The sequence below is a fragment of the Acomys minous genome (assembly GCF_964271855.1).
Source record: "Acomys minous genome assembly, chromosome: 2".
Lineage (NCBI taxonomy): Eukaryota > Metazoa > Chordata > Mammalia > Rodentia > Muridae > Acomys > Acomys minous.
This window is the reverse complement of record NC_140484.1, coordinates 37,884,631-38,028,809: the sequence shown is the minus strand read 5'-3', so window position 1 is coordinate 38,028,809 and position 144,179 is coordinate 37,884,631. Positions and strand designations below refer to the sequence as shown.

At 43.5% G+C, this 144,179-nt stretch overlaps 1 protein-coding gene and 1 long non-coding RNA gene across 6 annotated transcripts in view; one reads left to right on the top strand and one right to left on the bottom strand.

Annotated features, from left to right (window-relative positions):
- LOC311590091 overlaps nt 1–3,368 on the bottom strand; it is a 7,717-nt gene extending 4,349 nt beyond the window's left edge. Inside the window, exons 1-2 of the long non-coding RNA XR_014776762.1 lie at nt 3,240–3,368; nt 2,770–2,883 (exon numbers count right to left, since the gene is read on the bottom strand). This is a non-coding gene — a long non-coding RNA (uncharacterized lncRNA). The remainder of the gene's footprint in view (nt 1–2,769; nt 2,884–3,239) is intronic.
- A 45,856-nt stretch (nt 3,369–49,224) lies between these two features.
- On the top strand, nt 49,225–135,539 carry CEMIP2 (cell migration inducing hyaluronidase 2). 5 transcript variants are annotated; one of them, XM_084764375.1, is made up of 26 exons: nt 49,225–49,684; nt 51,232–51,318; nt 52,221–52,301; nt 64,170–64,521; nt 69,231–69,371; nt 69,771–70,332; nt 74,078–74,247; nt 79,594–79,782; nt 81,549–81,718; nt 83,403–83,612; nt 83,850–84,055; nt 84,194–84,263; nt 87,584–87,712; nt 90,534–90,622; nt 96,907–97,038; nt 98,337–98,372; nt 99,428–99,583; nt 103,674–103,851; nt 105,738–105,953; nt 110,470–110,678; nt 115,739–115,921; nt 118,420–118,639; nt 124,039–124,137; nt 129,274–129,428; nt 132,816–132,919; nt 133,325–135,539. In XM_084764375.1, exons 4-26 carry the CDS (start codon nt 64,182–64,184, stop codon nt 133,519–133,521), a joined length of 4,161 nt encoding a protein of 1,386 aa, XP_084620501.1. In that variant the 5' UTR covers nt 49,225–49,684; nt 51,232–51,318; nt 52,221–52,301; nt 64,170–64,181; the 3' UTR covers nt 133,522–135,539. The 5 variants fall into 5 exon arrangements, with proteins under 5 accessions (XP_084620501.1, XP_084620504.1, XP_084620500.1 ...); XM_084764378.1 differs by lacking the exon at nt 52,221–52,301 and having other exon boundaries at nt 51,232–51,312; XM_084764374.1 differs by lacking the exons at nt 51,232–51,318; nt 52,221–52,301.
- Nucleotides 135,540–144,179: the final 8,640 nt, after the last annotated feature.

Sequence of the window (144,179 nt, the reverse complement as noted above, 5' to 3'; positions counted from 1 at the left end):
ACGGCAGTGCAAGGAACATTGCAGAACTCAGAGTTCCCAGATCAGCATGCTGAGAGGTACTGGATTAGACAGCGTTCTTCCAAGTGATCATGCTGCAATTAGGGCCAGCGAGGCACTGGACTCTGGTCTTCATTTTGACATTGACATTCTTGCTGACCTTGGGCGAGCTGTTTCCCACCTTTCACATGCATTATAAGAAAATTATTTCTGTCTCTTTGTGCTGCGGAAAGACTTGTTTCCAATGTTTCCAGGGCAGTAAAAAGGTTTTAAGCTGTAGGCTTCCACAGCAGCTGCTCGGTGGAAATCACTCTGGGCAGCTCTCAGGATTCCACATTTACAGGCAGATGTGCACTGCAGTGCTCAGACATTTGTCTAGGAAGTGCAAGACCCTGGGTTCAGTGCCCATCACAGGAAAGGGAATGCCCTTCTCTATTCTTTTTGTCAAGTTCTGCATTTAACCATCCATCAGGAATTTGGGACTCCTTAGTCCATGCCACAAGGGGGCGCTTGGAAGATGCAGATTTTTTTCATTCCAATGTTATTGAAGCCATTTAAAAATTTTAAATAGAAATTAAAATGATTTGCCATTCCTGTACCGAACTGTGATTCATCTAATTTAAAAGTAATTTGTAACAAAAAATTGTCTCCTATTCTTCACATTTTAGATTAGTCTTGTTAATGTGGACAATATTAATATAACAATAACCTAAAGTATTTACAGACAAAAATTCACATGAGAGATGTGGACAGGTTTCAGCCAAGGTTGGAGATCTAAACAGTAGTATGTGATCTCCTGGTGTAAATGAAAGTGAAATATTCAAATTTCTTTTTAAAATGTTATTTATTTAGTGTGTATGAGTTTTGCTTACATGCATGACTGCATGTTCATGTGAGCCTGGTGCCTAGGGATCCCCTAGTCACAGATGGTGATGAGCTACCATGTAGGCTCTGGGAACCAAAAACCAGATCCTCTGCAAGAGTGGCCAGTGTTCTTAACCACTGAGACTTGTTTCCGGACCAAATATAGCAAAATTTTAAAGATATTTCTATCTTTTGTCTTGTCCCTTCCAAAAAAGAGTAGACTACACTTAGTTTTAGGAGCAGATTCCATCATCTTTGCCCTTAAAAATCTGTAAAGTGTTGAGATGTAATCTGAATAAGTTAATAAAAAAAGAAAAAAATCTATAAAATGAAGTTAATAACTTTGAGGGATTGTTATGTGAATTAAATAATTTAATTTTATCTGAAGGATTTGAAATCATGCTTATCATATACACAGATTTATACATGTATATAGGCAATATTTATACATCTATATATTCCTGTTATATTGTTTTATCACCAATTTTTGTTTTGTCATAGCCTCTACCACTGAACAAAGAGAGAAAGAATGACAATGCAAAGTGTTAATATTTGGAATGGTTCTCTATGAAATCTGTATCTATTTATTTTAGTTTGCTATTTGAGGTAAGATCTTACTATGAAGCCGAAGGTGGCTTTGAATTTGTAATCCTCCTGCCTCACCCTCCCAAATGCACCTGCCATGTAATCTCTTCCATTGCTGCAACTTTTCTCTAAGTTATAAATTATTTTCAAGATGAAGTTGAACAAAACAGCCTGATCATAGTGATCTCAAGGCCATTCTGAGTATTCAGTAAGATCCAGAAACACACACACACACACACACACACACACACACACAGAGAGAGAGAGAGAGAGAGAGAGAGAGAGAGAGAGACAGAGAGAGAGAGAGAGAGAGGCAGAGACAGACAGAGACAGAGACAGAGACAGAGACAGAGACCAAAATTCTTTGCTGGCTTTTTCTGAGGTGTCTAGAGACCTTACTTTTCCAGACACATACCTTGCAGCTTCCACCTCTATATTTAAGCTCCCCACCCACGGCACTTTAATTTGTTACCTTTGCACATTCTGCTCTTGCAGTTGACACTCTGTGTTCTGTGTTTGCACCCTGAAAAATGTCTTTCTATTTTTGGCTTTGAGATGGGAGGCTAACCTCAAACTCCTGATTCTCCTGCCTCAGCCTCCTGGATACCAAGCCAAGATGAAAACTCCTGCTTCAATCCTCAGAGCATAAATTCTCTGGTAAGAGGTCTGTGCTATGTGCCTAAGCCAATACGCGGCTTCCCCTGGGGCTCACAGCCTTCTCTCAGATTCCTCCTTTTTCTCATATTCTAAAATTATTCTGCTGTCTTATCCTAAATCCTCAACTTCTGCAAAACAGGGAACCTCTGGCCACCTTCACTATTAATCCCGATTTAACCCTGATTTGGGACTCCTTGCTTTCAGGTTTCCATTTGCTGATTCTGAGGAGCCTGACTTCTGTGGCAGGAGGCTGCCGCTTGACAAGTTTGCTGAGGCTTCTTGTTTTATACCTATTAATTCTCCCTATTTAACTTCTCCTACCTTTTTCTCCTTGTGGAAGAAGTGAGCATCTATTGGTGCGATACTGAAATTCAGGCACCATAATTGTTACGGTCCCTCATCCTCCCAGGCCTTTCTGCTGACCAGATTCTGCCTTGAAGGCTGTTTCTTTCCCTATAAAAATAGCATGTCAGTCCAGCGGTCCTTCTAAGAGAAAAATTATCATTTGTTTTGTTTATACCTCCTGCTTAAGGAATTTACTTGGCTTAATATTTTTTTTCTTAACTTGTAAAAGTTCTTCGAATGCTATGAACAGAAACTAACAAGGTACCTCTATAGGCTTATGTGTCAGAGACCCGTGATCCGTGTGCCCCTCTGAAGACTTACCGTCATTCTGCCAACACCTTAGGAGCGCCGTAAATGACTCTTCTCAAGTCTCCAGGTTTTTATTGCTTTCCTATCATTCAGGGTTGTACATTTTGTAGCTTTAAAAAAAAAATCCTTGGAGAGGAAAAAGCTATGAATATCAGCAGAAAGACAGTCACTTTGAAACGTCACCTACAAGCTCAAATCTTCCCGAGGCTGAAGGTGCCTACACTTGGCCCTTGGGGAGTGAAGGGAAGACTGACTGGGCCCCATGCTTCCTTAGCGCAAGGCCTGGGTCTTTCTAGTTCAGCTTTGTTCCCCGGCCTCTGACTGCGCTTGATTCATGACTGGAAATAATATATTTAGTGAGTAAATAAGTGAATGAGGTCACTATAGTTGTTTGAAGGAATGCCAGAGCCTCAAGTAGAAAAGGAGACCCTGGGTAGATGCTTGAGGCCTCAGATTTGTCTAAAGGTCAGCAATTGATGTACCTGTTTCATATGAAACAAAGACGCTCGGCTCTACCAACTGGGGGACTGTAAGCACCACAAGCTGTTCCCAGAACTGAGGACTCTGAAGATCCCATCCGGTCCCATTATGTCCCTGATGCAGCAGTAGCTTTACTGGAATAAAGGACCACATTAGCCACGGCTGTCCCCTCGGTTGCTTTTTATCAACACAGGACAGTTTCCTGTAGTTGTCAGTGATGCGGAAATGACACAGCCTGACATTAGCACACATGAGTGACCCATAGTTATGCTGCGCGGCTCCTTCCCCCTTGCACTGACCCGCAGTTACTTTCTCCTTTTTTCTTTTTTAGGATTTAATTTTAATTTCAGGTTTGTGTATGTGTGTGCCCAAGGGTGGAATTGCCTGAGGTCAGCAGCAGGTGCAGGGTTCTCTGGAGTTGGAGTTCCAGGTGGGTTGTGAGCTACCTGATGTGGGTACTGGGATCAGAACTTGGGTCCTCTGCAAGAGCAGTCCGCATTCTTAATCGCTGAGCGAGCCGTCTTCTCCAGCCTGAAGCAGTTACTTTTCAGAAGGCCCACTTTATTTTCTGCCTTAGCTCATGGTCCTTTGCATGGGAGCCAAGCCCAGATAATCTTGATCTAGTGTGTGTCTCAGGTTTTCCGAAGACTTTGTTCCTTCTGCTCTTAGAGTCCCGGGAACTGACAAATGATGATGATGGGGCCAGAGGTGGGAGAAAGAAGCCTTAAATCACCGAAATGCGGTGTACCCTGTACATGCTCAGCAGGAACTGAGGTGGGGGGCGGCGGGAGGAGAGGCGGAAAGTGCTGCAAATAAGGATTGGCTCCTCTGGCCTGAGGCTGGCTTGGCAGCAGTACTGGCTCAGCCGTGGGTTGAAGTCCTTTTCTACTTCGGCAGGGCTCAGCCTGCGGGGAATGGCGGAGTCAGAAGTGAGCTGCAGGGTTTTGGGAGCAGGCCAGCATCTACATCTGTTCTCAACTGTAAGCGGACTGGAAAAACACTTTGAGCAAAAGCCAGTGAAGAGAGCACAGAACCGCTGCGCCCAGGAAGGCCAGGAAAGAGGAATTGATCCATTGCAAAGAGGCTGAAGTTAGGAGGCGAGCCTTGACGGAAAGAAAATGCGGGCAGGTCTGGCTTGGTCTGTGAAAGAGTGGCTCTCATTTCTTACAATAGAAGGGTCCAATTCATGGTACACGAAAGCCATATTAACAGCAGGGGTCCACTGTGCCTCACTAATGCCTGTCCTTGGAGGAATAGGAGGAGGAAGGAAAGCTGAGGCCAGCCTGGTCTCGGTAGTGAGAGCTTTTCTAAAACACAGAAAACAAGGAAGCCAGGTCAGACTACAGCCCCATCTGTGCTTCCCACAACCTCAGAGGAGACCGAACTCAACTTGAAGGTTTTAAATGCTTACTAGACGCTGGACGCATTTTAGCGAATTTCATACAGGATCTCATGTCCCAAACACATGGTTGCACCATACGCAACTCGTAGAACATTATATAACTGTTTCCCACTTTTGATATGGAGAAGTTCTCTATCAGCTGAATTGTCATGAATAGCATGTGCTGGGTCAAGAGTTACTTATAGGAAGCAGTTTGGAAACACCCTGGCCTGGGTTCAAATACCAAATCCACCATTTCCGGGCTGTGCGACTTCAGGCAAGCTGCCCTCCGACCGTCAGTGTTTTCACCTGAAATGGGGATCATAACACACGACTACCCAGGCTACTGAGAGAACTGAATGTAACCCTCGCCACCTAAAAGCAACCAGAAAAACATTAGTTCCTTCCCTTCCCCCCCCCCCGCCCTCATTTGTTCCATTTCTCTTTATCATCATCATTATTATTTACTTATTTTTAAAGTTTTATGTATTATTTTTTTCAGAAATGAGAATTTAACTCAGAGTTTGTGGATACTAAGCAAACACTCTACCACTTTACTATACCTCTAGCCCTGTTTTTACGTTTTTATTTTGCAAAAGAGTTTCTCCAAATTGTCCAGCTACTCTTGAACTCAGCCTGTAGTCCAGGCTGGCCTTGATCTTCCTGCCTCGGTGTCCATAAAAGCTAGTCTTATAAGCCTCCACCACCACACCTTGCTTACTTTCTTTGGACACAAATAATGATATTTATTCAGTGTAACATGATACATGTATCCATACTGAAATTATAAAATCAGGGTAATTAGCATATCTGTTGCTTTAAATAATTTTCTTTCTTCATACTAACAACTGTGAAAATCTTTTTTTGTTTGTTTGTTTGGTTTTTTTTTTTTCAAGACGGGTTTCTCTGTGTAGCCTTGGCTGTCCTGGATTCACTTGGTAGACCAGGCTGGCCTCGAACTCACAGCGATCCACCTGCCTCTGCCTCCCAAGTGCTGGGATTAAAGGCGTACTCCACCATGTCCGGCTCAACTGTGAAAATCTTTTAGTTTTGTTTTTTTTAAAAATTAAATTAAATTTCTTTTTTGAGGACAGGGTTTTTCTTTTCTTTTCTTTTTTGTTTTGTTTTTGTTTGTTTGTTTTGTGTTTTGTGTTATTTGAGACAGGGTTTCTCTGGGTATCCCTGGCAGTCCTGGAATAGACCAGGCTGGCCTCAAAGTCAAAGAACTGCCTGCCTCTGCCTCTTAAGTGCTGGCATTAAAGTTGTGAGCCAGCACCACCCAGTGAGACAGGGTCTTTCCAAGCAGCTCTGACTAGCCTGGACCTCACTGTATAAACCGGGCTGGCCTCAAACTCATGGCTATCCACCTGCCTCTGCTTCCGGAGTGCTAGGATTAAAGGTGTGGCAACCCCCCCACAACCCCCCCCCCCGCACCCCTGGATCTTGCTGCTCCTTTGACATGTGTGTATATGTCAATCATAATCATCCCACTATGCACCAAACACCAGACTTTTTTTCTACACTGTGCGTGATTGATGCCATGTTTCTCCATCCCCCTTGCCCCTCCCTGCCAGTCTTCAGTACCCACTGTTGATGCCCCTGGCAGCCTCTGTGAGATCAGCAGCCTTAGATTCCTCGTGTGTGAGACCACACAGAACCCGCCTTCCTGTGTTCCTTCTGCTCTCTTGCTACCTGCCAGACACTGTTGCACATCCAGTTTTAATTTCTAGAAAAGATGTTTTGTGTCATTGGAATGAGTAAAACACATATGGCTTGTCTAAACTTATAATTGTTTTTTCAGGCTAGCTAAAAGTGACAAGAGAAACAGGCTGGGCTGCCTACGTTCAAAGGAGCAGAGGCTGGGTCTCCTGGCTCAGCCAGCCGGGGATGGGTTGGGTGAGCTGTGTCAAGGATCACTCGGGCTGTTTAGCCAAATGCCAAGTTCACCTGGGAAAGACTGCTGAGATAGCAGTTAGGATTCTATGAACAGCAAATAAAGTATTCAAATTAATATAAATGGTAGAAATAATTTCCAAATCACTTGCAAAATATGCTTGTATTTTTTGTTTTTAGGTAGGTGTATTTTCTATTACTCAACACTATACATACGAAGAGAACTGATATAAATAACACAGAGGGAGAGGAGGAGGAGGATAGGATGGGTGTGTGCATGTGGGCTTAGATTTAAAAAAACAAACATTTTATTTAGGGTTTTTAAACACTTCTACCTCCCTTCCAGCCCTCCGACCAGAGATAGGAGAGAATGAAGGTTAATAGGGGTGGGGACGTGGACCTTTCTAGATGTTCCTTAAGGCGATTCCACTCTGCATTGTCAGCATACCAGCAGTCCAGTCAAATGGTAAACACTAAACATCAACATGAATCCATCACACAGGCAAGATCCAGCAGAAACAGCAAAATTCTGCCGAATTGGCTACTTGGGCCCATAGCAAAAAACACATTTACATGACACAACTGAGTCTTCAAAGAAATCAGACACTTCTACTTCAGGGGTGCTGTTATGGGTCCTTGAGTGCTACTCAACCTCTGTAAGTTATGTTTTTTTTTTAATGAAAAATAAGATGATTTAAATGAAGGTTATATCTAAGATGCCTTTCAAATCTAACATTTTAGCATCCTGTGCTTTAAGGTGGCATTTTAATTTAGTCATGTGAATGTGTTTGTTTGTTTGTTTGTTTGTTTTTTGTTATGGTCCCAAGTATGGGATGTGGAGTATTTTTCCACTGCTGAAGACAGCCTTGTGACTTTTGTCAGTAGAAAACAGACCTGTGAGAGGGCATGTGATGTTTCGCTGGAAGCTGTCTTGTGAATGGGTCTGTAATATTGGCTCCTTTATTCAAGTAAATACCAATAGCATTATTGAAAAGTAACCTAGAGTAGTACTTCAGGTATTTTTTTTCTCTACAATAAATAGCACCAGAAAATCAGATGCTCTTATTATTCCAATTTAAAGACAGAGAATGTGCAGGTGAGAGGACTTGTCATCTTTGAAGATCAGTCAGTTGGAAATAGAGTGCAGACTTACTGGATTCATGCTTTAAGCCAAATCTATATGTCTCCCAGGGTAAAAACTCTTGCTGCTCACTGACAGTGGGTTGGGAAGCTTCTCTGGCAACAGAGAAAATCAAACCTTGGTAGAAAGCACCTTCTTACCTAAGTGGCATACTGGATCATTGTACCTACTAGAGCAACAGTTCTCAACCTTCCTGATGCTGCAACCCTTTAATGCAGTTCCTCATGTTGTGGTGACCCCCACCAACCATAACTGTAATGTTGCTACTGTTATAAATAATAATGTGCCTATCTGTGTTTCCTAATGGTCTTTGGTAACCTCTATGAAAGGGTCATTCGACTCCTAAAGGGGTCTTGACCAACAGGTTAAGAAGTACGGTATTAGAAACTTCACAGTGTGAAGAGGCACAGTGATTTATCTTACTGGCTTCCCCTTGCCACTTGTGATGGGCATTGAATACATCTCTTATTGTCTGAAGTGTTTATTGTGTATCTTTATTATAAATTCTGTGTGCATTGTAAAGGCTGGAAGCGGCTTCACAGCTCATTCATGCACTCCGTGCTCCACTGTTGATTCTATTGTAGAAATAGCTAGACTTAGCGTGGCACCGGGCTTCCAGGTACATTGCTTCATATGGCGCCCTTTGCTTCCTTAATTGTGGACAGTTCCCAACAGTGTCTTCAAGATGCTCACAGGCCAGCTCTTATCCTCATCAAGACTCTCAGGCCTTCAGTTTCCATTCTTTCCTTTTTCATCCATTATCTTCCCTGAAACAGGCTTGGCCTTTGCTGGCAATGCCATCTGGCCTGGCCCAGCAGCCCATGAGAGAAAACTCACGTCACTTGGCCCTGAGGGACCTGATTGCCTTTCTCAGTTGCGTCTGCACCAATATGGCTGGATGTATAGGAGCCAAGAGGAAGTTCTGCCATCTGCCTGTTCTGTGAGGAGTTGGCCTTTCTGTGGCTTTCACGGAGTGTTGGAGGACATAGTGGCTCTGGGCCAGTCCTCCCAGGTGCTTCTGCTTGGATTGCAGTGGGCTAGGAGAAGGAAGACTGTGCTCAGTACCAGAGTTAAGGCTGACAAAGGCTTCATATGCAACTGCAGCAGTGTTGGGAACACTCCTTTGCACTGTGGTATAATTTCTCCAAAACGTCTCCTCATCACATTTGGAGAGTCAATTTAGAAAGGCTTGACTTAAAATATATACTTATTGGCTTTTTGGCTAATATCAAGTATTTAAAGATACACATATATATTTCTATTTGTATGTGTGTGTGAGTTTATTGGCTACATTCATTGTGTGAAGTTACAAGTTTCATAAAGCTATTTTCATGTAAGTATGTGTTCCTTGACCAATATACTGCATGTCTATTGTAAAAATTCTACAAAGCACAGAAGAACACAGAATAGAAATAACTACCTTTTTGTCATGATACCAGGGAGAGTCACTGTGAAGCTTTTCTTATTTTTGTAATTTTTAAAGTGTACACACACACACACACACACACACACACACACACTTTGTCAGAAAAGAAAATCATTGCAGCAATGCTAAAGATTATTTCCAACACTAGTTGGTTTCTGTGGTTTCTTGAGTGTCTGCTGCCAAGAAAGATAAAGCAAGTGCTTTCTCAGAACAATATTTTGACAAGATGGAAATGTGCTCTAGTGCTGTTACGTTATCTAGAGGAATTTGGAGTAGACTCTTCTTTATCTGCTGGCGAAGAAAACTTGAATCACTTTTGAAAGGTTCACTTAAAAGATACTGGAGAGGATGGTTGTAATAAGAGGTGTCTGAGCTAAGTTCCTATTGCTGTAGAGACACTAAGATCAAGACAACTTGTAGAAGAAAGTGTTCACTGAAGCTCACAGCTCCAAAAGGTGAATGCATCGTGGTGGGGAGCATGGCACTGGAGAAGGAAGTAGCTGGGAGCTGACATCTTATCTGCAAGCATGAGGCAGAGAGTGGGGGGGAGAGGGGAGGGAAGAATGAGGGAGGGGGAGAGGAGAAGGAGGAGGAGGAGGAGGAAGAGGAGGAGGAGAGAGAACTGGGAATACAGTAGGCTCTTTAAAACACAAAATCTAACCCTGAGTTACACGCCTCCTTCAATAAGGCCACAGCTTCCCAAACAGTTCCATCACCTGGGTACCAAACAGTCATATATGGGAGTCATTTTCTTTCAAACCACTGCAGCACATGGGTGTGGCTGTTCCACCAGAGTGAGGCGCTCATGACTTTCTTGTCTTTGCATTACCTATGATGGCAAGGGATAAGATGACCTACCCAGCACACACCAAACTTAAAAAGTTTGTAGTGAACATGTTTAATGTTTTCTAAATTTGGTTTTCTTGGTGTAATTGTCAAGTGACCTTTTCATTTTTCACTAATATATACTAATAAAATGAAATGATGGGTTTCATTATGACATTTTTCCTGAGTATATACAACATTCTTTAATCATATTCATTGTCCTTATTACCTGTGAAAGTGCCTTTTACAAAAATACATGAGCCATATTTTTAGTATATCATTTAGAGGAAAAGTATTTACAATTCAATCATATCATTTGATATTGATTGTTTATTATCTACACTGAAAAAATCCTACCTAAAAATAAAATTGGAAAAGAAAAGTCTAAAATTTGTCCTCAAACTAACTATGTAACAAGCCAGGTTGGCCTTAAATTAACAATCCTCTGCTTTAGCTTCTTCAGGCTCCTTGCAGGGTCATGATGTTGGTCATAAGGTCATAGGTCACCAGCCTAGCGCTTCATACCTGCTAAGCCCTTGCTCTGCCACTGGCCTTAGATAACTTTATTTTATTTTATTTTTTGAGATTGTGGCTTTTCTTGAGTTAAGGAAGACTTCATTCTGCTGCCAGTGGAATTAGCTCAAGGCCACATGCGGTGACAGACAAGGCGGACTGAGGTCTGTGGATCTGGGTTCTGATCTCAGCTTTGCAACCCATTGGAGCATCCAAACACTGTGCCCTCTCAGGGGCGTGGTCCTCTAGAAAAATGCTGAGCCATTGATGTCCTCCAAGCTCAAGGGTTCCTGAGTTGATTTCTGGTCTGTGCTAATGTAGTCAAGGCAGAGAATGTCAAGTCTGGTTAATAATTTTCTGTTGTCAGGGCTAACAATAGGCAAACATTATTTAGAAAGGCACCTCTTCACAGCAGTAGTTTTGTCATGTTTTTGACAGTGTGAGATATTCCTACTTTTTTTAAAAAAGATTTTTTTATACTTTTAATTATGTAATGTGTTTGTGTGTGTGTGTGGGTGGGTGCACACGTGTACATGTTCCCTAGAGAACGTTAGGTCCTGTGGAGCTGGAGTTGCAGAGGGCTGTGAGCTGTTTACAGGTATGCCAGAACCCCAATTTGGTTCCAGCCGATGTTCTTAACCACTGTGCCCTCTGTCCAGCCCATTATCATTTCTTTTATTGGTATCTAGAGTATTCTTTCTCTATTTTTCTCTTTCCAAGGCCTACCTTTTGTGGAGAAAGGAAATGGAAAAAATATAAGAATAATTCTTTTTTATAAGAATTTTCTTTTTTAATTTTATTAATTATATGTATATGAATGCTTTATCTGCATGTACACCTATGTGCCAGAAGAGGACATCAAATCTCATTATAGATAGGTGTGAGCCACCATGTGGTTGCTGGGAATTGAACTCAGGACCTCTGGAAGAACAGCCAGTGCTCTTAACCACGAATAATTCTTGTATTGAACATGTGTAATAAAATGCAAGGCTAGGGTAGTACACTGCTTGTTAATCCCAGCACTCAGGAGCTAGAGGAAGAAAGTCTGTGAACTGGAAGCCAGGCTGCTTTACACGGAGAGGCTGTGCCCCCGAGAAAAGACAAAACCCAAAGCTGGGCTTCCAAGCTGAACTTAGTCCTCTCAGTTTTCCATACAAAGTGATGGGTAGGATTGGTCTAACACACTAGAGACAGAATGGTCTCATTTTTGCTAACATGTCCTCACTCAGCTCTGGACACTTTGATAGGAATGTCTCCAACTGGCCATTCAGTTGTAATTCCAGTCTGGGTTCCCATTCGAACTAAGGCTGAACTCAAGCCCTCCTAGATGCTGATGCTGCGAGGTGTCTTACAATATCTCGACGTTCCACAGAATTCTGTAGGGTCAGGCTAACTAACTTTCATCTCCACACCCCTGACTGTATGGCTCCCTCAGATACAGCCAAGCCAAGTGCTAAAATGCAAATTAACTTCAGCTCTTTGGCCCTGTGTGCACAGGGCACCCTCTGCTGGTAGTGTGGAGCGATTCCCAGAAAAAACAAAAGCTGCTAGCTGAGGGGTGCCTGTGGCAGATCCCTATAACAATATTTTCCTGATAGTATTTGTTTGTTGGTTCTTATAAGATTTACATGAATTATAGGTTAAAAGAACATCATCTACAGTTTAATTATGCGAGTTTCCATCGCAATATGAAATACAATAATTCCATTTTGGGCATTTTAATATATGATGAATAAAGTTCAATCATTTATAAAGTTTAACAATAAAATACGCTTCAAAATAATTGTCCTAGTGTTTTGATGATGTAAAGCTCATGATATCCAAGATCTTTTATTGGGAATCAACCCAAGTCATTAAATAAACCTACCACCTTGTGTTCAGCTAAATAGGATTAAACCAACTCTCAAATGCTAACCAGTTTAGCACGTCTCTCAACCTTCATCAGAGAAGCTACTTTTTGTAGTAGACCGTGATTAACGTTGAGACCCAGAGCCGGCGAGAGTGTGGACAGTAAGGGAACTTCAGAGTGCTCAGGCTTAAGGAGACAGCTGTATCTGACACATCCCTCCCAACACAAAGGGTTCATGAAAAGACCGCCGAAGCCGGAGGCAGTGAATGACAAAACGGTGATTTTTGGACACACCAAGGCAGTCATAGATGCGAACTCACATTGGCCGTGGTTGTACACACAAGACCCAGCTAGATGAGATCCAAGCACTGACGGGGGAGGTGGGTAGGAAGTCCCACGCCTAGCCAAGGAGCTATTGGCAACTGATGATGCCAATAGAGGAAGAGATAGGCAATTTCTGCAGCAACGCAGCTCCAGCAGATGGCCCCATAGCCAGGCACATACAGGAGCACTGAGTGAATTGTGAAGGAATAGCAGGAGGAAGAGATAGGGAAGACATTGGAGGGCAAGGAATGAGGGGAAAGGCGGAATTGATTGAAACATATGCACGTATGAAATTCACAATGAAGCCCAGCACAGGGCCAGGGCAGGGGCGGGGGGGGGGGGCGCACGCCTGTCATCCTAGCACTCTATAGGCCAGCCTGGTCTACACGAAGTGAGTCCAGGACAGTCAGGGCTATTACACAGAGAAACCCTGTCTCGAAAAAAAAGAAAAAAAAATCACAACGAAAGAGAAAAGTGCCATAGATGGTACACAAATATGGTCTTTACATATACATAACCTTCCCCGAGTCCAGAACTTGCTTTCTTTTGCCTTGTTCTGTTTCCTTGAAGCTGTGTCTACTCTGTAGCTTTGGCATGCTGGCCTGGGACTCAGTACACAGCCCAGGCTGAGCTTCAGTTTATAACTTGCCTGACTCAAGTCTACTGAGGGCTGGAGTTATATCACAGCTGGTTTTTGACTAAAGGTCTTGAATGATATTTGATGTGCAGCATCTTTTTCTTTAAAATATTATTTACAATTTTAAATAGCAACTAACACCCATTATTTGACTATGTAGCTCAAGTTCTCTCTCCCCCACCTATTTTGGGGTGGGGGGGGGCGGGAGAGGATAGGGTTTCTCTGTGTATCCCTGTCTGTCCTGGAACTCACTATATAGACCAGGCTGGCCTCGAACTCAGGAAACTTCCTGCCTCTGCCTTCTGAGCGTTGAAATTAAAGGCATACACCGCCACACCTGGCTCGAGGGTTCATTTTACATGTTTTGTCTGTCTGTCGATCTATCTACCACCCACCTATATATTTAGCAATGTTTATCTATCTTTTTAAGTTGCTTATTCATTTATATTTCACATGCATCAGTGTTTCATCTGCCTTCATGTCTATGTGAGGGTGTCAGATCCCCTGGAACTGGAGTTACAGACAGTTGTGAGCAGCCATATGGGTGGTGGGAATTGAACCTAGGTCCACTGGAAGAGCAGCCAGTGCTCCTAACCACTGAGCCATCTCCCCAGCCCTTTGCCTGTCATTATGGTGCTAAGGATTAAACACAGGCCCTTGCACATGCCAGATGGGTTCTTGTCTACGGAGCCACGCCCCCCAGCCATTTTCATGGTTATTTTTAACCATATACAATATTTATTTTAAAAACCACTTCCAGTCAAACTTACATTAAACAGCTTCAAATCAACCATAAAAACCTGCAATCAAGCCAGACATAACCAACAATACAGAACAAGAGCTGTTTCAAGAGAGTAAAGGTAAATACTCCTTTTTATTGCCCCCCCCCCCTTCTCAGAGTTAGAGTTTATAAAGATGAAAATTTATTCAGATTTAAGCCCAGGTGTAGAGCCAACATCATGACAGGAAGTGGTAGGACTCTCACCTATGTGTGAGCTTCTCAGAGACTCTGTATTACTAGTTTTTACATATAATTGAATTTTTTATTCGTATATATTTGTATTTATTGTATTTGTATTTGTCCCTTGGCCTCATAAGAAGGAATATACAAGAGTAGAATTAGTTCTTAGTTGACACATTAAACTTTTGTGTTTGAAGATTTGTTTGTTTGTTTGTTTAAAGAGAGGGAAGGACTCATGCAGTCCAGGCTGGCCTCTAACACACTATGTAGCGGAGGGTGACCTTGAACTTCTAAGCCTCCTGCTTCTACCGCATCAGTGCTGGGATTGTAGGTGTTCACCAAGATGCCTTATTTTGTGCATGGCTGGGGATTTAAACAAGGTCTTCTTGCATGGCAGGCAAGGAGTCTCTCAACTGACTTCCCCAGCTTCTGAAACAAATTTTTAAACTTACAAGAAAAAAAAGTAATTATAGCCTTGAAAAATATCTATGATTGTTTCCTCTGTTTTAGTGTACCATCAAAAACTATTTGAATTTAGGAAATGACTTTTATTCAGTTGTAATAAAACTTAAAAATAGATCAATCTGCCAACAGCTGTTTATTTGAGAAAGGGCACATACTTCAAAAACAAAACTAAATGGTGTATTTTATCAAGAATACAAGAGCATGAAGAATCCTGGCAAACCCCAGAAATTACTGAGAAACGCAGATGTCAATCAATAAGCAGACTGCTGTTCGTAATTGGCTCCATCAGTTAACCTACCTGACCCACCACATCTTCATTACTGTGCCTTATACTAACATCACTTTAAAGAACTTTAATACTACATCAGGAGATAGGTAAAATATACATTTATATTAAATGATAGTTCCTTTCTTTTTAAAACTTTTCTTTTGCGGAGACAAGGCCTTACGTAGCCCAGGTCAAACTCACAATCACTGTGTGGCTGAGGATGGCTTTGAACTCCTAACCCTCCTCCCTCTACTTCCAAATTATTGACATTACAGGTGTGCCCTACCACACCTAGCTTCCTTCTTAAGATGGTTTAATGCACACAACATCTTTCTTCCAACTTTAGTGCATTATGTCCATAAGTGTACTTTCTATTTCTATACTTACATATCATGAGGTCTTCACATTTCTACTCATGCTATTTAAAATCAGCAATATTGAAACAAGATACTTCCTGATTGATATTGCCCTACTTCAAGTGTCACCAGAGCTTAGAGAAGGTTGTGTGTGTGATCCTTTTTTTTTTTTTTAAATTATTCACTTTACATCCTGGTCATAGCCCCTTCCCTCTTCTCCTCATGGCCCCACCCTCCCTCCCTGTTTCCCCTATCCTCCCATCCCTACTCCTTAGAGAAGAGTTCCCCCCACCCCCACCCCAGCACATCAAGTCGCATCAGGATTGAGCAAGTCCTCTTCCACTGTGACCAGGGGAAAGCGATTTAAAAGCAGGCAACAGAGTCCACGTCAGAGTCAGTCCCCACTCCCTCACTATGGGAACCATAGGAGGACCGGGCTGCCCATCGGTTACATCTGTGTAGGAGGCCTATGTCCAGTCCATGCATGGTCCTTGGTGGGAGCTTCAGTCTCTGCAAGCCCTGCTGTGTTGGCTCAGTTTATTAACAATTAAACTTTATTATACAACCCAACTAGCATATACAAGAAGGAAAAAAAAAGGTTAAAGGGACAGAAGATTAAAACCTCCTGGAATCCGTTCGGCAGGACGGGTCCTTAGGTGTCTCAGTCCCACGAGCTGGTCCGGTCCTTTCCTCTCTCTCCGCGCCTTCTCCTTCTCCCCTTCTACCTCTTCAGTCATATGCAAAGGGCGGTCCCTTCTCCCTTCGAGGGTCAATTAGGAAAACAATAGCCACGGTGGAGTTCCTAGGTAGGCTTCCTGAATTCCAGGCCCAGGAAGGCTCCAAACAGTCTCTCACAAGGTATTCATGGTGTGCCCCAAGGGTAAAGCCCGCCAAGACTGCTTCCACCTGAGACAAAGCTTAATCTTTCCTACACTGCTGGGCCCTGGTTGGTCTTCTTGTGGAGCTGCTGTCACCTCTGAGTCTTTCTATCCTTCGCCCTACTCTTCCACAAGACTCTGTGCTGAACCCAATGTTTGGCTGTGGGTCTCTGCATCTGTTTCCATCAGCTGCTGGGTGCGGCCTCTCCAAGGACTGCTACACTAGGCTTCTGTCTGCAAGCATAACAGAGTATCGTTAATAGGGTCAGGGGTTAGGCCGTGTCCTCTTAATGACTCAGACAAGATTTTCCTTTCTTGTCTTTCAGGAAGCTCACTTAAGGGCAGGTGTCCAACGTTCTAAAATGATGCAAAGCAACGATGTGCCAGTCTGTGTTTCTCCCGAGGGCCACTATCTCTGCTTCCAATAGGCACTTTTGTAACTTTTCAAGTGGCCCAAGCCTCTTTGAACAGCTGTCTTCATTGTAATGATATTGTGCAAGCTTCATTCTCCAGCAAGTTCTAGACCCTCAGTGGGATCCAGCCCCAAGTCGAAATACAGTCAGTGGCATCAGTTGCTTGAATGTGTTTGTCTGGACATTCCATGGAGAGGTTCTTTTAGTCCTTCTGTCACCTGTCCTTGTCATGATAGTGCACTGTGGCCCCACAGTGCAAGCCCCTTGGATGTCAACTCTGTCAGGTCCACTTTATTAAACCCTGTATTCAGCTTCTCCGGAAATATCTGGAGTCACATGACAATAGGGGTTTCATTTATGTAAGTGTGTGCATGAGTGTGTATGTGTGTGTGTGTGTGTGTGTGTGTGTGTGTGCGCGCGCGCGCAGGCAGGGTAGTGAGCTTGCACATATGTATGGAGGCCAGAGGACAATCTCAAATATTTCTCAGCAGCAGGTCTACCTTGTCTCCTGAGACAAAGTCTCTTGCTGGCCTGGAGCTCATCAATTAGGCTAGACTGGGCTAACCAGAAAAAGCTACAGCATTCCTGCTGCTTCTGCTACCTTAGCTCTTGGGTTACAAGGGCATGCTGGTCCTGAGGATCAAGCCTGGTCTTCAAGCATGCGTGGCAAGTACATGCACGACCGAGCAAGCTTCCCAGCCTCCTTGGAGCCTTCTTAAACCACACAACCTCTAGGTAGTTATTCTAGATAGCATCATTTGATTAGGGAAAGGTGGGTGGGTGGCTTGCAATTTTGTTTTTGTTTTTCTATTTTGACACAGGGTTTCTCTGTGTAACAGCCCTGGTTGTCCTGGAACTCTTTTTGTAGACCAGGCTGGCTTCAAATGCATAGCAATCCCCCTGCCTCTGCCTCCTGAGTACTGGGGTTAAAAAAGCATACCACTATGCTCAGAAGGGGCTTGCAATTTTTAAGTAGTCAGATATTTTATTTTTAATGTTGTTTTTGATTAGTTATACATAATAAAGTTTATTTGTAAATAATACATTTATTTACAATAGCTGATTGGTATGAGAGCCAACTACTTATCCTTAAGTCTCAATGTAAAATAGACACATGCTAAATGCTTACTGTTCAGCAGATAAAAGGCTGTCTCTGAAATTCTTTGTGGATTTTCTAATTTAAAAAATTTGTATGTCCCCTGTTCAGATCTAGCCAATAGACAGCTCATTCTCCACAGTTGTGTGGAGAGCAGGGACTACCTCTGATATGAACTTTGGTATCCCCTATTTGACCACTTCCCCTTGGTAGGGAGGCCTGGCGGCACTCAGAGGAAGGGGAAAGCAAGCTACCAGGATGAAACCTGATAGGCTGTGGTCATATGGTGGGGGAGGAGGTCCCCTTCTGTCACAGGTCTAGGGGAGGAGAATAGGGTGAAAGAGGGATGGAGGGGAGAATGGGAAGACACAAGTGAGGGAATAACAATCAGGATGTAATCTGAATAAATTATTTAAAAAACATTGTATGCATATAAGTATTTTGTCGGCACTGACTTTTATGTACTCTTCTTGCATGTCTCACGATGGGGAGGCCAGAAGAATGCATCCCATCTGGAACTGGTGTGAGTCACCATGTGAGTGCTGGGAATCAGACCTACGTGCTCTGGAAGAGCAAGCTGTTCTCTTAACTGACGTGGCACCTCTCCAGGCCCGGAATTCCCCATGTTTTAAACGACATGTAGCTGTGACTTCACCTGCTACTTATAAAATGTATCCTGTTCCGGCTGGAGAGAGAGCTTAGAGGTTAAGCGCACTCCTTGCTCAAGGTCCTGAGTTCAATTCCCAGAACTACATGGTAGCTCACAACCATCTATAATGAGATATGGTGCCCTTTTCTGGCTACAGGCACAAATGCAGACAGAATACTCTGTATAAATAAATAAATAAATAAATAAATAAATAAATAAATAATGTATCCTGTTCCTTCAAGCAGACTTTTATGCCAACCTTCTTCAATACCCTCCTATCACAAGCTAAACTGGACCCGTAAATTCACTGTGCACATACTTTAAACGTTTAAAGAATCTCACAGTTGTAACCTCGTTTCTAAAGTAGCATCTTCATATCTTCAAAAATAATAAGTAATTCAGGGGTACTTCTGGGAAGCAGAAGTCATGGACCTCTCCTCTGTGGCTCTGTGCAGGGCAAGCGCTGTGGGTGAGTCCATTGCAAGGATCAGAACTTCCAACAGGAAGAGTGTCTCTTCCTGTTTTCTATCGTTCTTTTTGAGTTGATCTTTAAAACTTACTGCATTCTCATGGATATATAAGCATGATTCGGATTCAGCTCAATATAATTAAAATATTTTCTACTGGGGCTAGAGAAAGGGTTCAGTTGGCAGAATGCTCACAAAGTCCTGAAGTTGATCCCTATTACTTCATAAAACTGACTGTGGTAGCACATGCCTGGAGGCAAGGAGATCAGGAGTTCACGGTACCAAGGAAAAAAAAACTTATTTCCTGTTGAAAAACAGCAGCTCTAAGGGTGATATCTGTGTGGCCATGCTACTCAGCCATGCCAAATGTCTTCACATAGTTAAAAGCCGAATCTTAAAATTGTCTTTTAGATGTACTATTGTGATGATGATTGATGATAGCGCTAATTGGTAGCTTGAAAGAATCTACGATCACCTGGTAGATTGCCTCCGGGCGTGGCTTTGGGGGATTATCTGGAGAGCATTAGCTGAGATGGGAAAACCCACCCACTGTAGGTAACAGCATTGCTTGGCTAGGATGCTGGACCATGTCTTGGGCTCTGAGCAGCAACATGCATTCATGGTTCTCTCTTGTGATTGTGGATGTGATGTGACCACCAGCTGCTTCAAGCTCCTGCCGCGGTGACTACCTCACCATCAATAGACCATCACACCCCACCCTAGAACTGTAAGCCAGAACAAAACCTTTCTCGCTTAAGTTGCTTCTGCCAAAGTATTTCATCACAGCAATGGAAGAGAAACTAAGACACATCCTACAGGTGTGTTCTCTATGAGGCAACCTATGCGTCTGATGGTGGAACTACGCAAACCCCACTCCTTTTCAGAAAGAAGAGTTGCCTGGTATGTGCTGGAATTTGAATATTTAACTCTCCGTTCTTGTGTTTTGGAAATGGATCTGGGAATGGCTATCTCCAGGGCATTAGCTTTTGAACTTGTTAGTCATTTGCAGAGTAATCTGGGGGATGCCACGAGCTGAGCGCGCAGGCAAGGATTTGTAGTTGGTCTTGTGTAAAGAAGCAGGTGCTTTTTCTGTTAAAAATCACACTCTCTGTTCTTCCTTTCCAGTATGATTTCCTAGATTTCTTTTTTTTTAGTGGTGTGAACTTAACTGGGTACAACCGCCAAAGTTGACATTTAACAGCCGTTTATTTGACAATTAACTGGTTTTGGAGAGGCGATCTGTGGTCAGTTACAAATAAAGAATATAATAATTTTTAAAACAGGGTGCCTATACCTTATATTTTTCTTTCATGTTATCACTGTCAATAGAAGGATGAAATAATCCTGTCAGCAGTGCTGAGGGCCACCATGTGTGGGGACATGAAGAAATGGATTCGTGCTTCTAATATCACAGCCTACTGTGAATTGCTTGTCTTCCTTGGGGCATCTGTCTTACTTTCACTTATAAAACATATTATGATACATTTTAAAATGCTCTCTCTCTCTCTCTCTCTCTCTCTCTCTCTCTCTCTCTCTCTCTCTCTGTGTGTGTGTGTGTGTGTGTGTGTATAAAATATTCTAGACCAAAAGTATAAATCTCACACACAGTGAAAGGCCTAGAATTCAGGTTGAGTTTCAAACATTTGAAATTGGGCCACAGGGGCCTTTTTCACACCCCACTTTGTGCCCCTGCCAACTTCTTTAAAACACGTATTGAATTTCCTTGGAGCAAGGGAAAACAAAAGACTTTTATGTCACCCTCTACTTTTAAACCAATAGTTTCTTTTGCTTGGTTCTATTTATTGCATAATTAAGAAGAAAGACTACTCATGTTGAGAGGAAATTTTCTTTTAAAATGTTAAAAACCTTGTAGAGTACAAAAATCATAGCTATTTTAACCTTTCCATAGGGAAGAATAATTTTAAAATGATTGAAGTTGGTATAGGCAATCATAATTTTAGAGCAAATGTTCTATGCAGAAATCTGAGTTTTAGGTTTACATGGAATGAAAAATATTCATACTTTAAAATTTATTCATGCTCTTTACAGAAGAATTGACATTGTTGATCACAGAACAGACAGAACACAGGAACATATGTTCAAAAAAAGATGTTCCATACAATTATGATGATCTGATATACTGACAGCTTGCTCTGCTGTTACCAAGGATTTGAGCCAATTATGTGCTATGCATATCAAAATAAATATTCCAAGACAGAAAATCTAAAAGTATTAACTAGACCAGCAGTATACAAGTTCAAGGTTCAATTGAGACAACCTACCTCAATGAGCTGGATAGAGAGAAATCAAATCAAAGAAGACTCCTGTTAGCAACTTCAGTTCTCTATTTGCATATACATACACATGCCTATATGCCCACATACATGTGGACATGCATACAAACACATGCACACCACACTCAAATACACATACACCACAAAGATGGAGCATGAAGAAATAGTTCATTTAAGAAACACAATTACATCATATGAAAAAACAAATAAAAATAAAAATCAAGGGGCTGGAAGATGACACAGTGGTTAAGAGCTTCCTGCTCTGGCAGGGGACCTGGGTTTACTTCTAAGCACTACTTGGTGGCTCACAACCATCTGTAACTATAATTCCAAGAGATGTGGTTCCCTCTTCTGGCCTCTGCTGGGACCAGTCATGCTTATGTGTGCCATATATGCTAACAAAACACTCATACACATAACATAAAAATAAATAAATATTTAAATAAGAAACAAACAAAAACTCTATGTACTGAAAATAAACTGAGGCCTAATCTGTCTCTAATTTTAGTGATTCAAGGCACTGGAAAATATTTGGTCATTTTTCCATACATCCTGACAATATCCTTCAGAGCTAAGTCTCTGCATCTTACATCATGGATTTACTCCCATAGATCATTTTGTTGAATGGTCAGCAGCATTTATTAAAGCTTGGTTTAGAAGATCTGAGGGGCCCTGTACTTTTTGTGGTGCTAGGAACCAAGTCCAGCATGCAGTGCTTACTAGACCAGTGTGAATTATTGTTCCCCCAGTTCCAATCTCTTTTTTTAAAACAAGTAAATAAGTAAATGAACAGTCTAAGAGTCATTTAAAACTTCCAGTGAAATTCAGGCAGTGGTGGCACATACCTTTAGTCTCATCACTAGGGAGGCAGAGGCAGGTGGGTCTCTGATTTTGAGATCAGCTTGGTCTACAGAGTGAGTTCCGGGACAGCCAGGGCTATACAAAGAAACCATGTCTCAAGAAAAATCAACCAACCAACCAACTAACCAACCTCACAAACAAACAAAATAAAACCCTAAAACAACAACAACCCATCAAGTGACTTCTTTGTTTGTTTGGAGACAGTGCTTCTCTGTGTAGCCTTGGCTGTCCTGGACACACTTTATAGACCAGGCTGGCCTCGAACTCACAGAGATCCACCTGCTTCTGCCTCGCGAGTGCTGGGATTACAGGCATTTACCACAGTATCCAGTTCAAGTGAACTTCTAATTCAAAAGTTTTAATGTCATAAGCACAACACTTTTCACTGAGAAACATATGAGGAAAAGTGTCTTAGGTTCTTTCGTACTCCTGTAACAAGATAGCACAAGAAAAGCAAACCCAGCGAGAAAGGGTTATTTTGGCTCGCAGTTCTAGATCAGTCTGAAAGGGCAGGAAAGCCAAGGCTTCAGGAGTCTGAAGCCACTGGTCACATTGCATTTGCAGATGAAAGGAGAGAGCAGTGAAGGTGTCCTTGCTCGTGCTCACCTTATTTCTGTCATTTACACACTTCCAGTACTGCCCACAACTAAGAGTCTCCCACATCAATTACTGCAATCAAGGCAGTCCTCCTGGGACATTCTCAGAGGCTCTTCTCCCAGCCGATTCTAGATTGTAGTAAGCTGACCCTTGAGACGAACCATCCCAGCATTTGATTCTCTTAAAACTCCACACTGGAGAACAAATGCTACTGTCTCGTTTCATGAAACTTTAGAGAGAACTTGACATATCTCAGAACACAGAACGCATCAGTGGTGGAGCAAGATTTGAAGTCCAGATTTTTGTAACTCTGAATTTCAAATCCCTTTTACAAACCCTTATTGCTATCATAACTCCCCGACCCTCACCAAACTTTTGCACTTGGTCATTAGTAATAATGGAAGACAGAGGCTCCTGCAATTTCCTTACATCAGGAAATACAGAAAAGACAGGAAACAGTCTAAACTACTTCCTAGATCAGTGACTCTCAACCTTCCTAATGCCGCAACCCTGTGATGTAGTTCCTCATGTTGTGATCCCCCAACCATAAAATTATTTTTGCTGCTACTTCATAACTGTAATTTTTCTACTGTTATGAATTATAATGTAAATATCTGATATGTGACCCCTGTGAAAAAGGGTTATTTGAACCCCAAAAGGGTCAAGTCCCACAAGTTGAGAACTGTTGTCCTAGATCATAAAGTAATAAACTCCTTCCTGGGTCATAAGGAAATACAGTAAAGACATAGGCTGATTCGAACTCTTGATACTCGCCAGCTTCTTGAGAGAGACAGGTGTACACCGTCACAGTTCTGCCTCAGAGAAATAAACAACTTTTAGAAAAGTTAAAATGCATTAGGGCCGTCTGTTATTCAGTTCCTTCCACTCATCCCTACAGCTACCCACATGCTAGCTAAGCAAACTTTTACCAGGAAACTTTATCAGAAAATACTGGTAAAATGCAGCCTCTGTTCCTGGCTCCAAGGTCTCAGCTGACGGTCAGCTTTCCTGTTTCCTGGAATCTTGTTCTATTCCAGAGAGACTCTTGTGCCTTAACATTTGTCACCTGGGTTTTTACATGACTTTCCCACTACCCAGCACTCACAGATAAGAACAATGCCAACAATGAATAAATACTTTTTCTCAGAAGGGAAGGAATGGATTTCTGTTTTTTAAGATTTGTTTTATTTTATTTTATGTGTGTGAGTGGTTTTTTTTCTGTACACAGGTAAGTGCACCCCCATGTATGCCTGGTGCCTGTGGGGGTCAGAAGGGGTTGTTGGATTCCCTGGAATTTTAGTTAAGGATAGTTGTGGACCACCTCGTAGGGCTGGGAACTAAACCCAGGTCCTCTGCAAGGCCAGCAACTGCTCTTAACTTACCAGCTCAGGATTTCTGTTTTTAAAAGATAATAGAGTGTTTTCCAAATGAGTTGTCCATTATCACTGAATTTACGATAGTAGTAATGAAAGCATTTATTAGGCGTCTATCTTTTGCGTGTGTACGGAGTGATCCAATCACCATATTATTTAAACTTCCTGGGGTGGGGGGAGGAAATCACAAGTTTTGAAGGGGTACCCCAAGCTTTGGTGGATGACACCATTATTTGTTCACATCACTCATCAAAGTGAAAACAAACTATTACGCAAAGGAACTAGCAAAAGAGTACATCACCAAGATGTCTTACTTTTCCATCATAAGTGCTCTAGAAATGAGCAGTCCTGAGATTGCTTGGCTGGGGGTGTAGTTTAGCAGTACAGTCATTGACCTGGATGCCTTAAGTAAAACCATGGGCCTTCCCACCAACAAGGCTCTATTCCTTTTTTTCTCTCTCTACTAATAGGTGTTTATGGGTAGAAATAACTATGCGCAGAAGTAACTATCAATGAAAAAACCTCATTTATAGAAATATCTGAAAGCGAGCTATGTGCATGGTGGCAGACATCTGTAACCCTAGTACCTGAGAGTACAAGCAGAAGACGGCTTTGAAGTCAAGGCTACATAGCAAGACTCTGTGTCAAACAAACAAACAAACAAACAAACAAAGGGTTGTGGGTGTAGCTTTGCTGGTAGAGTATTTGTCTGTCTGAGTTACTTTTTCCTAGCCGTGATAAAACACCATAACCAAGGCCACTAATAGAAGAGTTTATTGGGGCTTATAGTTTAGCCAGTGAGTCTATGCTCCCCATCATGGAGAGGAGCACAGCAGCAGGCAGGCAGGCATGACACTGGAGCAGTAGTCGGGAGCTTACATGCTTAGCCTCAAGTGTGAGGCAGGAAGAAGTAACTGGCAATAGCACGGGCTTTTGAAACCTCCCCCTGCTCACCAGTAACACATCCCTCCCAACAAGGCTACGCCTAGTAATCCTTCCTTAGAAATCCTGAATTTAAAGGGTTTCTTCCCCATTCTCTGGGATGTATGTCTCTGCCTATAACCTGCAGCATGCTAGCCACTTCTTGCTGTCACAGAGTCAGCAGTGTGATGTTTTCTGAGCTGTTTAGATGATCCGGATCTCTTTGGACTATGTTATGGCAGAGGGCTATGAGTCCAATGTCACTCCGAAGTAAAATTACAACGGTATATCATTAACTATGACATATACAAATTTCAACACTTTTTGGTCCTTGTTTTATAACCAGGGTAGAAAAGAACACATTTGCAAAATCAGTGGTTGCCTACCACATGCCTGAAACCACACTGGTATTTGCTATCAAAGATATCGGATGCAGCATCGCTGTGGTTAGCCTACTGAATGGTTAGGTTTGCCTGTCTGCTTCCTGGCACACGACCTCCCCATTGCTCTCTTTTCTTTATTGTGTTTTTCTTTTGGGCACATATCACACTATGAAATGACGTCATAGTGTTTATTGTTTATTGTGCTACCACTTCAGGGAGAAAGTTGGTTCCACATGGCAGGGAGTTCGTCCCGTTGTTCTTTGTCAGGTTTTCAGCTTCTGGAACAAGGCTTGGCATACATTGGGAAATCAATACAGACTTGTTAATAAATGAATACAGTTTTCATTGTTTGTTTGTAAGGGATCATGAACTCTTGTCCTTAATTCATCACTTGGAACTATGGTGAATTATTTATTCTGAAAGGCATTGTTTTAACTCAAAATATCAGCCAGAAGAATATATTGACTTCTACCTTCTTTCTTCTAATTTTTGTGTTGCTTTTTGAGACAGGGTCTCAATCTGCAGCTAAGGCTGTCCTGGAACTTAAAATTCTCATGCCTTAGCCTCCCAATTGTTGAGACTACAGATGTGGATCAAACTGCTTGATTCTTTTTTCTTTCTTTTCGTGCCTAGTTACTTCAGATAAATTATGTTTGCCAGAACTCTTTCTGCCAATAGAATACAAAGGTATGATCTCCAAAATTTCTATGGCCAGTTCGGCTTTTCAATGTCAACACCATTTTTCTACAATTTAATCTATATATTTTTCTATTTTATTTTTCTCTTATATATTACAACAGCAGCCTCCCCTCCCTCCACTTCTCCCAGTACCTCCCTCCCACCTCCCCTCTCCCCCAGATCCACTCTTCTGTTCCCCTTCAGAAAACAGCAGGCCTCCCAGGGATATCAACCAAACACGACAAAACAGGTTACAGTGAGACTAGGCACAAACCCTCATATCAAGGCTGGATGAGGTATGAGAAAGGGTGTCCTGAGCAGGCAAAACAGTCAGAGACACCCCCTACTTCCACTGTTAGGAGTCCCACAAGAACGCCAAGCTACTCAACCATAACATGTATGCTCAGACCCATGCAGGCTCCATGATTGTCATTTTAGACTCGGTGAGCCCCTGCTTGGTTGATTCTGTGCAATCCAGAATTTCTTAGTCTGGAGTTGGTGAACCTCAGCGGCCTCTATGGGTGGGTTTGTAAAGTTATTTTTGGAATTATGCCAGATTAATGTGCTTTTAAATTTTTGTTTTGTTTTGAAGGGATGCATTGTAGATGTCTGTAGATCTTTAAGGGAGGCCCATCACTTTCAAAAATGAACACAAATTCCTTAAATGGCCAGGAATGGTGGCACATGCTTTTAATCCCAGTACATGGGATGGAGACAGGTGGATCTCTGTGAGTTCCAGTTCACAACTATCAATGTTGCCTTGAATATTAAAACATAAAAACCCATCAGGCCATCTATTTTTCACCTGCCTCCACCTCCAGTACTCTGGACTGTAATCCACCTTACCTGTTCATATATGTTTAAGCACATCTATGCAACCATTTGTCCATCTACCATCCATTTTTCTGTTCATCTGTACACCAGATCTCCTTTGTACAAACTGCAATGCACACAAAGAAAACCTTTCTCGAATGATGGAGGTCCGTTCTGTTGCTTTTCAGATTCCAATCCCTTCTATATAGCACCACTTTTTTGTTTTGTTTCATTGTTATTTAAAACAACTTTTAACTTTAAATATATTTTGATCATTTCCCTCCAAGTCCTTCCAGATCCTCTCCCACTCCCTACACACCCACGTTATTTTTAAAAAGTCTTACCCATTTATTATGTATACAGTGCTCTGCCTGCATATACACCTGCAGGCCAGAAGAGGGCATCAGATCACATTATAGATGGATGTGAGCCACTATGTGGTTGCTGGGAATTGAACTCAGGACCTCTGGAAGAGAGCAGTCAGTGCTCTTAACCTCTGAGCTATCTCTCCAACCTGACACACCCAACTCTAAGTTCTTCATCAAAAAACAATATGACAACAAACCTCTCAAAACCAAGAAAATAAAATAAAACACCACCCCAAAAGAAAAAGAATAAAATGTACAACAAACTGTAATTAAATAAAAGAGTGCATGTGTGTGTGTGTGTGTGTGTGTGTGTGTGCACCTGCGCTAGTGAGCACACACACACACACACACACACACACACACACACACACACACACACACACACACGCACATATACACAAGACACCTATGGAGTTCATTATATGTAATTTGTCAACTACTGAACATGAGGCCTACCCTGGAGTGGTTGGTATATCCAGTATCATTCTATTTGGAAAAACTGGTGTTCCATCTCCAAACATGTATAATTTAGTTGTTACTTTTATTTATTGATTCAATTTTTAAAATATTATACAATAAAATACAACATAAGACAAAAACTATCACAGTGAAGTTGGACGAGACAAAACAAAAGAAGGAAAAGAACTCAGGAGAAGGCACCAGAGTTAGAAAACACTGAACTGGAAGCCATAATAGATTCACAGTGGACTTGGCGCTGACCTGCGCAGGCTCTGTGCATGTTGCTTTGGCTTTGTTCAGTTGATTTAGAGGACCTGGTTTTCTTGGTGTCTTGCATTCCCTTTGTCTTATATAGTCTTTCTGGGGCTTCCTGAGCTTGGAGGGAAGGAATTTGATGGTGACATCCCACTTGGTGCCAAGTGTTCCAAGGTCTGTCACTCTATGTGCAATGTCTGGCTGGGTCTCTATATTTGTCCCTATAAGCTGCTGGAGGAAGCTTCTCTGACGATAGCTGAAACCACTATTAAATTCTCTGTTGAACTCTCTTTCTTTCCTTCTTTTTAATTTATTTACTTTTATTTTAAATGTATTAGTTGAAGGTATCCGACTATTTGGAACTGGAGTTACAGACAGGTGTGAGCTGCCATATGGGTGCTGGGAATTGAACCCAGGTCCTTTGGAAGAGCAGTCAGTGCTCTTAACCACTGAACCATATCTCTAGCCCCTCTTTCTTTCTTTTTTCTTTTTCTGTTTTTCTGTTTCTGTTTTTGTTGTTTTTTTTTTTCTTTTTTGTTTGTTTGTTTGTTTTTGAGATAGGGTTTCTCTGTGTAACCTTGTCTGTCCTGGACTCAATTTGTAGACCAGGCTGGCCTTGAACTCACAAAGATACATCTGCCTCTGCCTCTCCTGGCTGAGCTCACTTTCTTAGCTATTACTTATGAATGCTGGCTTCCAAAGCTAGATGGTGGGGGTGCACGCCGTTGATCCCAGCACTCGAGAGGCAGAGACAGGCCGATGTCTGTGAGTTCAAGGCCAACACAGCCATGGCTAAAACAGAGAAACCTTGTCTTGAAAAACCACACCAAATCAAACCAACAACCAAACAACCAAACAAAACCAACCAACCAAACAAACAAAGGAGCTTCCAGCAACAATTTCAAACATTGTCCCACATACTTTTGATTTGATTAATATTCAGTAGGGAAAGTGAAAAGAAAACTGTTTCTCCTTCCTCTTGAAATTTCCTGATTAATAATAAAATTTCCTGTGAAATTATACTGATGCAAAAATTCTGAGGTTCCACCAGGTGGCACACCTGTAATGCAAGCACTGAAGATATATAGGAGGCTCAAGAGACCAGCCTGGGCTACATAGGAAGTTCCATGCCTGTCCAAACTACATATTGTCTCAAAACAAAACAAAAAAAACTGTAAAACAAACAAACAAATAAACAAACAAAACCCCAACAACTCCAAACCAACAAAACAAAACCCGACAAAATGAAAACAAATCCCTTCAAATTTCTCATTCTCATTGCACTAAGATTAAACATTCAGTCAGCCGTTGCATGTGTAGCTCAGTATGAAGTTCTGGTCTAGCATTTCAAGGGCCCTAGTTTCAGTCCCAGTACCACACGTCAGGGCACATCAATTCTAGTCTTGTCACTAGTGGCATTTGGGTGTATTTATCTTGCAACTTTACACCCACACCCACACACAACCATCTGTACTTGCTTTTCTACAATGAGATTCTATCGTGTGTGCTATTTTAGAATCTGACTTCCCACTTCACATTTCTTGGGTGTCTCACTAACTGTGCATTTACACCATGAGTCAATGATGGCAAAGAATCTGTATTAAGGCTGAGAGGTCTTCCTTACAAACTCTTACAAATGGTGCTGAGGGAGCTACCTGGTACACACATCTACGAGGACTCATCTGATATTGTCCAGATATGGGTCTGGTTTTCTGAAACCAACCAACCAACCAACCAACCAACCAACCAAAAATCCAACAGTTGAATGGGATCATCTCTAAGCCTCCCTCTGTCTAAGAATCTAATTATGGCAGATATCCCTGTTGTAAAATGGTTTTCTTGCTCTTGTATAAATATATCTTGCATAGGTTAGATAAAATACTCATATATGCAAGGTTCAACATGGGTGAAACGAGCAGAAGTGAGAATCAAACTTTCAGAAATCTTCTTCGTTTGATAACATGTTATTATTACTAAGTTATTTTAGCTGCTAGTTATCTTTTGCCTAGCTTATAGCTGATACTGTCAGGAAAATTTATTCAATTAATTTTTCTCATTAGCCAAGTTTATTTGAACCCTCTAGAGACTAATGCTCCTCATGAATAAGAATTCATTTTATCTTTTTGAAAAATGTAAAACAATTAGAGCTGTTCTTACAGAAAAAGTCTTGATAATAAATAGTCACTTTTCTGCCTACACTAAGGGACATTATTTAAAACAATGCCTCTGCTCTATAACTCTCATGTCATAGAAGACAGAGAAGTCCTGACAAGCTAGTCTAGACTAAAAAGAATGAAGGGACATGACAAATGTGACACACACCCCTTGGTTGGATCCTGAGTTCTGGAGTGGGGATGTTGCTGAGCCATTGATGAAGTCTGAATGTGGGTTTGTGTGCTGAATTTGATAATGCATTATGGCCATGTAATAAAGTCCCTGTTCTCAGGAGATGAACACTGAAGTATTTAGGTAGTAAAGAGCATGGCATCTGCCATTTATTTTACCATTATTCAGACAAAACATATCTAAATGTGATAAAAAAAAAAAGAGTGATACATACAAAATGTAGCAAAGCATTGACAATTGATGCATGCGGGTGAAGGATTTCTCACACTACCCTTAGAATTCCTGTAAGCTTGAAATGGTGCCAAAATGAAAAAGAAAGTGTGTGCCTAATGCCACAGGCCTGTAATACCCACTGCTCTCAGGAGACTGAGGTACAAGTCCCAAGCTCATCACCTTTTTGGCAACTTAGTGAGATTGTCTCAAGATTGAAGTGACTATGACTAAATATAGAGGCTGGGGACATAGCTCAGATATAACTCAGTGATCTTAGCTGTAGAGTACTTGTCTTGTGTGTACTCCAATAGTGCAAAAGTGAGACACACACTGGGGGAGAGAGAGAGACAGACAGAGAGAGACAGACAGACAGACAGAGACAGAGAGACGGAGAGAGACAGAGAGAGACACAGAGAGAGACAGAGACACACAGAGAGAGGGACAGACAGAGAGACACACAGAGAGACAGAGAGAGAGACAGAGAAACACAGAGAGAGGGACAGACAGACAGAGAGAGACAGAGAGAGAGAGACAGAGACAGAGAGGGAGAGGGAGAGAGAGGGAGAGGGAGAGAGACAGAGACAGAAAGAGAGAGGGGGAGAGAGAGAGAGAGAGAGAGAGAGAGAGAGAGAGAGAGAGAGAGAGAGAGAGAGAGAGAACGAGAACCAAGTGTTTTGGATTATAAAGTGAAGAGCCTCTGGAGTAGAGGAAGCCTGGCCCCTGGGCTGGGAAGTTTCAGGGTAGAGGGAAAGGTATGCCAGCCACACCCGGAAGCAGACAGGAACTGAGGGATGCTGAGAGAACCTGGAGGTCAGGTCCACCTTGGTTGAAAAGGCATTTCAGCTCCTTGTCTAGGTCTGAAGCCCAACAGTTAGCTATCATCAGGGTCCTCACCTCTTTCATTGTGGGATGAAATTGACAGTTCTTCCTTCCATGAAAGTGTATGGCATGTGGGCATTCTTTTTTGCTAATACACACACACACACACACACACACACACACACACACACACACACACACAAATTGCCACTATTATTCTTTTCTTTGGCAGAAAATGGAATGCTTGAACTTGAAAGATAGTACAACATATTAATCTAAATAATTATGAAAGTAGAGAAAAAGGGTCCTGTGGAGACCACTTCACCTTTTTCTTCCTGTTCTCACCTTTAATTCAAACACCAAATACAAGCTGGCGCTAAAACTTTATAAGCCTGGTGGGGAGGGGGCTGGAGAGATGGTTCAACCATTAAAGGCCATGCTCACAACCAAAATGCAAAGCTATGCAGTGGGCATCACTCTTCTGAGCTGTGTGTGCTCCAATGTGGAACAGGGGCATGGAACAGGCACTCAGTAGGGAACCTGTTGACTCAAAGAACCAAGTCTCCCACCTCCACTCCCCACCCCTGCCAGTCAGCATCCGCAGTGCTTGCACTGAGCATCTGTGTCAATGACAATGTTATTTCCTGTGTAAATGAAAGTGCGTCAGGGCCCTACGTCACCCGATGACCCCAAGGGTCCCCAATCGATGGCTCTGTCTAAGCAGGATTCCACCCTTTGGCATAATGTCCAGTTTACTGTTTTGTACTGTCTGTCACTCTTGAATCCCTCAGCTGTCCACACCTTACTCTGTGCTTCCGGGAAGGGAAATCAAAGTCAAAGACACCAGCATCTGCTCATGGCAGTCAAATGTCCTTCGCACTGGAGATCATGTGCAGATTTTGGGGCTTTGTTTTGTTTTTATCTCTTGTGGTGCAGGAAGTGGTTACCAGGCAAGATTCCCTGGGTTCATGTTGCTGGTACTTACTAACTTTGTACTCTGCCCAGGATAAATCAGCTGTTCTGCTTTAATTCTCTCAGTGACCTCTACTTCCTAAAGACAGTGTGTGAACCAACAGAATCCATATCTACGGTCACACATTTGCACACACGCACGCACTCCCACACCAGTGTAAGGCTCATAGTGGCAGGATATGTGCCTTTATTTGTTTGCAGGCTTTGTTCTTTGTGCTCAGCAGGAGAGTGAGGCTCCAAGGCAACAGAAGCAAGCAATCACTTCCTGAGGTGAAGATTCTCTAGTTCCTAAAGTGGGGCGTTTACCCTTTGTTCAATTTTTGGTAGTGTGTGATTTGGGGGAGGGAGCAGAGTGGTACCAGGACTATCCTGGGCATCTTGGTAGATGTTTTTTTGTTTTTTTCTCATTTGTTTGTTTTGTTTTCATTTTTGCTTTGTATATAGTGTATTGTGGCCGTGGGAATGACTTTTCTCATTCTACTGATTTACACATGGCAAAACTGATGCGTGCAGGACTTGAAGACTGTCTAAACTGGAAGAATGAGTTAATGGATGAGTCAGGATCTGAACGTGAACTTCTTAGGCCTCATTCATTTGTTCAATAGACAACCACGATGGGAACTGTGTCATCGTCAATGCTGTGGAACTTCTGTAGAAAATGTAGCATGTGAAGTGAGACGGGACCAGGTTCTGCATCCCTTGATCTCCATGTTGGTGCAACTTCTGGGATCAGCAGCAGAGATGAAGGTTAATTTCTGGCTCTCACATTGGCACTCATGTACTTGAGGATCCTTTTCCAACTCTCTGTGTGATGAAGACATCTTGCTCGCTGGAGTTGTTTCTTTAGTATTGCGGACAGTCTATAGTTGCTGAGCAAAACTAGTTTTACTTTCTCAGAGTTTCAGTCTATCTGTGAAATGAGGATAGGTACCCCCAACAGGTGACTAAAAATTCGGATATCATGCTATTTGCTGGAGACAGAGAATAATCGTGTATGTGTGTTAGTGTGCACAGTGTGCACGGGTATATTAGCTAACTTTAATGTGTCAGTCTTCGTTTTCTCATTGATTACTGCTGGTCTGCTCTGTGGGCTAAGAACCATTATTCTCATTTTCCAGATGATTAGGTGGAGATGTGGGAGGTTAAGTGGCTCCTGCATAGTCGCACGGCTAGTCCTCAGTAGGGCCAAGGCTGGATTTGAGCCACGGGATGGATGGTGGCTTTTTATATTAAGAGGGGATGAAAAAGGGAGAAGAGTCACATGGGTCAGAAAAGGTAACCGGGAGACTAGACTTGAGTATGACTTTTGGCAAGTCTCACTATTCTTTTAGACAGTTACTTGCATTTTGAAATCCTGCTTCTCAGGTCCTCAGCCTGCCTGGCCTCAGAGGGAGCTCTCTTGTGGCCTCTTTTGGGGGATGCAATCCATCAGCCCCTACTCCCACAAGCTGGCACTTTGTAGCTCACTGCAGTGTTCTTGGCGGCAAAAAATTAGTATTTTCTTCCCCAACACACCCACCCATTGTTGGTTTCTTCCACTGGTTCAAGTTATAGCATGCGAACTTATTTTTTTTTCACTTATATGTACTTTCCTTGGTATAGTTTAGTTTCTAGCTATTTACCACTTTCAGTCAGTTTGCTAAACAGGCAGAACAGTTCCAACTAAAGTAATCAGCAAAGGGACGCGTCTAAAGCTTTAGCAAATTAACAAGAAGGGTTGGCTGTGCTTGCCTGAGTTTAACCCTCAGCACTGCGTAGAGGAAAAATAAATAAAGAAATAAAGAAATAAAGAACAGCCACAGAGAAAGAGAATAAAAGAACATAGAAAGACAGCAGGCACAAGAGAACTGCGCTGACCAGCGCACACTCAACCACACTACTAAAGGTCTATGTGATGAGATTATGATTTTATGATATCAGCTGTTTCTATTTAAGTATAAGAATATATATACTCACTCACATATTTTTGTGTGTCTGGTGAAGGTATAAAATGCAGGATTTTTATTTTTTAGAAATGTTAATTTTATTTATTTATTTATTTATTTATTTTTTAAAAACATTAATTCTAAAATTAATATATGATATAAGATATCATTCTGGCATTTTTATTCATAGGTCCATGTCTTGAGGTGGGCTTTGATGTAAACAAGAGGCAGAGGAAACAAAAAATGTGTGAACTAGCTGCTAGTATGACATAGCACAAAAAGCACACTCTAAAATATAGATTATAGTTTACATAGACCAGTAACATAGTAATTTATTATCTCTTCCTTGTATACTTTCTTATTAAAATGTTTTACATATAGATTTATATTATTGCACATATATAAAATAAACTACCTACAGCAAGAAGAACCATGACACATCAGGTATTATATTAATGTTACACTCTTAGTGTTTTGGTTATTTGTATTTGGCAGCCTTAAAGAAAATATCTTTCCTATCCTGGTGCATCTAAAATTCTGAATGTAAATCATTATCCATCATATCTCATCATTATCAACTTAAAACATCTATCTAGACCTAAAAACATTTTAATCTCTAAACAACTAAGCTTAATTGTAAAATTAACCTATCTGGTCTTCAACCCCATCAGGGATTTGAGAAGGAATAAACTTGATTACCTGAGTATACCGGGAGTGCAGGTTAGTAGCTTTCCAAACGAGAAGATGACAGAGATAGTTTGCTACTTGAATAGTCACCCAAAAGTCTGTATACTGTTGGCGCATCATCTTTAGCCTTCTGGCCCAGGATATCTGACATACATATTTGTGAAGCAGAAACTATTGAGGACTAGCTTACTCTGTCTTGGCAGAGTTTGGCTGTCGACTCTGCTTGCATCCAAGCTTGCCCCTTTTTCGGCAGAATTAGGATTTTTATTTAATGTCCTTAGTAAAATACATTGGGATGACATCTGTGAGAGACTGTGTGACAATGGCTTTTTAAAAAATTATGGGAAATTGCTTTGTTTAGGTCAGAGTTTCTTAACAGAGGTACTATTGAGAGTTTGGGCCAGTCTTTGCCTCATTCTGTGGCTTGGGGGATGTTGAGGATCTTGCCTCGCTGTGGATCTGCATCAGGCAGGGTGGCTTGCTTTGGTTCCACAATTGGCTGGCCACTGCGGGTGCTGCTTGCATCCTGACAAGAACGAGCGGCTCTCGAGATCAAAAGTCCCCAAGGTCCCGTTTAGTGCTCAGGGGCAGATTAGAGCGCTCAAGGATGACTCTCATGGCCCAGGCACTAGGCCAGGTTCCCGACCTTTCAAGGAGAGGTGGAAAACGAGTTTCCACTGTGTCATGGTTTAGCTCTTTTTAGAAAGAGACCGCAGGTCACAGATGGCAGTGGAGACTTGGGAGCCCCCACAAGCCTGTGGCCAGAAAATGTCACAGCCCTTCCTGCTAAGAGCATAGCAGAGGAAGTGGGGAAAGGCCCGAACGCAGGCCTGGTGAGACGCAGGCTCCAAGGGTGCTTCCCTGGCGGCCAACACCAGTCTTGCTTAGAAGAGCAGACAATTCTGCATGCCTGTGAACAGCAGAACGTCGCTAGAGGTCCGCAGCCCTGAGCGATCTGGAAGCTCTCAGCACGTTCGTTACTCAGGAGCCCTTCCTTCTCTGGAAGAAATGACGAACCTGAGACTGTTGTGGTGGAGTGAGAAAGCAAGCAACCTTTACGTTTGAATCAGTGGGCAGTGCGGAGGGGTTTGAGAGCAAATGTGTCTGATTTGATAGAGCTAAGGGTGCCAGGAGATAATCTACATACAGTGGTACGGCACCTCATTCATATACAGTAACACAGGTCTTATCACAAGGAACAAACACAGTACTCAAATATCCTGTGGGTGAGGGGACCACTTCTAGGTACAAACTGAAGTCATTTGCTGGAAGCATCTCCTTAGCATAGAGTGGGATACTTTCAGAAATTCTCCGAGGGCTATGTGATGACCCTTACAAGATCTAGGGTTACCAGATCAGGTGCAGTGAGAACCCCGCTAAGAAAGGGGAGTCCACCTTCACACACTGAGCACGAAACAGCTATCCAGCAGAGTCCCACACTGCCAGTAGCACTTTACCCCCAAACCCTTGAGTGCAGAAATCAAAATTACCTTCTGGGAGACAAGATCACTTCTATTTAAGATGTACTGATTCATTTGGGAATGGAGCCTCATGCCGTGTTATCTCAGCATGTGAGAGGCTGAGGCAGAGGTATGGAGATTTTGGGATCAGCCTAGGTTACAGAGTGAGAGCAATCTAAAGAGAAAGAAAATGAAAACCACGGGTTCGGCTTGTTGTTTGTTTTCTTGGATTCAGCTGCGATGTTCCCGAGAGTCTACTTTAATGGCTGGGTTTATTCAATAGGGTAGGTGGGACTAGGCTCAGCTGGGGGATTGAGATGGCTGGATCTTCTCTCTCTGATATCTGTACTCCTCTTTCCCCTCACATGGCCTTGCCTCTCAGGCCAGTGGCTGAGTGAAGATGCACTGGTCTAGCCCCGGCTCTAGCAGAATGTGTTCTGGGTTGCCAGTGACACAGAAGCCTGCCTGGCATTCATGTAGCTGTTGCTGATTTTCAACTAAGCAGTATTATCACATTTTTACACAGAATAAAACTCTGTCAAAAAAACCAAAAAACAAAAACAAAAACAAAAACAAAAAACAAACAAACAAAACAACAACAACAACAACAAACCAACCCTCAAAACCCCTGTACATTTCTGAGTCCTTTGATATACTGTGGTATCTGGGTAGAAGGCAGCTCAGACAGAAACTAGGCGAACGGGTTTGTAGCTGGCCCTTCCCAGGTGCACAATGTTTCCAGCCTGGTTTCCCAGACTCCCCGACCTCAGTCTGTCCTTTTTCTCCAACACAGCTTATCTTTCTTGTCAAACTTCTCTTCTGCAGGGTAATGAGCTTCCTTTAGAGCTCAGCTTAACTGCCACATTCTGGGAGAAGCACTCTTTGTCTGTGTTATCACGAAGTATCCTACCCTGTCTCTGTATAAATGTGTGTGACCGAACAAGATATATGTCCAGTCCAGAGTTGATGGGAAAGAGCTCACAAAAATGTGAATGCCAGACTTAAGCCATCAGTATTTGGGAAATGTACATAAAATGCATCACCTTTCTTACCAAAGGATTAAAGATGACAAAATTCCATGAAAAAGAAAGACACTGTGAATAAGTTAGTTGACAGAGATTCAGATTCTTCCAAGGTCTGCATTTCTTGTAATCAAAATACGTGCTCGAGTTTCACTTCTCCCTAGAAACTGCGCCGCTATCTGTTAGCCAATAGGGTGAGACTCAGAGTGAGTCACAGCACCCTTTTGATTTAGGACTAAAGCCTAGTGGGGCACCCGCCAAGTGTGCTTGCTTGCTTGCTTGCTTGATTTAGCACAGCTCTGCACCTTGTTGCCTTGCTGAGAAACTCTGGTTCTCTGGGTTGTTCTCTTGAGGCCCTGGTGCTGGGAGCAATCACGTGCTGGATGGACAGAAAACAAGCAGGAGATCTTCCTGGAGCCAGCCCACTGGTTCTTGCATGGCTGAAGAGTGGGTGTGTCTCTGGCTTAGGCAAAGGCTCAAGGAGTTTGCCTCAGGACTGTTTATTGTTGCTGTACTGTCTTTCCATGCCTGTTTCATATACCAAGCATGGCATAGACCCTCACCACTTATAGCACAATAATAGTCCTCCAGAGGTGCTACTCTCCCTGATGGGCAGATTTCCCACAGATGATTTTATAATTCCTGATAACGGTTTCTAACTGATTCAAATAACTTTAAGCCCTCCTGCAATATAGCAAAAACTGTTAGAAACTCTATGAACCTCCACATGAATTATACCAAGAAGGAAAACAAAATTGAAACAAATTAATAATCAAGGAAGTACATTCACTCTACGTTTAGTCCAAGGATAAGGCCCAGGCGTACACCATAATAAGAAAGACCCTATGAATATAGAAACAAAGAAAGAATGGTTATCTATATAAGAGAAGACAAACAACTGTTTCTTAGAAAAACCTTGACATAAAAAACTCTTGCTTTGAACACATAACATTCATTTGAAATAAGAAAAAGATAAAACTTCTGATTTGAACTCATAATGAGCATATAGATAACATGACTGCTTTAAACTTACTACCTACTTAGATATTAGGATCAATAGTCCTACTGTAACTCCCTTTTTATATAACGATTGAATCTATTTTTCTTTTTTTCTTTTCTTTTTTAATCCATTTTTCATTGAGGTAATTTTTTTCTGTACATAGAGAACCTTTGTATTAGATCATATGAAAACCTAAGACAGAATTATATAGTTGGTTTCATCTGTTTCATCCAAAAAATATCTTCCTGTTTATATGTCTAATTGGCTGTATATATCGTCTATTTGTATGTACGTACGTATATATGTATATATGTATTTGTATCTTTGTGTTCACTTATATGTGGATGCATGGTGTCTTTGGGAGCTCCCCTGTTTTGTCTGTCTATTATATGCATGCATATGGGTGTGAGGTTCGTAAAAATCTGCTTGCTTTGTCTACCAAATGTGTGTGTGTTTTTGCATGTTTCTAAGTTTGGTAAGTGATAAGCAGTCTGGAGTGTCTTATCAGCCTTCTTAATTAGGCCCCTGGCTTCCAACAAGGTGCTGTTCACTGCTAAGCCATCAAGTTAAAAGCGACTGAGGTTTTTCATTTTACAACCCCTCACCTGACCATCCAGCCTAGCCTATTAAGACCTGCTGTTAAATAGCAAAGGTTCTCAGCTAGAGAGCTGTAGTGGTTGCAGAGGAACCAGAAGGCCCCTCTTTTCCTAAGAGTTAAAGTGTAAATAGCAAGGCCACCAGCCTGAAAGATATAGAGAGACATTCACCATTGCTGCGACCCACCTCGGTCTCCCTTGTGTGCTGGAGCTGGCCTCTAGGGTCCTGGACATTTTGTGTCATTGTCGTTACTTGAATGAGAAATATCCCCCATGGTCTCAGATATTTGAACACTTGTCTCAGGTTGGTAGCACTGTTTGTGGATGTTTTTAATGGCCCAGTCTTGCTGGAGAAAGTGTGGCACTTTTGTGGGTGGGTTTTGAGATTAAAAGCTTTGTGGCAATTGCAGTTTGCTTTCTGGCTCATGGTTGCTGTAAAGGATGCAAGCCTTCAGCTTCCTGCTCTGGTTGACATTACTTACGGCCTGCCTGCTATAAACTGTTCTTTTTATAAGTTTCCTTGGCTTTAGAGTTTGGAGTTTAATCACAGCAACAGAAAAGTAACTAATAATAGCCCCCCCCCTGCCAAGTGCTAGGGGTGGAGTCCAAGGCTTTGCGCATGCTCTGCAAGAGCAAGCTTGTCCACTGAGCTCTGGACTCAGCCCAGTTTGCTTTTTATCAGAGGGAGGGACCCTGCCATATCTTGCTTCTCTGGTGCTATGATTAAAATGCTACGCAGAAGCAACTTATGTGGGGCGGAAAAAGGGTTTATTACATCTTTCAGGGTATAGGGAAGTCAGGGGAGGAGTTCAAGGTAGAAACCGGGAAGCAGGAACTGAAGCAGAGACCATGGAGGAATGCTGCTCTTTGCCTTGCTCTCCATGGCTATGTACCTCATGACCACCGGCCAGCATTGGTCGGGCCCTCCCACATCAGTCATCAATCAAGAAAATGCCTGTAGACAGACCAACACACCAATCCAATGGAGGCAAGGTTCCCTCTACCCAGGTAATTGTAGTTTGTGTCCACCAGACAAAAACTAACTAGCAGAATCCTATTAAAAAATGTAGGTGCTTTGTGGTTCCATTTATCTTCTGGAATCTATGGTGCTTAGCACAGGGGGGAAAACAGCAAACGAATTGTGGTTCTCCTCTTCTCTGGCAGCAGGGGGGAAGGGGGTGGGGTGGGCAGCATCGATTGCCATCAGTGCAACCGAGGCAAGAGGAGCAGAAGATGAGGCACAGAGCTTGGAAGACCATAAGCACACCGGAGATCAAACACTCTGGGAAACACTCCAGGAACTAGCTGCACTTTACTCAGGGAGAGCAAAGGCTATACAGTCCTTGAGGAGTGGGTGCGGAGCTTCCGGGATAGGCATACATAACTGGTTGAAACCAGGCACTTTAAGGATGCTTGTTTTGTGTTTGGCAGAATGCTTTTATTATATAAGCGGGAATGCTACCTAAGTATCTCCATAGGTTCAGGGAAGGGAGAGCTAGCAGGGAGCAGTGTCAAGGGCCATATATCCAATGTGGTTAGGGGCATCTATGTCTAAAGACACACTCCAGAACAGAGAGTCAGAGGCCCAGGCCCTGCTGGGAAGAGAGAGTCCTACACCTAATGCCAAACTCAGAGCTGCTATCTGAACCAGGAGGACTGAAACCTCAAACGTCAGGGTCCTTCCAACATTGAATGAGTGCCTAAGCTTTCTCTGGGTGTTCTGAGCAGTATTTAGCTCATCTTTAAAAGATTTGGTAACAATGTGACAACACAAAGGTTTAGAAAATGTTCCTCAAGTTTAAAGCAACTTATGCTTTTTAATAGTAGTTTTCTGACAGTACCTTAGATTGGTCATACACCTTTTTTTCTTTCTTTCTTTTTTTTTCTTTTCTTTTGAGACAATTTTTCTCTCTAGTTCCAGCTGTCCTGAAACTGGCTCTGTAGACCAGGCTAGCTTTGAACTCAGATCTGTCTGCCTCTGCCTCCTGAGGGCTAGAATTAAAGGCATGTGTTATCACATCTGTCTTTCTTTCTTTCTTGGAATAGGGAGAATTTGACAGTTTTGTTAGTTTGTTAATTATTATTTAAGTAATTTGTATTTAGATTTATTGGGGCACAACTGATAAATAAATGTAGTGTATATTGAAAGCATACATGTGATGGTCTGATACACATGGATCTCGGGTGAAGGCTAACATCACCAAATCCATCAACACAGCCATCAGCACACACAGCTGGCTGGTGACCTTGACTGTCTTTCAAAAATACTTTCATTCTCTCTCTCTCTCTCTCTCTCTCTCTCTCTCTCTCTCTCTCTCCAGAGAAAAAATGTAGAAGACTAATTTCAAAATTGTCGAATTTAACTGGAATGGTAACTTTAAATTTTTGGTAGCTATGATTTTTCAAGTCAAGGTGAGCTTACACTTCCTGAAGAGCTCTTTTCCCATCCTTGTCATGTTGAGGGATCCAATACAACTTTCACATTTAGATTGGTTTTCAGTAATAACTTTGGGAAACATGCAGAGCTTTTTATAATACATTTTGAGGTAATTTTGATAGTGACACATTACTGGAAATTACACATTTCCCTTTTAATTCTCCTGTTTGACGAGAACACAGGATTTTTAAACCTTTCTAGGCAGAGTATTTATCTGTTTTTGATGGGTGCCTGGAAGGAAGGAAGGAAGGAAGGAATAAAATCCAGACGATAACACATACTTCGGGATATGGGTTTTATTCCAAGTTGAAATGTATGTGCTGGGTAACTCCATTTTTGTTGCTATGACAAAACACCTGAGCAGCTTATAAAAAAAGAAGGTCATGGCTTTGAAAGCTGCTGAGGGGCTTGGTGGAGAAGGCGACATAAGGCAGGAACTCTTGCTGGAGGCCACATGGCAATACACGGAGCTGCAGACTCAGAGGCCCTAGTCTTACTTTCTGAAATACATAATAACTCACTCCCTTGAGGAGCTAACCCCAGAATCTGGATAGGAGAGAGCTCTGTTGATCCCTCAGCCTCATCTAGATCCTCCACTTGGTCTCGGTTCTTATAGGGTCCATCAATCTCCCATCACCACCTTGGACAGCAAACTTTTAGCACATGAGCCTTTGAGGGCCACTAGTACTATTGTGTGTGTGTGTGTGTGTGTGTGTGTGTGTGTGTGTATTCTATCCTTTTTTTTTTTTTCCGAGACAGGGTTTCTCTGTGTAGCCTTGGCTGTCCTAGACTCACTTTGTAGACCAGGCTGGCCTTGAACTCACAGGGATCTGCCTGCTTCTGCCTCCTGTGCGCCACCACGCCTCTATTCTTACACAGGTTCATCATCAGAAATCTCTCAGTACACTGCATATATGAGCATATTACAGAGATGCCACAATACTTATGTCTTTTTTTTTTCTCTTTACAGATATCATGAAATACATAGCAAACGAGAGTCAGGAATCTGTCTGTATTTTAGGCAGATTTGATAGAAAATCTTAATCCAAACTAAGCTACAGAAGCAACTGCATTCAGCTGGGGTGACCTGAACAGCTCATAACCCTTCTCAGTCATCACAGTCCTCAACTGTGAAACGGGAATCAGTGGGAGACGCCCTTCTCAAGTTCTTAGGTCTGGGCGCCAGCCGCAAAGAACACCACATATATACAAGTGACTGTGCAAGTCATGGAAGAAAAAAGAAAGTAGAAAAAAAAATGAGAAAGGAAAACATTTCATTTAAAAAGGCTTTATAAGGGTCGGAGAGATGGTTCATCGTATGGTATGTACTGTGTGTGCTTGCTGCACAGCATGAGGACCTGACTTCAGACTCCCAGCACTCAAGTAAGGGGCCGGGTGTGGTTGTGTGGCTATGACAGCAGTGCTGTAGCTGGAGACGCGAGGAACCCAAGGGCTTGCTGGGGCTTGCTGGGGCTTGCTGGCCAGCTAGTCTAGCCAACCAATGAGCTCCAGGTTCAGTAAAAGATCCTCTGCAAAAATAAATAAATAAATAAATAAATAAATAAATAAATAAAGTGAAGAGTGAAAGAGATGAGAACCCAATATTAACTCCAGACTCCAAGTGTGCATATGTGTGTGAGCCCAGATACATGTGATATATCATGCACATACACACACTTCTGCCACCACAGCAAAATAATTTGTGTGATTTATTTATTTATATTTTAGATGCTGCACGAGGTTACCTTTTCCTCAGAGTGGAAAATCCTGTTTAGTTTTTGTTTGTTTGTTTGTTTTTCTTTTCTTTTTTTGTTTGTTTGGGTTTTTTGTTTTGTTTTGTTTTGTTTTTTGTTTTTTGAGACAAGTGTAGCCTTGACTGTCTTGGACTGTCTTTGTAGACCAGGCTGGCCTCAAACTCACATCGATCCACCTGCCTCTGCCTCCTAAGTGTTGGGATTAAAGGCATGCACCACCATGCCTGGCTTTTTTTTTTTTAACCTTAAAAGATATTTAATTTAATTCCTATTGATCAAATAGAATTTAGATGTTTGAAATAGAATACATACATGTTTTTCCTTTTTGTGAAAAGACTATGTCAGAGTTTTAATTACACTAGGGATTGCTTACATTGTGTTAGGGCAAATGGCCAGCAAGATCAACAGGAAGCAAGCAGCCTTCATTAGGAGCCAATAAAGTGTGAGCATGCAGTTGGCTGGATACAAGGAAATAAATAAAGAAAAGATGGTCTGTAGGCACACAGTTGTGCCATGGCGGGGAAAGGTCACACTAACATTCTGTAATGTTATTGCACCCAGTAAATGGGAGGGGAGGGTGCTTCTAAAACTTTTAATTAAGGTGTGGATGGGAAACGGCCTATCAACACCTTTCTCATGACTCATTTCCACACCCATGCACTGGCACTAACAGGAACAAGTATGACCGAGACAGCACAACTCTAAAATGATCATTCTGATCTTCACAGGGTCAAAGTTGTTTGAAGGAACTAAGTTCTACCAGGCTGGAGGGAAAGTGCAAAAGGAAGAGAGGATGGAAGCCAAGTGATGCTCTGTCTTTAAAGGGTTTAAAACTGGAAACTGCAAAGCGGGTGGTGGCAATGGACATGCTGAACACAGCTGCCCAAATTTGCTCCCTGTCTCAACATGAGATGCCTCTCCTTTCTTTCCAACCACAACTCCATTTCCATCCACCTGGCAGTCAGCATCACTCATCAAGCTCTGCAATCTGAGGCTGTAGAAATGATCAAAGGTCAGTCATGATTCTCGGAGTCTTTAGGTAGCCAGTCCTCGAGCTGTGAGCAGTGGGCGGAATGGGACCAGCTGGGTTGAGACTTAGGAGATGTCAGAGCAGTTGGATAAGGAGAGCAAGCATGTGGGTGGGTCACTGGCACTGAGGAAAAGCCACAGCTGACACTTGGATGGTTCACCAAGAAGGTGGCATGTGCTAGTCATCAGGAGAAGAAATGGCAAATATGGTAACAGTCAGGGCTACCAAGTTATGAAAGACAAGGACTGGCGTTTTGGAGAGATCAGGGAAGGGCTAATCACACACACACACACACACACACACACACACACACACACACACACACACACGGCTTGAAAAAAAATGAAGCATGTTTAGAGGGTGAGTGCCTCCTTTTTAACATTAGAGTATTCTAACTTTGTGTGGGTCGTGTTTTTTATTAATCTGTGATCTTTAGGTATAGCCTGCATTCCGAGAACAGCCAGTCTTCAGTGCCCCACCCTTAAAATATCACTGTGAAAGCAAGCTGATTTAATATTCCAGTTTAGTCTAATTGTGGGGAGCTAAAGAAGAGAAAACCATAGATATCAGTAGCACTAACTGATGGGAATTTATGAGTGGCATGTTAAACTGCTTCCAGCATCACTGTATTTAAGTCTCACAATGACTCTGCCAGCTAGGTATCAAATCTATTCCTCTTTATAAGTGCAAATATGCAGCCCAGAGAGGTTGGGCATCTTGTCCAGAGTTATAGTAGTGAGCTGTGCTGGGTTCTAACCCAGACAATTTGACTAAAGGATCCTAACTCTCAGACAACGGGCTATCCTTCTTTTTTAAAAAAATTTAATTGGCTTATTCAGATTACATCTCAATTGTTATCCCATCCCTTGTATCCTCCCGTTCCTCCCTCCCTCCCACTTTCACCCTATTCTCCTCCCCTATGTCTGTGACTGAGGGGGACCTCCTCACTCTCTATATGATCATAGGCTATCAAGTCTCATCTTGGTAGCCTGTTATCCTTCCTCTGAGTGCCATTGGGCCTCCGCATCCAGGGGACGCGGTCAAATATGGGGCACCAGAGTTCGTGTGAGAGTCATTCCCCACTCTCCACTCAACTGTGGAGAATGTCCTGTCCATTGGCTAGATCTGGGTAGGAGTTCGATGTTTGCTGCACATATTGTCCTTGGTTGGTGCAGTAGATTAAGCAGAACCCCTGGGCCCAGATCTGCCAATTATAATGTTCTTCTTGTAGGTTTCTAGGACCCTCTGGATCCTTCTATTTCCCCATTCTCCCATATGTCTCTCACCTAGAGTCCCAATAGGATGTCCTCTCATCTATCCCAATTTCCTGGTAAGTGAAGTCTTTCATGGGACATGCCCCTTAGGCTAGTGTCCAATAATAAGTGAGTATATACCATTTTGAATCTTTCTGCTTCTGGGTTAGCTCACTCATTATGAACATTTCTAGTTCCATCCATTGAGAAATGCCAATCAAAACGACTCTGAGATTCCATCTTACACCCATCAGAATGGCCAAGATCAAAAACTCAAGTGACAGCACATCCTGGCTCCACATCCAGGGGACGTGGTCAAATATGGGGCACCAGAGTTCGTGTGAGAGTCATTCCCCGCTCTCCACTGTGGATGTGGAGAAAGGGGAACATTCCTTCATTGCTGGTGAGAATGCAAACTTGTACAACCACTTTGGAAATCTATCTGGCATTTTCTCAGAAAACTGGGAATAGGGATTCCTCAAGACCCAGTTATTACACTCCTTGGAATGTACCCAGAAGATGCTCCAGCACACAACAAGGACATATGCTCAACCATGTTCATAACGAATTTATTCATAATAGCCAGAACCTGGAAACAGCCTAAGTGTCCCTCAGTAGAAGAATGGATAAAGAAACTGTGGTACATTTACACTATGAAATACCAAGTGTCAGCTGTGGCTTTCCCTCAGTGCCAGTGACCCACCCACATGCTTGCTCTCCTTATTCAACTGCTCTGACGTCTCCTAAGTCTCAATCCAGCTGGTCCCATTCCACCCACTGCTCACAGCTTGAGGACTGGATACCTAAAGACTCCAAGAAAAACAAGGAAATCCCTAAATTTGTGGGCTATCCTTCTTGAAGGTGGTGAAGGTGTAGTCATGACAGGACATGCTTTGAGCATCTCTCCCTCCCTAATGCTTTGACTGTAGCAATGAGAACATCAAATAACCGTGTAAGTGGGAGATATTCCTAGGATGGGCTGGGTCTAATGGCTGCTCAGAAGACTGTCCAAACACCTAGCCACCTAGACCCAGTCATTTTTCTTGGCCTTGCAAGTCAGAAAGCCCCCAGATGGGTAGGCAGTGGCCATTGGGAACACACTGATGCATAACTTCCCCTTCCCCAGTTGCTTCTGGGCCCCTCCACTTACAGGTGCTGCCTGGTACACAGGCCTATAGAACATTCTGCCACTGTGTCTCACACACAGCCTGCTACCTTGGGAACCACTATTGATTTCATTGATGGGGTGTCTGTATGCTCCCACTTGGTCTCCTTTGTGGCTTCTGTCTCACCAGTTTCTTTTGATTTTTTCATGCTCCAGATGAACATCTAAAACAAAGTTTATGAAATTCTCAAAGGTAGTCTACCAAAAAAGTCCAACTACTCCTTGTTAACAGTCTTTAGTTTTTAAGTGTAGTTCTAGTTCTACCTTAAACCAAGAAGAGGATGGAGACCAGCACTCATTTTCTTTGGTTTGGCAAGGAATGCAGATGGTGGAAGAGCTCTTTACAACCATAACCTCTATTAAAATAATTTATACAAATTTGTGATGGTTAGTTCTAGCTATGCAATAGTTGGTCAACTTAATTTTAATACACTTCTGCACAAGCTATTGAAACAGTCCTGGTTCGGTGTCACATCTCTAAAACTGGCACAATAACTTCTAGGAGGATTTATATATAATATATCTGACCTCCAAGCAAAGTGCCTGGTGCTTAATAAAGATTCAGAAGAGAGGCATTTTGTATAAAGTTGGCACAAGTCAGGATGCAAGGTGCCACAGATTCATAGACCAAAACAACAAATGGATGCCTGCATCCTTAGAGGCCTGACATTTGAATTCAGTTTCACGAATGTAGTCAGCTTCTAGGGAGGTTTCCTCCTGGGCCCTTCCTGCATCTGGTGTCGCCCTGCCTCCTGCTTGCATTACTCCAGTCATTGACTCCCTGATGACATAACGTTCACACCATCATGTTTTACATTTTTTCTTGGCCTTCCTCTCATAAGTGTGATTGCAGTTATGGCAACTCAGAAGACTCTCTTAATCAAGATCTTCATCTTGACAATATCTGCAAAGATGCCATTTCCCTATCTGGTAGGTTCTGGGATTAGAGTCTTGATATATAGGGCCCTGGTATGTGTATGATTTGTTAGCGTGGCCTGCCTCTCTTCTTCTTAAAAAATTTTTAAAAAAATTATTTTATGTGTGTGGGTATTTTGCCTTCATGTATGTCTGTGTACCTACTATTTAGGTCAGAAGAGGGCATTGGGTCACCTGGAACTGGTGTTAGAGACAGTTGTGAGCTGTCCTGTAGTTGCTAGGAATTCAACCTGGATTCTCTGGAAGAGGAGCTGGTATCTCCAGCCCCCTAAAAAGGGGATGGGGATGAAGATGGCAGATAGGTAAAGATTCTGTGACATCTCAGTATTCTGGATGTTTCCAAAGTTTACAGTTTGCAGACACCTCTGACTCCCTCTATAGAGCTTTGTTGGAGGTGTGTGTGTGTGTGTGTGTGTGTGTGTGTGTGTGTGTGTATGTTCCAAGTTTTTCAGGATCTCAGGGGATTCTTATCGGTCCCATCCTGGAAACGTTGATTCAGTTCTTCTATAAAGTCCTGGACCAGACCTTGGAAATAGGGTATTACCCTTCCTGTCTTATGGTGTGTCATGGGTACATGGATGAATTTTTTACTGGAAGGGTGGAGAAAAGAAACCGGAAAAAAAAAGCGAGCCTGAAAAATGAGCAATCCTGTCTGTACAGTATTCATTGAGACAGTTCCCCAGCGGGGACGTTTCCAACTCTGAATTAAATGACGATGACTGTCCGGATTTGGCAATCTTGCAGCTGTCATTAGCTCCGGACCTCGTGGGTCTGGCAGATCAAGCTAGGTCATGCCCTTTGCTGCAGGCAAGGCTTTTCCTCTGCGAAAGCAACTTCCTTGAGGGGACCGAGTGGTGGCAGGCTGCTCAAGCCACCCTGCCAGTGTATTTTGGCGTAGGGTGGGCTGAGGATTGGCTTTCGGGGTTGCTTCCCCGCCCCCTGAAAGCTTCAGCCACTCTAGAATAGTGTGGGCAGAAGGCGTGGCCAGACCTAGGTATATTTATTCTGGCGGGTATGCTGGGGCTGCTCCAAGCTCCCAACCGAACAGTGTGAAGTCAAGAGCACGTTGGCTGCTTCAGCGGGGGAGGGCTACGAACCCAGCTACTTTGCTGGCCAGGTGGGGGCAGTCGAGGAAGGGTGGGGGACTTGTGGGATATTATTGGTGGGGGGGAGGGGAAATAAAGTGGTGTCGAGTGAGCTTCATTCCGGAGCGATGAAGGATAATGTTTAACTCAGCTATTGGGTGATAAGGGAAGGGAGGAGAGCTCAACCTTGGGGTGGGGGTGGGGGTGGGGGTAGGTGGTAATGGGGGTTCAACAGCTTTGTCAGACCGGAGAAGATGCAGGCTCAGTTTTGAGTGATGGAGGCAGCAGGCTCATGCCGGCCTTGTCAAGAGGTGACAGGTATGCAGTATCAGATTCAGCCATGGGTGAAGAGGGCAGAGGAGCCAGCTTAATCCTGGTGGTGATGGGTGTCCTGTAGCGTGCTCAGATTGCTACAGATCATGTGGCTGCAGCCTCAGGTCGGCCGGAGACGACGGGAAACCGAGTCAGGCTCAGCTAGGGTTCCTGAGGAGTGTAGACTCAGGTTCAGCCCAGCCATTTCGCGCGAATTCCCAGGTAGTCGCCAGCAGCCAAAGCCCAGGGTGTCGCTAGGGAGCTCAGGCAGAGCGGGCGGACGCTGTTCCCGCGGCAGGCAGATGGAGGCGCTGGGCTGTCGTCCGCAGCTTTGTGGTAGGAGGAGCTTCCGCGGGTCGCGTCCCTCCGACAACAAGCCCCGCCCACTCACAGGCCCCGCCCTTGCGCCCGCCTTCCTAGCTTGCGGCCGCCTGCCCAATCCCCAGCACTCTCGGCCCAGCGGAGCCGGCGCTTGTGTGGCCGGTGGCTGCCGAGGGGGACCCTAGCGAGCCGCGGCGCCCGCCGTCCGGGGACCTGCGCGGCTCGGGAACGCGCCCTGTCGCTATTGTCTCGGGGCCGCACGGGCTCGCGCCGTCCAGACGGCGATTCCCCTCCTCTTCCTCCGGGAGGGGAAGGCACCCAGAGCGCCAAGCCGGGCTGGCTGGAGGAGGTGGCCGCGGAGGCGGAGGGAGGAGCGTTATTCCCCGGTCGCTACTGCTTCTCCTCCGGCGGAGGCTGCGGCTGCCGCTGCATTCAGAGCGGCAGACGGTCGCGGGTTTCTGGCCATGGAGAGGAGATCTACGCGCGGCCACTCCAGGAGCTCCGCTCCCGCTTCTCGAGCTACCGCGTAGACACCTGAGTGTCTACCGACGCCCGGAGGGGGAGGGGAAGGTAAGGCTCCTCTGGTCGCGGGTCCCCAGCCCCGCCTCCTTGGCGGTCCTTGGAGCGGAGAAGGCGCGGATCCGATTTGCGCACTTTAGTGTCCTGGAGGCCTGGCCGTCCCTGTGCTGGTGTTTTGCACAACATCCTGTGGGTCCCAGAGTCCGTCTTCGTTGGCGCTTTCCCGCCGGGGTTCTCCCAACTCTCCCCGAAACTCAACCTTTTTAAATCAAAAAGGGTCCTTGGGAATAGGGATTTGCTCCTTTTTTTTCTCTCTCTCTCACTTTGCGTCCCCGGGGAGGGTAACAATGGACCTTTTAATGCCGATGTGAACAGCCCTAAACTTTCTGGAAAGACTGCGTGGGGGACGCGGACCGCAGTGAAGGATTGATGGAATGTGCATTGTGAAGCCTTGGCGTCTGCGAGCGCGCGCGCTTGTGTGAAGTTTCGGGGGGCGGGGGATCTTTGTCTCCTACTATTCCCTTGGGTTAGTGTGACCCTGTTCCTTGTGGTGAAACGCGGCGTTAGAATCTGGACATCTTTAAGTCTGGTGACCAGTTTTAGCACAGGACCCAGTTCCCAACTTTTACCCCCGCAGAGTTGGGAGGTCCTGGCAAAGAATGGGGTTTTCATTGCGAGTGCCCTGAGGTGCTGCACTTAATACTACGACTTACTAGGCTCCAGCAATAAAACCAAGGTTCTGACTTGCCTGTGGACCCTCTGCTGAGGGTTGATGTTTGTTGCCAGACTTCTCTCTGGGGGCGGAAACACCTCACTAAAAATCCTTCTCCGAAGGTTAGGAAAACAGACTTTGATATATGTCTGCTTTCATCAGCGGTTGGGGGTTAAAGATAAAGTGTCTAATATTTTAGGAGCTTCCCTTCTGTTCCTGAACTACTCATGTTCTTAGGTTCCTGCCGCAGGGTTGCACATGTTGAAGGTGTGCAGAAGTCTTGAGAGCGCTTGCCAGTAAAAAGAGAATTTAAAGGAGGGCGCGGAGGAGGCGGGGCGGGGGGGGGGGGAACCGGGGAGAAAATTCTCATCCAAGCTGAGAGAGGCCTCACTCCCCGCTGCAACCAGGCACATGTTGGAAATGGCCACTAACCCCAAATACATAAAACTTATTATATACATCCCTAAAGATTTCTTTCTTTCTTTTTTTTTTGACATACCACTCATGATTAAATTTATTTATTGAATGAAAAATGAACATCTTGAAAAAAAAAAAAAAGCCCGAACAGAAGAAATCTACATGATACAATGCCATTGGTAAAATATTTGTATGCATCCCTAAAGATTTCAAAGAAGCTTGAAGCCTTAGCGCTGGTCTGGGCATCCTGCTCTGGTGTGTCCCTCATTATTTTTCAGAGGATTCTTTTGAGTTTGCCTTTCTGGCATGTTGTTCATTTAGTAAACACAGGGCAGGTTGCGATGGCGTTTTGTGTCTTTGAAATAACTCGTCTTATTTATGTGTAGGGTGGTGGGTTGGACTGGACATTTGTCTTATGACTTGAAATTCACTCTGTCCCATACTGTTTATCTAATTTTTGTCCTTACAGGACAGAAAGATTAAGGTTAGAAGTGACTTCTGAGCCACCACCTGCTCTTTGTCAGCCTGTGGATCAGTTAGCTGAGAAGTGGTGAGTGTGTCGATCTGTGCGTGTGAGTGTGTGTGCAGAACATTAGCATCTAAGTTTTTCACTGGGCTCCTGTCACGTCCATCCTGTGTGATTGCAATAGCGCGTCCATGGCTGCTTGTTTGAGGAGGGTCTCCTCTCTTCATCTAGCCTGTAGCCACTGGGTTTCCTGAGGTGTTAGAATGAATCACAGGAAAGCTGAAGTGGCAACACCTCAGTTAAGCTCTAGGGGACACAGTTAAGGCTTCCTCCACAACTCCCTAGAAAATGGGCTTGCGGGCCCTTTGGTAACCCAGAGGATGCCGCTTACTAGCTGTGTGTCCCTGAGCAAGCTTCTGAAATTGAGATAGATGAGACACATTTCAGAAGAGAAAACCGTTACTGAATGTACAGTTGGAGCCCCACGTTTGTAAATGTCTATATGTTATAAAGTGCTCTGACATAGTTACTAGTCATGCACCCATCTATCCAACTGCCACGGCTCCATTAACTGAATACTTATAAATCACTCACCGCGTGCCAGACATTCTGGAAGGACTCTCAGCATTGCTCTGAGGCGCTTTCTGTTAGTGGGAGAGGGAAGTGAAGGAGCGGCTGCAGATGGGGAAGCAGAGGGCGGGAGATCCCAGTGGTTTCCATTGACAAAGATGAGTAAGGCTGCAGCTGAGGAAATGAGTGTTGCTGGGGGACCCAAGCAAACTAACAATGCTGAGATCTTATCAGCGTGTGAATGGGAGACCGACTGTGCCTCTCTGCCTCTTTAGGAGGGCGGCCTTACTGGAGGCTGGGCAGTAGGAACAGTTTCTGACACTATTTGTTAAATCAGGCAAAATAATAGAGACTGAAAATTGGCATAAGAAGTACCACCTTTTTCTTTCTTTCTTTCTTTCTTTCTTATTTTTTTGAGACAGCCTCTATAGCCTAGGCTGGCCTCCCATTGCTACAGCCACCACCACTGTTACTGGCCTGAACTTCACTCAGCAAAACTGAAGGTGAGAAGTCAGGCATAGGTTTGAAAGAAGGCTTTGGCAGCTGATAATGGTTTACTACTGGGCAAATCACTAAATTTTTCACCTGTGGGGTAACTTTTAAAATGCTTGATGAATATGCTGGAGTCAATTAAGTTTGCAATTGATATGCAAATTATTGAGTTAACACTGCCAACCCGAAGGTATTTTATATTGTAGTTTGGAACAAGCTATAAATAGATATAAATTATAGCTCAATGAAACTAGCCTCCACCACAGATTTCCATTTATTGGTCCCTTTCAGAATGGAAGCAGGTGTTCTGGACTGCAGCCTGGCTGATGGATGTTCTGTGATGTGCCTCCCTCGTCAGGGCATCTGCCCACCCCACTCTTGGGAATCTTATCATTGGTTTTGGCTTGGGAACATTGACTGGAGGGACGGGCCGCCTGGTACAAGGCATCACTCAAGATGTCTGAGTTTGTCTCCAAAGCCTTTTACTCTGATGTCCCAACAAGGTCAACATTGGAATAGGTGTAGGTGAGGCAGCCGCATGGCTGAGACTATGAAACAAAAATTCACTTTTATCTTCTCCATTTGTAAAGAGGTAGAATTTTCAACGAGACTGTTAAAGGCTATCATCACAGCAGCTGTTGTCAGGGTGAAACGGGAAACCATAAGCCACACTTGTGTTAGTTCTCCCACTTGAAATGGACACAAGGTCAGCCGACATTTCAGAAATTGCGTTTGATGGAAGTCCAGACTCAGATGCTTAAAGCTATAAAGTTAACTGTGGCTTCTGCGGATGATGTGAATGTGAGTGGTGGTATTGGACACTGCTGGGCAAGCCAGTCCTGGCCTGTGGCTCCAAGGGATTCTAAAAATACTGATAAAGCATGGAAGTAGAGACCCCTGAGAGGCTCACTAATTAGGCAAGGTCATGTAGTAAATTAATGGCTGAGCAGGGACAAGAACCTCTTTGTCCTTATTTCCAGACAGCAATTACCCCGACTTTCCCCATTTATTCTTTTATTCCACTTTGCTTTCGTTGGCAGTTATTTAAGTGTTTAAATAGTTTTCACTTAAGCTTAGACACCTAAGCTGTACCTGTTTTAATGGGAGACCCATGTCTTTTCATCTCCCATATTCATTTGCCCATGCTCTTGTGCACGTAGTAGGGTGGTGATTGTGATAAATGTCTGTCAAATAAGGAACTCCAAGTAAAAAAAATGTTAGCTTCACTTGCATTTTGTGTAAACAGGATGCAAATTTGCAGTACTGTAGAAGTGCACTTCTTTTTCCTTAAGAAGCAAGTTTCTGGAAACATTCAGATTTCTTTTTTGTGAGTTATAGAATCGTTTGTGTGGTCTTTTTTTTTTTTTTTCCTCTCTCTTTCTCGGCTCCTTTTGAGAAACCTTTAATGCTGGTCAAGAACTGTGTTCAGCAAATGTTTTACTGTTTTTATAGTCTAGATAAGGCATAGGCCATCAGATAGATAAATGAGGCATAGAGTCTTCAGTAAAATGTCTCTACAAAAAGTAAAATAGACTCAGAAAACATAATTACTGTCTCTTTACAAATTAGTCCTTTGATCTATGAGACAAATCTGTTTTGAAATTATCAGTAGATCTCTTCTGTAGATAGGTTTGTAACAAGACATTTTCTTCACAAGGAGGAAAATGGTGGACTTTTTACAGGAGGCGTACCAGGATTGACTCTTAGTTCGGCTGCAGGTTAAGTTGTGTTTAATAAGAACTTTTGTTGTTGTTTGCCATGTGTTTCATGTAGCTCAGGCTGGCCTTGAACTTGGGATATTGTTGTTGTTGGGAAGAACTGCAATTTAAGACAATTCACAGTGAGTCACTTGAGAAAGGATCTGCCCTTATAGACTCTGAGTTTGATGAAATATCTAAAAAACATACAACTTACTGCACCACAGAGCAGATATGTCTTCTTGCTCAGGTCTGGACTCTGTGTTTCCTCAGTGAACCAGTTATTGATTTGGAGGCTTTTACCTCGTTAGTGGCTTTCACTTGGGAGACTGTAAGCCTTCTGCACAACAATGCTGTCTGCTGTTGTTTCCAGTACTCTTTCCTGAAGAACGGGTCATCTGGCAAGTTTGAGTAACTAGCAGAAAAACATGCCTGTGTCCCATTTCAAAAGAAATAGGAAAAATTCATTAATTTTTTTTCCTTTTGAAAATGCCACTATTATACAACCAACTTTGTTGACTAGGAAGTCTCCCCACTAAGCTTAAAGGATTGTACTCATGAAGTTAAAGGCGTGGCCTTAATTGCTCAATGGGAATGCATGGATAACCACTCCCCATTGATAATCAAATATAAGTAAGTGGTGAGGAGCTGGCGCCTTGAGAGGAAATAGGATGCATTTGAAGGTTGTCTAGGTCACAAAGCCAAATGAAGGATGTGAAATCTTCCCTGCAAAGTTCACAGCATCCTTTTACTTACGAACAACAACTGCTGATTTCACAAGTGCCTGGTCCTTACTTATTCACCAGGGACAGCCAGTAGCTGTCCGAACCATTTGCTTTTGTGTGCTGTGTATGTGTGTGTGTGTGTGTTAAACACTATGTTTCTATTGTGAGGCAGAACCAGTGTGTCAAGAGATGGTGGCATACCCCTTTAATGCCAGTAGAGAGGCAGGTGGATCTCTGAGATCGAAGCCACCTGATCTGCATAGTGAGTTCCAGGAGGGCCAAGCTGCATAGAGAAACCCTGTCTCAAAAAACAAACAAACTGGGTTTTATTCTTGTGTTCTCTGATTAGAAAGCTTCCTTTTTAGGGAAAGGACAGTAGTATACTTGGGTTCTGGTCCCATGATTGAGTAGCCCGGATCATTTTTGCTTGGGCATCTTTGATAATCCTTGGTTTGAAAAACAGGCCAGGATATAGTCTTTATTCTGGGAGGCACAGCATTTCAACGTTAGCGTAAGGCTAGAGCATTACCTTGTGCATCTGCGCTAGCCAGTCAACCGCTCCTCTGGCTTTAGCCCTTTGCTTACCTTTCAGCGCCACCAACATAACTTCCTGGCGATTTCTTCTTAAGCAGCATTTTAAAGGGTTGTCCTAACAGTCTCCAGAGAATGCGGCCAACCAATGCAGGCCGCTGGCAGCCCTGCCCTTTGCTGTATTAATTAAATCAACCTCCTTCGGGTCAGACCTTGGCTTTGGGTCTCCCTTTGGAAGGTCAGCTGCAGGGGTATGACGTGCAGAAGCCTCCATTGTGGGCCTCTGCACAGCCCATCTGTCACTGTCAGCAGGTTGGAAGCCTCTCTTATGTCTTCCTAGCCAATGGGAACCAAGGGTGAAGTGGGGTGGGGGTGGGGGGTGGGAGGGTGGAGGGGTGGGGGTGATGGGAGGGTCGGGGTGGGGGAGTGGTTCAAGGAGCCTTAGAAGAGCTTGGGGGCGGAGCTTTTTTTAAGAGAATGGATAAGAGGAGAGGGAAGAAATCTGAGGAAGAGTAACAGGATAAAAAGAAACAGGGCCGAGATGCAAATGACTCTTCCCCCTTTGTCTGATTCTTCAGATTGAGGAAGCTTTGAGATCTGTCAGGAGTAGGAACCACACAGAATACAGCTGTGGATCTGCGTGGCTTTTCTCTGGGATCCCTGAATGGGGGCAGCTCTCACTGTGCAGAAAGGCAAGAAGCAGGACAGTGGGCTTTGTAAGGTAGGAACAAGGAAGCCGAACCATTTGCTTTTGTGTGCTGCAGCAGACAGCTCTTCCATCCTATGGGGACTCAGATAGACTGCAGCCCTCTGTATTTAGGGCAAATTTTTGTTTTGAGATCTTTTTCTTTTACTTACAGTTTAGTTCTGTGGCACTGAGCACAAGTGACCACATCCAGTTTGGTTTAGTGTGGTGTCGCGGTTTGGTCTGTTGCAGGAGCTCATTCTGGAAGAAAGCTGGTCACAACAATTGATGGTTCCCTAGACCCACCAGGAGGCCTGTGTGCTCTGTTCCCCTTTGCTTTTGTTTCTGCTTGGGCAAGTGCTATTAGCTCTATTCATTGCTACCTCGGCCCCCTAGTCCATAGGCAGGCAGTGTTTTCCTGATGCTTTAGCTTCCCTCAGCTCTTGAGGGCTTAGGGTTGTCACCTTGTCCTTCTCCTGGACTTGGTTAGCACAGCTGAAAAGGCGGGGCTGTTCAGTATATTATATCATCTGTCAGGCATGTGCCTCATCCTGTGTGAAGGCCCGAGACGTAAGAATTAACTAAAATGCTTAAAGGTCAACAACTTTACAGTTTGGAAGTATTCACTGACTTTTGGTATCAGGCATTTAAAACTATCCCTTTAAATGTTCTTAAAGGATTTGTTTACTTTGTGTTGTGACTGTTTTGTTCACGTAGTTATCTGGCCGCATATGCATGCCTAGTGCCCAGGGAGGTCAGAAGAGGGCGCCATATCCCAGGAACTAGAGTTGTAGATGGCTTTGAGCTACCACATGGGTGCTGGGACTGGAACCTGGGTGCTCTACGTGAACAGCTGCCGCTCCAGCCCTAAGCATCTTCTCCTTGAGGAGTTGAGGGGTGGGTCTGACCGAAGATTACAGGGTAAGTTGCTAAGGACTTACTCAGTGAAACTGCACCTAAGTTGCTAATTTCCCTAGGAACACCTCCTGTTTGAAGCATAAGTATCTGCTGTTTTATTATCTTCAGGGTAGCCTCTCCTTATTTCTAATTTTTGTTTTTCGAGTGTTTACTAGATCATGATTGTATCTTTCTAGGACAGTATAACTTAATTAAAATTGAGTTTTGGAGTAGGCTAAAGTAATTTTAAGTAAAAATACTTATTCCAATGTAAATGATTGGCAGGGATTCATTTTTCTTTCTTTTTCTTTTTTTGCTTTTTAGTGCAGTTAGTCTCCTTAGGTTGTGTATTTGAAAGATTCCTTATAATATCCCTGTATTGTATCTTAATATATTTAGTATATTTTAGAGGAGTTTTTCTTTGTGAGGAAGAGAATGTGTGTTTACATTGATCAAGTGGAGAAAGCAGATAGGGAGATAGACAATAATTCATATCTTAATCCCCTATCCTTTTATTTGATGGGAGAGGTTTGTAGTTAGGGCTTAGTGTACCTCTTGTACCCAGAAAGTTGGCTAGGGTACATGGTGCTTCATGAAAGTGAACCGGGGTCAGTATAAGTAAACTAGTCTTAGCAAAAGTCAGCTAGTATGTTAAAGCCACACAGTTGCCGGGATTGTGCCATTGTGCCCTACCCTGATGCTGAGACTGGAAAGAGAGAGATTAAGAGGCCAGATGTCCTGCTGGAGTGTGTGCTTGGAGCAGAGCACATATGGGCTAGGGCCTTCAGTTCCCTGGGGGCGTGCTTATTCAAATCTGAGATCTCTAAGGAAAGGCCAACTCACTTTCTCAACCTGCTCTTTTCTCCCTTAGTCATTATGTTTGTAGACACAGGATTCCTGCTGAATGCCTCCCAGCAGTTATTTGAGGAAAACATTTTATACTATATACTTTGGGAATGCAGTGTGTAATACATCTCCCTAATCCACGCCCCCCACCCCACCCCACCACACACACCTTCCCAACCTCTTTGTTCCACAGATGTGTACATGTGTTTGCACAATTTTTTTTTGACATTGGTCACATTTAAGTATTTACTTGAAAGTTTGAAAACAAAAAGGGCCTAAAATGTCCCCAGTTGCTAAGTTTATTTCTTCTTGAGCAGCGCTGTGTGTGCAAGCTCATGCTTATAGCTTATAGCAGACACAGTCTCTCTGTCAAGAAAAACTAAATGGGGCACCTGACATTATCTCTTTAAACCAAACCAAACTACGAACCTGGAAGTCACATCGATGTTATACTCTGTTGTGTCTCTCTCTAAAGCAAGAAGTTAAAGATACAGAATCTTGCCTGGAGGTGGTGGTGCACACCTTTAATCCCAGCACTTGGGAGGCAGAGGCAGGCGGACCTCTGTGAGTGAGTTCGAGACCAGCGTGGTCTACAAAGTGAATCCAGGACAGCCAGGCTACACACAGAGAAACCCTGCCTGGAAAAACAAAACAAAATCTTGAAAATTTAAAGGAGCTAGGAGCTAACAGTTTGATTGGGTCAGATGCTTGGATAACTATAGTAAAATGTATTCTTTGTTTTCTTAATTTGTATACACCTCTTTTCTGCAATATTTTGCCTTTTGTTGCATTTCTTTTTAGACACAATTATGATCACATTGTGAAGATTTTCTAAGACCTTAACAAAAGAGAAAGCCTAGCCAAATTTTAACCCTTTGAACAGAATCCTTAGAAGCAAAGATTTCAAAGTATTCAGTTGATTTTTGTTTCAAACTTTACTACTTTGCTCAAAAAAAAAAATCTGCAATTAGATCATGCTGATATCTTGGCTGTTTGTACAAGCCTGAATTTTCCATTTAAAAACAGATTCTCATAAAAGGTATAGGAGGACATTGTAAGAGTGTGAGTGGGACAAAAGGATTGGGCTCTCGTTGGGTGTTCCGTATGATGGGGAGCTGTGCGTGTGAGCCCTACAATGGGTGGTCGGGCTGCGTCATTTAGAAGACTAGCGATACACGATCTGTTGCTCTGTAAGCCATAAGCCCCTATGCTGCAGAGAGCTTTCTCTCTCATCCAGCTCATCCCTTCTCCCTGTCAGCAGTAGGAAGTGGAGGGGAAGGTTTGCCATCTCGGCTTCGTGGCGGCATTTCCTACCTTGCAACTGAAACCGTGACAGCACCGTGTGGAAGGACGAAGTTAGCCGGCTCGCTTGCTGCACTCTCTGTAAGACTTCCCGCTTGCAGAGGTGACTCAACAGATTGCAGTTTACAACTGTATTTTGTAATAGTTAAGCAGGAGCTGACTTTTTAGTTCTAGCTGACTTTTCTGAGAGCCTCTAGAATATTGAAGGGCTAAATGAAAAGTTCCCATGGTGGGGTGTGGAGAAAAGGCAGGGCACAGCGGAGGGAGAAAGAAAGAGGAGAGAGAGGAAGAGAGAAAAATGGAGAAATTTTGTAGTTTAACAGTTTCTTTGGGACTCAATTAACACAAAATTACACAGATTTTCACCTGTCTCTGTTTTCCTTCTATTATGTGTGTGTGCACCTGTATATATATGGGGTGAATATGTGCCACATTATACTTAGATCTCTCTCTCTCTCTCTCTCTCTCTCTCTCTCTCTCTCTCTCTCTCTCTCTTTCTCCCCCCCCCCTCAGCCCCCCCTTTAGCATAGCATTTATGATGAATTCTTTTGCAGGAATTTGTGGTCTAAGTACAGCAGCTGCTTATTGAGAACCTACTGTGTATAAGGTCCTGTGAAAACACCAAGGTGAGGCGGATGGATACATACATAAATTAACTGAAGCGTAAGGCTCAAAGCTAGACTTTAAACAGTACAGCAAGAGCAAGTGGAATAGGAGCTTAGGGACTCTTGAGAAGCCTCCTAGACAAGGCAGTGTAGTGCTTGGGAACTGTCAACTATTTAAAAACTATAAGCAATCTTCTCAAAGTCCCACCCATGATCCCCTTTAATATTATCATAATTAAAAATAATTGCGTTCTGTGTTAACTGGCTATACTTATACCACATAAATTAATTCGCGGCTCTTTATAAGCCGTATGTGTTCCTCTAGTCTTGCTATTTTTTGGAGCATGCATATGCCTGTTTCCCAAGAAAAATATTTTATTTAAAACAATAGTGAGGTTTTAGGGCTATTTTGGTGGTGGGTGGGAGAAGAGATTGAGAATTGGAAAAAAATATTACACATTACATATTTATTTGAATGCTTACTTTTCCTAACATTTGGCAGCATTTGTAAGTCAGGTTTTTATAGTCTTAGACATTTCTTTAGGTACCTTCCTTAAATATTTACTCGTCTTACTGATGTGAAAAATTTGCATTATTTGTTGTTTGATTTATAACTAAGTCTTTTGAGCTAATATGTTTAAGGCCTCAGGTATATATTCAAGGACTTTTGAAAAATTATGTTGTAAAAACTGTGGAATGCTTTTCTGATCTCTGTGTGGCTTCAGGCACTCCTTGGTTCGTACTTGCTACAGGGCGTGGTTGGCATACCCTGCCCTCTAGCCTGGATTCCCTAGCCCAGGGAAGGGGCCTTTCCTCTCCTGGGGGCCCTTCACTGTGTAGTCCAGACAGTTTGGTTCCTTGGTTCCCCCCTCCATGTGCCCCCCCCCACCACCTCTGCATTCTCTCCTCTCTCTTTTTATATCTCTCTTCTAATCCTTCTCTCTCCCCTCTTTCAACAGCGACTGGGAGCTGCTTCCAGTAAACCTGCATTTATATATAACTTCATCTTGCAATTAGCTCATTTTGCCATTTCAGTCATCTGGTGCCGTGCATGAACGACTTGGTTGTTCCCATTAGATGGCGTGTTTATGTCAGGGACTGTGCCATGCCATAGTAGCCTTTAAAAGGTGGAGTAACAAGGATGAACCCGTTCATTGTAATCTGATTTCCATTACAAGAGCGACCTTTAAAAAATGACCAGTAGCCAGGCTTGGTGGCGCACGCCTTTAGTCTCAGCACTTGGGAGGCAGAGGCAGGTAAATCAATGTGAGTTCAAGGCCAGCCTGGTCTATGAGAGTCCGGGACAGCCACAGCTACACAGAGAAACCTTGTCTTGAAAAACAAAACAAAACAAAACAAAACAAAACAAGAAAGACCAGTAATGCTAGCACACACCATTAAAGTGAAACATGAGGCCCCAGTAAACCCCAGATTGTACCTGATGTTTGAGTGGAAGCTAGAATTCCAGTACTCTTCCGCTACAGGATTTTCAGGATTAAACAGCTGTTGTTGAGAGCTTGGGAGGCTGAACACCATTTTGGCAGTATTTTCTGGGTGATTTTTACCTTTTCCAAACAAGGGGTTTAAACAGAATTTGGGAGCTGGATTTCTTGAGGAGGCCTCAAAGCTTTTGTCTGAACCGCACATGGTTTCTACCACAGCGCTCTAATGATGCTGAGCACTGCTGCCTCCTCACTTAGTGACACACCTTTCTCATGAATAATTTAGACCTCTAAGTGGCAATCTATATTTTGAAAGTTATGTGCTCATCCTACCATCTCTAAAGTAAATCCGTCGATGTGAAATAAAACCTGTAGGAGGCATGTTTCTGTTTTTCCCTTTTAATAATTTTTATGAATTGAAAATAAGGTGGGTTTTTTTTGTTGTTTTATTATTTTTTTTTTACAATGTTTACTCTAAAGTATCATGGAAGTACTATTTTAGTTTTGAGGACAACAATGGTGGCTCATTTGTCATTTTCAGCCAGTAGGCTAATGGACTCAGAAGGATTCATTTGTGGCAGATGCCTTCTACATTTTCTTGTTAAGTTGCCATTTTGTGACACTGAGTACATATTATTCTGTTATTTCCAGTGGATTGGTGACTCCCTGGAGCCTCTCACTGCTTTTTATTTTATTTTAATTTTTTTGTGGCTACATCTGGTGTGACACATTATCTCCCCCGCAGGCCCCTCAGCCTGACAAGTAACACCAGCCCTTCTCACCCTGAGACAATGAAGCAAAAAGACTGCAGCTCAAGGGGCATCGATCTCGCCCCTGTCACTGCAGACAGTGACAGTTGTGTCCCCTCCCAGTGAGCCTGGCATTCAGGGACATCCCCTCTGCCCCTTCCTTTGTTAATGGACAGCTGTTCTCTGTTGCACTCTGCTTGGCTGTGTCCATTGTTTGGGTCTGCTGCTTGGTGAATACAGCCGTCTCCTCAACAGCACCTTGGATGGTGCTCTTCTTTCTTTGTCTGCAGTCTAAGCTTTATTTAAATAACGACTTTCAGCTTCATCTGAATAATGGCTTTTAGTCACACACCAAGCCCTACAGACCTAGTCATTTTGATAGACACAGGACTCTGAGAATGGTCTGTGCCTCTTGTAAACTCATGATCAGTTCCTGACCACACCCCCTGTGTGTTCTCCATTCATCTCCGTGCCATTTGGGCCCGGAAATACTTACCTGTGAGCCATTTTATGTTTCATGGGTTTGCTGATTGTTTAGAGAACTTAGGAGGCCTCTGTACAACTAGATGAGTCTTCTTTATTTGGTGGTAGACAGGGGGGAAAGTATTGTGAGGGTACTGGATGAAGTCAGGTGACCTGGGACACTCTGGTTATTAAGGAAGGGTATAATGGGAGCGGTGGGATGTCCTGAAGCTGTTGAGCGCATCATGGTTATCAAAAGTCACCCTAGCAGTAGCACATTATGGTAGAGCTGGCTGCCTCTTCCGCCATTCTCCCTTCCCTTCTTTATTCTTTCCCTCTACCCTCTCCCTTCTAAATTTTATTAAAAATTTGTTCTTTTTAGTGCCCACATTGATGATCATAAAGAGAAGGGCGTGTGTGTGTGTGTGTGTGTGTGTGTGTGTGTGTGTGTTTCTTAGTAAATGGAGAATCCTGTATCATTAGCTGAGTGAATTCATTCGTGGAAGATTCCAGAACTTAACATACTGTTTGAGGCCAGTTAGGTTCCGATTCTGTCCCAGGCTGAAGTGTGGATCTCTTTCTAGGGTTCAACTTTTTCGTGAGCCAAATGGGAATAATGGTGCCTACGTGTAGTTTTGTTGGATTAAATGTATTTTAGCTTAAAACAAAAACAATCAAAAATAACATCCAAAACAACAGAACCATAGTTTGATGTCTACTTTGAACGTTTCAGGATTTAAAGAAAGAAAAACTTTAGATTCTTTTTACGTTTGTGCTTGGCTGGTGGTGGGGATGGAGGGGAGGGCAAGGCGTACTGTAGTTCATGTTGGCCTTGTACTTGCTATGCGGCTGTGGTTAGCAGTGGAGTCCTGATCCTCCTGCCTCCACCTTCCACATGCTGGATTATAGGCACACGTCACCACACGAGGCTAAACATTCAATGCTGAATGCATTCAGCATCTGTAGGTAAGTGAGGCAACATAGAGAAACGGTTAAACTGCTTAACCATGAGATAGCTCCAGTAGGGGAGATGGAACATCCAAATGTGAATGCCTATCTGTTAGAATGTTCTAGGGTCTCTATGGGGTTCTCCTGTGATACATGGACTTGTATCTTCAACTAAAGAGTTTAGGGCTGTGAAGCTCAAACCATGATCGCTTGCTTCGTTGTCACCCAGGCAGCTGTAGGAAGTGATTATGTAGTAATCTGCGGTGGACAGTCGGTGAAGGTGGTGGTGGTGGTGATGGTCTTGCACAGTTCCTGAATCGAGGATGTAACTGGGGTAGTATTTTCAGTCAGTAGACTGGTACCCGGCTGGGGTGAGGATGGGGAAGTGTGTTAATGGTGCTGATTCTCAGGTCATTGAAGAATTACTGAAAAAGGATGGGGCTGACGGCCACACAACTTTATGGATATACTTAATGTCACTGGATAAAAACAAAAAGACAACAGAACTGGGCACGGTGGCGCACACCTGTAATCCCAGCATTCTGGGAGGCAGAGGCAGGCGAATGAATCTCTGTGAGTTTAAGGCCAGCCTGGTCTACAAAGCAAGTCCAGGACAGCCAAGACTACACAGAAACCCTGTCTCGAAACCCCCTCCCCCCAAACAAAAATAAAAACAAAACAGATTTATGTTTGCCTTAGCATATTCCTCATTACATGTTTTATAGCTGGGGTGTGGCTTAATGGTATAGTGCTTGCATCACATGCACAGATGACTGGGTTTTATCCCTAGCGCTGAAAATGTTTTTTTTTATAAGCTAGGTTCATGCTTCTAGGCTCAGTATTTGGGAGGCAGGGCCATTGTCATCAGTTTGAGGCTAGCCCAGGTTACATAGTAAGTTCTTAGCCCAGCCTGGTCTACAGGACCCTGCCTCAAAACAAAGTTTTAAAGCCGTTTCAGCATACATGTTCAAAACCTTTTCCTTTTCCCAGTGACAGGATATCATGTATGCCGCTGGTTCCAGGGGACACTCCCCTGCTTTCCTGCCACCTCAAAACGGTAACGGCCATCGCTCACCTGGTTATGTTCCCGGGAAGGTGGTCCCCTTACGTCCTGCTCCTCCTCCAAAGAATCACACTTCAGCCAAACTGACCTCCAGGAGCCAAGAAGCCCCAGCAGCAACCTTCGCCTTCTCCCCAGAGGAGCAGCAGCGGCCGCCGCCCAGGGAGAGCCGAAAGCAGAAGAGACACAAGAACACCTTCATCTGTTTTGCCATCACCAGCTTCTCCTTTTTCGTGGCGCTTGCAGTCATTTTGGGAATCTCCTCAAAATATGCTCCAGATGGTATGTGCTGCATGTGGATGCAAATGTATGCATGTGGGTATAGTTCAAAAGAAGAGTTATAGGGAGGACAGAGAATATATTAAAGGAAAGAAACCCCTCTTTTGTTGCCTAGGCTGGCTGTAGCTATCCAATGCACAGGTAGGAGGTGGCGTAACTCCTTATGAATGAGAGCAGTTATCTGAGGAATCTGTAGCAAGGCTTAGTTTTCTTTCTCTTTTTTCCCCATTCTTTCTTCCTGTCACTGTGTTTCAGGGCTCAAGTTGTTCTTGGTGAATCTCTTAAGATGCTTTCCACGGGCTCCGCTAATCCTCGTGGGAGCTGTGGGTTTTGGATCGCAAAAAGTTTATTTGGTCCTATGACTAGTGAGCAAGTAAACTTTATTTAAAAACAAACAAGTGACTTAAAAAGCCCTGTTTTGTCCTTGGTGACAGGCTTGATAAACAGTGCAAACATTTTTTTTTAAAAAATGCTTTAGAGTTATGGAGTGTTCTGTAAAGAAACTTCTGTGCAGGTGTGCATGTCGATCCATTTGGCCGGCCCCTCCCATTCTGTTCGTAGCTGAGTATCATGTAGGGAAGCTTTAATTTCTTAAACGATATTTGCTTTTCTGGAAGCCAGGTCAGAAACTTAATGATCGGTGCTGAGGAGATAATTCAGTTGGTGAGCACTGAGTTTAGTCCCCACAACCTGTGCAGGGGATGGGGGTTGGGAATAGTCACCCAGAACTGTCGGGCCTCCAATGCTCTCTTCTGCTTTCCTCAGACACCTGCGTTCACCAGTCATACATTCACAAACAATTACATGCAAGTAAAAGTTAAAAAGAAAATCTAATAAAACAAAACAAAAGCACAGCTAGGTTTGGTCACATGTGCTTGTGATCCTGGTGCTGGGAAGGTAGGACCAGGCAGATTCCTGAGGCTGAACGGAGCTGGCCTAGCCTGACTGAGGAGTGACTCTCGGGTTGCTCTCTTGCCTCCACATGCTTGTATTACTCACTCCCTACTCCACAGACAGACAGACAGACAGACAGACAGACAGACAGACAGACACACACACACACACACACACACACACACACAGGAGAACTTAATGGTAATAGATTTACTTTGATTGGTTTTGGAGAAACCTGTTGCCTGTCAACTTTGATATGTTTTCAGCAAACAGTAGCTTTGTAGGCTTGCCCATTCATTAGTTAGAGGCCCCAGGGTGTAGAGGACCAGACCATTACCACCTGAGTTGAGCACACCTTTGTCTTTTGCCTTTTTTTGAACAAAGCCTACTACAGATTTTTGTCTGAGTAGATGCCTTTATAACTGGATATAACAGTGTAGCAGTTATATCCTTTGGCCTTTTGTAAAACTTACAGATATTGTTTTATTTTGATTTTTGGGGTACTTTAGGGATGTTGTAAATCTTAAGGTCCAGGAGGAAGAAGTTACCAACATTTCTAAGAGAGATAAGCCTGTCCACAGCTTTGTTGATGAGCCAGTTGACCACACCATGAATTTCTTTGATTTCCCTTGTATGTAGTGCTGACTTTCTCTTCCCAGTTCCAAGCTTAATAACCGAGCTCTGATTCACATTTCCCACATGATCTTTAGGGAAGGGAAGCCAGACTAGTGGGAACTCGGAACTGGAATCTGTGGCTTTCCTGCGTGTTTTCTTAGTCCATCCGAAGCACTGGGCTGCAGATACAGTTCCTTCAGTCAGTCTTCTTCAGTTTCATGTGTTGGCAACACAGGTGCGGATGACCGCTGGAAACATCTGGTGCCCTGAAAGGCTTTATGGTCAGCCTCAGTGTGTGGTTTGCTGTTACAATTACAAATGTGCTTTACTCCACAAGTGGGCCAGCCTGGAAGATGGGGCTGGCTGAGTTGATTTTTAATGATTTCTGCACATCAGACATTTTCTTTTTTCTCAGTTAAGTATATTTTACCGGAAGGAACCATTTTTTCTTTTGTTGTTGTTATTGTTGTTTGTTTGTTTGTTTTGTTTTGTTTTATCTTGTGATGGTTCTAATAGAGTGTGTTCTCTAGGAATTGATTACAAGCAATTAAGAGGAATTGCATAACTATTACAGTGGGCTCCAGGTCTCCACAGACTGGAATTCCTTCTCAGTAGCCTGTGACATGGGACACACACATTTACTTCTTATCTAACACTATGGAGAATTCCGGCTGTATGTCTAATGAGAAAATAAGGAGGTTGAGGAAAAGTCAGTTTATTTTATTTTTTTGTGGTGCTGGGTTTCGAACCCTGGGCCTTGTCTATCTTAAGCAAGATCGTACCAGTGAGTCACACCACCAGCCCCAAAGATAATGATCGCTTAGTAATGTGAAGAGTTAAATATTAATTATGAATCTGCTATGAGAAAAATAATCCCCTCAAATAATTTCTGAGGCCTTTGTGAGACTAATTTAAATCTAGTCGCTCTCACGTCAGAGTGACAGCATAGGCTGCTTAATAGGAAGATGACAGCATTGGGTGTGCAGGTTCAAAATGCAAACTCAGAGTGCCTTTCTTCTTCACCAATAGTCTCTGTTTCCACATGTGAGCCTTCGACCTAGACACAATATGTCTTCTTATGGTCCTTAAGCTTGTGTCATGCATTGCTACCTTTGCTTAATTTAGATACAGGTGCTTAATTTAAATATAGGTGCCCCAAGGATGACAGGGGACACACATCTTTCTTCTTTTGAAAATAGGTTTACCTTTATTGTTTTCACTAATGTGCATGTGTGTGTATCCGTGTGGGTGAATGCCCGCATGTGTGGGTTGATCACAGAGGCCACATGCGGACACTGGATCCCTCGGAGACGGCAGTTACAGCTAGATGTGGGGACTGAGAAGCGAATCTGGGTGTTTGACTCCGTCAGCGTCAGCATTTCTTGTACTCTTGTCTCCTCTTGAAGCTCCTCTTGGCTATACCGTCCGTCCTTTGGGGCCTGAGTCTGTGAAGCTGCCTCAGTTACCCTACCTCTTTCTTCCTTTGCACAGTATGTATCACTTAATGATTGTGTCCATGATGGATTTTTCCCAGGATAGTTTATTTATTTATTTTTATTTTTTTAGAAAAAATAATTTTTATTATCACTTCAATAAGAAATTATGTAAATCATCAATGAAAATAAGCAACCACATTATCTATTTTTAATTTAAATTCATTTTTAATTTATTCACGCTATATCCTGATCGTAGCCCCCCTTGTCTTCTATGAGCCCCACCTTGCCTCTCCTTTCCCCTCATCCTCTTCCCCTAGTCTTGAAAAAGGGGGAGTCCTCCTCCCCTTCCAACTGACCCCAGTCTATCAAGTCTCGTCAGTACTGCCTGTATCCTTTTCCTCTATGGCTTGGCATGTCCACCCCACCAGGGAGAAGAGATCAGAGAGCAGGCAACAGAATCCCTGGCAGAGGCAGTCCCTGCCCCCTTTGCTATGGGACCCATATGGAGGTTGAGCTACGTATCAGCCTCATATGAGCTGGGGGCCTAGGTCTTCTCCACGCATGGTCCTTGGTTGGTGCATCAGTCTCTACAGGCCTCCCGTGGGCCCAGATTTGTTGGCTTTATTGGTCCTCTTATGGATCTTCTGTCACTTCTGTGTTCTTCAATCCCCACTATTCCATAAGACTCCTTGTGCTCTAAAGTTTGGCTGTGGTTGTCAGCATCTGATTCGATCCCCTTCTGGGAGGAGTCTTTCAGAGGACTTCTATGTAGGTCCCCTTCCCAGCATGGTTTATTGACTTGAAGGAATATACCATCCCCCACCCATACTTTACAAAATTCATAGTATCTTTCACAGAGTGGCAATACGGTCTTTGACAAGTCTTGATTTTGCTAGTTGATCAGAAGTGAAGCTATGATTTTTCTCTCCACTATAAATGTTTCACACACTAAACAACAGCTGTCATCTATTATCTGGTACTTAAGAGGCAAGCTACAGGAGGATTACACGTAACGGACCTGATTGCTTCAGGCAGAGCTTCCATGTCACCCAGCTTGCTAACTAATCTTTGTGCGGCTTCACTGCTCTGTCATTTTCTCATCTGAAAATGAGAAGTCATGGTTTTGGCCATGTGTGTTCGGTAGTTTTGTTGGGAAAGTGTATGTGTCGGGAGCGGGGGCAGGGTGCTTTTGCTGCCTACTTTCTGATTCTCTGTGTTTAGGAAGGAACTTGTGATTATCTAACTTGCATGCTAGAAAGTTCTGCAATTTCTGCTTATGATAGTCAAGGCGGGGGTGGGGTGAGAGGGGTGTGTGTGTGTGTGTGTGTGTGTGATGGGCATCAAATGCAGGACCTCAGGCATGCTAAGCTAGCACTATACCAGTGAGCTACATTGCCAGCTTATTATTTTCTTTTTAAAACCGTTTTTCTAGTGTGGTTCCAAGGGAAATTCACCCTTCCTGTTGTTCATTTATGAAATGGATAGTCAGGGAAACTTCATTTTTATCTGGTGAAGTTGGACCTGAATTGAGTGTTGATGACTTAATTTTGTGCTACTTTTTTTTAAAAAATATGTTGAAGTAAAGAATTGATACCTCTCAGGTTTGAGACGGGATAGGATTTTCATTCCAGGGGCAGGAAATCGGTGTGTCTGTAGCTTCCGTGCAGATCTGCATTCGGCAACAGTAATTCTTTGGCTTGGCTGGTCTTGTTGTTTTCTTGCACTTTGTTAGGCTGGATTCTCTATCAGGGTTTTGCTGTTTTGTAGAGAATTGTCCAGATCAAAACCCTCGTCTCAGGAACTGGGATCCAGGACAAGATTCTGCGAAGCATGTTATTATCAAGGAGGGGGATATGTTCCGCCTGACCTCAGATGCTACAGTGAATTCTATAGTCATTCAGGATGGAGGTACGTAGTAGTCCCTGTCTGTGGGGGCCACGTGGATGCTCTATAATGTGGGGGGCATTTGCTCTTGCCCGTGTAGAATATCTATTGTAGACTTTGTTCAAAAAAGAAAGAAATAAGACAAAGGGGTGCCCGCTTATTTCTTCATTGCTGGGATTGAGAGAGGAATTTATTTTGACTTAGAGTGCCAGAGGGTGTGGGCCCCACTGGCAGGGGAGGCAGGGACACTGGTGCACCTTCCTCTGAGGAGCTTGTGGCTTGGTCACACCATGGTGGCAGCCAGGAAGCTGCTGGGATTGGAATCAGGGGGTGCTTATCACCCATGCGGGCCACCCCAGGGTCTGACGTCTGCTAGCTAGAAGAACGCAGTTCCAAAGGTTTAAGTAGTGTTGCTCTTTTCAGGACTGCTTGTGTTTGGGGATGATAAGGATGGATCCAGAAATATAACCTTGAGGACTCGATACATCCTGATCCAGGATGGTGGGGCGCTTCATATTGGAGCAGAAAAATGCCGCTATAGATCCAAAGCGACGATTACCTTGTATGGCAAGTCAGACGAAGGTGAAAGTATGCCAATATTTGGCAAAAAGTTTATTGGTGTAAAGGCTGGCGGGACACTGGAGTTACATGGGGCACAGAGGACATCGTGGACGATGCTGGCGAGGACTCTGCACTCCTCAGGCCTGCCCTTTGGCTCCTATGCCTTTGAAAAGGACTTTTCCCGAGGCCTTAATGTGAGAGTCATTGACCAAGACACAGCCAGAATTTTGGAATATGAGAAGTTTGACACCCACGAATACCACAACGAGAGCAGGAGGCTTCAGGACTTTTTGAGAGCTCAGGATGCCGGCCGGATTGTTGCTATTGCTGTTGGAGATTCAGCAGTCAAGAGCCTATTGCAGACAACCATCCAGATGATCCAGGAGCGCCTGGGAAGTAAGCTGATCCAAGGGCTAGGCTACAGGTAGGCGGACTTTCTTGTCTTCTCTTTCCAGCTCTGTATTAGAGTCTGTTTTCCGAGAGCCAAGAACCACAGGCAGCTGCGACTGTATGGCCAGCCTATTAACCGCCCCCCCCACCCCGCCCCCAACCCGTTTTTGTTTTTGTTTTTGTTTTTTCTTATGTTGGTTCATTAGATTGCCTCTTGGGTTTAACTACTAGATGGACACAGAACAGTTTTGGCTTTGATTTATGAAGCCCTTTGTGAATTGTTCCTAAGGCCAGTGGGAAACACAAGAGATGTGCTTCTGAAAAACAATGGGCAGCGTGAAGATAATTTGTCTTTGAAGTGACTTCTGCCTACCATTATCTTCTGAGCCTAATGAAATGAAGAAGCTGAAGTCTAGGCTAATGGAGGCAGCTGAGGAGCTTGAAAGGCTAAGGCCCAGTTCCACGGCGAGCCTGTCACGAAAGCCCTAAGGGGTAGGCATGCTTAGGTTCTTCTCTTTCCCTTTTGGAATCTTTTGCATGCTAATTTGGTGACTGGGATCCTCCCGTGCTGGTTTGATTCCACTTGCTTTTCACTGGCCCAGGTCGGCCGGATTCTGGCATAGGAGAGGCAGCCAAGAGTTGGGGGCTAAGCTCATCATCCTTACAGAAGTTGTTCTTGCTCTTAGTTTCTCTACGAATCAACCATGATTTCCTAATGCTGTCTGAAAAATGGAGGGAAGTAACTGGCTCACCATCTAGTTAAAAAGAAGGAGGAGGAAGAGAGGAGGAGGAGCAAGAGGAGGAGGAGGAGGAGGAGCAAGAGGGGGAGGAAGAAAAGAAAATAGAACCCTGACTTTATAATTCTTGTGGAAGTTCATACAAATGGTAGCAGACTAAATAGTTTGTGGCTGGCTATTTTGCTTACATGATGAGTGTTATCCATATTACTGCACATAGGGACAGGGCCTCACTGTTGCCCTGGCTGTCCTGGAACTCTCTATGTAGACCAGACTGGCCTCAAACTCACAGAGATCCACCTGCCTCTGCCTCTGGAGTGCTGGGATTAAAGATGTACACCACCACTCCTGGCTTCTACCATTGTTTATTTTGTATTGAGTGAATAAACTGCAGTTTGTTGGCTGAGGGAATTAGGATGGCTTACCAACATAAACCTGTTACAAGCTGTGTTTCTGTAACTCTTGCTTTACTCATTCACTGATGTGCATGTGCATGTGCATGTATTCCTGTGATGCAAAGACCGAGGAGTGAGAACCCGTTCTTGGCAAAGTTAGCTGCCTATTCTGTTAGTCCACTTTCAGTAACATGGTGCCTAGGATGCAGAGCGAGAAGAGGCAAGGTCTGGGGTGCCATTAGCTTCGTCAGGGTATGCCCTTGTGACCCAGTGTCTTTCTCCTAAGCTCAAGTTTTTGTTTTTTGTTTTTAAAAAGGTTTTACTTTGTGTCTGCGCACATGTGTGAGTGTGCCCTCAGAGTCCAGAAGAGGGTGTCAGATCCCATGGAGCTATGTTGTGCCTCACTTCACATAGGTGCAGGGTACTGAAGGCTGGTCGGCAGGAAGAGCAGCCAGTGCTATGAACTCCTCTTCCGCTCTTAACTGGCTGCCCCAACCTCTCTCTCCCTGCTACCTTTTAAAGATTCTCGTACTTACTAGTAGCATCATTGGCCTGGAAACAAGCCTTCACTACATGGCCTTTGTGGGGCCATTTAAGATCCACATCGGAGCGCGCTTCCTTTGTTTCCTAGTGCAGCAGGGGCAGCCTCTCTTCTTTGCTGCCATCATCACTCTGATCTTGTGTCACCATTGGCTGCAATTGTTTTGACTGTGCTTCTTCCCTCTGCTGAACTGCTTTCTAGATTCCCTTGAAAACATTGCTACTTATTTAATGGTGCGGTTAGACTGGTGCCCAGCAACCTTCCACGTCCAGGCTTCTTAAACAGTCACCGTTTTGACGACTGCCTTCTAGTGCATTGTAATTTCCCACAAGTGCAAGGGGGGATGTAGGAGTGCTCTTGTGATAACGTTAATAAAACAGAGCGTGATTTCATAGTTGCTGAGGCAGTTCTGGTGAGTAAAGGGGCCTCTGCCTTCTTCCTCTCTTCTCTGCTGGGAGATACTGTCGAGACGCCTTTTGTTTGATCCTTTCTGCTTGCTGTATCAAGGGATAGAAACAGCTTTGATCGGATCTCAGCCCCTAAGCCTCACAGGGGCAGCTGCAGGACTTGGAAGGCTGGAGGTTTGCTTTAATGAACTTTCATGTCTGAGTATCTAGCCATCTGTCTGGCACAGATTATATTTAGTTGTTTTTTTCCCCCCTAAGTAGGAAGTTCACATTTTTTTCTTTTCATGTTTTGAACCAGCAGGCTTAAGGCAAATTTCCTGATACATTTTTTTTCTTTGACTAACTTTGGACACAGGCTTGGGCAAGTCCCTGGGACGTGTTATTGTGGAAGTCAGATGGCATTTTTAAGCTTTCTATTGGTAATTGCTTTCTATAGGTAATCCATGTAAAACTGAAAACCTGTTGGAAAGCAATCCTGTGGCTTTAAGGATGTTTAGAAACTTCTACGGTGATTCTCAGCCTTGATGAAATTTACAAACATTAAAAACTGCTAATGTCTAGGGTGTCTTGGATGAGCTTTTCAAAGGGCAGGAACCCCGTCAAGAGAGTGATAATTGCTACTGTAAACTGTGATCTCTAAGTTAGCCTGCCTTGTCCCTTTCTCTCTTTCTGTGTGTGTGTATGTATCTGTGTGTATGCATGCATGTATTTGTGTCTGTGTATATCTGTGTGTGTGTGTGTGTGTGTGTGTATATCTCTGTGTGTGTGTGTGTGTATTTGTGTCTGTGTGTATCTGGGTATGTGTGTATGTATCTGTGTCTGTGTGTATCTGGGTGTGTGTGTGTATATCTGTGTCTGTGTATTTGTGTGTGTGTATGTATCTGTGTCTGTGTGTATCTCTGTGCATGTGTGTCTGTGTGTATCTGTGTGTGTAGGCCCTTGGACAACCTTTAGTGTGTCTTTCGATTGCTCTCCACCTTATTCGTTGAGATAGGATCTCCCACTGACCCTGGAGCTCCCAGATTTGCCTAGGCTAGCTAGGCAGTAAGCTAGTGATCTGCTCGTGTCCACCTCTGGACACTAGGATGTGTGCCACTGGCCCCTGCCTTTTATGAAGTGCTGGGATTCTCAACTAACGTCTTAATGCTTTTCCAGAAGTTTCTTCACTCTCCCTAGACCTTATGATTCTCAGAGTATGTTTAGTAGCATCATTTGGCATCACTGGAGAGTGCGCTAGCCTTGTGGATTCTTTGATCCTGTGACTCTCAGGCTGTAGTGGGTGGAGTGGGGCCGCCATCTTCCCTCAAGTCATCCTGATGCTGCGCTTTGAGAGCCACTGTTCAGCTCAGTGTTGAGTTGATCTACCTGCACAATCAGGTGCCCTCTGGGCCCCCAGCATTTATAGCTAGAATGACACTTGCTTATGTGTGTGATGTGTCCAGAGTTCTATGATTAACCGGAGCCGTTGTCATCACTGTTTCACCTGTGAGAGAGCTGGAAAAACAAGCTATTGAAAATCAGGTCCACTTGCTTCTGTGCCATCAGCTCGTTTAGCAAAAGCCTAAAGTGCAATCTCATGGGAAAAGTGAGACATGAAATCCAGATGTGCAACATCAGCCTACCAGCATATCCACGTCTTGGGTTTGGGCCATTTCTATGACAAATAACCAGATGTGCTTGTTGGTTTTTTTCTTTATAGGCAAGCCTGGGCTTTAGTTGGTGTCATTGATGGTGGGAGTTCTTCCTGCAATGAATCTGTGAGAAACTATGAAAACCATAGCACTGGAGGGAAGGCCCTGGCTCAAGGAGAATTTTATACCTTGGATGGTCAGAAGTTCTCCGTGACAGCCTATAGTGAGTGGATTGAAGGTACGCAAAGGTAGTTTAAACTCTGTGAGACCAGGGTAAGTACTGGCACAGGTGACTGTGGGGCGTTACTGTGTCCAAAGTCGGTCTGTCATGGTGGATTTGTTGGCTAGTTGAAGTTGAAAGTGATTTCCCAGCTAAACTTATATCTTGTAGACTCAGGAAATCTAGGCTAGGTACTAACTTAATTTAGTTTAGGTAGCCCTACCTGGACTGTGTTCTTGATCCTGAGCCATAGTGTCTGGTTAAGTAGGGTGATCTTGGTTGTTAAGCTTGCTGCGTTCTACAACCCCCTGTCTCCTGGGCATGCGGGTGGGTGAGGGATTCCCTTTATTGAGGTGAGAAGACTTTCCCACTGTGGTGGCACCTTCCCCGTCCAGTATAAAAAGGAGAAAGTAAACTGAGCCCCCTTTTGTTTCTGCCTACGGGCACAGTGTGAACAGCTGCGTCACGATCCCCCTTGCGTTGACTTCCCCATCATGATTGATCATACTCTTGAACTGTGAGGGAAAACAAACCCCTCCTCAACATTGCTTTTGTTAGGGTAGTTTATCATAGCAACAGAAAGGTAATTAAGACAAGTAATAGAAATGGCTTCATTTCTTGGCGTTGAGCAACATCCGACCTCTGCATGGTGTGCTTGTGCTTGGACCCTTTAGACAGATGGCCAGCAAATGCTATGCTTGGCCACATGCAGAGGGGAAAAAAAATCCTCACCTTGTTACTTAGTCATCTTTGTCGTGTGGTCATGTCCCCATAATCTACCTAAATATTTATATTGGGCAAATGGGCAGTGCTATTCAGAGAATTGTTTTTCAGTTCACAATATCGTAGCTAGGGTGTTAGAATTTTATCCGTGGTTCCTCCTTTCTGTTTTTTTAATCTGTTTTCCTAAATCAGTTATTTTTAAAATCAAAGCCATGTGTTTGTTTTTATATTTCTGTGTATGTGTGAATGCCCGTGTATATGCATATGCACTACATGTGTGCCTGGTGCTTGAGGAGGCCAGAGGGGCCATCAGATCCCCTGCAACAGGAGTTACGGGTGGGTGTGAGCTGCCATGTGGGAGTTGGGAACTGGACCCAGGTTTTCTACAAACCAACAAGTGCTTTTAACTGCTGAGCCTCACATGCTCCTAAGACAGTTATCTTAATTCTTTTTTTAATTTTTATTTTACCTTTATTTTATGTGCATTGGTGTTTTGCCTGCATGTATGTCTATGTGAGTGTGTCAGATCTTGGAGTTACAGGCAGTTGTGAGCTGCCATGTGGGTGCTGGGATTTGAACCTGGGACCTTCGGAAGAGTAGTCATTGCCCTTAACCACTGAGCCATCTCTCCAGCCCCTTATCTTAATTCTTTAAATTTTTTATTATTGTGTGCATGTGTGTGCACAGTGCATGCACAGCATATGTGTGGAGTTCAAAAGACAATTGAGAGTTGGTTCTCTTCCACCATGTGGGACCCAGGGGTCAAACTGCAGATATCAGGTTTGATGGTAAGTGCTTCCCCCCGCCCCCCACCCACGCTGAGCCATCTTTCTAGTTCCCCGAAACTTTAAATTTTCTTTAGTATAAGTTTTTATTATAATCCTTAAAAAATTGTTTTTCTTTAAACAAACTCTTACTTTGTAGCCTTGGCTGATATAGTTTGTTTGACTCTGACTAGTATCTGACTCTGGCATGTCCTATTTTACCTATTTGCTGCCAGGGCTTTTTTTTTTTTCTTTTCTAACCAAGTGTGATACCCAAATTAATGTGAGCTGAGCAAAATTACATACTTTACCATATCTGAAATGAGCCAATTGTTTATTATATCTGAAATGAGCATTGTTGTTGACAGAATGCCTGGTATCCCATCCTGGTCCTTTTATTTCCTTTTTGATCATAGACAGTGAATTGATTAATTTCTTAAACCTCAGTCTTCTCGTTTGAGTAATGAGGATAAGAAGAGAAGCACTAAACAGGGTTGCCTTATGTATCACATGGGAAGTGTTCATCATGTAGAATGTATATGCCATACTCATGCATGTAGATACTAAATAAGTGCCAATGCTTCTGTAAGCATGACTTGGGTTCTAATGAAATCTTTTGAATGATTGTGATTAAATACACTGTTCTGCTTTAAAAACCAATAGTTGGGAGGGCTCGAGAGGTGGCTCAGTGATTAAAAGCAGTGGTCTTCCAGAGGACCTGGGTTCAGTTCTCAGTACCCACATGGCAATGTACAACTCTCTGTAAGTTGGGTTTCAGAACATCTGATGCTCTCTTCTTGCCTATGTGGGCACTGGCACACATGATGAGCAGATACACATGCAGACATAACACCCATACATGTAAAATAAAAATAAATAGCATATTTTAAAAAACACACAAATAAATGGAATCTCTGGTGTGTGTGTGTATGTGTGTGTGTGTGTGCACGTGTGTGTGTGAAGAACTTTTCATGTATATGTCTAAGCAGTGTGGGTCTAGGAGAGGAAGTGGTGTCTATGATGGATGGTGAAGCCGGCCACGCCCTGTTTCCTGCTTCCTTGGTCCTCTCAGGCACAGGCAGTAAGCATGAGTCCTGTGTGTGTTCAGTGGTCTAGTCTCCAGGAACATTCCCGGCAGAGGGTGACTGCCTCTGCGTGTTGAGTCAGCTTTTCCCGTGAGGACCTTCGTTTCCACATCACACTGGCTGCTCATTTCTGGAAGAGGGAACTCTTGCCATCTGACCTGGGCTTCCTGCTTTCTGGAAGGGGTGGAAGTTCTCCATTGGAAGCAAAAGACTGAAGTTACTTCCTTTCAAACTTGAGTGAGGAGTGCCCGGAGGAGATTAACATTGTAGACAGGATTTTCTCCTGAACCTAGAAAAATGTGAAGAATTATTAAATGCTAAAGTGTTCCCAAGGCCTTTTGACATTTTTTTAAAAAAGAGAAATAAATTCTAATGACATTTCAAATAAAAATTTATGTATTTATTATCTTGGAAAAATATAGGAATTTAATGTGACAAATTGAGCATTTCCTCATTGCTCCCTTTTGTGGAGTATTTCATTTTACTAACACCTGAAATTTGGAGTAATGATTTCTTGTCCTAGGATTTCTGATCTTATTTTTAAACTGCCTATTTCTATTTTTAGAAGGTGATTTACAATCTCATTGTAGATGATGAAAATCTATTATAAGCAAAAATTATTATAATTGCTGGAGTTATTTATCTTAGTAAATATGAGTCTAAGAAACATACGTAAAAGATATATAAAGTTTACTAGGTCTGTGCATGTGTGTTTGTGTTTGCATATACGTGCACACATACATTCTGTGCAGAAAATACACAGGCAGGGCAACTGAGTCTCCAGTAACAGACTCCATGACTTGGCCAGGTTAGGTTTTATGTGGGCAATTGACTAAGACTGTGAAGCCGTCCATATTATTTCCATTCCTTGCCCACATTTCCTGTCTTTTTATTTTCCTTCCTCAGGTAGACATGTTCTTCAGTTCACTTGAATCAGTTAGAATGATGCTGGTGAGGCATTTGTTCAACAGAAACCTTTGAAGAGGATGGTTTTCCTTGGCTATTGATGCTTGTAACATAGCTGTCTTGTGTTCTATTCTGTTCACATTTCCCTGAGATCAGCTGTTTGCTCATGGTGTTTTTGGGTTTTGTTTTGTTTTGTTTTGTTTTTTGTTTTTTCACCACAGCTATTGGTTGAATGAGTGCTTCAACACTGCATTGAATCCAACAAACCAACCAAAGTGTGAGCCAGAGGGAAGCTGGATTGCCTCTTCATTGATTAGGAACCCAATTAGCTTTTCAAAGGCAATATTTAGAGAGACTACCTTTTTTTGTTTATTCTTTATTGTTAGGATAAAACGCTATGGCCATAGCAACTTCTAATAGCAAAGCTTTTGCTCTGGGGCCCACAGTTCCAGAGGGCTAGAGTCCAGGCCCATCACAGTGGGGAGCGTGGCGGCAGGCAGGCAGGCTAGAGCCGTAGCTGAGAGTTCACAGCCTGAGACAACCATGAGGCAGAGAGGTACACGGGCTCTCGAAACCTGGAAGTCCATGACGTATCTCTCCCACACCTCCTAATCCTTCCCAAACAGTTCCACCAACTCCAGGAACCAAGTACTCAGGTATATGAGCGCTCAGGGGCCGTGCTCATTTGAACCTCCATGCCACCTGGTAGTCGGCAGGGCTTTCCGGAGTTCATAATACATCACCTTCCAAAGCAGCGGAGGTAGACAGGTCAAATCATGCCCTCGTAGGTCACAGTGCATCATACTGGATATAGTTATGCACTCGGCAGACCCCAGGGACCTGCACTGTGAAGAGGAGAAAGAGTAGTGAGTACCTGAGAGGTTCTACCCTGCTGCCTTCACTGATGCCCCTTGCAAGGATGAGGAAGGTATAAATATCGTCAGGGCTTGCTCAGGCCCAGAACAGAGGTACAGAGGTTACTCGCTTCTAGCAGGGATGTTGCAGGGAAGTCTTTAAAGACTTCTGTGGCCTCAGATTGAGGACCAAATCTCGACACTGATGTCTGGTAGGCTGGTGTTCTACTCACTGAGCTTGTTCTCCAGCACTTTGCTAACATTTTATAAACACGCAATCAGTGATTTGTGTGGTGAGCAGGAGTGGACACGCATCCCAGGCCAAGAACGCAGACGATGTTTGCTCTTCCACTGCGTAGAACTCAGAGAGAAGGTGGCATCCATGAGACGGCCAGCTGTTAGTGCACACTGACTTTGCAGGTGCCTTGACCTTGGTCCTTCCAGTCTCCAGAACTCTGAAAAATAGATTTCTACTGTTCATACATTTTAAAAAAGAAATAAATAAAGCACACACACAGTGCAGAAATGAAACATGCTTGGCAGTATGCTTTCATTCCTCGAACAAAGATGCTTTGTGTGCTAATGTGCTGTTGCTCCTGATGTTGACTTGGACCAAATAAAGTCCCTTGTCGTTTATTTCAGACCTATCCTTTGTCTGGCCACTTCAGTTCAAGTGTGATTGGTTCCTGATACATCTGAATATTGGACGGGGCACAGCATTACACTGCTTGTACTGAGATGACATAAGCGAAGGATGCCAGCGTTGAGAATTTTCAGAATTGTAAAGACTACTTTATTTTGATGCAACAACTTGTATCATGCCTAGTAGGACATGGGCTCTCTTTCTTTGGGGGCCAGAATCCATATTTTGTTATTATTCAAAGACAAGTGACTGACATATCCTTAGTATTAGGAAGGACTTGCTGAATTATATTTCTTTTAGCTCTTGATTTACAAATCAGGGATCTATATTCCTTTATTGAAGAAAACACTTTTGCTAATGCCTGTTTGTCTGTCTGTTTGTTCGTTTAGGAATTTCCTTTTCAGGTTTCCGGGTGGAGACTGCGGATGGCGTGAAGCTTCACCTGTTGGATGACGTCAGCAGCTGGGAAGCCGGAGACCAGATTGTGGTTGCAAGCACGGACTATTCCATGTACCAGGCAGAGGAGTTTACCCTTCTCCCCTGCCCCGAGTGCAGCCGTTTTCAGGTCAAGGTTAAAGGTATAGGACTCCTCACTGTTCTGGGGAAACACACTCTTTTCTTGGCATTCCATTTCTGCAGTCTTTTCTTTGATCGCCTCACCCTCCCCCATCAGCGTGGCCACAGCTAACAGTCTTAGTGGTGAGCGCACCGAATGCTAGAACCCAGAGGGTGGTGCACCGAATGCTATCCTTAGAGGCAGTGGTCCTGCCACTAGTGCGCCATAACAGGTGGTCCCTGCTCCTCTATCTCCATTTCCTTGTTAAAGGAAAAGGCAAGGACTAGGCAAACTGGGTTCCTAAAATCCATTCTAGTTTTTTTTTTTTTTTTTACTAAATGTTTAGTGTCAGATAATAGTAAACTTGCTTAACAACTAATGAATCATTTGCTATTAGTCTTTCACAAGTACAGAGAGTATTTTTTGAGTTCCCACTTGCTTGGTTAATAAAAGAAAGGAGATCTTTAGTCATATTTAAAGTAGAACCAACTAGGATCTTTTCATTAGACTTCCTCTCCTGCTGTAATGGTGAGTAAAGCAGTTTTTGGAAGAGGACAGTTCACAAAGACTCTAACCCTGAGCCTTGAGTAGAAAGAGTGGCGGCCATCTGCCAGGCACTCGTGTCTACTCCCAGCTCTGCTCACCGGTCCTGCCCAGAGCTCCCCAGTACGCGTGTCTGTTGTGGGCTTCGGCACACAGTTCCTTTCACAGCGCTTTCTTCCTCTTGTACTCGTGACTGTTCTGTGCTGCCAGGAATCAAAAGCTGCAGACACTTTCCAAGAAGTACTTGCCTCTTTTGAGTAAAGAATGTGGAAGCTTGAAATTTTTCTGCTTTAGTAGAATGTTAAGAAGAAGACTTAGATTAGAGTTGGCATTTTTTCCCCACCTCTATGTTTTATTCAGTTTTCTACTTTTCTTTCTTTTGATGATATCAGGCACATGAAAAAAGAAAAAAGAAAAAAAAAAAAAAAAAGGAAAATCCCAAGTCACGATGGTGCCATCCATCATTACTGTCTGTGGAAAGTCCCATTCTCTTTCCTTCCTGAGTTTAGGAGAAAAGGGAGAAAATACACTTCTTCTAAATTGCTTGCAAACTTCCAGGAAAGAGACATATTTAAAAGATAGTATGTGGTGGCTGCATGGTGTTGGCACTTTTAAACCCTGCACTGGGGAGGCAGAGGCAGGTGGATCTCTGTGAGTATGAGGCCTGCCTGGTTATAGAGTGTGTTTCAGGGCAGCCAGGGCTCCACAGAGAAACCTTGTCTTGAAAAACAAACAAGAACCAAAAGCCAACCAAACAACCACAAAAAGATAGTAATGGGGAAAGAAAACATGGAGTTTCCATTGGGGAGTGTGCAGATGTTGGTCACCCAGTTTGAAGTTGAAGCCCAGCGTAACAGGCCCGAACAAGAGCTGCAAAAGCATGTGTTTCCAGTGTCCCCTTGCATTTGGTTCTTCATGTGTCATGAGGTGGCCGCAGAATGAAGGCAAGAACTGGGGCGAAGGTGTTAGGCCAGTCCCAGGTCTTTAGTGCTAACTACAGAAGGGTGCTGTGCGAGCTGTGTGGCCCTGCCTGGGGAGGCGAGCAGCAGCAGGAGGTTCCAGTGGGTAGGCCATTGGAATAGACAGTCTTTAAGATCCCCGCTCCTGGGCGTCCATTATGCCTGAGGTGGTAGAGCTGTTTGATAATGTGTTGAGATTGTTGAATGAGGAAGAATGCCCTCACGGATGGTTTCACGCGTTCTTTTCTTTGTTCTCACGTGACCCTTCCTTTATTCATATCACCAGAGACCCCCCAGTACCTGCACGTCGGGGAGATCATAGATGGCATAGACATGAGAGCTGAGGTCGGGCTTCTCACACGGAACGTCGTGATCCAGGGAGAAATGGAGGACTCCTGCTACGCCGAGAATCAGTGCCAGTTCTTCGGTTATGACACCTTTGGGGGACATGTCATGGTGGGCAAAGGGGTTTGATGATTTCTTTGAAATCTAGTTGGAGATTTTTTTAGTTGCTAAGGAGCTGTTTAGTGATGGAATTATGGTGTGTGTGTGTGTGTGTGTGTGTGTGTGTGTGTGAGAGAGAGAGATCCGTATATATGGCTATTGAAAAGAAGACATTATAATTTTTTAATATTAGAAAATGTTTTTAAAAACTAAAACTAAAAGAGATCAAGTTGTGATGATACACATCTATAATCCCAGAACTTGGGAGGCTGAACCAGGAGCATCAAGGAGTTCAAGGCTAGCCTTGACTGCTGTGTTGGGCTGGGTCATATGAGGCCCTGTTTCACACATACACAAAATTAGAAAGCTGTGCTCTTGAGAAGCCTGGACTGTAGTTCATCCATTTAAGAATTATCCAGTGAAGAATTATTAACTTGATACACTGGGAAGAACCCAGTCTCAGAGGGAGCACCATGATGACTTTGATATCCAAACTAAACATCTGTCCACATGTGGTGGAGGATGTAAAAAGGAAAGAAGACAAGACCCCGAGTGACCAAGATATAGACAGCCTCTGGTCTGATTTAATAATTACCTTGGCTTCCTTATCATGCAAGAGTAGTGTGCATTGAGAAGCCGCGTTATACCAAAGTCAGAATCTTGATTCTTCTCCCCGTGGAGGGCTAGTCTCGTGATGGCAAAAGAGTGCACCTTCGGATCCTGATGTTTTTCGTTAATAGTGATTTTATGGTGCTGTAGCCTTATTTACATTGCTGAGCCTTATCTGTATTTGAACAAAACACAGCCAGGTATACTGGTGCCCACGCCTGTCATCCAGGACTTGCAAGGCTGGGGGAGGTGGATTTCTGTAAGGATCACAGTGAGGCCAGCTTGAGCTCCATATCGAGTACCAGGCCAGTCAGGGCTGCATAACAAGGGCTTGTCTGAGGAACAAAACGAAACACGCCCAATCTGATCCCATAACCCCGTATCCTGCCCTGTTCCTCTTGCGCCCAGAAGCCAGCTTGTGATTTTCCTTGTTTTGTTTTGTTTCCGATTAAAAGTTAGTTCCATGGCTCTATGAGAAACATGTGCCCATATAAAGAAGTATTTGCTATAGTTTCCCCCTTTTCACAGTACTGGGAATCAAACAGTGAGGAGCCTCACACAAGCCAATTAAACACCATTACATGCTGAATTATTAAGTGGGGTTCTGGTACAACACAAAGGAAAAAAATGTTCTTTTTTTTTTTGGTATGTTTGAGTGAGGTGTTTGGGTATTTGTGTCGGTGTGTGTGTGTGTGTGTGTGTGTGTGTGTGTGTGTGTGTGTGTGTTATGTGTTGCATGTATGAAGTTATCCTCAAGAGTTGTTCTTCAGAAGTTGTCCATCTTGATTTTTGAGACAGGGTCTCAGTGGGACCGTCTGGCCAGCAGGCCCTGTGAATCTGCTTGGATCTGCTTCCTTAGTCCTGGGATCACAGGCATTTTCCTCCCTCCCTTTGCTCTTTACGTGGGGCTAGAGATTGGACTCAAGTCCTTCCATTTGCATAGCAGACATTTTATCAACTGACCCATCCCCCCAACTCCTAAAACAGTATAGCATTTTCTCGGCAGCTACTGATCTTCTGTTTACATAGTAAATATGCATGCTTGTTGCTTCTTTCCTGTCCTGAAAAGACTCACTTTGTCTTGTAGATAGAGAAGAATTTTACTTCCGTCCATCTTTCTTATGTGGAATTGAAGCGCATGGGCCAGCAGCAGCTGGGCCGCTATCCCGTGCACTTCCACCTGTGTGGAGATGTGGATTCTAAAGGAGGGTACAGCCAGCCAGCGTCCGTGGATGGCCTGTCTGTCCATCACAGCTTCTCAAGGTGCATCACGGTGCATGGGACCAACGGCTTGCTAGTAAGTAGCCTCACACTGTGCTGTCATGCAACCGTTGTCACTGACATGTTAGCTCTCCTTCGTTCTCATGACTCCTCCATTTTGCACAAGTCAACTGTTCTTACTGGAGATTCTAGTTTTCCATCTGTAGAAGCCTACTCTTTTTTTTTTTTTTAATTATATAATCACCTTATGGTCACTGAAACTCCAAGCAGGCTTGTGTCCAGTGAGTGACATGATGCGCCTCCATTTCCACAGATCAAAGACACCATTGGATTCGACACACTAGGCCATTGTTTCTTCTTGGAAGACGGTGTTGAACAGAGAAATGTTTTGTTCCATAACCTGGGGCTTCTTACCAAGCCGGGCACTCTCCTCCCCACGGACAGGAACAGCTCTGTGTGCACCATCATGCGTGATGGAGTGTATGGAAACTACATCCCTGTGCCTACCACAGACTGCATGTGAGTAAATGGTGGGCAGTGCTGTGTGGTGGGCAGGGCCTTTGACTTTTTGGAAAGCTGTTGTCGGGGAGATTTTAATGTACAGGCTTTTTTTTTTGGTGAAGATTGTATTAAGTCACCTCCGACAATTCCTTGCAGGGCCGTTTCTACTTTCTGGATTGCCCACCCCAACAACCATCTGATCAACAATGCAGCTGCCGGCTCACAGGTAAATCACACTCTCGGGTGTCTTCACATTGGCGACCATGCTAGCTCATGGGGGCGTGATGCCACATGTGCTTGGAAACCTAAGTCCACTGCTGTTTCCTGGTACTGCTTGTCTCACTGAGACCAGGAGGTAATGGATTGGTTCTTCCATTTCTTCTAATCCTTGCCATGAGTCTAGAGACAGACAACAAGCGAAGGACCAGAGGTGAGTGGTCTCTAGGATCATGCCATCCCCATGTTTACGTCTTTGGTGGACAAGCAACACATCACTTCCATCTCTAGTGCTGAAGAGCAAGGAAAGCCTTCCCATGCGTCTATGGGAATGGGTCCGCACGTAGACTGCTATGTCCTTCTGCCTGAGGACCACACTGTTTTGGTAAGAGCAGGATTAGTTACCTTTAGGGACATCTGATAAAGCAGCTAAAACCTCAGGTACGATTTGTTTAAGATAGGTAAATAGGCACATAACCACACAGGAGAACAGTTTCTAAGAGAAACAAACAGGTTAGTTTTAAACGGTAGAAAGTGTCCCATGGATAAACAGGAGACATTTATCCTTATAGTTGGATGTAGTTCAAAATTCCCTGATTTATAGGAATGAATTTTTGTTTTGCTTTTTGGAGACAGAGTTTCTCTGCATAGCCTTAGCTGTCCTGGATTTGCTTTGTAGACCAGGCTGGCCTCGAACTCACAGTGATCCACCTGCCTTTGCCTCCCGAGGGCTGGAATTAAAGGCGTGCGCCACCGTGAATTTTTAATGATACCGTCAAGATTGTAACTGGAATGAAAATTACAGTGCAGGTCAGTGACTACGCAGTAACCTAAAATCGCTGTATGTCCACATCACAGTCGTTAAGAAGGACAGAGATGCAGACCATGATTTCTGAGAATTATGTAAGAGGGCACCTGAGGAGAGCATTTCCTTGAGCAAACCAGAACACAGGCAGCACCCGGTACCTGCTGAGCCAACACCTGTGATTGTCCGTCAAACATAGAGCATTGACTTGAAGGACCCTGACATTTGAAGGCTGTCATTGACTGGGGAGACAACGGACACACTGGATGATTTCGATTTCCATTCATTTGTTCTCTGCTGAGTATCTGAGGGGGCTTGTGCGGGTTTGTTTTCACTGTTTCTTTTTTAAGGATTTATTTATTTATTATGTTTACAGTGTTCTGCCTGCATGTATGCTTGCAGGCCACAAGAGGGCACCAGATCTCATTACAGATTTTTGTGAGCCACCATGTGGTTGCTGGGAATTGAACTCAGGACCCTTGGAAGAGCAGCCAGTACTCTTAACCTCTGAGCCATCTCTCCAGCCCTTCACTGTTTCTTATTGGAAATTAGGACAGAGAGGCAACGCTGCCTGCTGCAAGCCAGCAGTCAGATCACTGCTTCGCCTGAGCTTTGCCAGAAGCTGGGACCGCAGAGGAGAGCAGACACATATAGATAGTATATAAAAGCCTAAGGCAAAGCTGTGACACGCCCTCCTGATCCTGAGCAAGAATAGTGAGTGTCTCATGCATGGACTTCTGGTCGTTTTAGAAGTTTTTTCCTTCTCTCTAGAAAAACTGCTTCAGTAAAGCTAGCGTTTGGCAGGGCCTTTCCTCAGACTAGGTGAAGCCATCTCATCCCACCTCACCATTGCCTTTTACAAAGCTGCCGTTACCTGTTTAGGCATGACCGTGCCTAACAGCAGACCACTGCTGTTTTCCTGTACATCCCCACCCCGCCAGCCCTTGGCATCTTCTTTGGAGGGCTGGCTCTGCCCTCTGCTTGCAGGGGTGTAGCCTCAAGCCTTTTCTCCAGCCCCTTTATATTTTCTTCAGCTGTCTGAATTGCATCCAAACTGTTGAGGTGGCCAACGGCTTCTTTCAGAATAGTTCGTTTTATTAAGATCCGTTTGTAAACTTTGATCATGGAAAAATGTTGACATTACAGTCATTTGGCCGTGTAGGCATGTACACTTCTCACACTTCATGTCTTCTCTGTGTATCTTAGGAACTTTAGTAACGATTAACGGTATACTACATATGTCATATTTTAGTCTATTTTTCTCCATTGGACTGTGAATTACTTGATGGTAGCTTACTACATATATGCATGTAGTGGGAATATAAACACATGCTGAATTTGAACCAATAGTCTTTTTTACACTGTATTTTAAGTTTTAAAAGGCTGCTTTATCAATGTTCCATAGTGTGAAGTTGTCCTTCACAATGAGCTAATTTTTAGTCCAGTTGCAAAATAAAAATGGGAAATGGAGTTAAGAACTGTTATTTCTGTTTTCCTGTCTCACTTGATGTCAGAAACTTCTAAACTGTTCTGTTCCTGTGAGGGCCCGTAGTCCTGCAATCGAACAGACAGTGTCCTCACTGAGAGACAGCACCCTGATTCATACATGTGGCGTTCCCTGCCCCCTCCATCCCCCCCGCACGCTTTGGCACAAACTTGCCCGAGAACAGGAAGGGCATTGGAGTTGTTTGAAAGGAGCCAGTGAGCTCTGTGTGCCAGCAGACAGTTGTTTAATAGGCATGACTCATCTATTGATCAGGTTTGGAGGTAAACACGAAAAACCACATTGCTTAAAGGCTGTGCTGTCCTGGTCACACAGAAGGCAAGCAGGCTTCTCCAGCTGCAGAACATTTTAGACTATACAGTGATGGGAAAGCTGGGTTTGGGCATTTGCCAACTGTGCCTTTTGCCCAATCCCGTAAGCAAAATTGTATTTGCTTTGAAAAAAAAAAATAACCAGATACAACTGCTTGGTGGATGCTCTATAACGTGGGTTCCCTTTTGCATTCAATTCTGAACTTAAAGCAATGGAAAACATTTGTTGCAGCGTGTTTTATGAGAGTGTTTCACATGGTGGCTTCATAAAAACCGAGGCTTTATACACGTGGAATGTCAATGTTGCATATCTTCTCTCATATTCAGAATCTGGATATATAATACAAATATATGTATAGATCACATGGAAGTAAGAGGAGGCTGGAGTCCAAGGAGTCGGGAAGAGGGAGTCTGTTATGGGAGGAAGGAAATGGGGACAAGGAAGGGAAGCAGGGGCAAAGACAAAAATGATACCTTTTCTTCATCGGAAGAATCTCGATTGTAATATATGTATCCGTATGTCCGTGTATATAATATCCAAGCAGAGGGGAGCTGTTTGCGGGGGAAATGGGGAAGAGGGGGCGCTGGCAGGGGGCCAGAGGTGGATGGGATGACCATGAGCGAGGCGTGGTGCTATATGTGTATGAAAAGGTCATGATGAAACCTAGCTCTTTGGGTACATTTTAATGGCCTCCTCCTTTCTTTTTCAGGATGCTGGAATATGGTATTTATTCCACAAGGAACCAACTGGGGAATCCAGTGGACTGCAGCTCCTGGAGAAACCAGAACTCACTCCACTGGGAATATTTTATAACAACAGAGTTCATTCAAACTTTAAGGTAGGCTTCTGACCAGAAGTGCCCATGGAGCACAGGGTGGATTGCACCGCTGTGATTATCCCTTCACACTCTGTTCCCCCCTCCCCCGCCCCCACCCCAAGACTGAGGAGCAGTTTACAATGAGCAGATCTTCACTGGGCTCAGGGGTCTGGTGGCTGGTACCCCTGATCCAGGGCCAGCATCTGGTAAGGGCTGGTCTAAGTTACGGTATCCCAAGGCACAGCATATGCTTGCATGCATCATCTGTTTAAATGATCACAGACTTGCTGGTCAAGCTTCGTCTCTCTTGTCTTTGCTGCCCACCTGCCCGCCCGTCTGCCCTCCTTCCCTCCTTCTCACCTTCCTGTCTTCAGTGTCAGGTTTCTGGGACTGTGCACACTAGAGGCACCTGTCTGGAGTCCAGGCCTCCTGCTTTGCTTCCTTGCCTCTCTCCACAGTGCTGGTGGAATACCCTCTGGCCATTCACTACTACCAAGTATTTAAATGGCGACACACTGTTTAAGAACACTGCACTTAGTTTAAGTCAGAGTGATTCAGAAACTCCTGTTTCTGTGGTATTTGTCACCCACCCCGCCCTTTCATTGTGATGAATATATTTAGTTTATTTCCTGCTCCTCAGTCACTTTAATCTTTTGTTAAATATGTAGTCATTTTATCTTTTCCTGTGTTATGAGTCAAATCAGACTTCAATTAACATTTCCATGTATGACCATCGGGAAATCCTTTAAAAACCTAAGTGTTGGGGTTAGAGAGGTGGTTTAATAGGCAAGATGCTTGTTATGGCAAACATGTTAGGATCCAAGCATCTGTGCAAAAAGCTGCACATGACTGTGTGTGTCTGAGCTCTAGAGCTATTACAAGCAAAGACGGGGCTTGCTGGCTTTCGCTGGCTGCCAGCCTAGTTCCAGGTTCAGCGAGAGACCCTGCCTTGAAAGAGAATGGTGCGGAGTGATAGACAGGACAGCTGATGCTGTTCCCTGACCTCCATACTTGTGCGTACAGGTTCATACACCCCCACACTCATGTGCAAATGCAACACTCAGACATGGAAACCTAAGTTAGGAGAAGCTTTGATCACCTGACAAACTGAGACAAGAGCAACACTGCCATGATCAACTAAGGCTAATATTTGGAAAGTAGCATCTCAAATGAGAAAAAAAAATCTTTAATTTTTAAAAATTGCATTTGTGATAGGAAAATTATCTCTAATTAATTCTTAGTGTTGTATGCTATGACGACATTCTTAATTATAAGAGTATTTCAGGGGCTGGAGAGATGGCTCAGTGGTTAAGAGCACGGTCTGCTTCCCCAGAGGTCCTGAGTTCAATTCCCAGCAACTATATGGTGGCTCACAACCATCTATAATGGGATCTGATGCCCTCTTCTGGCCTGCAGTTGTATGTGCAGATAGAGCACTCATACATGAAATAAATAAATAAATCTTTAAAAACAAAGAGTACTAAAGGATATAATCAGCTTATGATTTGTTAAATTTGGAAATGATTATGCAGTGTACCCTTGGAGTTCTAAAAAGAAACGTGGCATTTTGGGGATCACTCATTACGCGCACGCATATTTTGACCAGCCCCCGTGGCTTTGCTTGTTGAGGCTTCCTGAATCTTAGCCCAAGTCAGCCATGGTCAAGTGGCTACTTAGTGAGTTCTACTTCGATGTCTTATAGACACATTAAAAGCATTCAAAATGGACACCCTTCCTTTTATACTTGCCTGATTTCTTCTCTAGCTCTGCTTCAGAGAAGTAAACAACTTAACTCCATGTTTGACCTAATCAAAACAACCTGAGCTTCTCTTCTTGGCCCATGTATCTCATGAGCTAGCCTTTGCCATCACTCTCACCTGCCCGGAGACCTGGCTCATTCCAGTCTTCTCCTGAGTGGCGGACAGCATTTCTGAGCTCTTCTCTTTTCTGTCCACTTTAACCCAGCCTTAGCTGCAGTATTTTTTCTTGTTTATAGTATTGCGTTTGAGGCTTTTTTCCCCTCCAGATGCCCAATGTCTTACATCTTCAGCATACCGTTTTAAAAATTATATTTATGATACGAAAACTAACGCTTAAGTAATTCTTGGTGTCAAATGCCGTGACAACATGCTCTTATCTCGTTAGTTGTAGGAGAATTAAGTCTGCGGGTGTTAATCTGCATGGCCTGATGCGCACTCATCCCTTCACTACCCCCTCCCTTGTTCTTGTTAGTCTGTCTAGGACTTGTTCTCGAATATTTCCTGCCATCTCTTTTCTCTAGACTTTGTTGATACATGCTTTTTCTGTGAGTTCTCTTCTCTGGGATTTTCAGCTGCTTCATGCTCAGCCCCAACACATTCTGCTCAGTCAAATCCTCCATCCTTGAGGATTTGGGCGTCACGGAGGAGACGCGTCTGGAGTTCTCTCGCAGCCCTGAGGAAGCTTCGTGTCAGTGTCTTCTTGCTACCAGCGTCTCCTGCTTCCCTGTTCTTACGCTTGTTATATTGGACCTTAGCTGTTTAATTTGCATGCCCTTCACTTACAGTTTTTTATATCAGTAACAGCAGGGAATGTATTTTACTTGTTAAGAAACTTGTAACCACCATTAAGCATATAATAAATAAATGTTTGTTGAACGTCCAAAAAGAATAAGCTAAAAATGTCCAGGAAAACTGTTGGCTTTCCATTTCACCTTTGCTGTGTGCATTCCCCCTCCCCCGCCTCCAACTTCCCAGCTTTGGGTGAAATGATAAGCTGAAAAGTATTTTCACACCTCGCTGTTCATGTGGATGGATGTACCTTAGGATCTGTATTTATTTTAGCCCACTGTTGTGTATTTCAGGCTGGCTTATTTGTCGACAAAGGTGTCAAAACAACCAACTCGAGTGCCTCCGACCCAAGGGAATACCTCTGCTTGGATAACAGTGCAAGGTAGGGCTGCCTCTTCACTTTACAACCAGGCTTGTTTTCCCAGGGCAGAACATTCAGATTCAAGTGCACCGTGGTCTTTTTGATGGCGGCCTATGTAGATGAAGTTCTGCAAGCTCATCTGAGAGTTCTGGGAAATCTGTCGTCTCGGTCCTGAGCCTGCGCACTCGTCTTTCTGAAATGCCTTGCTCCTGGAAATCCATGTGAGAGGGAGTCAGAGAGAGAAGCAGAAATAGAAGAGAGAAGTTAACAAAGGTTTCAGATTTGAGACCAAAAACTGACTCCCTGAAAAACAAGCCAGTCCCCCAAACCTAAGCATGTGGAATTTGTGGAGAGTGTTAAAATGTGATGTTGCAGGAATGGTCCCAGATTTGATGATCAGGCTGGCTCTGGTTTTCATTGGTAGCCTTGGGTTAGCCTCCTGGCTGTGTTACTGTCTCATGTAAGCATATAATGTGTTTGAGATGTGGATCAGTGTGCAGCTCACTCACTTATGTGCTGCATGCTAGCCAAAGTAAACAAAATGTCTCCGGTGGAAATAAAGTGTTCTAGGTAATGTGGCAACCTGACGTCATATTCAGTATGAACCATGAACATACTGTTTTCCTATATTTCAGATTTATGGACTGGATTATGAGGTTGAATGGGTGATAGATTGCAAAGGCTTTTGCTAGCCATCTGAAAGAATGACTGGCCCAGCTGGTACAAGCATACAGCCACAGTGAGGTTGGGGAATCTGACTTAATGTGGAAGGCAGGATTCCTGCTGTACATTACTAAGATGTGAGGTCAGGAGAAAACTGGGGAATGTCTGCTTGGTGAATCATGCATCAGGATTCTTCAAACGAAACCGTTGAGAACAGAGATCAGGGAACATTTAAGAAAGCCGCAGAGCGAGCACTATGTAAAGGAAACACAAGGAGCTATATGCACCTTGTTGGGTGGTCATCCCAAAATAGGAAAAAAGGAGAAAAACATAAGGAAAAGGAGCAGATAGACGAGAATAAAATTATGAACTAGAAATACTGGCTGTTCTAGTTTGCTTCCTGTTGCTGTGATAAAAACATCATGACCAAAAGCAGCTTGGGGAGGAGAGGGTTTATTTCACTTTCAGGTTACGTGCACACTGAGGGAAATGGTGACAGGAACTCAGGGCAGGAGCCTGAAGCAGAGACCTGGAGGAACACTGTTGCTTACAGGATCTCGCCGCTTGTTTTCTTATACAGCCTCTTATAGGTTCGGGTCTGGGTGATAGTGCCACGCACAGTGGGCTGGGCCCTCCGACACCATTTAGCAATCAAGAAAATGCCCCACAGACAGGCCAACAGGCCAACAGGCCAGTCTGATCCAGGAAACCCCTCAGTTGAGGTTTCTTCTTCTCAGGAGACTCTATGTTCTATCAAGTTGACAATAAAAACCAATCAGCATATTGGGTAAGCTAGAAAACACAAAACTACAACAAAAAAATTGCTATTGGAAAGTTGTCCCCTGCTCCCTGCCCCACTCCTGTGTGTATGAGACTAGTCTCACTGTGGGATTCTGTCTGATCTAGAACTCACAGGGAGCTGCTCGCCTCAGCATCCCAAGTGTTGGGATTATAGGCAGGAGCTGTGGAACCTGGCCACACATGTTTTTTTAAAAGTCTTTTATGATTGATAGTTTTAGTGAAATGCTGTTTGTCAATTTGATGTTGCCAGAAAAATTGTTAAGCAATTGGCTCCTTTTTTTTTACCTCGAAAGAATTTTATATGGAGCTGCAGGGAGCTGGTTCAGCAGGCCCAGTGCTTGCCTCACAAGTATGAGATGTCAGTTCAGCCTCCGGCTCCCAAAAGCCAGGCATGGTGGGAGGCAGAGATAAGGGGAGCCCTGGGGATTGCTGAATCTTCAAGCACTGGGTCCATTGAGAGACCCTGACCCAGAAAAATAATGTAAATTGTGAGTGAGGAAACCAGCTGACAAGAACATCTGGCCTCCACATGTATGTGTTCCCTCACACTTGTGTGCGTGTCTGCAAAGGCACATTGTATACTTTATGTGTTTGTATATATATGTGTATGTACATGGATAGAAGAGTAAATATGTTTGAGAAGTTTTTGACACTGTAATGGACTACCCACCATGTTCTTTGTACATGGGTATGCGCACACTATGAAGATGGCAACTGTTCCTCTGCACTCAAATGAATCTCTTTCCAGCTTTCAAATGCATACGTACCGGTAAGGAGTTAGACTCCGCTAGGAAGCTGTAATTGGAAAGAACTAATTATAGAAGAGTGACAAGATACTTGGCAGCTGTGTATGTGTTTTGTTTCGTGTAAACTCATGTGTAGACAATGCCCACATGTGTTCATGCGACCCAGACAGGAATAAGAATGACGAAGCACAAATGAGTAATAAATCAGGCTAGGAACTGAACACTCGGGGGACCCAGCAGATAAACTCATTCTATTCCTCCGAGAGGAAGTTGACTCACTACTTATCAGAGTCTTCCTGTGCCTTCAAGATGTGAAATAATTCAAAAAATGGGGACGCTTAAGAGAACTTTGCTTGACATGGGGGCGGGGTTTCAGACAGAAGTTTTTAAAAGGGGGGGGGGGAGGCATCATAACCAGTTAGTGCATCTAAGTCAGGGGAGGTGATTGTATTCATTACTTTTGTCATCGTTATGACCAAATATTTCACGGGAAGCATCTTAAGTGTCGGAAGGGTTTATGCTTGCTCACAGTTTAAGGCATAGTGGCAGGCATTGGAGGCAGCTGGCCACATGGGATCCACAGTCATTAAGCTGGTGATCAGCTTGCTCTTTCCTTTTAGTTCCCTCCAAGACCTCTGCCTGTGGAATGGTACCACTGACATTTAGGGTGGACTATCTTACTTCAGTTAACGCAGTCTAGAAATTTCCTCAGAGGCATTCCTAGACATGTGTTTCTCTAGTGATTGCAAATCCCATCAAATTGTCATCAATGCTAGCAACCAAGGGACTGGAGAGCTGGCTTAATGACTAAGAGTGTTTGCTGCTCTCGCAGAGGGCTGGCGCCCTGTTAATTTGTTCACAGCATCTATGTTGGATGGCTTACAATCACCTGGTCCTCCAGTTCCAGGGAACCCAACTTCTGGCTCTGTGGGCATCTGTACTTAATGTGTTCATACATACACAGAAACATACAGACAAAGAAATAAGGTAAAATAAATATTAAAAAATTAACCATTGTGATGATAAAAATTTATTTAATTAGTTATTTTCTTTCTTTTTTTGTGTTAAAATATTTTATTATATTTTGTGCCTGGGTGTTTTGCTTATATGTACGCCTGTGTACCATCTTTGTGTATCAAAGGAGGTTATTGGATCCTCTGGGGCTGGAGAGATAGACAGTTGTAAGCCACCATGTGGGGCCTGGGAATCTAACCTAGGTCCTTTGGAAGAACAGTGCTCTTAACTGCTGAGGCATTGTTCCAGCCCCTAACTGTATTTTCTAAATATCAGATGAAAAAGCTGAAATCAGAGCTGAAATCAGGGACACCACTTTGGTGCAGATGATCAGTGATTGGACTATACAGAGAAGGTTAGAAGAGACGAGGTGGCTGCCATGTTGCTTTATAGTATCTGTGCATCTTCATTTAGAGTAGCAGCCCTTAACCTGTGGGCCATGATCCCTTTCAGGTTCCATATCAGACATTTACACTACAATTTGTGTGTGTGTGTGTGTGTGTGTGTGTGTGTGTGTGTGTGTCTATGTTTGGTTTTTCAAGACAGGGTCTCTCTGTGTAGCCTTGGCTGTCCTGGACTCCCTTTGTAGATCAGGCTGGCCTTGAACTCACATCGATCCTTCCTGCCTGTGCCTCCCGAGTGCTGGGATTAAAGGCACGCGCCACCACACCCGGCCCTACACTACAATTGGTAACAGTAGCAACATTACAGTTATGAAGTAGTAATGAAATAGTTTTATGGTTGGGGGTCACCATGACATAAAGAACTGTATTATGGGATAGCGGTGTTAGGAAGGTTGAGACCTGCTGATTGAGAACATTGCATCGCTCACTTCCAGAGCTCTCCCAGTTTGACTCTGTGTGACAGCTTTACGCAGAGCTTCTTAACAGTAAGTGCAGTGCGAGAAAAGCTTATATTGGCTCAGTGTGAGGATTTTTTACTCCATTGGTCTGAGGTAGTAAGAGCACTGGCCTTGGGTAGACAGCAGGTCCTTCATCCTGAAAGCCCCCATTCCAGTCTGTGCCACCAGCATCTGTCAAAAATGCACAAGGAGCCTCTGCATGGTCTTACAGTTCATTCACCAAATGTAATCCCGTGATACATTGGAAGGGGTGGAGATCTGATCACGTGGTTTTACTGACCTCCTGTTGTGGTCAATTTATCAGTATGGCCTAATAATGTTTATTATCGGGCCTATAATTATTATTATTATGGTGGTATTTTCTAACCCATTGGCAGTCACTCAAGACACAGACACCATTATATTTTAAAATAGCCTTAGTTAACCTGGGGCAGGGCAGATACTAACCCCCTAAACTACTTCCCATAGTGGGGCAGGTATGGAATGCCTGCCCCAATCCCATGCCATCTGCTTCTAATAATTTCTACCAAGCTACCTCTCATCCATATTCCCAAATACTTGCTAATTATCATCATCTGGACCAAGTCTCCATCCACACTAGCCATGTGCTTCTCCTCCACCTAAGCCATGGTGCAGCCTCCTTCTTCCTCCTCTCCTCTTTTGGTCTCTCCTCCTCCCAAGATTCTCTCTGTCCCCCAAAGCCAGGGAACCTTAGCCACTTTGCCTTGCCCAGGTGTGCTGGCCCTTTATCTGTCAATACAAGAAATTCCTTAGGCAAGGTTACATGACTGGCTTGGGGCTCAGAGACAGCAGTTATTAGCATCAAAATATATCAGACCTCCTACAACCTCCCATTGTGTATTGAGTGAGTGCCTTGAACCTTTGTGTTTTCCTCCTTTCCACTTCACTGGAGTCTAGTGGTTGGTACTCAATGTGGTGCTCCCATGCCTGAGGCACCCATGCTGGCCTGTCTTTCCACAAAGATCTTCTCTCATTGCTATTGTCGAGTACCAGCTGCAGGCCCACAGATACAATAGCGGTGCCCTGCAAAGGATCCTTCCTGTATGATTGAAAAAACTCAGTGTAACGAATTTATTTTGAAACTCCTAATTATCAGTTTAAATATTTTAAAAATATATTTTATTAATTTATTCATATTACATCTCAATGATTATCCCATTCCTTGTATCCTCCCATTCCTCCCTCCCTCCCATTTTCCCCTTACTCCCCTCCCCTATGACTGTTCCTGAGGGGGACCTCCTGAGGGATACCCTGTATATGCTCATAGGGTATCAAGTCTCTTCTTGGTAGCCTGCTATCCTTCCTCTGAGTGCTACCAAGTCTCCTCATCCAGGGGACGTGGTCAAATGTGGGGCACCAGAGTTCATGTGAAAGTCAGACCCTACTCTCAAACAATATATATTTTTTTACCCTTTCTCCTATCTTTGTAAGGTGGTAGCCTTATGGAATTGAGTTATTATGTGATCAGTTTTTGACATTTCCATTAAGGTCCTTGTAAATGTTGAGTGAAGACAACAAACTCAGTCTTTGTAATAAATAATTCAGTTGGTTTTGTAGGCTTAGGCATTTCCAAGCTATCTACTGAACTTAGATTAGTCTGTCTAGGTAAAACCATCTAAGCAGCATGCAATTTCTTAGTACAATTCATACAGATTTATGTTGAAATATATGATTAATTTTTGCAATGAGTTTCCATTAGCAACATGTGATTTAAGAATGTGCAAAGAGACACTGACATATGCATATGGCTATCTTTCTGTATTCATGTGTTTACAGAAGCCTTCTATACATTGACTTTTTTAAAAAATTATTTATTTTATGTTTATGAGTATATTGTTTTCATGCATACCAGAAGAGTGTGTCAGATCCTATTACAGATGGTTGTGAGCTACCATGTAGTTGCTGGGAAACTCAGGACCTCTGGAAGAGCAGCCAGTGCTCTTAACCACTGAGCCAGCTCTCTAGCCCTGTTGACTTTTTAAGAATACATGAAAGCATTTTTTTCTGGAAACTTACATGTAAATAAATAATTGTTTTGCATATTTGAACTATAAATAGTTAAGTTGTATCTTAATTGTTGTTTGTTTGCTTATTTTGGCCCAATTTAAATCCTGCCTCTTGACCCGTAGCATACAGGGATCAGTTTCTATTTCATTTGTTCACTTCACTTTTTAACAAAGCACTTTTTTGCCCCACAGGTTTCGGCCTCACCAGGACGCAGACCCCGAAAAGCCCCGTGTTGCTGCTGTCATTGATAGGCTCATTGCTTTTAAAAACAATGACAACGGTGCCTGGGTCAGAGGAGGAGACATCATCGTTCAGAATTCAGCGTGAGTATTGGCTATAGAGATGATGTCTGCTGACACTGCTGCCTGTTTTCATTTTTTTTTTTAAAAGACAGAGCCTCAGGTATCCCAGGATGGCCTTGAACTTGATGTGTAACAAGACCTTGAACTCCAGATTTTTCTGTGTCCACCTTGCTTCCAAGTACTGTTAGAAATGAGTGCCACCACAGCTGGTGGTGTTTTTGTTTTTGTTTTAACTGAGTAGAATGAAGGTACAATTATAGTTCCTGGAGTTATTTATCATCATCATCATGGTCATGATGATGATGATGATGTCATGCTGCTGCTGATGGTGGTCATCATCATCATCATCATCATTATTATTTGGGCAGGATGAGCTCTGAGGACGAATACTATTACAAGTGTTTGGAACCCTTTCCTTCTGGAGCTTTTGTTGGAACTGAACTTGTCTGGTGACATGAGAGGGCTTCAGTGGGTCGACCAGAAACCCGGAATTTAGCTTTAAATAACAAACTCTGTGTATGTCTGAGAGCTAAATAAAGATTTTGAAACTACCTGGGGTTTTAAATTTTTACTGTTGTTCTTCTTGGAAACCCTTTAAAGTTTTTCTGGTCTTCTTGCCTTGCTACGCAAAATGAAAGTTATCTAATTTCATCTTAATATGCCTGCTGACTTGGGTCGTACTGTAGTCAGGAAGCGCCCCACTTGGTTTTTTTCCACTTGTATGATTTTAAGAGAGGCCCAGTGCATACTTAGTTAAGTTTTAGTGTTCAGCAGTCTAGCAAAAAATGTTTTGGTTTTCTCTCTCCCACAGACTATTCGTTTTTTGGCTTTTCACTATGGCCTTTGTCTGTTTTCACTCACAAATTTAATACTGCTTCAGAACTGTATGGATGGCATAGATCTAAGACTGAAAATTTTTGAAACAAATAGTGTGATAATAATTTTTTCTAAAAGTAATTATTAAAACCACGTTTAAGCTAATACCTTTATATGGTATTTACTATGTTCCAGATACTATTCAAATACTTAAAATGATTTAGTATATTTAGTTCTATTAAGAATCCTTTGAGAAATGTTATATTATTATTTCAACCTATAGATGAGAAAACTGAGGGGAAGGGGTCACAGCTGGCAATGCCAGGATTTGAACCCAGCATCCTTGCCTTGGAGTTGATGGCTGTGGTGACTCAGAGGTTTAACTTCTCTGTGGCTGTACAGTGAGCATCAGGAGTCAGCATTTCATACTCACACACTGAGGAAATTACCTCTTTCATGTTTTGTGGTGACTTAGACTTACTCTTATCTTTTTTCTTTTACAGATTTGCAGATAATGGAAAGGGACTGACTTTTGCCAGGTTTGTAATGGGTTTAAAACATTTGATTATTTTAAAGCTATAAGGTAAAATCACCCTTAGAGTTTTTATTTGTTGTATGTTTTGGAATGGTGAGTGGGGAGTTTACCCAGGGAAGTTTTATAATTTATTAGCATTAAAAAGAAAAAAGAAAAAGGGTTGCTCTGTGCTTGGTACTACTAGAAGGCCAAAACCATTTTTTTTTTAAATAGACTAATTGCATTTATGCCAAAGTTGTACGCTAATTTAGCTGAAATTCCATAGAAGGGTAGGGTAGTCATTAACTGTGCTGAGAAGAAAAACTCTTGAACTTTAGGCCAAAAGTCTTTAAAAATGGGGGATGAAAGAAGAAGATAAACAGGGTGAAGATTAAAAGTCATGACTTTTCTCTTAGTACTTGCTTTAACTTAGAAATAAGCTTTAGAAACTAAGCTGTGTGTGTGTGTGTGTGTGTATGTATGTGTGTGTATGCATGTATGTATATATATTTGTGTGTGTGTGTGTGTGTATGTGTGTGTATATGTGTGTGTGTGTGTGTATGTGTGTGTATATGTGTGTGTGTGTGTGTGTGTGTGTGTGTGTGTGTGTGTGTGTGTTTCTGTGTGTGGGTCTCTCTGGGCTATTGTGTGTTTTCCCACAGTTCAGGGGGTCAAATCAGTCCACGTGGATGATGCTCTCTGCAGCTGACCTGCACCTCTAGCCTTTTATGTAACTTGGTTTCTTTCTGTAGATGATGATTATTCTATTGGCCCTGTTACACATGCTTGTCACTTAATTGCTGCATTCTGGGAAGATTCATTGTCGCTTGAGGCTAATCAGCTGTTTCTAATAAATTAAGCTTCATGTGTATATATATAATTTTCAAGTAACTCACTATTTTATAAAAGGACTTTTTATAGTATAAAAGCAATTTCTGAGGATTTCATAATGTGCATTATAAAAAGATATCAGCTTAAGTTTTGTATGCTTTAGTGCTTTAAATTATAGCTTGCTTCTTTTTGGGGGGCAGTTTACAGTTCCAAGAGGATGTCTGTAACCACTGTTCTCGTTTTAACCAGTGATGGGAGCTTCCCAAGTGATGAAGGCTCGAGTCAGGAAGTGTCGGAGTCCCTCTTTGTTGGGGAAAGTAGGAATTACGGCTTCCAGGGTGGCCAAAACAAGTACATGGGAACCGGGGGCATAGACCAGAAGCCTCGGACACTCCCCAGGAACAGGTGAGTAGGGCTTTGGCAGCGGAGAATTAAACAGTGGAGACATAGACTTTCCTGTGTAATAAGCCTGGATAGATCGCCTCATGCTGGCTCTTTGCCTCCTTATAACCAGCACTCACTATTACCATTACTATCATTGTCTGTTATCCTCAAGCGATGTTAGAGCATTAATAATTATCCGTGTCATAGGTTTTATTATCAGCTTTATGAAGGAGCTGCTCTTGTTTCTCATCCCTTACGTAAGACCTTATATAAGTGGATTTTTTTTTTCCTCTCTTAATGTTTTTTTTTTTTTCCTTTCTTGAGACATAGAGAAAGTTGCCAAACCATAAACTATGACATTAGGTCAGTTTCCCAGCAATTCACGATGCTGGCTTTTCAGAAATAGCCACTGGAAAAGGGAAATTACCTCTGAAAGGAGTCTTAGAAGATGAGTTGGTGGATGCCAAAGCCGACTCAGAACCCAGCAGAGGCTGAGTAATTCGGTGTGTGTAAGGTCGCGAGGGGATGAGGGTAGAATGGGGCAGGCTTTCTGTCTTCACAATCAGAATTCGTGTGTGTGTGTGTGTGTGTACTTTTTTAAAATTGAAAATAGATTATTCTCTCATACAATCCAACCCAAGCACAGTTCCCCCCTCCCTCTACTTCTCCTAGCTCCCCTTCACCTCCCCTGGCCCCCCGAATCTACTCCCTTTCCATTTCTTCTTTAGAAAGAAGCAGGTCTCCAAGAGATGACAGCCAGACAGGACAAAACAAGATACAATAAGACAAGGCACTAGCTCTCATCTCGAGGCTGGACAAGGCAATCCAATAGGAGAAAAAGTCCCACGAGCAGGCAGAGAGTTAGAGATCTACCCGCTCCCACTGTTAGGAGTCTCAGAAGCCCACCAAGCTAACAGCCATAATATATGCATATGACCTGGGAAAGGCCCATGCGTGCCCCAGGACTGCCTTTAGTCTGTGTGAGCACTTGTGAGCTCTGCTTAGTTGACTCATTGGACCCTGTTCTCCATCCTCTCTGACTCCCACAGTCTTTCCTTCTCCCTCTGCTGAGGGGTTTCCTGACCTCCCAGCAGAGGGACCTGATGGAGACCTCCAATTTAGACGTCTCTCTGTATAATGCCTGTCTGTGGGTCTCTGCCTGTGTTCCCATCTGCTGCTGGAGGAAGCATCTCTGATGACAACCAGACAAGGCACTGATCTACGAGTATAGCAGAATATTATTAGGAATCATTTCATTGATTCCATTCCCCCCCCCCAAACAGCCAGGCAGTGCAGGTCATGGACTCATTGATTCCGTTTCCCCCCTCAACAGCCAGTGCAGGTCATGGGCTCCCATGGGCCTCAAGTTAACCAAACAGCTGTCTCTTCCCCACATTCTCTCCCTCCATTCCTTACCCTCACCTGATCCTTCTCACTCCTGTACCTACCCATCTCCAGTTCACCTGAAAAATCTATTTCCCCTTCCTAGGGGGGTCCATGTGCCCTCCCTAGAGCCCTCCTCTTTATCTGACCTCTCTGGGTCTGTGGATTGTAGTTTGATTATCATTTACTTAACAGCTAATGTCCACACATAAGTGAATACATACTGTATTTGTCTTTCTGGGTCTGGGTTAATTTGCCTGAAATTTTCATGATTTTTTTTTTAAACCGCTTAGTAATACTACACTGTGTAAATGTACCACAATTTCATTATCCATTCTTCAGTTGAGGGACATCTAGGTTGTTTCTAGTTTCTGGCTATTATTAATAAAGCTGCTATGAACATAGTTGAGCAAGTGTCCCTGTGATAGGACATCACAGGGTGTATGCACAAGAGTGGTACAGTTGGGTCTTGAGGTCTATTTTTGAGGAACTACCACAGTGACCAGCAGAGTTCTTAAAGCAGTGGTTGGACTAGAACCCCCTTCAAAGCTCATTAACCCAGCACCTGTGTCCAAGATTTGGAACTGTCTTCCTTACATCTGTGGGAAAACCAGGCAGAGAATAGTCTTGGTCACGGTCTCATGACCTCAGTTCCAAGCTGATGCCATGACCCATCGAGAATCAGCCCATTGTGGGAATGCTTTCTCTGGATGTGGGTCAGGATGAGGCGGGGGGGGGGGGTTGGGGATGGGGAGTGGGACAGGAAGACACCAATTTTCCTGGTGTCCTGGGCTGGATCCTGTGTGGGTTCTTCTCCTTGTGAAGTGAGCGTGTCACCCTGTCTGGGTTTCCGCTTGGATCATGACTACTACTAGAGAAAGAACTCCCTGTTTTGTATATTGTGGTGCTGAAGACTGGAGCCAAGGCTTTGTGTGGTGAAGGAAAGTGCTCTCTGTGCCTGAGTGTATCCCCAGTCACCTTCTGTAGCTCACGCTTACCAAATACTTGCCAAGTCCTGTTCTAGGTAACTCACCTTCACTTAACCCTCACAAAACACAGGCAGGCACGGACTTCGTCCTCCTGCTTTACAAATGAGAGCTTGCTAAGTAGTGGAGGTGGGATTTGAACCCGTGGAGTTTGGCTTCAGCTCTGCATGCTTCGTGGTTATGCTCTGTGCATCTTACAGCAGCATGGGTTGTTGGCTGACGGGGCTGTAGTGTGATGGTAACCAGCTTTATTTCTGTTTGCATTTAATGAAACATTTGAAATGTTTCATTTCAAAATGCTTTTGTTTCTTTGCTAAGGAAGATTAAGGAAACGACCGACTCTTGCAGCTGGATTAATGAGCTCAGGTTTTATTTGACTGTCTTTATAGTCTTGTCTGTGAGGGTGAGTCATGTAGATCTTTGTGCCCAGAGCCTAAGCATAAGGTATAGTTTGAATCAGACAGTTTGGTTTTCTTGATAGTTTAAACATTTTTTTGTTGTTGTTGTCAGACTCTGTCAAGGTGCAGGCCGACTACTGTAGAAATCCTCTGAAATGCCCTTAATAAACACTTTACTTGGCAAAGAAGTCCAAAGACTTCAAAATATTATGGTTTAGATAAACAAACAAATAAAATGGTGTTGCCTTTTTACCCTTGTTCTGTGGCTAGATAACAGGCTTCCTCTGCTTACGTAGATTTGTCTTTTAGAACAGCAGCACAAAGATTTACCAAATAAAACATCATCCTCCTTGTGGGACCTTAATGGCCCAGGATTGCGGAGGAAGGATTGAGGAGACCTTTAACCCTGGATACCTCAGATGAGGACAGCAGGAGTTGGCTCCCTTCCATCTCCCAACCTGGCGCCATAAAGTTGGCTGCCCTACCATCAACCCTAGTAAGAATTTATTACCTTAACAGTTATCAGGGTTTATTTCTTGTTTGACCATATAAGGCTCTCCCCACGACACCTACAGACCCTGAATATACAGATGACATATCTCCCAACACCCCTGCCCTGGCCTTGTAACAGGGCCGCACAAACCTTGCCTCAGAGTCCCTGGCCACTTCCCCAGAGGCATAAATACTCCCTTCTTCCCCCAATTGAGCAATCTGTCCCACTGAAGCTGCCTCCCAAGAAGGAAGACTGTTTTTTGTGCACACATGAGAAACACAGAGGTTCTGCACAGCCCCTACCCCCCCCCCCCACTCGCCAAGCTTCCCTCCCTCCAGTGCAGCTCAGTGTGCAACGAGCCTGGACACCCCAAGCGGAGAAGCAGGAATGGGTGGTACCTCCTTCCATCTCCCTCCTCTCTCTTTCCTTCTCTTTCTCTTCCTCCTGATTTTTTTGCCTTGGTACCCAGGATCTTGGGCGCTTTACATAAGCATTGTACATCATGCCCAGCCCATACAAAGCATCACCGCTAAGTTGATTCAGGGAAATTCAAGTCTCTTGTTTGGAGAGATCTCTGTTGTACCCAAAACAAAAACATGTCTCTCCCTACCATGTCTACTGTGTTACTATATCAAATTGTCTCCATGCACTAATTATATGCAGTTATTTTATTTATTTAATCTGTCCTAGGCTATTGTGTTTTTCACTCCATCAGGGCTTGTCTTGCTTTCCACTGTGTCTTGGTTTTATTTGGCGCTTACTGGATACTTAGCAATATTCCTAAAACATAAATGTTGTAGAAGGGACAGGCCAACTTTTATTAAACACATCTCGTATTTTAATTTTAATAGGACATTCCCAATTCGAGGCTTTCAGATTTATGATGGGCCTATTCATCTCACAAAGAGCACTTTCAAAAAGTATGTGCCAACTCCAGACAGGTACAGCAGTGCAATTGGCTTCCTCATGAAGAATTCCTGGCAGACAACACCCAGGAATAACGTTTCCCTTGTCAAGTTTGGTCCACAGGTAAGCATGTTCTCCTGGCTCCTTCACAAGGACTGGGAGGGGACTAGCACATCCCTGAAACAAGCTGCACTGAGTGAGTGACAGGAAGGAAAGTATGCACAATAGCAACTCCTAACTCATGACTCGATGCCACTGACTTCAGGGTGGGGATACAAGTCTGATGCCACTCGGGCTATTTTTGACATCAGATGATGTCTTCAACAGGACAAGGAGTGATGATATGGTGAGCTCATCCAGTTTCATGGGAACCAGATGGGATAGGATTGATTTGGGGACATTGAGTAGTAAGCTGGGCCAGTGACAGATTTGGGGTCCTGCCTGGTGGTATGCTTTTCTCTGGCTTGTATCCCCTTCTGTGAGGGGCAAAAAGTTGGTACACAAGGAGGCATATTGGGACAGTGTGATAGAAGTTGGCATTGGACATAAAGAAGATGTGGGATTTCTATTTATGTTTCAGTTGCCCTCAGAATAGTTTTCTTAGCTGTTTCGCCATTACCAACCACAGGACAGCCTTCTTAGAACATCAGACCTTTTCCATCTTGCTGGTTCCGTGAGTGGCCTGAGAGAAACCGAGCCTCCAGCCCCTAGACCCACAGACAGCCAAGACTAGAACAGTGCTCACGGTTTTTTTTTATCACATCCACATGAAACCTGGAGTGGCTTGGTATAAAGGAGGGCTTGAGAGCGGCCTTTCAGAAGCCACAGCATAAGAGACGATCCTATCCGGGCCTCATCCATCCTCCCTATGGTGGGGACGCTGTGGGAACAGGAGCGCCAAGAACCCGGGGCCAGCCAATCCCAAGAGTGCTGTTCTCCATTGAGGTGCTTCTCACTTAGATGTGCTGTTGATGCACAAGCATCCTTGGTTGAGGATGCTTGGTTAGAGCTGCTTTTGTGTGCCATGGAGATGTTAGTGTTTTTTCCCCTTACAGGAAGTAGCTAAAAGCTAGAAAATGGTGTCAACCACAGCCCACTTTCCAAACTGGATGCTATGTGTTTAGTAAAAGATTTATTTCATATACTGGCAAGAGTCCCACCAATTGAGCTACAACTCCAGCCTCCTGGGAAAGGCTTTAATGCGATCACCTGGCACGGCAGATACTGAGCCAGGCACGCTCTGTGTTCAGATGAGATGCAGCAGCCCCTGTACCAGTGACTTCAGCAGAACCTCGCCACCTTAAGCCAGCACCAACACCATGTGTCTGTGTCGAACTGTCCTGAGTTTTTGCTGGGCAAGAGTGATAGGAATGGTTGAGTAACTAAATTTTTTGGCATGAAGTACAATGATTATTGGTATACTTCAAATAGATTTTTATGTAATTCAGATTTAATTTGCATTCAGAGAAATGCGCAGAATCTTACACATGCAATTTGGTTTTATTTATTTATTTATTTATTTATTTATTTATTTTTGAGACAAGATTTCTCTGTGTAACAGCCCTAGCCATCCTGGAACTCATTTTATAAACTCACTTTATAAAGGCTGGTTTCAAACTCAAAGAGATCCACTTGTATCTGCCCGACAAATGCTGGGAGTAAAGGCGTGCATCACCACACCCTGATACATATGGAGTCCATAATAGTTTGCAAATAAAATTTGCTGGTTCTATTTTTTTTTTCTTCCCCTGGCTTCGTCATATAAGTTTAAAAAAAAAAAAAAAAGAATGAAAATGAAGTTGCAGCTTAATGCTTCCCAGTCCAGCGTTTTCTCTCAAGCACGTCATTTTGTGGAACTCAGGTGGAGTGGGTACCATGGTTGACATCAGTGACCTGTGACCCTATGCCTCAGCAGGAAAGTTGTACACCTATAGCGGGGCCGTGGGGCAGGTGCTGTGTGAGCTGGCAGGAACCTCCTTCTCTGATGGTCTGCTCTTTTCTGCTGCCAGGTCTCTCTGAATGTCTTCTTTGGAAAGCCCGGCCCCTGGTTTGAAGATTGTGAGCTGGACGGTGACAAGAACTCCATTTTCCATGACATCGATGGCTCTGTGACGGGGTACAAGGACGCCTATGTGGGAAGGATGGACAACTACCTGATCCGCCATCCAAACTGCGTCAATGTCACTAAGTGGAATGCAGTGGTCTGCAGCGGGACCTATGCCCAGGTGGGTCCAGCAGGTGGTGCAGACCTGCAGTTCCTGGCGGTGCTTCCCCCCCCCCGGCCCCCCCCCCCACAGGAGGATGGCAAGTCTGTAGGGATTGGCGTCTCCCAAGCAGGGTGTTTATGGGGGAGGGGAGGAAAGCAATTGACAATGGAAGACAACTAAAAGTTAAAGAAGTGAGTCAGCAGGAGAGGTGATTTAGTTGGGCTGTAGCTGAGACTAGAGAAACAAAGCTCCCTTTTTCTGAGGCAAGGTCTCCCCATGCAGCCCAGGCTGGCGTGGGATTTGTGGCACTCCTCCATGCTCTGTCTCCACTTGCTGGGGCCTGAGACTGCAGGCAAATACTGTAACACAGATAGTTAGGTCTGATGTTTCTTGACCTTTAGGTCTTTCTTATGACATCCCAAGTAAGGCCCCTCGAGTTTTATCCTTTGCCTTCAGGGTTCTTATCTCTGTGAGATCTGACTTTGAGACAGATCAGTGAGTCACTGAGAAAGGAAGGAGCTGAGGTTTGGAGCTAAATTGACAAGAAGGAATGCAGGGAAGTCCTAATTGTATTAGGTTAGTCTGTGGCCATAGGAACGTGGTAGCACAGCCGTTTGGGGAAATAGCTCTTTGAAATCATGAAACTAGTATGTATCTCAGCAGACGGGAGGCTGATTTGCACTGCGTGCAGAGTTGAGAGCCTAGGCCTGGCGTCAGGCTGCCTGGATTTGAATCCTGGATTTGTTACTTGCTGAAATGTGAGGTGGGTAGGTTACAAGGTTTTCTGTGGCCGTGCATAATGAGGAGAGTGAGGACGGGATGTTTTCACGGATCGCATTTGGTATGTGGTCGGGCTCCGCAGCTGCAGTGCCTGCTGCCATTCGAAGAGCAGACCTGTAAATCACCGAGCCGGGGTTAACAGTGAGATTTGCAATGAGGAGGCTCTCAGGGAGCTGAGGCATCAGTTTCCGTATACTTGGAGAAGGGGGAAAGAATCCTCAGCCCCCGTATAAAGGGTGGGATTTGATAATAGATTTCTAGGCTAGGCTAGGTCGTGTATGGCTGTGATGCCAGCATTCAAGAGGCCAGTGGAGATAGATCACTACTTCATGATTAGCTTGGGCTGCATAGTAAGACAGTGTCTCAAAAAAAAAAAAAAAAAAAAAAAAAAAGGAGATAAAAGAATAAAAGAGGCTGATTTGAACACAAAGAGGGAAATTGGAGGGAGGACAAGGAACACTCTAACTCACTGGCTTGTGATGCTGATACCAGATGCCTCTCTTTATCATGTGGTCTCTCCCTGCCACTGACCTTGGCTTAAAGCCTCGTAAGCACAAGTGCGATTGTTTGTGGGTTCCTGCTCAGCGCTTCCCCAAGTACCCCAGGTTTGATGTGGTTTTCATCCTCTCAGCCTTCTGTAGGTGGCGTGCCTTAGAGTAGAATTCTTCATGATTCTTTCATCTTTGAAGTCACTGTAAAAGACTGTTACTCTTAAATTAAAAAAAAAAGTGTCTAGATTGTTCTTGGTAGACAAGAAAAAGGTTTAAGAGGGATGAAGACTAGACAGCATTTCCTGTTTATTTGATTAGCGCCTTCGTTGTGGGACTTCTCATCCCTTTGAATGGATGGGGGAAAAAGGGTAGTAATAGGCGAGCGAGTCCTGCAGGGAAAAGGAGTGGATGGAGAGTGAACTACAGCGTAACAAGAAAGAAAAGATGGTGGGTTAAGATGGGATCCCCATCCTTCGTTCTGTTCTTATTCCAAATTGCCCCACTCCACATTAAATGTTCCATCAATGCATAGACTCTACAGATACTCTAAAATTAAAACAAAAATAAGGAGCATTTACTCCTTTAGTAGTTGCAGTTCTTACTGAATTTAATTTTTGCTATGCGTACACGTGTGCATACGCGTGTGTGCTTATATGTGTGTATATCTGACTGATTGAAGATGGTGAATGTCACTAATGAAGACGTTATGACTGTAAAGTGTGTGGTATATGGTTATAGTAGCTCATAATCTTCCTAGGTTCCAGTTTTTAACTAAGTACTATATAGTTTTTAACTAAGTACTATATATTACCATTCATTTACTTGCCCTTTGGCTCTGTAATGCTATTTGAGATACGAACCTAACCATTTGACCTTAGGGAGCAGAGCAGGGTAATAATTTTCTTTCTGTTTGTAGCTGAAGGAAGGCTTGAGTCATTTATGCTTACCAGGAGAGTAGGAGAATTATGGGTCAGAAATTCCTTCCTGAAGATTTAAAATTTGGGAAGAAGCCCAAATATATAGCTGTTTTTACTTAGGAGTAAATAAACTGTGCATTTATGGCACAAGGTGGGAGCAACAGGATGTCAAGACAGAATTGTCATTCTTTGTTTTTTAAGCTATGGTTTTTCTATGACTCCCTGGCTATCCTGGAACTCACTCTGTAGACCAGGCTGGCTTTGAACTCAGAGATCTGCTTGCCTCTTCTTCCCCAGTACTGGGATTAAGGACATGTGCCAGAATGCCTGGGTTCTTAGAATTGTCATTCTTTAGTTACTTTGAAGTATTTTGTTTTGTTTTGTTTTGTTTTTGTTTTTGTTTTTGTTTTTTGACACAGGGTCTCTGTGTAGCCTTGGCTGTCCTGGACTCACTTTGTAGACCAGGCTGGCCTCGAACTCACAGCAATCCACCTGCCTCTGCCTCCTGAGTGCTGGGATTAAAGGCGTGCGCCACCACGCCCGGCTCTTTTAAGTATTTTTAGGTATAATCTCATTCTGCTCTTAATTAACCTGAAAGATGAGGAAGACCCACAGTGACACACACTCGCTCAGATTTCCATTTTGCAAAATGCAGAAGATATGTTTATCTGTTTCTCTCTCAAGTATATGCCAAATATTAGTATACTTATGATATTAAATTATGTAAGCCATAGTCTATAATAGGTATATATTTAAGGTCTGGAAAATAACACAGTAAAGTGGTGCCCAATTGTATTTCTGAAGCTGTGAAGACAGGGTCAGGTGGATCTCAGGGGTTTGCTGGCTAGCAACCTATCTTAGTTAGGACTTCTTGCTGTACCATGACCCTGACAGCTCTTATAAGGAAAACATTTCATTAGGGATGGCTCATGGTTTAGTCCATTATCATCATGGTGGGAAGCATGGCAGCATGGAGGTAGCCATGATGCTGGAGAGGTAGCTGAGAGTTCTACATCTGGATCAGCAGACAGCAGGAAGAGAGAGTGACACTGGTCCTGGCTTGAGCATCTGAAACCTCAAAGTCCGCTCCCAGTGACACACTTCCTCCAGCAAGGCCACACCTGCTCCCACAAGACTATACCTCCTAATAGGGCCACTCCCAATGGGCCTATGAGGTTCATTTTTATTCAGCTCACCACAGAGCCTTACCCTAACTGGTGAGGCCCATGCCAGTAAGAAACCCTGTCTTAGAAAACAAGGTGGACGGTGCCTGAGGAGGAATGACACCCGAGGGCATCCTTCGGTCTCTACAATCTCATACACTCAGGTGTACATGAGCACCCGCCTGCCTCTCTCTCTCTCTCTCTCTCTCTCTCTCTCTCTCTCTCTCTCTCTCTCTCTTTCTCACACACACACACACACACACACACACACACACACACACACACACACACAATGTATTTAAAGAAAGGTAATTGCTAGGCTTCTGTTTCCTACCTCTTTTTTGAATCTTTAAGTAGTGTCAGTACAGGATTAAGATATCCAACAGGAATGAGTGTTGAGAAGACATTCTGACTCCAAGAACATAAAGTGGGGGGCCCAGTGTGAAGAGGCCAATGAACTGTGCGTAAAATGTCAGTTTTCTGCATATGATTTCATTCTCCTGGAGAATGTGTTGCTGGTTAGTGATTTGTTTTAGGAAAGTACTCTGAGGCTGTCCTGTGGAGGATGCCCCAGAGGAAGGCTTTAGCTTGGCCTGGAATGTGGTTCAAATGCTACTGGGGAAAAAAAAATCAGGACTTTCCATTTTATCTAATCTTAACATGTTTTTCCAGATGCTGTTGAGAGCTTTTTAACTTCTATTTTTTGAGTGGGTGAAAAAAATGACTTCTTGGGCAGATGGAGGTCGTGGAAGACTAAAGCCAGACTCTTAGATAGGAATGTTCCATCCCGTGGACCAGAAGGAAGCCTTAGATTTGCCTGGAGCATATCAGTTTTCCCCTGCGTTTCCTGATTTGTTTTGGACGTGTGCTCTTCAGATGGAGGGGTTTCTGTGTCAAGCTGTACAAGCCACAGAAGTTCTCTATTCTGATGAATAAGCTGGCTTGTGGTGGTGGAATTAATGATGATGTTGGCTAGCAGAGAGAGGGTCTGATTTTAGATGTGTCTAGCCTAAGCAGGCTGTTTCATAAGCACAGCGCACACCACTTGGCCACTGCTCACTTGGTCTGGCACTTAACACAGAATCTCTCTTTTCCAAGTTGAGACCCTTGATGTATATTGGGTAAGTTCTTGGAACAATTTATCTCTTCTTCACGTCCTTTCATTCTTAACTTTTTCTTAAAGGTGTATGTTCAGACGTGGAACACTCCGAATCTTAGCATGATCATCACACGAGATGAATACCCATCCCATCCCATGGTGCTTCGTGGTATCAACCAGAGGGCCATCTCCCCACAGTACCAGCCTGTCGTCATGCTGGAGAAGGGCTACACCATCCACTGGAATGGGCCGGCGCCACGTACCACTTTCTTGTACCTCGTGAACTTCAACAAGTAATGTTTCTCTTTCTGTCATTGCAAACAGTTGAGCAGGCAGGCAGTCACACCAGGGAAAAGAATAACATAATGTGAAGCCATTTCATGCAGTTTGCTCTTGTGGAGATGCTGTCGAAGCTGTGTGGTTGGAAGTATCATTGTGCAGACTGGTCATGCACATTGGCTTGGCTTTTAAAGTCATCCCTTTTTCTCTGTCCTCAGATACTGTGCACGGAAAGGCTGCCCCACAGTGGGGCCTGCTTTGCTTTGCTTTTGTTTTCTGAGGCGGTTGGGACTGAATCCAGGACCTCAAGTATCTTAGCCAGAGTTCTACTCTAAGCCGTATCATCTGCTCAAAAGATAGGTTGTAATGCTATCTGCTGAGCGCTGCAGTTTCCTAAGGCTGGCTCCAGTTTTATGTGGTTTTCTGAGTAAGCATGTGGAAAATTAAAATAAAAAGCTGGCTTGCCTTCTTTTGCTTTTTTTTTTCCCCACCCAATGGGGCAGGGAAGTGACACAGCTTTGTTCTGTAGTCCACACTAGCCTTGAAATTGTGACAGTCACAATTTACTGTTATAGGTCCGCAAGTGCCGGGATTATGGTATGAGTCACAGTAGCTGACAAAAATTGAAAGAATCTTGAATCCAAGCAGAGATTGGATAGAAGAAAGTGACGTGATTAGTGATGATGGCTGCTAGGGCAAGAGGAAGGAGTGCTGGGGCATGAACACCAGGTCCCTCCCACCCCTGCCTTGAAGTCTTATTCTGCCCTGTCTTTTGTCTGATTAAGTGCAGTGATAATCTCTGAGTCCCTAAGATGTGTTGATATTGCACCAAGGAAAAGAAATCAAAGCACTTTTCCTTCTAGTGGGTTTACCAAGCCCACTTGGATTCTCACTTCTCTCTTGGTGACTCCTGTCAGTAGCCTGTCTAGTATAGGCATCTGAATTTCCTTGTCTGTCTGTCCTGACTGCATCTTGTCTGTGTCCTTATCCAAGGGCTCAATTTTATTTATTGAATAGCACGGAAAGCATCACACAGGGAAGGAATGAGGGACACTTTACAGAAATCTCAAAGACTTTCACAGTCTTTGTGAATGAAGCTTTACTGATTCTCTGAGCCCAGCTGTCCCAGATAACAAACTGCAAGCCCAACCGCAAACTGTATCAACTGGTATCCATGTTGCTTCCTGCGTTTACAGTGGATCTTTGTTTTATTAGGTGGCTCTCAACCTATATGTAATTTTCAGCACGTATTGCCATAACATAAGTACTCTGGGTCAGGGACATGGAGGAATACACAACAGGATTGTAGCTCTGCCTTATCTTAGTTAATCAGATAGGCTGAGAATACAGTAGGAGAGCCATCTTAAGTCGTAAGTGACCTCAAGGTGTATTCTTAACCTGGTGGTGAGGTCCAGCAAAAGTTCCAGCCTCATGTCTGAGAGTCAGGATTCTCGAGCCAGAGACAATGGCCTAAAGGTATCATCAAGAGAAACTGGAATGAGATTGTGGATAGCTTTGATGACGTGAATCTCCCAGAATCCCTCCTCTGGGGTATTTACACCTGTGGTTTTGAGATGTCCTCGGCCACCCGGCAGAAAGCCGTTCTTCATTGTGTCAAGAGGCTATGAAGGGATTGCTCATGCTCAGTCTGGGACAAGGAAAATAGCTACATCTGCCGTGTCAGTTCTTCAGCAGATTGACCCAGATCTAAAGGCCACTCAGGGCTTTGGCTCTGGCATCCACTCAGGAATTGGCTCAGTAGATACAAGACATAGTTAATGGCACTAGGGGATTGCATGGGTAGGGTATCTGCCAGCATACATCAATGTGGAACTAGCAGGGCGGAAGCTTGCCGTGTATGAAATACTGACTCTCACCCAGGCAGTAATCTTTATCAATACCAGAGGAAGGTGGAGCTGCTCACTGAGAAGATGCATGCCTGGGATTTCACAGTTTCTGCCATGTATGGCGATATGGACCAAAAGGAATGAGATGTGTCCGTGATGGAGTTCTGGCCTGGTTCTAGAAGAGAATTAGTTACTGCTGCTGGCCAGAGGCTATCAGTTATGAGTGCCTCACCAGCAGGGCAAAGTACAGTCACAGAATTGGTCATGGCAGTCAGTTTGACCGTAAGGGTGTGGCTACTAACATGGTGACAGCAGACGACAAGAAGACTGACAGTAAGACTCCTCAAGACATTGAGGCTTCCTACAGCGCTCCATTAAAGAGATGCCCCTCAGTGTTGTGGGCTCTCTCTGAGGGGCTGTCCTGCTACCTGGCCCTGGCCAGGGTTCAATGCCGGGGAGCTGAAGAATAGCTGGAGTGGGCAGCAAAGGCAGCCAAGGGATGAACAGCTTGCGTTGCTTGTTCTCTCTTTGAATACATGTCAATTTTTCAGGAAAAAAAAATTTCCAATCTCTTAGAATCTTAGAATATAAGAGAGATTTTCATAATACTGTCTGACAACACTGTCTCAACTAACTAGTGTCAGTCACGCTGAATCCAGTTTACTGTGGGTTGGTTGATATCAAGGTAAATGAGGTCGAATTAGAGAGGTGGGGGAAATGTTCAGTAAATATATGTCTGTTTCCTCCTCTGCCTCCCTCCCCCCTTCCTCCTCCTCCTCTTCCAAGTCTGATTTAGTAGACGGAGACTAGGAATACTAATTCTGCACTCTGCCTAGGTCAGTAGAGCCAGGCACAGTCAGGAAGTGTTGTTTGTAACTTGTCAGTCTTGTTCAAAAGTCTGGAGTTGAGAAAAGGCTGCTCTGCTCAGAGTGGTGGATCTGGTGAGTAGGAACTTAGGGACCATCAGAGAAAAGGTAAAAGTTTAAACTAGAAAGGAGGAGAGCAGTAATCCCTCTGTCTTTGAGGAGCTGGTTTTAGGGCATCTTGAAAACATTAAACTCTATAGATGTTCACATCCTTCTATGGAGTGCCATGATATTTGCCTGTAATGCACATGTGCACATCCTGCTGTATTCTTTGAGCATCTTCATCTGTAGATTACTTTCAATGTTAAGACATCGTAAGCAGTTGTGCCACTTTTGTTTTTGAAACGACGACGAGGGAAAATACGTTTTCAGAACAATGATAGTGTCTTTCCTTTCGCATATTCTCAGTTTGCAGTTGGTCTGGTTGAATCTGATTGTGTGGAAGCTGCGTGGTAGAGTAATCTGACATTGTGTTAGTGGCCAGCTCATGGGATTCCACAGTTACTCAAGCCTGCACCTGAAAATTGATCAGCTTGTTTCTCTTTTTTGGTCGTGAAGCTTTGACTTGTTGGATTTTGTTTAATAGGCAGTTGAAATAAACAAAGGACTGGGAGTTTGGGTACAAGTGGCTCACTTGCGAAGCTGGGTGTTCAGATGGTGGATGCTCTTCGTGTGAGCTTTGTGGGTGCTCCCCATGAACCATTACTTTCTTCTCTAACAACAGCTTACCGCCAAGCCCCAATGCCCAGCACTCACTCCTTATGCTGACCCTCCCTCTCCATCCCCCGGCTAGCATCTTTCTGCCACTCCGATACCTCCGGTCCTGCCTTCAGAGTTTATGGCTAAATTTAGGCCTCCAGCATCTTTGCCCAGATCCTGGGAGCAGCCCCCTACTCATTCAGTCCCTAGTTTCCATTGTGTCAGGCCCAGCCTGATGTTGCCTGTGAGTTGCAGAGAAGCCAAGGACAAAAGAACCTAGGGAGGGTGCTGAAGAGTAGTCAGTGCTGCTGTTCCGCAAAGTTACATTGGGCTGGATCGTGGGTGAGATATTTCAGTGAAGTGACGGACAGGTTCTATGAAGTACAGCGCAAACTTTTCACTCAATTCTGGACAAATGAAGGACTTTTAAAGGGAAAAGGGAGTGAGGCCAGAAGTTTCAAGAATCAACACGAGCTTGAGGTAAAGTCAGCTTTTCCTTTCCTGATTAGCTAAAAGTTCATAAAATTACACGATGGGTAGAGGCCAGAGGAAAAGTTGAATAATTTTTCTGAATTTAGTGTAATTACAGAGAGGTCATAGCTCTGCTTCTGAAAATGATACTTTAGACATTTAAATGCTGTACTTAGTAAACATAATAAGAAAAATACAGAGAAACCAAAAAGAAAATGGAGATAATCCTTAATCCTAATTAATGCAAGGCAGATAAACATTACCGTCCCCTTTCCCTTTGCCCTCAGGTTTTTCTGAGCTGTGGATGGATTGTAGCTGTTTAAACAATCATGAACCTGAGGTTTTCTACCCCTTTCTGCAGTTATACATGATACCTCATAGGACAGCCTTGCTTTTGTCTGCGATCCTATTTATTCTAGTGAGATTGCTCAGGGAAATGTGTGCTACGTATTGAGGCTCAGTGGAACGAGTGGAAGGTTATGGCATGGGACGTACAGCCTTGTGAATATGACTAACGCACCAAACTGTGCAAGTGAAAATGCTTAAAATGATACGCTTGAGAGTTAAAATGGCACAACAGAAAATACCAAAAAGAAGGAAGCATTTTAATTTTTAAAAAAGAGATAATTTTGTAGTTAAGAACATTCAGGAAGAACATTATAGTAGTTTGGTGGTGTGGATGCATGGCATGTACCTTCATTTCTCTCAATTGTGCCACTAGAAAATCACTTAACTGCTATTAAAAATATATGTGTATATATATATATATATACATATATATACACATACATATATACATATGCATATATATGTATATATATATTCAAACATTCTCTCAAGTGATTTTACTACGTGACAAATCTGTTTTCAGGATGTTGGTGGTTTTATGTTAGTGTACCCATATCCAACTTGAACTTTATCCATTTAGAGTATATGTTATCTAATTGTAACTCACAAATAAATTTCAGCTTCTCTTAAAGCCAAGTTTTGGTTTTCATGCCTTTTGACAGATCATATTTCTGCTATATACCCATTGACAAGATATTTGGGAACCAGATAAGTGTATCAGGCTCAGGATTCAAAAGGCAGAGAGAAGTCACACTTAAGAATTCCTTCCATATGCTGCTGTGTTCGTCGAAAGATAATAGCTTGAGTGTTAATTATTTTTTTCCCTCTGTCTCACCTTTAAAGGGATGACTGGATCCGCGTTGGCCTCTGTTACCCATCCAACACAAGCTTTCAGGTTACCTTTGGCTTTCTGCAGCGACAGAATGGCTCATTATCGAAGAATGAAGAGTACGAGCCTGCACAGTCGATGGAAGAGCTACAGAAGAAGCCCTCGGAGAGAAAATTCTATTTTGACGCTGCCACAGGGTAATTCATGGAAGCAGTGAATGAGAACTAATGCTTTTTTTTTCCCCCTTTAAGGATGAAATTGCTGGTTCTAGCTTAGCTGAGAGCGGGTGGATGTTGATGGCTGCTTGGCAGATGTGGTGTGGGCACTTGTGCTCATCACTATTAGGGGTTAGGAGCAGAGCTAAAATGACTTGTAATTATAGTTGGCAGTAGGACTCAAGTGAAGATATTTGCTGTTTACTTATTGAGGCAGTTTTGGGAAGAGAGTATCATTGTCAGGAGCCGTGAGTAGGCCCGAGTGAAAATCCAAATAATTTGTTCTTCTGCAACAACTCTGTAATCGTTATTTATGTAAGATACTGTTTATAGTTCACAGAAAACCCATTTCCTCCTTCTAACTTACGGTTATTTCTCAAGCTGACCAATAGTTTTCAAGCGTCACTGTGTAACCACGGCATATTTGCTTCCAACTTTCTCTAGGCTGCGTCTTCCCACTTTTTAACTCTTATCCTGCTCTCCTGGGGTCCTGGTGGCTTTGTCTGCTTTTGTCCAGTTACAGTCTCTCAGCCTGTGGGTTATGGTAGGCTTCATCTTCTCTTCTCTCCAGCAAGTAGCATGCTCCTTCCGACTCCACCCGTAGGCTGACAGTCCACCCTCTAGGTATGAAGATGCCCATGTAGCTCGGATCCACTTCTGCAGTAAGTCCGGTCACTGCAGCAAGTTGTTAGTGGGTGAAACGCTTAAGTGCTCTAAGTCCGACAGCTGTGTGGCTACTGTGCCAAGTTAGCAGGTAATGAACAGGTTTACCGAGAGTAACCAGTGACATCCTGGAGAGGGTGCCACGCTAGCTAGTCCTTGGGTGATTAGGACAGGATAGAACCAGCCGGGTTAAGGAGTCTTGGGTAGAAGAAACAGTCCACAGATGCATGGAGGCATGGACTAACATTGGCATGGCATGTTTGGGAAAGACAAGTTCATTGTGGGAAGAAGTGGGAGTAAGCTTGCTTGGGGGAAGAAAGTTGTGGCTCATTTGTTAATTATCTGGTTAGCCTCTGTTTATGAAGCAACTCATTTGGCCTCTAATATCCCAGCAGCCAGTGTGGTAAGCTTAAGAGTCTCCAATTTTCAATCTCTCATTAAATAGAAATTGTCTAACTGGACCTTTACTTTGTTGAAGACAGAATTTCCACATTCTCAGCTGAATTCTCACAAAAAATAAACGGAGCACCCAAATTTTAAAAGGACATTCCAGTGGCCACAAATTAGTGATTATGCATGTACAAAGATGGAACATTATTTTCTGGTTTGGTTATTTAAAAAAAAAAAATCCAGTTTCTGAAGATCTATTTCTTTTTAATTCTGTTCATTTATATATTAATTTATATTAATTTATATATTAATATAATTTATATATTATATATAATATAATTTATATATTTATATAATATAATTTATATATTAAGACTCTTGCCCATTTAGGCCCCTGTTATTCTTTAATTCTTTGTGCTAAAATTCCTAAATGTTGGGACATACGTTTTCTTTCTTTTCGAGGGGCAGGAGGAGACAGGGTCTCACTATGAACTCTGGCTGGCTTCAGACTCTTTCTGTGTAGACCAGGCTGGCTTTGAACTCACAGAGAGCCACCTGCCCTGCCTTCTGGGTACGGGAATTAAAAGCATGCACCATCGTGCTTAGCTCTTACCTTTTAAAAAACAATGTATTTATAATGTCTTTATTTATTCTTTGAGAATTTCGTAGTCTACTTTGATTGTATTCTACCTTTCACTTATAACTGCATTGTCCACTGACGTCATCTTAGGATGTGAACTCTTGATTTCTGGTACTCAGTCCCATTTTATCAAGTACATTGAACCTTGACTTCTTTGGTTTGGAAACACCAGGTTTTCAGATAACGCTGCAGCGTTTCTTAGGACTTGGGTTTCCCTTTTATCTGGGTAAGGAGACTATACTTCATAACTGGTGAAGCTGTTCCCTTTAGCCTGGCCTTGGCTAAGTTGAGAAGGATGGAGCACAGGCCCGCGTGCTCTTGGAAAGCATCACAGGGCAATGATTCTTCTTAGCCTTAGTTAAACAAGCCACGGTTGCTGCATTATTATTCCTGTTTCCACAGTGATTTATGAGCAGTTACTACAAAAGGAATAGCTATATCAGTGTTCCATATTATAAACGCAATATAAATAGAGTTTTCAAGGAGTTTTTGAGACAAGCTAAATTCCTTCCTCTCAGATGATCTCTTGAACTAATTTAAACCAGAAATCAACTTTGATGTCTTTCAGGACATCTGAATGAAAGCTCCCCAAGGCACTTGTGTGTTTGACTTGATACACTAGGGGGATAAGGAGGAGAGTGAGGCATTTTATTACTTTTGCAATTTGTTTTTCTTTTAAGGAAAAGTTACTTTATTGGTGAAATGTCCCCTTGGCCATGAGTCAAGCTGAGAAGTGTTATGCTTCGGAGAGGAACTAACATCAGTTGGCTTGGTCTCTGTGTTGCAGGTTATTATTCCTTTATCTCAGAGCCCATAGCCACAGAGATGGCCACAGTTACTGTTCATCTCAGGGATGTGAAAGAGTCAAGATTCAGGCAGCCACAGACTCCAAAGACATCAGTAACTGCATGGCCAAAGCCTACCCACAGTATTACAAGAAGCCCTCGGCAGTCAAGCGCATGGCAGCCATGCTCACAGGGCGCTGCCCAGAGTGTGGCACCCACCAGGTAAGCAGTGTGGAGGAGGAGGGGGCCTTAGGGGAGAAGTCAGAGTCTCTTGTCTTGGCAGCAGGAGAACTTGACTTTGAAACATCTTCCTTGCAACTTTATAAAAACATGCTGACGCCTCTTGAATTTTCATCTGTTCTAGAATGTGTGGCTCATAAGAAGTAAAATGGTCCCTATTCATAGCAAAAAGTGTCTTTTCTCTTGATTAATTTACCTTGATTATGACTTATAGTTTAACATTAAAGATTATTAAATTTACTAAAACTATTTATTTCCTAGGTTTGGGATTCTGTCACAACAGTACTATTGGGTTTATATGTCTAAAAGTGTTATAAAATTGTTTTACTTATATATGCATGCATTTAATATTTTTGGAGACTGATCTCATCAAGAGAAGGACGGCCTTGAACTCCTGATCATCTGCCTTTACCTTTTGAGTGCTGGGACTATAGGCATGTGCCGCCATGCCCCGTAATTCTTTGTTTTATTTATAAGTAGTGTGAGATTCCAGCTTGTGTCAAAATGTACTTTCCTTTTTAAGGTGTAAGGTCACTATTTTGAAGCATATGCTATTATATCTTCTTGTAATTGAAAATTCGGACTGACTTTGGTTGGAAGTAAAAGTGTTTCCCTTGATATGCTCTTGCTTAGAGTATATTCCAGTTAGCCTGAAAAAATCAAAACAAAAAACAAAAAAACAAAAAAAAACCAAAAGGCAGTGGAAGTAAATTGCTAGAATTGCATTCAGGTGGGGTTCCAAAAAGTCAGACTGGCTCCGAAGTGAAAAAGAAATATAGAACCAATAACTACATGACATGCTTAGTCTTCAAGAGACAGATATAGGTGAAAGAAAAGATGATTGACACTGAGTTCTTGGGCCAGCATCCCCTGGGACCATGTCTGTTACTGGGAAATCCTGCTCTACTGCAGTGCTCCCCAGTTTGCGCTCCAGCCTGTGTCCAGCAACCTCCCCTAGCCTGGAGTGGTGCTGATGCTGCCCATATCTAGTGAGCAGTCTAAAAGAGCACAAGCTTTTAAAGAGTGTACACATGTGCGTGCACACACACACACACACACAGAAAAAGAGAGAGAGAGAGAGAGAGAGAGAGAGAGAGAGACAGAGAGAGAGACAGAGAGAGAGAGGGAGACAGACAAGGGGGGAGGGAGAGACAGAAGAAAAATCATTCTGGCTGTCAATGAAGAAAATGCATAAATGCATAGATCTTTGTGTAAGTGATTTGAGAAGACCAGATTTCCTCTTCCACTGCGTAAATCCAAGTTTCTCACCAGGAAGAGGGTGACAGTTATATGCTTCTCATAACGAACTTTGTTTTCTCTGTCATGTCCATGTTTTCATTAATTCTTGTGATCAATGAAAACAGTGATTTATTTTATGGCATGTTCATCTATATGTATCATATTTTTCCTTTCCCTAGGTAGTCCCCTCTGCTCTCCCATCACTCATGCATTTATATTTAAATTCAGGTTCTGCATATGAGTGAGAACTAGTGTTGTCTCCTCCTCCACCATCCCTTCTGTACCCCCTTAACTTGCCAGCCATCATCCACTGTGAACCCTCTTCCTTGTCCCCTCCATCATCCACTGTGAACCCTCTTCCTTTGTCGCCCATCATCCACTCTGTACCCCCTTCCCTTGTCCCCCATCATCTACTCTGAACCCCCTTCCCTTGTCCCCATCATCCACTCTGAACCCCCTTCCCTTGTCCCCCATCATCCACTCTGAACCCCATTCCCTTGTCCCCCATCATCCACTCTGAACCCTCTTCCTTTGTCCCCCATCATCCACTCTGTACCCCCTTCCCTTGTTCCCCATCATTCACTCTGAACCCCCTTCCCTTGTCCCCCATCATCCACTCTGAACCCCCTTCCCTTGTCCCCCATCATCCATTCTGTACCCCCTTCCCTTGTCCCCCATCATCCATTCTGTACCTCCTTCCCTTGTCCCCCATCATCTACTCTGAACCCCCTTCCCTTGTCCCCCATCATCCACTCTGTACCCCTTCCCTTGTCCCCCATCATCCACTCTGTACCCCTTTCCTTGTCCCCCATCATCCACTCTGAACCCCCCTCCCTTGTCCCCCATCATCCACTCTGTACCCCTTCCCTTGTCCCCCATCATCCACTCTGAACCCCCTTCCCTTGTCCCCCATCATCCACTCTGAACCCCCTTCCCTTGTCCCCCATCATCCACTCTGTACCCCTTCCCTTGTCCCCCACCATCCACTCTGAACCCCCCTCCCTTGTCCCCCATCATCCACTCTGTACCCCTTCCCTTGTCCCCCATCATCCACTCTGAACCCCCTTCCCTTGTCCCCCATCATCCACTCTGAACCCCCCTCCCTTGTCCCCATCATCCACTCTGAACCCCCTTCCCTTGTCCCCCATCATCCACTCTGTACCCCTTTCCTTGTCCCCCATCATCCACTCTGAACCCCCTTCCCTTGTCCCCCATCATCCACTCTGTACCTCCTTCCCTTGTCCCCCATCATCCACTCTGAACCCCCTTCCCTTGTCCCCCATCATCCACTCTGAACCCCCTTCCCTTGTCCCCCATCATCCACTCTGAACCCCCTTTCCTTGTCCCCCATCATCCACTCTGAACCCCCTTCCCTTGTCCCCATCATCCACTCTGTACCCCTTCCCTTGTCCCCCATCATCCACTCTGAACCCCCTTCCCTTGTCCCCGTCATCCACTCTGTACCCCCTTCCCTTGTCCCCCATCATCCACTCTGAACCCCCTTCCCTTGTCCCCCATCATCCACTCTGTACCCCTTTCCTTGTCCCCCATCATCCACTCTGAACCCCCTTCCCTTGTCCCCATCATCCACTCTGAACCCCCTTCCCTTGTCCCCCATCATCCACTCTGAACCCCCTTCCCTTGTCCCCATCATCCACTCTGTACCCCCTTCCCTTGTCCCCCATCATCCACTCTGTACCCCTTTCCTTGTCCCCCATCATCCACTCTGAACCCCCTTCCCTTGTCCCCATCATCCACTCTGAACCCCCTTCCCTTGTCCCCCATCATCCACTCTGAACCCCCTTCCCTTGTCCCCATCATCCACTCTGTACCCCCTTCCCTTGTCCCCATCATCCACTCTGTACCCCCTTCCCTTGTCCCCATCATCCACTCTGTACCCCTTCCCTTGTCCTCCATCATCCACTCTGAACCCCCTTCCCTTGTCCCCATCATCCACTCTGAACCCCCTTCCCTTGTCCCCGTCATCCACTCTGAACCCCATTCCCTTGTCCCCATCATCCACTCTGAACCCCCTTCCCTTGTCCCCATCATCCACTCTGAACCCCCTTCCCTTGTCCCCATCATCCACTCTGTACCCCCTTCCCTTGTCCCCATCATCCACTCTGTACCCCCTTCCCTTGTCCCCATCATCCACTCTGTACCCCTTCCCTTGTCCCCATCATCCACTCTGTACCCCCTTCCCTTGTCCCCATCATCCACTCTGTACCCCTTCCCTTGTCCTCCATCATCCACTCTGAACTGCCTTCTCCTCAATTATTCACTCTTTATCCCTTTTCCTTGCTCTTTTGTTTTGAGCCTGGGTCTCCATAATTCAAGCTGGCTTTGAAACTGAGGTCCTCCTGCCTCAGCCACCACATGCAGCTGGCAGGATTTTGATGTCAATTCACCGTCACCACCTCCCTCTCTCATATTTATTAATGATCTTTGCTCTCCCTGAAGCCAGACAACAAACAACAAACCCTGTGTGCATGAAGGGTGCTTGCCTGTGGGTATATGCGTGTAGATAAATTACCTGGCTCATGTAAAAAAAAAGTTTTTTTCTTTTCCATGCTTTGGATGTAGGGCCTTGAATATGCTATATATACATACTCTTATCATAATATGCACTGTGTCCCAGCCCCATGTAATATTTTCGCTTTTAGGGAATATTGGGGGTGGGAAACTGAATTCTAGCCAAGGGTTCAGAGTGCCCTTTATTACTGAATGAACTTGATAACTAACTTTTCAAAATGACTTGCTTATGCCTGGTGTCCTGGGCTTTTGTTTTTTTTAAACCAAACAGCTTCCTCTCCTACCTTTAGCTTTCTTAGTTACTATTCCATACACATCTAGAAGAATTCATTTAAAATATTATGGATGCCAGGTGTGGTGATATATGCCTGTAATCCTACATACTTGAGGCTAGAGGCAAGAGGATCTTAAGTTTGAGGCCAGTCTGCTTTACAGTAGATAAAACTCATCTCTTAAGGAAAACAGGAAGAAAGAAACAGCAAAGAAAGAAACTGCTGTGCAGCTGTAGAGCATTTGAAGTGTTTGGGAGCATCGTGTTTACTTGGAAATTTGAGAAAAGTATTATATCTCAGAGGCAAACACATGTGTCTTAGAAGTAATTAGAAAAATTCACAAAACTCCATCCCAAACAAAGACTCAAAAGAAATATCCAACTTCCAAATGTTGCTTGTGTAGTGATGATTATTCCTGTGTGAAATTGTTGCTCATCTGCCTGGGAATTGTGAATGAGACACACTGGTCAGCGAGGTGGACTTTAGGGACCAAAAGTAAATTGGAGGGGAGGAGGGGGAGGGGAGCATCAGAGAAAGCAGAGAGGCAGCAAAGAACCGGAAGTACCTGGGAAGTAGAGGACTACCCTGACTGCCGGAGGGGATAGAGCAGAGGGAAATGGGGCCCTGCCTGTAGCGACTGATCTATTTGTGAAGCACTTTGAAGACACTCCTGAGAGGGGCTGAGGCCTGGCCATCTTCAGGACACTAGAAGTTGGTCAACAGTATAATATAATATAATATAGTGTAGTATAGTATAGTGTAGTATAGTGTAGTGTAGTGTAGTATAGTGTAATATAGTATAGTATAGTGTAGTGTAGTATAGTATAGTGTAGTGTAATATAGTATAGTATAGTGTAGTGTAATATAGTATAGTATAGTATAGTGTAGTGTAGTATAGTGTAGTATAGTGTAGTATAGTATAGTGTAGTGTAGTATAGTATAGTATAGTATAGTATAGTATAGTATAATATAGTGTAGTATAGTGTAGTATAGTATAGTGTAGTGTAGTGTAATATAGTATAGTATAGTATAGTGTAGTGTAGTATAGTATAGGCATCCCTTGGCCCTAGATTGGTGAGCCCCAGTTTATGATGATTGTTCTAAAAAAGATCTTTTAAAAAGATGTGTCCCAGGGCTGAAGAGATGCCTCAGCTGTTAAGAGCACTTTCCCCCAACTCCCCAGAAACCAAGAGGCATATACCCCTTGTATTCCATGCATGAGAAAGAATTCCAGCTCATGAAGTGGGTGTAAAAAGTTCAGATAAAGAAATGTTTTGAGGGACCTGTGGCACATGGGTTCAGCTGCCTTTAAAGATGCAGTGGTGTCTTCTTGTCTAGACGGTGTTCAGCAGTGACCCTCACAAGAGCTACCTCCCTGTACGATTCCAGTCACCCGGTAAAGCAGAAACTCAGCGTGGAGAGCCATCTGTTATTTCCGTAAGTATGGTCTTTTGGGGGTTGCTGTAACAAAATGCCACAGACTCGGTAATTTAGAAGCAACAAAACTTAACTGCTCACAGTTTTAGAGCTGGGAAATCCGAGATCAAGGCAGTAGTAGAAATAATGTCTAGGGAGGGCTAGCTTGCTGGCTCATAGATTGCACCTCTGCTCTGTCCCGACTTCTCTTGAGTGTAGCTTACAAGGGCCTCCCCCTCATCCTGCAAAGGCTCAGTCCACCTCCTAGTGCCTAGTGGGGATTAGAATCTCAAGATACGAACTTGTGGGAGTACAGCTATGGAACCATAACATCACTTCTTGGCTTTTTGGCTACCCCATGCCTGTGAACTGCTATAGCTTATAGCTTTCATCTTTAATCCTAGTGACATATATTATTTCTGGGACCAGACATGGGTTCGTCATCCCATTTGATTTGCTGGTGGCAGGAATGCAGCTGAGGTATAAATGCCTCTTAAACGGTTGTGTTTTAGAGATATGGTTTTTCAAGTGGGTTGTTTACTCTTAAGCTAATGTTAAAATCTTTGTTTACATTATTTTTCATTCACCATTCACAGGAAAGGCATCTTTACTTAGAGAATAATTCTCACATTTCACTAAATATGGAGAAAACCATATTTAATCTTATTTTGGGAATTAAAAAAACTCCCAGGCTGTTTTAAGAAATGAGGATTGATGGCTTCTAAATTCCTTTGGCCTTTTCTTTGATGGTTATCTGCTTCTTTTAAGAATGTAGTAAAGAAAGTGTAAGCACAGAGCATTGTCTTTTCTGAGGGTGTCAACGGAAGTACAGATGTGAGTTACAGGATCCACAGTAGAGCTTGGGCTTATAGCCTAGTTAGCAGCAAGGAACTAGGACTCAGGTGGGGGTCTGTCCATAGTCAGGCTGGTCTGGGGCCTCTGTGTAAGCAACTCTTTGCTAATGGGTGCCCAGCCAGCCAGCCATCTGACAGTCTCCTGGGTTCTCTGTAGGAGTTCAGTTTGTGACGGCAATGAGTAATATAATCACAAGTCTATATGAGTGTGAACAAAATTAGATTTACACTCACTCCACTTTTTTAAGCTAATAAGATATATGTAATGTGAAAGTTCCTACCTTACCCGGTTTGATATCTGGTTATATGAAGTGTATTCATAATGGGCTGCTGTCAACCACAACCTAGCTTTGATTTCCAGTGTTCCTTACCAACTTCTGTTGGCATATTTATCTCCATAACTTTCACGTCACAACCTACTTCTGAGGCCTTGGCACTGTGTTAGTCCCTTTTGAAAGCTTCTTTCTCTCTCCTTTCATTGACAAGTGTTTTGGGATCTCTCTCTCTCTCTCTCTCTCTCTCTCTCTCTCTCTCTCTCTCTCTCTGTGTGTGTGTGTGTGTGTGTGTGTGTGTAGGGAGGACCCTGCTTTTTTAAAGCACAGTTTGAATTACTGAAAATCATTATAGATTTTCCTATCTCATGAAGTGTAAATATACTGAAATTTATAAATAGTGGATCATGTCTAATTTCTTTCACATGAAAAATTCACTTTAATGGGTAGATAAGATGGCTCAGTGACTAAAGGTGCTTGCCACCAAATCTAACTACCAGAGTTCAATCCCTGGGACCCACATAGTAAAAGGAGGAAACTGACTCCTGTAAGTTGTTCTCTGACTTCCAACAAGCCCCTACGCCTGCCCCAACACATACAGATAAAATGTAATTACCTCAGGAATTTGCTGAGCTATTTCCTAAGTTAGATCAATTTAAACATAGCTAAACAAGTCATTTTGAGTTCTTATGAACTCAAACTTAGCTCCTGAGTAAAGTTATAAATAATATTCCATGGGTTAGAAATAACATCTCAGGATAGACAGGCAGAGTGAGGCCAGTTGGCCGAGCCCTTGTTGGCTGTCAATGTGGTATGATTTAATAGACAGAAGCAGTCTGTGGTTAGTATGTAGACATTTTTGTTTGGTCCTGTCTTCTTCCACTGAGAAATGAATATTTGGTAATTCTGGATTTCTTCATTAAGTTTATTACATTATCTTTTTTTGTTTGTTTGTTTTTTGGGTCAAGGTTTTCATTAGTAGCTCAGGCTGGCCTTCGATCCTTCTGCCTCAGTACCCTGAGTGCTGAGATTGCAAGCATGTGCCTTCCTGCCCCCGCTTGGCATTCCTCTTTCTTAACAAGATCACAGATCGTGACTTAGGGAAAGTTTTTGTGAAACAATATGATCCCGTCAGTGGAAAGGAGAGGAAGGTCAACATTGCCACCAGAGGTCTCACAGGCTTCTCTCAGCAAAGCTGGATCCTTGGCTCCTGTAGAAAAGAATTTCAGGACAGGAGCCAAAATTAATGGATTTGTAAATTAGTTACCTTTCTGGTGCTGTGAAGAAATACCATGGCCAAAGCAACTTAGAGAAGAGTTTATTGGAGCCCACAGTTTAAAAGGGTTGGAGTCCATGACCATCATGGCAGGGAACATGGCATGGTAGCAGACAGGCAGCCATGGCGCTGGAGTGCCAGCTGAGGGGACACGTCTTTAGACAACAACCAAAAGGAAAAGTTCATTGGTAATGGCATAGGCTTTTAAAACCTCAAGCCCACCCCCAAGTGACAGACCTCCTCCAACAAGGCCATCTCCTAATCCTTACCAAAGAACTCTGCCAACTGTGGGCCAAGCATCCAGATATATGATGCTATTGGAGCCGTGCTTGTTCAAAGCAGCGTATAGTGGTAGGGGAGAATCTGTGTCTTAGAGGTAAGAGTGAGCGCAGGAAAGCGAGGGAGGGGGGAGGAGGGAGGAGGGTGGAGAGAACAAACTGAAAAGGAGAGGACACAGCCCGAGACGTTGTAACTTTCTCAGGAGGGTTGTGCTTCGGCATCTGCAATGGGATTTTTTTTTTCAGTTTTATGGATTTCTTACAACTTTCTAACTTTGCTCCAAAAATATCATTTGTGGCAGTGTTCAAAGATTAAACATAAAAGCAGAAGGAAACATACAAGTTGGCATTTTTAATTCTTTTTGCAAATGAACCTGTAAGGAGGTATCATGAGGTACATTTTGAGTGGTTAGGTTTGGTAGGGTGCTGACATGGCAAAATTCAAGGTCACATAACACTGTGACCCTAAGTAACTGTGACTTGTTTTCTTTAACTTCTTTAAGATATCTTTAAGGAAGATAATGCTATCTTAGTGAGAAATTTTGATTTGTCAATTGTTTTTGCAGTGTCTTGACTCAGCCAGATTCCAGTGCAGAGATGGGGGGGGGGTTTGGGGGGGTGGGGTAGGAAGGGTGGGAGGTGTCTTTCTCTTTCCAAGGTTCCTCTGTCCCCTGCCATTCTGTTTTGCCTCAGTAGCTTAGGTGTTACTAAAAGTCCCATGTTGCCATTTTGATTTGAGAAGAGAGCTGTATTTAGAGGAGAAAGAATGCACTCAGTGGATTTGGTGTTCTGGACCAGATGCTGATGGGGGCTTCCACAGGTTATGTGTTGTGTGTGATGCACGCCAGCACCTGGGCTCACACTTCCAGGCCCCTGACCTTAGTGATGTCACAAGATCTCATGGCTGAGATCTGAACACTTAGAGTCCCCCTCGCAGCTGAGTGGGGCTACCCTGTCTTGCTTAGAGTATACTACCTGGCTAGCAAGGATCACTGAGGGTAGACTTTATCCAGGTTCTTAACCTTTTTCCATTCATACCCTCCTTTTTGTAGAGGAATTAAAAAAAAATCTTGGGCATATAAGTATATATAATACCTACACAAACCAAACACTTGCTCCTGACAAACTATAAAGAAATGTATTTCAAAGCAATTCTTTGGTTTGCATGTAATTTTACTAAGTATTGTTAAAGATTAAAGTGAATTTGAATAGTAAGATGGATGTGTTAGCTCATTTTCACATAAAAGAATTAAAATTTGGCTGCGTCTCTGATACTTTAAAACACAGAAAATCTTCAGTGGTTTTTGGCGTTTACCCGTATTTTGACATTATAATCATCAATGCTGAGAATTCAACTTCACATAAATACATAGTATAAAATGGCAAAAGGATTTTTAGTGACATTTTAGAAATTATTGGGAATTCTGTCCTAATACCAGGTCAAAATTTATTTGCTAATAAAAAAAATGAATTATAGGTCAGCATCTTAAATTTGGGGACGGGGACGGTGGGCCTGCACAAACTGCTGCACCAACCAAGGACGATGCATGCAGTAAACATAGACGCCCTGCTCATCCCTAGCCAATGGGCAGCGCATTCTGCACTGTTGAAGGGGAGCAGAGACTGCCTCTGACATGAACCCTGGTGGCCCTGATTTGATCATTTCCTTGTGGTGGGGAGGCCCAGAGGAACACAGAGGAAGGGGAAGCAAGCTATGAGGTTGAGACTTGTGGGGGACGAGGTCTCCTTCTGTCAGAGGTCTAGGGGAGGGGACTAGGGCTGAAGAAGGAGGGAGGGTGGGAATGGGAAGATACAAGTGAGGGGATAACAATCAGGATGTAATTTGAATAAATTATAACGAAGTAAAAATAAAGTCCAAATTTTAAAAAAAATCAAGCATTCTAACACAATACATCCCAAAGATATACCAAGTCGGTACTTACATGCAGAGGATTGATGGTAGGAAAATAGTAAAGGTTTTTCGTTTCTTTGAGTCAACCATTCTTCTTCTATCTGAGCAGAGAACTTTGAGCATTTATTATACCTTAGATAGTAGCATAGAGCATCCTTGACTCAGCTGAGTGTTTGAAGTAGCATTTGAGGAAACTATGGGTGAGAGCGTGTGCAGTGTACGAGTACACATGTGTGTTCAGAACCAAGGCTCTAGTCAGGTCACATGGTGCAGCATGGCTGAGCCCAGCCAGAAATACCCTAGATGCATTACATGTTTTACTTTTGAATGGAGTTTTGTTATTTGTGCACCCAGAAACCTTTCAATTATAGGACTCTACATGCGGTTATGGTCGACAGTTGTAGTAGCTGAAATCTAGAGGACAAAAGGTACCATTTTGGACATTTCAGGGAGGCAGTAAAACATGATAAAATTTGAATCCTGGGTTTAGAAGGACGAAAATTCAGCCCTCCCAGGAGTGTTTCTGGAATGGAGATGACAACGTAAGATATTTTTGTATTCTCAGGTCAATGGTACCGACTTCACCTTCCGGAGTGCAGGGGCCCTTCTCCTCGTTGTGGATGCCTGCAGTGTTCCCTTCCGGTTGACGGACAAACAGACGTTCCTTTCTGCAGATGTCAGTCACATGGAAGAGTATTTAAAGGCTAGCATCCCTCCAAGGTAGGTCAAGCTTGCCTTGCCCACCTTAAGATGTGACTCCACCACCATGGCATGTGCCTATTACTCTGTTTTCTCTGTGAGCATTCCAGGCTCCGTGAGGTATTCTTTCATACCTCAGGCTGGCGGAGCTTGGATGCTAGAATTTCCAGCTGATAAGAATGCTCCTGAGAAGAGAAAACCTCATTGCTTGGAGATTACCAGTGCTGCTTTTAAGAATTAAGTTACCTACTTCCCACCTAGCCAGCTCAGAAGGGTTAGAGTTTGGTTTTGTTTGGTTTTGATTTTTTTGAGACAGGGTTTCTCTGTGTAGCCCTGGCTGTCCTAGACTCGCTTTGTAGACCAGGCTGGCCTCGAACTCACAGTGATCCACCTCCGTCTGCCTCCCAAGTGCTGGGATTGAAGGCACGCGCCACCACGTTTTGATGTAATTTTTCTGGCAGTTTCTTCAGTGATCTTTGGTCTCACTGATGGACCCTCACGAAGCACTGTACAGTGCCGAGGATTCAGGGTGTCATCTTCTGGATCACCTAGGATCTGGAACAGAGTAACCTGATTTTTAAGTGGTTGTATGTCCTCGCTCTCTTTTAAGAGCAGGACCTGGTTTTTGTTGCTGTCTTTCTGGGTTGACCAGATTATGTGTGAGGACAGGGAGATGAATTCCAGATCCTTGCTGCTCTCTGGTGGATGTTAAGTACAGCTGTTAATGAAAAGAGCGTAAGCTTTCTATGAAGCAAGACTCACCTGGATTCCCATTGATCTGATGCTGTATGTGGCCTGCAGCACTACCCCCCACCCCAATAAGTCTCATCAAGTCTTTGGATTATTTTGGTGCAACCTCTGCGTGCATGTGTTCATAATATTTGTTTATGTGTTTTGGGGGGGATATAGTGTGTGTGGAGGGGTCACTGCCCAGTATCCACATAGGCTTGGTTTGCACTCCCCCTCCCCCTACAGATACCCAAGTCTGCGGACGCCATATCCCTTGTTTAAGATGGTGTAATATTTGTATTTAAGCTTCATAGTCTTTCTGTACAGTCTAAGTCATCTATATAATGGCAAGATCCATGTAAGTGCCATTCAGATACTTGTTACATTGTTTTGTTTAGGGAATGGTGATGAGGGAAGAAGTCTGTTTGTATCCAAAACATGGGCAGGAAACCTTCTCCCCCTCCCCCCCCCCCCATTTTTCATTATGTTTACTTTGTATATAATGGGAATATGGGTCCATGCATGCCAAGGTACACACATAGAGACCAGAGAATATCTTGCAGGATTGTTCTCTTTCCACCATGTGGGTTCTAGGAATCGAACCCAGGCTTTTAGACTTGCATGGCATGCACCTTTATCCACTGAGCCATATGGGTGGTGCTTTTCCCCAGATAGCTCTGATGGGTGACTTGTTGAATTTATTTGTTTTTTGTTTTTTATTTTATTTTATTTTATTAATTTATTCATATTACATCTCAATGGTTATCCCCTCCCTTGCATCCTCCCATTCCTCCCTCCCTCCCATTTTCCTCTTACTCCCCTCCCCTATGACTGTGACTGAGTTTATGTCTGCAGAACCAGCAGATAAGAGGAATGGCTGTAGGTCCCTCTTGCGCATCAGCATAAAATTTTAGAGGATTCCTTTCTGAGATTCTTTAAGGATTTGTCTTAACCAATATACTCACTTTTCCTCCAACAACCCAGGATATAAATCTCACCATAAATATTAGAAAGCATAGGTTTGCAAGGTACCCCAGACACTGAAGATTTAAAAGCAGCTGCCTAAGAAGAGACTTTTGGAGTACGCTACTTATCCGCCTGGCTGTGGTCATATTACTGTCTAGCTTGCAGAAGCTTATGCGTTGGACCCCAGCATCGCTATGCATATACACTGCCTTTTAATTCAATGTTGAGAAGTTACAGGGCCGGGGCCAGGGTTGGTGGGATATGCTTATAATCTCAGCATTCAGGAGGTAAAGACAGGAGGACCACCATGTTCCAGCCAGTCAGGGCCAAAAAAACCAAAAAACAAAAAACAAAAACCTACACACAAAGAAACTGAAGTTACAGTGCAACAGGACTTGACTTCTTGAGAGCTTGTTGGTGGGCTGCTTTGGGTGTGTGTATTAAGGGCTTTTCTGGACTGGCCTGATAATTCCATCCTATGAAGAAGTTCAGATCTGTAGCACTGCTGTTTCCCATCCTCTGTAGTAATTCTGTGTCCAGTCTCCACTGCTTAAGGAAGACTACAACCAAGAGCCTGCACCATAGTTGCATTCTTAAGCACTTGTCAGATCCCACATCTATACTGCTAATGCAGTTGCAGCCAGGGTTCAAAGGAGGGATTCTTTTCTGAATGGAAATTAATACTGTAAGATGCCCCTTAACTAAATTAAATCATAAAGGCAGCACATTTTCCATAAGTGAGAGTAAACAGCTTGCTCTCATGTTGTACTTGGCAGCTGGTGCTACAGTACACTTCCAAGAGTGGTAAGCTCTTTTGAAAGAAATTATACCAATACCAAGAGCTTGTTGGTCAGATACCAAAATAACCCTTGAAGCCATAGCAACCATACTAGGAAGAAAGCAGGAATCTACAAACATCTCTGAGTATTGTGTTGAATTACTGTACATTGAGGATGAGGTTTTTTTTTTTAATATTTTATTTTACTATTTTATTTGTATGTGTGTACTTGGTGCCTGCAGAGACCAGAAGAGGGCATCAGATCCATTAGAACCTGAGTTCCAAGTAATTGTGAGCTGCCATGTAGGTACTGGGAATCCAACCCTGGTCCTGTGATGGAACAACTGCTCTGACCTGCTAAGGGCTCTCAGCAGCCCTAAAGATGACAATTAAACAACAACAAAAAAAGAGAGAAACGAATATTTTTTTTAAAAAAAACCAACACTTTTTTAAACCATGGAGAATGGCTTGTGTTTGTTTTTATTTCTTTTGGAGCTCTGGAGAGTGAGTCCAGGGCTTCCCTGTGCTAGGCCAACACTGAGCCGCTGAGCTGCGCTCCAGCTCTTATCTTTTCCTTTAAATTTGTGTTACTAATAGAGGTAATGACACATAGAGTAATAAAGCACCCGAGAGAAACCGAACCCCCTCCTCTGAACAGACCGATGCGCGAAGGCTGGGTTCCAGCCTGTCCTCATGCCCACGTGACTCTTGTTTTCCACACCTTTGGGTTTCCCTGGTATACCAATCTTCTAAGAATGTTAGGAGTTCCCTTTACATCAAGGAGTTGGGACTTGTGTCAGCAGGGGTGAAAAATGTTCGGCCTGTTTTCCTTTCTAAATTTGCTTTTATGTAAGGACTGTCCTTAGTCCACAAAGATCCTCAGTAAGTGCATGCTGAATGGCACTGGTTCTGATCTTCTAACCTTGACCCTCCAGGTCAATTGTTCTGTTGAGCACAAGAGGAGAAATGAAGCAGATGAACATCTCGGATTCATTAGCACTTCTGGGCTTGGCCAAACCAGCACATCTTTATAGCAAAGGTTTGTATTTGCAGCATCCTGTGGCGTTCTGGTGCTGCTGCAGTGAATGTATTTTTATGGTGGTGTTGGTGTGCTAGAGTGCTCTCATGAGCTCTTCCCAGAGGGAGCATCATTCAAGCAATTTCTTCATAAAGGACTGTGTCAGGGGAAGTGTGTTGGGATGTGGCTTGCCATTTGGGTAGCAAGAGTTCATTGCTGGTGATGAGGAAGTACTGATCTATCTATCTATCTATCTATCTATCTATCTATCTATCTATCTATCTATCTATCTATCTATCTATCTATCTATCTATCATCTGTCTAAACCAGTCTTTGTGTTGCTCAACTCTGACTCCCCTCTCTCACTATCTTGTTGGAACTATTAGCTGTACACTTCAACTTCTCCCCCTCTCTCTCTTTTTATAGGAAATATTGTATTTTTGGGATTCAGCGGAAACTTTAAGCCATCATGGACTAAGCTGTTCACCAGTCCTCCTGAGCAGGGCCTCGGGGTGCTCGAGCAGTACCTCCCTTTGCACATGGAGGACTATGGATGCTCCAGGGCCAGCAGTGTCCACAGAAGAGACCTGGAACTGTTACAGCAGGCTTTGAAAGTGCAGTAGAGACGTGACTGTAATTTAAGTGCTGGGAAAGGAAAAAAAATGTGAACTAACTTATTTTAATTTATGGCATTTTAAGGCGACACTGTTAACCTGATGGAACCATTTTCCTGTTTGATACAAAAGGGAGAGAGAGAAAGAACTCAACGCAGTGGCTTGAGTGCCAGCTCGTGCACCTTGGCATTGCACAGATGGTGAAGAACACTTTGTCTTCATGAGGCTGTTCAGTTCCCAGAGCGGCACTCTTGCTCTTTGCATTGATAAGCCCATCAGCGGTGCTTTGCTTTTTGCATAGTGGGGTGCAGGGAGGCCTTCAAAAGCTCCTTGAGCTCCCTAGAGGCCTGGCTGCTGTAGCATTTTGGATATTTGGAGTTAAATGCTCAGTCGTACAACCAGCTCCAGTGGCTGACCTGTTCAGTGATGCCTGGGCCTCATGTCTGGATAGCCTGGGAAGCGTTTTTATGTGATGCTGGATACTGTTGTTTTACGTGGCAACTCAGGCCCAGCACATGCCCTTCTTGCCTGGACATGTGCTCTTTTTATTTACTTGTATATTGATTACTTTTGAGGGTTCACCTTTTAAAGAGGGAACCATATTGGGACAAAAGGGCTTTTGAAATCTTTTTTGATCTGTGACCATTGAGCAAAACAAAACAAAGCAAAAACTGTTACTTGCACCCAGGTCTAAAGTTGGTGGGACCTTTTCACAGCTTTAATCTTTAACCTGTCGTGACTGTATATTTGTATTTAAAATGCAGAGCTGGACTGAATTACTTTTCTTTAAAAGAAGCAAGCCACTTTCCAAAGTAAACTCATGTCATTTTAACTTGCAAAGGCAGGTGTGGTGGTGGCGTTACACCTTTAACCCCAGCATATCAGAAGCAGGTGGATCTCTGGTAGTTCGAGGCCAGCCTGGTCTACGTAGTGAGTTTCAGGCCAGCCATACCTATGTAGAGAAACCCTGTCTTAAACAAAACAAACAAAACAAAGCAAGAAAGACAGAAATCACCCCGTCCAAAAAAAAAAAAAATTAACTTGCAAATGGAAACCTGTTCTTGGTTTTGATCTTGTGCCTGTGTTTTGATGTTGTTTTGGTGTGTGATTTTTTTTTTTTTAAAGCTTCTCTGCTCATTGTCCTACCAGAAAATCCCAGAGAGCTTACTGCTTGCTACTCCATAAATCCAACGGGAGGGAGATGCCCTTATAGGCCAGATTCACGGAGACCACAAACATGAACTTCTTTGTAGCCTTTAAAAGAAGGAGTCTCTCTTAGTGAATGTAGTTGTCAAAGACAAGAAGAAAGGATGCTATGACGCCCAGTGCCCCCTTCTGTTGGCCTTTTTCTCCAGCCAGTGGGGACACGTGGCAAAGGAGGCTGGCTCTGCAGGCAAGAGGGAAGATGCATCGGAATGCTATAGGCTGAGTGGCCAAGCAAATCCGGGCCAACCTTGGCGATGGATACTGACAACGTCATCTTCCCTGTGGAGGGCTGAGGCTGATGCTTGTACTTTGTGTCCAGGAGGCATTCTAGAACAGCTCTGTGACTTGTGTGACTTTACAGAACATGCTACCTCAAAGTGCTGTGACAAAACATGCCAACTCTAAGTGCTCACAGGACACATGTCTTAATCACAGGATGGGCATGTGTCTTAGTCGAAATCTGGTTATTTGGTGTTTTTTGTTTTGTTTTGTTTTGTTTTTGTTGGTTTTTTTTTTTTGGATTTTTTTTTTTTTTTTTTTTTTTTTTTTTTTTTTGGTTTGTTTGTTTGGTTTGGTTTGGTTTTCTTTCTTACCTATTAAATGTATTTAGTGGGTCATGGTTCCTGAAGGTGATTGAATTGATTGTGTGTGGGGATGTGTGTTGTGACTTAAATATATTTGATGTGTGATTTCTTAGAATTCTGTTGTTTTTGTTTTTAATATTTGGAGAGGGTATGCAAGTGTCAAGGCGCTCATTTTCTCTGATTTATGTACTAATAATCAGTGCCTAAGTTAAGTAAATAAAAATACGTGTGCATGTATTTTGTATATTTGTGTTTGTGACTCTCAGGGGTTGTTGAAATCTGATTCCAGCTTTAAAGAAGTTATTGGCAGAAGTAAAGCAGATTTTGGAAGACTGCGTTGAAGGGCCAGAGAACAAGTTTTACCATGAAGAGGGGCCCAGCCTTGGCTGGATTTTAGAATCATGTGTGAACCTTTAAAAAATTCAGAGGTCTGAACCCCAGTGGCTTACTGGCAGATTGGAGTGACTTGCTTTGGGGTGTAGCTGGGGCATGAGAGGTTTTTTTTTTGTTGTTGTTGTTTTAGTTTTTTTTTTTTTTTTTTTTTAATTTAATACTTTAAGTTCTCTGGGTGATTCCAACATTCAGCCATGTTGGAAACACTGGACCTACAGAGGTTTGCAAAATTGTGATTAAAAACATCTTCATGTGTCTGTATGTTATTTTGAGATTCCCTATGTCACTCACAAGGTTCTCCATCCTAAAGGAAGTATTTTACTGCTGTTAATTTTTTTAAAGATTTATTATGTATACAATGTTCTGCCTGCACATATCCCCGCAGGCCGGAAGAGGACACCGGATCTCATTGTAGATGGTTGTGAGCCACCATGTGTTTGCTGGGAATTGAACTCAGGACCTTTGGAACAGTAGTCAGTGCTCTAAACCTCTGAGCCATCTCTCGAGCCCATTGCTGTTAATTTTTAAAGGGCCTTTTAAAAAGCAGCGTTCAGTGGCTTTCAGATACCAGCCGATGGGTAAAGGTCCTGCCTGTGAAGGCCCAGCTGAACCAGCGCTGCGTAGATTATTTTGAAAGGTGAAGAACGTGTTTCTGAGAAGACAAGGCACAGGTGCATGGCCTCATGGGGAGGCCTAAAAGGTGAGGTTTACACTCTGGGTGGAGGCAGGCTCAGGGCACCTGTCTTCTCCCACGGCACCACATCCCTCTCAGGTTTCTTTGTGTGGAGGAGGGGAGGGCACGCACGGCAGCCATGGGCGAGGGGCGAATGCTCCTGATGGCTGGGTTTCCATTCCTTAGCAGGTGAAGTGGTGTTGAGAGCAGGCGTTCCATGGGAGGGCACGCACTTCACCTCAGCGCACGCTCTCTTCTGCCAGATAGCCGCTCCCATCCCACTGAGAATACTTACCAGCTCTGTTCTGCAGAGCTGCACTTTGGCCTCTGCAATTCTTTTTATTCAGTGTTTTGAGGTGGGCTCTACTTTGTAGCCCAGGCTAGCCCTCTTGTTCAACATCTTCCCTCTTTGGCCTTCCGAGGACTGGAATTACCAGAGCCAACACCCAGCTTCTTGTACAGGCCAGGCCTCTGGAGCTTTGCTGAGGGTTCAGGTATGTTAGCCATGTTTAATAACCTGAGGAATTCTACAGCGAAGACCTTTAAGAGGGTTACAGATTGCATCATCACTGTTAACGGGGTAACACATTGTGTCATTTACTCTTAGTCTGATTTGGTGATGAGCCAAGTCAGGGCTGCTGCAAGTGGGAGTAGACATCCTGGGCTGGAGCTAGCCTGTGTTTTCTCTCCTCTTTCTCCTCTCCCTCCACCCTTATCTCTCCTCCCCCCCCCCCCCCCCCCCCCCCCGCTCCCTCTTCTTTCTCTTCCTTCCGTTTCCCCCTTACCATTTTTTTCCTTTGTCCCTATATGCTGGAGGTTGAATACAATAGGGCCAAAGCTCAAACTGCTGCTCTGGACCCCATGAAAAAAGTTCTGCAGAGTCCATCCCAGGTTTCTGTTACTCGTGGTTTGCTGGGTAGGTGAACTCAAGCCATTTGGAAAAGGCGGCTTTTTGCTTTTATTTAGCTTCAGCGTGAAAAAGCCAGCTGATTTAAAGACACTCACCTGGGGCCCAGCACACGCGTGCTTGTCATATGGTATAATTGGAGACTAGCTGACTGAACTTTGCTTTCTGAGTGGGCAGCTCTGCTCCAGAGGAGCTCCAAAAACATTAGCCACGTGAGGAAATGTTTGACCTGAAAATTCTGTGAGGGTTGGGAGGTATTCATGGATGACTTTTTAAAGAATTACCTTAAATAGACAAAATGGCTGTCACCTATAAGGAAAGTGACACATTTGGAGGTTACTTCCAGAAAAGGTCAGGAGGTATGATCATAATTTCATAATCAAAGTTACCAAACTGACCTGGTAGCTTCTCACTACAAGTTTGAGTTAATTGCACATGCAAGGTACATTATGAAGGTTTGCTATATCCGTGTATACGTTAGATACATGATCTGCTTAGGGCAAATACCATATCCTCCACTTGAAGATTCATCACTTATTATGGAGACTACATTCAAACTCACTACTTTGAAATACTTAATACAAAAATTGTTAATGGAGGAGTAAGTTCTGTTGCTCGGTGGCTCTGCTGAGAGCTAAGAATGGTTTTTAGTTTTTGTTATGTTAGGAAAAGGAAGACGTTATATTATGTGAAAATCATACACAAATTATGTTTCAGTGTCTGTAAATAAGGTCTAGTTGAGCTATCCAAGCTCACTCACCGCCATATTGACTACTGCTAAGTGGATGGTCCTTGGTAGTGTAGAAGGAGGCTTTGGCCTACAAGGACCCCAAATCCCTACCATTAAGCTCCTTACTGGAGAAGCTTGCTGAGTCTTGAACTTGGTGAAGGACCAACTGGTCAGGTTCCTTGTTACCTGTTCTTGGAACTTGTCAACGTTTACAGAACCTAAAAACTAGTAAGGAAAACAAACAAACAAACAAACAAACAACCCCCCCAAAAAACAGTAAGAGAGTCACATAAGGCATGGAAGACACAGGTCTTCCCTTCCCCCACCCCACTGGCATCTCTAGTCCGTGGCACCAGCCATGGCGTTGCATCACAGACTCTCCAGGTCTTGCTTAGGAAGGCTGCAGTTTGAAAACCCCATAAGACCTAGCGAGCCACTCATTTCTTCCCCACACTTCTACAGTAGAAACCCGTCCAACTACATTGGGAGTGATAGAACTCTGTCTTTCTATATTGTCTCCCACAGAGTTTGCATTGAGTGATTACTGCTAGGCAGATTTATGCATACCAGGACATGTGACAATCACCAAGGCAAACTTTATTTTTCTTATTTTTAAATTTTTTAAAATTATTTTTCCTTTTTACATACACATTTATATTATTACACATAAATAAAATAAACTACATACAGCACCTATCTTGGTGAGTCTAAATTCTGAATGGAAATCAGTAGCTATCATATCTCATCTCTATTAACTTAAAACATCTATCTAGACCTAAAAACATCTTAACCCCCTAAACAACAAAGCTTAATTGGAAGACTAAACTCTGGGGTCTTCAACTGCATCAGAGACTTCAGAAGGAATAAACTTACTTACCTGAGTGAACTGGAGGTACAGGTTAGCAGCTTCCAAAATAAAAAAAATGACAGAGACAGTTTACTGCCTGAACAGTCACCCAAAACTCTATAAGGTTGGAGCATCATCTTCAACCTTCTGTCCCAATATATCTGACAGACATATTTGTGATGCAGGAACTATTGAGGACTTGCTTATCCTGCCTTGGCAGAGTTTGGCCGTTTAATCTACCTGCATCTAAGCCTTGCTGTTTTTAGGCTGAATTCTGTCTGTGGCAGAAATGAGGACATTTTGTCCAGTGCCTTGTTTGCCACATTTGAAGCCATCTCCATAAGGAGATTCTTTGATGCTCACCATCCAGGTAGGTTGAGTGTTGCCAGAAATTACAAGCTAATTGTTAGTTGATCAAATCATGTTCATGTCAATTACTAATCTATTTATGTCATAAGAATATATATCCTAGATTTAACAGATAGATATGATTCTTTTTTTAAATATATTTTATTAATTTATTCATATTACATCTCAATTATTATCCCATCCCTTGTAGCCTCCCATTCCTCCCTCCCTCCCATTTTCCCCTTACTCCCTTCCCCTATGACTGTGACTGAGGGGGACCTCTTCCCCTGTATATGCTCATAGGGTATCAAGTCTCTTCTTGGTAGCCTGCTATCCTTCCTTTGAGTGCCACTAGGCCTCCCCATCCAGGGGACGTGGTCAAATATGGGACACCAGAGTTCGTGTGAAAGTCATAACCCACTCTCCACTCAACTGTGAAGAATGTCCTGTCCATTGGGTAGATCTGGGTAGGGGTTCGAGGTTTACTGCACCTATTGTCCTTGGCTGGTGCCATAGTTTGAGCAGGACCCCTGGGCCCAGATCCGCCTATCATAATGTTCTTCTTGTAGGTTTCTAGGACCCTCTGGATCCTTCTATTTCCCCATTTTCCCATGCTTCTCTCACCTAGAGTGCCAATAGGATGTCCTCCCCTCTGTCCCACTTCCCTGATAAGTAAAGACATTCATGGGACATGCCCCTTGGGCTAGTGTGCAGATATAAGTTAGTATATACCATTTGACTCTTTCTGTTTCTGGGTTAACTCACTCATTATGATCATTTCTAGTTCAATCCATTTGTCCACAAATTTCGGGAATTCCTTGTTTTTAAGAGCTGAGTAGTATTCCATAGTGTAAATGTACCACAGATTCTTTATCCATTTCTTCTACTGAAGGACACTTAGGCTGTTTCCAAGTTCTGGCTATTATGAATAAGGCTGCTATGAACATGGTTGAGCAAATGTTCTTGTTGTGTGCTGGAGCATCTTCTGGGTATATCCCAAGGAGTGGAATAGCTTCTATAAACAATAGATAAGGTCTTCAAAAGCCTCAGAGACCTACAGAATATGGCATTTAAAGATCTTTTTATTATTTTAAAGATTATTTGACAAGGAAAACTTTTATATGAAGCCCATGAGCAGTTTCCCTTTTCCCTTAAAGATGTCTGAAACTCTCACTGTTAAAATGACTTCTTTGACTGTGGTTATTCCTACTTAGAAAGCTTAGGCATCCTTTGGATTTTGCAATTCTTTTCTAGTTTTTCTAAGGATTTGAAAGAAAAATATGCAGTTAGCTATGATTAGACTGCAGAATAACAGCACAAGTGTCCTGGCTTTGGAAATAGAATTATTTTCTATGTTAAATGCAGATGTGTTGTCTTAAGGTAGACAGTCAAATACAAGCATTTGCTTTGTAAGATAACACCTTTTACTGCATGAACATAATGGAAGTTGGCATCAGGTGATTGGTTGGACATGGGAATAAAAAAAAAATTGATTTCTTGTCAAGTGAAAGGGTGAGCTCTTGGATAGGTGTGCTTAGTGTCTCTTCTCCCATTGGCTCATGAGCCCCTACTTGCTGGAGGAAGCAGCTAGGCCAAGAAGGATTTTGAAAGAGGAGGCGTCCCAGAAGGTTAGGAGCATCAGTAGCTTTCCACATGGGAAAGAGAAGAAAGTTCTGATTAAAAAGGCCAGCAGAAGACAAATCTTGTTGATTCCTTCAAAAATGTGTGTGTGTGTGTGTGTGTGTGTGTGTGTGTGTGTGTGTGTGTATTTATATCTATACGCACATATGTGGATATACTTTTTATATATAATTTTTATATAAACATTTTATAAAAAATACATATATACACAGACACATACACACTGTGTACACACACCTACATATGCACACATATACACATTCATATGTATACTTTTTTCTTTTTTCTTTTTTTTTCTTTTTGGTTTTTTGAGACAGACTTTCTCTGTGTAGCCTTGGCCATCCTGGACTCACTTTGTAGACCAGGCTGGCCTCGAACGCACAGTGATCCACCTGCCTCTGCCTCCCGAGTGCTGGGATTAAAGGTGTGCGCCACCACGCCCGGCTTTCATATGTATACTTTTGAAGCCAATTTAAGGCAGATTTTAGCAGTTAAGGGCTGGAGGCAGTGAAATGCTTGCTAGTTATTTGCTACAGATGTGATGGGTGTTTTGGTGAGCAACTTAGAACTGATGCCAGTGAAGGCATTTAGTGATTGTTACTGGGAGCAGCTTCCTACTTCTGATGGCTCAGCTTTCTCATCTGCCGAGCAGGACTTTAAACATGTTGTGTAATTATGGAAGGTATTAAGTGAAAATGGCCTTGGCTCACAGACAGCTGGCAATATGAAACACCTGGTGGGTTTCAGATACTTGTAAATTCTTTAGTATTATGTAACAGTGAAGACTGTGGACCTCAATTTTTAAACACGTTTGCAAGATGGTGGAGACACACTGACGCTGCGCTTACTGAGTGAGCTGCTGACCTTGTCATATTTGTATCTGGACGGCAGCACATGGAGTCACGCAGTACTTGCTTAAAGAACCGGTTTGAACACTCACGGGAGGATTGCGTTTGTGCTGGTTGTTGTGAGGGCACCACAGTTGAGGAACCCAGCTGTTACAGACCAGAGCTCTGAAATGTGGAAGTGACTCTTCTACATGCCAACATATATGGCTGTATCCATTCTACAGCTAGGCTGTATAATGTTCTGCTCTTGCTGTTCTTGTGAGGGGAAATGAGTCCAGTTAATAGTTTGTCTTTTCCAACACCTCCTTGGCCATAAAGCAGTGGTTTTCAACCTGTGAGTTGTGACCCCTTTGGTGTTGCTTTCACAGGAGTTGCTTAAGACCATTGGAAAATACAGATGTTTATGATTCATAACAGTAGCAAAATTAAAGTTATAAAGTAGCAACGGAAGTAGTTTTATGGTGGGGGTTACCACATCAGGAACTGCATTAAAGGTTTGCAGCATTAGGAAAGTTGAGAACCACAAAAGCAACCCATGGCTACTCATCTCAGCTTCTCAACCACCAGTGTTTTCTACCCAAGAGGGAAAATCCCTGCCATACAACAGAATGGTTTGGGCTAAGTTTTATACAATAAGCAGAAGCTAGATTGCAGACTCAGGGAGGAAGGCTGTTGGCAACAAACCTGTTCATGTTCCTGTTTCTGTCCATTTCTTCAGGGTCACATACCAACACCTCTTGCCCTCTGCTCAAGGTTCCAGGTGTGTGTGTGTGTGTGTGTGTGTGTGTGTGTGTGTGTGTGTGTGTGTGTGTTTTACCGGTAAGACTGAATTCCAGACCCCTTTGTAACTACTCATCCCATTTATGAGTTCCCTGTTCAACACTCAGGATTTTCAGTCTTTGCTAAACTAATTCAGAAGCAGGTGTTATGTCTCAAATTCATTCTCCTTTGGGCAGTAATTCCACTCAAATATCTGCTGCAATACCTCCTGTGCTAAAAGGAACGTGTACCTGAAAGTCTTAATTATCTAATCTGCGTGGTTTGCAAGGTAATTTTGCCCTCCCACATACTGACCTAAATGCGAAAGCACGGCCATCTAAATGTGGAGAGAATTATAAACCTGGAAGAGCCACTACTTGGAGAATGAGTCATTGAGTAATTGAGTCAATACCAACAACAGGATGTGAGCACTTGGCTTTGAAAGGTCCTTTCTGTTGATCAGGCCAGGCATGTAGATAATAGCTGACTTTCCTCCTGGTTTAGATAATATTCCAAGAACACAAAGCAAACAAGTCACACTGTCGGGCTCTGAAGAGCACACTCCTTTTGAATTCAAGCCCAGGGATTTCACTACAGACAAGCATATTTACCTGGAAATGTTTCCGAAAATCCGCCTTGTTTGTCGCGTCTTGTATTTCTGTAAGTCGCCTAGTTTCAATAGCTAAAAGGAAGAGATTTGATGACTCTAACTTTGCCCTGTTACAGCTCCATATTTAGAAACACGTGCCAGCGGGTCTAGATAAGGATCCAAGTGGGGAGACTCCGCAGGATCAGAGACTTCCTGTGCACGTTATCCGTGGGAGATCAGCTACAAACAGAAAATGGTTCCAGAGGAAGGGTTGCTTCGCTGTTGATCTGTAACTTCTAGGTCTTGTAAACTCCTCGGAACAAGTTGACTTTAATTTCAACTACAAATGTAATATCTAACATAGTTGAGTCCAAAGTCTCTGGATAACTTTTGGCTAAGTTAGACACTCTTCTTCTAATACATACGCGTCCTACTTGGCTGAAACAACACAGGATTGTTTACTTTTATTTGGTCTCTTTGAGAAACACAAAGGTAGCCAGTTGGAGAGTTAAAGGATAATAATGTTGGAACTTTCATATTCTGTCTGTCTCTGTCTCTGTCTCTGTCTCTGTCTCTGTCTCTCTCTCTCTCTGTCTGTCTCTCTCTCGCTCTCTCTCTCTCTCTCCCACACACACATACATCCACATACACACACACACACACACACACACACACACACACACACACACACACACACACAGTGGGGTGGGGCAGGGGAGCTGGGGTAGAAGTCAGAAGACAACTTTCATACTGGTCTTCTCCTTTCACCTTGTTTGAGAAAAGACCTGTTTGTTGTTTGAAATTGCAATGTGTGTGTACTCCAGGCTAGCCAGCCCGCAAGATTCCAGGGAGCATCCTGTCTCCACGTGCCGTCTCCTCCAAGAAGCACTGAAACTGTAGACTTTAATGCATCCGATTTAACATGGGCTCTGGGCATCAAAACTCTGGTCTTTGTGCTTCCCCAGCAAGTGCTTTGGCCACAGAGCAATGCCGGAAGTAAGGAGGGATGGGAAAGAACAGTGAATGGCTCTGACTTTTGCTTGGGGAAAGGACGGTTGTTCCAACATGTCAGGTCCCACTTGACCCCAAAGAAAGCAAACAGAGAGGCTAGAGATAGCTTAGTGGTTAAGGCCACTTGCTCC

What these genes read in the sequence shown, in the direction of transcription:
- CEMIP2 (XM_084764374.1), top strand. Translation starts at nt 64,182, where the DNA reads ATGTATGCCGCTGGTTCCAGGGGACACTCCCCTGCTTTCCTGCCACCT. An exon ending in CTCAAAATATGCTCCAGATG is followed by an intron (nt 64,522 to 69,230) that starts GTATGTGCTGCA and finishes GCTGTTTTGTAG; the next exon opens with AGAATTGTCCAGATCAAAAC. An exon ending in TACCTCGTGAACTTCAACAA is followed by an intron (nt 110,679 to 115,738) that starts GTAATGTTTCTC and finishes TCACCTTTAAAG; the next exon opens with GGATGACTGGATCCGCGTTG.